Source organism: Felis catus, chromosome D1 (genome assembly GCF_018350175.1).
Source record: "Felis catus isolate Fca126 chromosome D1, F.catus_Fca126_mat1.0, whole genome shotgun sequence".
Taxonomy (NCBI): Eukaryota; Metazoa; Chordata; class Mammalia; order Carnivora; family Felidae; genus Felis; species Felis catus.
In genome coordinates, this window is record NC_058377.1 from 104,091,928 (window position 1) to 104,230,045 (window position 138,118).

A 138,118-nucleotide genomic window follows, 5' to 3' on the forward strand; every position below is an offset into this window, starting at 1 on the left:
CTAGGCCTCACCTTTGACCAACCTGCGTCTACTTCCTTCTTCAGGGTCTAATTGTCTAAAGTGAAGGTTGTCTAACCATAGGCGCCATACGGGTCTTGCTCACGGCAGCGTCCCCAGTGCTTAGCACACAGTGCCTGCCACTTACAGATGTTCAAGTATCAGTTGACTTAATTACCTGTAATTAAGCTCTGATTTCAGCTCATGGATGAGTCCTTGGGTCTTACTCTGAAACCTTTTAAGGCATCAGTGGTAAACGGGTTATGTATCAGATGCTGTGTGCACATGCCTGGAAATGGGCTGATCCACACTTCTCCACAACAGGCCTCCTATTTCGGTGACATATAAAGTCCTTTTATATGGGTGGTCATGGAGTTCCACGGACAGTCTCTTATTCTGTGAAGATCGGCTGGCGCCAGGATTGGGGTTCAGTAACTCAAGGTGGACCCCAAACAAATAAAAAAAAGGTTTATACTATGAACTCCCGACAATCAGCACCGTGTTCTGTGAATGGTAACAGAGATGACGTGTCAGGTCAGAAAGGTGACAGCAGCCTACCACTTGCATTATTTATGTGCTCTGTGTTGCTAGCTAAAACGGATTTAGTCGGCCAGCAATGTGTGTACAAAATTGTCCCAAACACCGGTCCCAATTCAAGGTTTAGATGTGTTCTCTAATGCAATTTAGTACCAGTAAAACCTTGGACTGCAAGAAACTTGTTCTGTGTTCCACAAGATGAGCAAACATTTCTAATAAATTTTAACTTGATAAATGAGTGACGTCTTGTGATAGGAGTAGTACATGATGCCAAACATCACATGATCACAACTGAGCCAGTGGCTCTGGAAATTCGCTTTGATATAGCTTTGGCTTATAAGCATGTTTCTGGGATGAATTATGCTCGCAAACCAAGGTTTTACTGTAATTACAAGAGGGTCACTAAAAATACATTAAAAACCACAGTGAAAACCACTCTTGAGAACCATGTAACTATTTAGATATATTTGTACCTTTGACAGTAAATTATTTTCTTTGCTGGAGATCTTAACGTTTTATGAAGGTGGGATTAAAAACTGACAATTCAAGTCAGTGTGCTGTTTTCTACCCACTTTCCAAAGCACATGGTTTACCATTTATATCCATTTGTAGTTCTTTTAGTTGGAACAGGGGTTAGAAAACTGCCGGCTAGCTCTGAAAACTAGATGAATCTTGTTAAGGACAGACAGGGAGGTGGCAACATGGGGATTTAACACACGGGGCCCTTATTCATCCAGCATATTTGAGTGCTATGTGGCACGTGCACTGTACTAGAACCTACAGGGACACAACACTGGCCCTCCTCAGAGAACTTCAGACCTAGAAAGGCCAACTTCAACTTCTATTAGTCCTTGTGTTAAAAGGCAAGGGTTATGTTCCTTATCTTATTGTCCAACATCCCCCTTTGCCTTCCAGGATTGAGAGATGGGTAGCTGGGCATAAATAAATATCTGTTCAATCAAACAATGTGTGTCCCACTGTTTCTTTCTTTGATTTTCCAAAAATGTTTCTAACTAGTAAATATCATAGCAACTTGCTCCTGAAGCGTGTACATGTAACAGGTAGTACAGAATTCCCCACTGTCTGAAAGTAGAGTGTTCCTAAGCTGAAAAAAATGTACAGCCAAGTAATTACCATTTTGTGAGAGTGAAAATCCTCTTCGGATTTCTTCCAGTTCGAGAAAAAACAGTTACTAATGAAGGTCTTTGGTAAAAGCGAAGCGATATGAAGCAAACTTTCAGACGGCAGAGAAACCCATACAGATACCAAGTCCAACTTATAACGGAGGTGGGAGATGGAAGGATGTTTCAGCCCTGAAGACATTCATCTTACAGCTGGGGCGAACCAGACCCCCTAACAGGCCAGCCTCTTGACCATTTAAGGATTAGGAGTGACCAATGAGAAGTTATTTCCTGAGATGATCCTCAAACTTTATTTGATGTAAATACAACGCACTTAAAAAAATCAGCAGATAGTGTACAATCTTTCAGAACTCATTTACTCATACACTGCTCCTCAGTTAGATATCAGAGCTACCCGAAGACTTGGAGGGTAGGCTGATGGGAATAAAAGCGTAGATTCTTTCTCTCAGCAGCCTTTGTACACTTAGTTCTCCCACTCTCACTACACACGTTCAGGCATATAGAACTTGCCCCAGTACCGTCCCTTCTGGGCCAAGTCATACGGGCTCAGGACTTTGCGTATCCCCAGCATGTTGGCAGTGGCTATGCGCTCAAAGGTCCAGGGGTTTTGGTTGTTCTGTTCCCTTTCCTCTTGATCTTTCCGCATCTTCTCTAGAGTCTCACGGCTCACGGCCTTTGCTGGGAAGGGCAACTTGTGGGCCACCTGGTCGAGGAAACCTTGTACCTCTTTGAATTCACAACGCCCACCCATCTCTACTATGAGACGGCCAGCCTTCACGGGAGTCACGTAGTGATCAATGGCACCTTTGCCTCCCCCCATGCGCTGTCCCATACCCTTGCGGGTGATGGGCTTGAAAGGGGCTGGTACTCTCCATAAAGCAAACATGTTCTTGGGGTCCAGAGAGCGGTTGATTGTCAGGCGCATCATTTCAAAATGGCCCCAGTGGAGGTAACCACCACCCAGTGCCTAAAAGTAGATGAAACAATTAGAAACACGTGGGGACTTAGGTATCTTTTATGGGCTCTTTCATAATAACTGCGGCTTCAATGATATACATAAAGATAGAAATAGAAGTTCTAGTAAGAACCATGGAGGAAAAGCCTAAATGAGAACAAGAGTGGACCCATTTTAGTGGATAACCAGGGAAGGCCTCTTTGAGGATGACACTTAAAGCTGAGGCCAGAATGGTAGGAAGTGGCCAAGGGAAAACAGACAACAGTTACAGGCAGAGGAATGGGGTATGTGAAGGCCCTGACACAGTAAGGGGCTTGGGGAGTTGGAGCAGAAACCAGAGTGACTGGAGCAGACTAAGGGACAGGGCTTGGGCATGAGGTTCTGAGAGGTTGGCGGGGCTGTTCACGCAGGCTGTGGGAAGGACCGTAAAATACTGCTCTGGCTGCCTGATGGGAAATCAATCCTAGTTCACACCCATTTGTGCAGCTTCTGACATCAAGTCTTCATGGGAGCTACCTGAGTAAGGAAACAGTTGTCCCACATCCTAAGTCATGGGTAGTTTTATTTCTAGCAGAGGTCTGAGAAGATTTCACAGTATGATTATAGGGGCCAAATAGGTAGCCTCTTCCTTTTCCTGCTTTTACACTATCTGCACTCTACACGAAAAAAAAAAAAGAGAACTCAAATGTTTACTGGGTAGCGCACATCATTTTAAAGAGCAAACGGTGGGGGCGCCTGGGTGGCACAGTCGGTTAAGCATCCAACTTTGGCTTAGGTCATGATCTGATCTCATGGTTTGTGAGTTCAAGCGTCGGGCTCTGTACTGACAGAGCCTGGAGCCCGCTTCAGATTCTGTCTTTCTCTCTCTGCACCTCCCCCACTTGTGCTCTGTCTCTGTCTCTCTCTCAAAAATAAACATAAAACAAAGAGCAAATGGTGGCAGTTCCAATAACACCTGTGGAGGAAGAGAACAACTCCAAGAGCACGAGATTTTGCTAATCCCTGACTTCCATCCTATAGCCACTTGACACTGAACTCACTTACCAAGATTGCGAAACTGCCTTCTGTGAACTCGGTGGCTTCGGCAGAAGGTCCCCGTATGTCACTCAAGTTCTTGGGTTCCCTTCTGACTTTTGGCACAAGTGGAACCCTCTCAACAAATCTAAGCTTGGGCTTTTCAGGAATGGAAACATCTAAAAAGAGCACAACCAAGAATAAATACAACAACACATTTCGAAGGATCCATTTTCTTCCTAGAAAGATTTGTAACAATCAAGTGAAAGTCTTGAAGTTACCACTGAAAAGTAATTCCAGAAGCATATTGGGTTTTTCCTGCCAATGCTTTTTTTTCCAGTGTCAACTGGAATCTTTTGGTTATGACAAGACTTAACGGAGACGCTTCTGAACCTTTGAAGATGCGCAGTTTTAACCTTCAAACGAAATGCACTCTCTGCCTGAAACTAGAAGAGAGACCACTGGGAAGGTACAGAGATTAAGAATGTCACAGAGTTAAGACTAACTTTTTTTTTTTTTTTTTAATGTTTCCAAGTGCTAGACACGGAGTAGAATGCTTTATGTGCACTATCTCATTTAATCTTTAAAGCGATTTTATAGCTTAGGAATTTCTTAGGGCTTCCCTTTTTAAAAATTTTGAACATTTTCAAGTTTAACACACATAATCAAAGGGCCAAATAAAAAGTGTACAGCTCAGTGAATTATCACAAAATGACTGCATAAACACACCCACATTAACACACCCAGATCATGGAACAGGACATTAGGCGGGTACTATTTTAAAGCTCCGTTTGAGGGGCGCCTGGGTGGCGCAGTCGGTTAAGCGTCCGACTTCAGCCAGGTCACGATCTCGCGGTCCGTGAGTTCGAGCCCCGCGTCGGGCTCTGGGCTGATGGCTCAGAGCCTGGAGCCTGTTTCCGATTCTGTGTCTCCCTCTCTCTCTGCCCCTCCCCCGTTCATGCTCTGTCTCTCTCTGTCCCAAAAATAAATAAATTAAAAAAAATAAAATAAAATAAAATAAAATAAAGCTCCGTTTGATAAAAGGGGAATGTGAGGCCTAGAGACATTTTGTAATTTGTTCTAGGCCATTCAGTGAAAACAGCAAAGTCAGACTGTATGACTTTTTTTTTTTTTCCTTCAAAATACTACATGGCCTCTCTGGATGTTAATGGGGGTAGTGGAAAGAATATTTACTACAATGAATATGAAAATATATAAATTCTCCTCTGCCACATTCTTTTTTTTTTTTGTAATTTTTTAAAAAGTTTATTTATTTTAAGAGAGACAGAGACAGTGTGAGCGGGGGAGGGGCAGAGGAGACTCCCAAGCAGGCTCCACGCTGTCAGCATAGAGCCCAATGTGCGGCTTGAACTCATGAAATCACGCTATCAAGACCTGAGTGGAAACCAAGAGTCGGACACTTAACCAACTAAGCCACCCAGGCGCCCCTCTGCCATGTTCTTGTTAAGAAACCTGCAACCCAGGAATCCTTTGATCTGTGCTCTATTTCTACAGGGCTTTTCACGCTGACACCTGTATGCTGCGTACAATGGGCAACAGCTTGCGGCACTGAAGGCAGGTGGACTGAAATGCAGGCCAGACGTGCTGCATCCTTCTTTCCTATCAAACGTTCTGACAAGTTGGGAGGAAAAAAATTACAACTTTTAAGTCATTTAAAACAGGTCTATAGTAAAACAAGCATGGCTTTGCCACGGAGTCAAACACAAAACAGGGGCCTTCAAGGAAATACCAAGTTATTAATGGGCTATTTAGGGTTACAGAAACTGCCCGTTCTCCTCCAGTTTCTACAAGCAGCTACAGAGGAATTTAGTGATGCTTTCTCTCACCTACAAGTCCATATGTACTTCCAGAGCACAGAGTCGTTTAACAATTACGTGCAGAAGCCAAAGCCCTCAGAGGTCAAGGATGCTTTTTTTTTTTTTGAGAATTCCAAAATATTATCGATATGGTAAATTAGGGACACCTGGGTGGCTCAGTTGGTTAAGTATTGACTCTTGATTTCAGCTCAGGTCATGATCTCACTGTTTGTGAGTTCGAGCCTGCATCCGGCTCTGTGGTGACAGCGCGGAGCCTGCTTGGGATCCTCTCTCTGCCCCTCCCTGGTGCACGCTCTCTCTCAAAATACATAAATAAACTTTAAAAGAAAAATAAAAGATATGGTCAATTAGATTTACAATCGAGGTTTTTCTTAACGTTTGTATTTAATAAACCAATGCTTTTCACATATGTTGTTATATGACTGCATATATGTGACATCCTTTAGAGAGAACATCAAAAGTTCAAATTTGATGCCAATCAGCCATGGCTGAGGGTGGACCATGCGCCCCAGTTGGTAGGCCATACGGGACCCATCCCATGACACATTGTGGGTCTCTCTCGTTTTCTGATGTATCCCCAGTGTTCAGAACACTTGGCATACAGTAAGCCCTCGATACAAGTTTACTGCGCGAGTGAATGGAGATAGGAAGTACAAGAACCCTCCTACGTCTTCACCTACCCTCTTCTAGGGTCCATCAGAGAAAAACACGAAACTGACACAAGCTCTCACCCTCAAAAGCCGGCACCGGGAGCAGCGTCTTCAGGCCAGCACTGGCGGGCGGGGCGACCCAGGAATCTACAAAGACAAATCAAATTAAAAGATGAAAGCGACAAGACCTGGGCCCGGCACAACCTGGACCGGTCACTCCTAACGGAGTGCCCTGATAGTGGGCCGCGGGTTCCACTATGTGGGCTCACAGGCTCAGGGCTCCCCAAAGAAGCCCGCTAGCAGGGGTCTCCGGGAGCCGACCCCCCCACCCCCGCCCCAGGTGGCCGCCGCTCTTCGCCACGAGTCCCCGCGGCGGGGGAGCGCGGCCCCTACCCAGCGCTTCGGTAACCGTCGGCAGAGGCTTCCCGGAGCTGGCGAGGTGCCGCACTGGCGCTGGGGAGGAAGGGGACGTCTTCTGAGTGACCGAGGGGCCTCCTCACCTGACAGCTGCGTTCGCAGGAGCGGCGCCCCCGCGCGAGCCAGCACCCGCCACATGGCCACGCGCACCCGGCCGCGCCGGGCTCCCCGCGGCGATCTCGGCGACTCCCGGGACACGGCCGCCCCGGAAGTCGCCTTCGCATCGGTCCACTCTGCAGAGAGTCCCGGCGGAAGCGGAAGAAACCGGGCCGCGGAGTTTAGGTTCCGCGCGGGCATCCGCTAGCCACGCCCCAAACCCCCGGCGCCTTCTGGGAGTCTCCTTACAATCCGAGGTCTTTCGTGGGATGCGGGCGGCGGCGTCCGGCTTCCCGGGCCGAGTGTCGCGCTGAGAAAGCTTGGCTTCACCCACCCGGTTGCGCCTCCCAGCTCACTGCATTAAGCCCCTTGTGTGTGTGTGTGTGGGGGGGGGGGGGCGCTCAGAGGCGTTAGGAAAACACCACTGATCATTCACCGTGGCCTGAGCTTTTAGCGGGCGCTTGCAGTGTGTCGCGTTCAGTACCTCATCACTGCGCGGAGTCCTCCCAACGAGTCCATGAGATAAGGAAGGCGTGATACCCATTTGCAGATTCCATCCCGAGGGTCGTGGGGTTTAATTTATCCCGGTCACACAACAGGAAAACTACAATCAGAATTGGAGTCTGTGTGACTCCAGGGACCCCAGTGACGGGACAATATCAAAACTTGATTATCAAGTTAAAATAACGCGTAAGTATTCTGGGAGGATGTTGGGCAAAATCATTTTTATGGGTTTGAAGCTTTTTGATATTTAGAATGAGAAAGGATCTTTCCCCAAGCTTAGGGCACAAATAGGATTAACAAATTGAGACTGATGTCTGTTGTATTTAAATCATGCTAAATCTGCGTATGGTCTTTCCCCAAGGATTATTTTCATAAATGGCAACAAATAAAACCTGGAACGCTTCCAAAGCTACTGGGAGAACTTTCTGTGTCCACCGTTTTAAGCACTTCTTGGTTATCTGCACACTGAAGCTGTCTCAAGAGTTAGTGGACTTTATTACAGCCAACCATTTCTGTCCTTTAAGAGCAGCTCTAAAAGCTTTTTACTGACCCCCACTCCCAAGCCAGTGTCAGATTCTAGGCATCTCTTGCCTGCTTCCCTCCACCAAAAGTGGGAGATCCGAATGTGCTCACGCGTTTAAAAATCTCAAGCTGGATATTGTGTAATTTTGCTTTGGATGGAGAATAAAGTGTCAGTACAATCCCTCTTTGGTCTCGAAGTCTTTTGGTGGCCCCCCAACTTCCACCTCGTTACTGATTTTAAAAGAACTAAACAGTAGGGGCACCCGGGTGGCTCAGTTGGTTAAGCGTCCCACTTCCGCTCAGATCATGATCTCACCGTTTGTGGGTTCCAGCCCCGTGTTGGGCTCTGTGCTGACAGCTCAGAGCCTGGAGTCTGCTTCGGATTCTGTCTCCCTCTCTCTCTGCTCCTCCCCCACTCATGCTCTGTCTCTCTCTCAAAAATAAACATTAAAAAAAATTAAAAAACAACTAAAAAGTAAGTTCAAAGTTTTACCTTTAAATAGTAACTATTATAAGTGATGTCTATTTTTCTCTGCAAGAGTTGTGCCAGGTACAATAGAGGATACAAAGAAAAACCAGTGATCCATTTCTTTAGGAATTTATATTTATGTAGGGACAATATGATGAGCATATAATAATGTTGAGGTATCACAAAAGAAGTATGAATAAAGCATTGTGAAAATGGGAGGAGGGATGTGAGGTCTTCTCTGGTCCTTAAAATATTTTCTGTCCTGCCATTTCTCACAGCTCTTTATTTACACTGTTCTGATAATTCTATGGTATTTATTTGTAGGAAACTGATGTTCCAGGATGCAATGATTTGCCACACAGCTAGGATGATGCAAAGTAGGGGTAAAAACCTTGATGTTCTGGGGCGCCTGGGTGGCGCAGTCGGTTAAGTGTCTGACTTGGGCCAGGTCACGATCTCGCAGTCCGTGAGTTTGAGCCCCGCGTCAGGCTCTGGGCTGATGGCTCAGAGCCTGGAGCCTGTTTCCGATTCTGTGTCTCCCTCTCTCTCTGCCCCTCCCCCGTTCATGCTCTGTCTCTCTCTGTCCCAAAAATAAATAAACGTTGAAAAAAAAAAATTAAAAAAAAAAACCGAAAAAAAAAAAAACCTTGATGTTCTTTTACTGGGATGGGTTTGTTAAAATCTCCCAAAAGTTAGTCTTCAGACCAGTTGCATCAGATGTCCCTGAGACCTTTGTATAAATGTAAATATCTGGTCCCTACTTAAGTAGGTCAGAAACTCTGAAGGTGGGGTTCAGGAATTCCTATTGTGAACTAAGTCCCCACGGGTGATTCTAATGCCTAAGCAAGTTGAGAATAGGTGCCCTGTGAGCACTTGGAAAATTTAAAAAGCAGAATATAGCTACAAGCCACTGTTTTGGGATCATCCAGGTCTATATCCATTGGGATTTGTATTTTTTCCATCTGTATGAAAATTACCTAGCATCTCAGTTTTTAATCTTTCTAACTTTTTTATTTATTTTACTTTTTTAAGATTCTATTTTTAAGTAATCTCTATACCCAATGTGGGACTTGAATTTACAACCCCAAGATCAAGAGTCACATGCTCTACAGACTGAGCCACCCAGGCTCCCCTAATCTTTATTTTAAAATCAAGAGATAACAGAAACCTGTAACCTAGTCCCAGGTTTTTTTTTTTTTTCAATATATGAAATTTATTGTCAGATTGGTTTCCATACAACACCCAGTGCTCATCCCAAAAGGTGCCCTCCTCAATACCCATCACCTCCCCTCCCCTCCCTCCCACCCCCCATCAACCCTCAGTTTGTTCTCAGTTTTTAACAGTCTCTTATGCTTTGGCTCTCTCCCACTCTAACCTCTTTTTTTTTTTTTTTTTTCCCTTCCCCTCCCCCATGGTCTTCTGTTAAGTTTCTCAGGATCCACGTAAGAGTGAAAACATATGGTATCTTTCTCAGTATGGCTTATTTCACTTAGCATCACACTCTCCAGTTCCATCCACGTTGCTACAAAGGGCCAAATTTCGTTCTTTCTCATTGCCACGTAGTACTCCATTGTGTATATAAACCACAATTTCTTTATCCATTCATCAGTTGATGGACATTTAGGCTCTTTCCATAATTTGGCTATTGTTGAGAGTGCTGCTATAAACATTGGGGTACAAGTGCCCCTATGCATCAGTGCTCCTGTATCCCTTGGGTAAATTCCTAGCAGTGCTACTGCTGGGTCATAGGATAGGTCTATTTTTAATTTTTTGAGGAACCCCCACACTGTTTTCCAGAGTGGCTGCACCAGTTTGCATTCCCACCAACAGTGCAAGAGGGTTCCCGTTTCTCCACATCCTCTCCAGCATCTATAGTCTCCTGATTTGTTCATTTTGGCCACTCTGACTGGCGTGAGGTGATATCTGAGTGTGGTTTTGATTTGTATTTCCCTGATGAGGAGCGATGTTGAGCATCTTTTCATGTGCCCGTTGGCCATCCGGATGTCTTCTTTAGAGAAGTGTCTATTCATGTTTTCTGCCCATTTCTTCACTGGATTTGTTTTTCGGGTGTGGAGTTTGGTGAGCTCTTTATAGATTTTGGATACTAGCCCTTTGTCCGATATGTCATTTGCGAATATCTTTTCCCATTCCGTTGGTTGCCTTTTAGTTTTGTTGGTTGTTTCCTTTGCTGTGCAGAAGCTTTTTATCTTCATGAGGTCCCAGTAGTTCATTTTTGCTTTTAATTCCTTTGCCTTTGGGGATGTGTCAAGTAAGAAATTGCTACGACTGAGGTCAGAGAGTTCTTTTCCTGCTTTCTCCTCTAGGGTTTTGATGGTTTCCTGTCTCACATTCAGGTCCTTTATCCATTTTGAGTTTATTTTTGTGAATGGTGTGAGAAAGTGGTCTAGTTTCAACCTTCTGCATGTTGCTGTCCAGTTCTCCCAGCACCATTTGTTAAAGAGACTTTTTTCCATTGGATATTCTTTCCTGCTTTGTCAAAGATTAGTTGGCCATACTATTGTGGGTCTAGTTGTGGGGTTTCTATTCTATTCCATTGGTCTATGTGTCTGTTTTTGTGCCAATACCATGTTGTCTTGATGATTACAGCTTTGTAGTAGAGGCTAAAGTCTGGGATTGTGATGCCTCCTGCTTTGGTCTTCTTCTTCAAAATTACTTTGGCTTTTCGGGGCCTTTTGTGGTTCCATATGAACTTTAGGATTGCTTGTTCTAGTTTCGAGAAGAATGCTGGTGCAATTTTGATTGGGATTGCATTGAATGTGTAGATAGCTTTGGGTAGTATTGACATTTTAACAATATTTATTCTTCCAATCCATGAGCACGGAATGTTTTTCCATTTCTTTATATCTTCTTCAATTTCCTTCATAAGCTTTCTATAGTTTTCAGCATACAGATCTTTTACATCTTTGGTTAGATTTATTCCTAGGTATTTTATGCTTCTTGGTGCAATTGTGAATGGGATCAGTTTCTTTATTTGTCTTTCTGTTGCTTCATTATTAGTGTATAAGAATGCAACTGATTTCTGTACATTGATTTTGTATCCTGCAACTTTGCTAAATTCATGTATCAGTTCTAGCAGACTTCTGGTGGAGTCTATTGGATTTTCCATGTATAATATCATGTCATCTGCAAAAAGTGAAAGCTTGACTTCATCTTTGCCAATTTTGATGCCTTTGATTTCCTTTTGTTGTCTGATTGCTGATGCTAGCACTTCCAACACTATGTTAAACAGCAGCAGTGAGAGTGGACATCCCTGTCGTGTTCCTGATCTCAGGGAAAAAGCTCTCAGTTTTTCCCCATTGAGGATGATGTTAGCTGTGGGCTTTTCATAAATGGCTTTTATGATGTTTAAGTATGTTCCTTCTATCCCGACTTTCTTGAGGGTTTTTATTAAGAAAGGTTGCTGAATTTTGTCAAATGCCTTTTCTGCATCGGTTGACAGGTAAATATGGTTCCTATCTTTTCTTTTGTTAATGCGATGTATCACGTTGATTGATTTGCAAATGTTGAACCAGCCCTGCATCCCAGGAATGAATCCCATGTGATCATGGTGAATAATACTTTTTATATGCGGTTGAATTTGATTTGCTAGTGTCTTATTGAGAATTTTTGCTTCCATATTCATCAGGGATATTGGCCTGTAGTTCTCTTTTTTACTGGGTCTCTGTCTGGTTTAGGAATCAAAGTAATACTGGCTTCATAGAATGAGTCTGAAAGTTTTCCTTCCCTTTCTATTTTTTGGAATAGCTTGAGAAGGATAGGTATTATCTCTGCTTTAAACATCTGGTAGAATTCCCCTGGGAAGCCATCTGGTCCTGGACTCTTATTTGTTGGGAGATTTTTGATAACTGATTCAATTTCTTCGCTGGTTATGGGTCTGTTCAAGCTTTCTATTTCCTCCAGTTTGAGTTTTGGAAGTGTGCGGGTGTTTAGGAATTTGTCCATTTCTTCCAGGTTGTCCAGTTTGTTGGCATATAGTTTTTCATAGTATTCCCTGATAATTGCTTGTATGTCTGAGGGATTGGTTGTAATAATTCCATTTTCATTCATGATTTTATCTATTTGGGTCATCTCCCTTTTCTTTTTGAGAAGCCTGGCTAGAGGTTTATCAATTTTGTTTATTTTTTCAAAAAACCAACTCTTGGTTTCATTGATCTGCTTTACAGTTTTTTTTTTTAGATTCTATATTGTTTATTTCTGCTCCGATCTTTATTATTTCTCTTCTTCTGCTGGGTTTAGGCTGTCTTTGCTGTTCTGCTTCTATTTCCTTTAGGTGTGCTGTTAGATTTTGTATTTGGGATTTTTCTTGTTTCTTGAGATAGGCCTGGATTGCGATGTATTTTCCTCTCAGGACTGCCTTCGCTGCATCCCAAAGCGTTTGGATTGTTGCATTTTCATTTTCATTTGTTTCCATATATTTCTTAATTTCTTCTCTAATTGCCTGGTTGACCCATTCATTCTTTAGTAGGGTGTTCTTTAACCTCCATGCTTTTGGAGGTTTTCCAGACTTTTTCCTGTGGTTGATTTCAAACTTCATCGCATTGTGGTCTGAAAGTATGCATGGTATGATCTCAATTCTTGTATACTTATGAAGGGCTGTTTTGTGACCCAGTATGTGATCTATTTTAGAGAATGTTCCATGTGCACTCGAGAAGAAAGTATATTCTCTGCTATCTGATGCAGAGTTCTAAATATATCTGTCAAGCCCATCTGATCCAATGTATCATTCAGGGACCTTGTTTCTTTATTGACCATGGGTCTAGATGATCTGTCCATTTCTGTAAGTGGAGTGTTAAAGTCCCCTGCAATTACCACATTCTTATCAATAAGGTTGCTTATGTTTGTGAGTAATTGTTTTATATATTTGGGGGCTCCTGTATTCCGCGCATAGACATTTATAATTGTTAGCTCTTCCTGATGGATAGACCCTGTAATGATTATATAATGCCCTTCTTCATTTCCCAGGTTTGGTTCTTGACGTAAATGGTACCCACATGTGTGTTGTCTGTATGTATGTGTACAGTACCTCATTTTAATAAAAGATTAGGTTTTTGCTTATCAGAGTGACTAATATCATAATGTAATAAATCACCATGGAACTTCCTCACCCCAGGAAGCCCACAGAACCTTCTCAAGGGGCTACTTAGTATTCACTTATTCATCAGTTTAGCTTCCATATGGTGTAGAGCATTTCTAAAAGAGCAATGGTACTGATGTGGTGTTTTGGGGTCTGGGAGTGAATGGTCAAGAAAGAATTCTTGAGACATGTTTGGTGGAAAAGAGTAGCTTTTATTAAAGCACAGGGACAGGACCTGTGGGCAGAAAGAACTGCACTGGGATTATGGAGTGATTGATTATATACTTTTAAGTTGGGAGGGAGTTAGGGGTAGTGTGAGTCTCTAAGGAATTTGGAAGCGAGGTTTTCAGGATCTTGAGGGGCTAGCTGCTGTTAAGAAAAAGTTATTTCCTACTATCCAGGAAAATATTAGTCATGAGACCCTTCAGATGTATATCAGTGGGCCATATATTTGGAGGATGATTGCCAACACATATCTTGGGGAAGGGAGTAGAGAAAAAGGAAGTTTCCAAAGGGATTGTTATGTGTTAAAGAAGACTTACAGGATCCTGGAGGTCAGGCCAATGTCAAGCTCAGGTTGCTTTTTGCTTCTAGCAAAGTAGTAACCTCGAGGCAGTTGATTTCTTGGAGAAAGGTCACCCTGCCTGTCTCAAGGACTTGTCAATGGGCTGTAGGTTGTAAGGAGATTTAAATTTTTTCTACATTTATTTTGCCTTTGTTCTCCCTATCAGCACCCTAGATTTTTCCACAACAAAAACCAATATATTCTAATACAATATTAATAATTAATATTATTTTTTTTTTAACATTTATTCAATTTTGAAAGACAGAGAGAGACAGAGCATGGGCAGGGGAGGGGCAGAGAGAGAGGGAGACACAGAATCGGAAGCAGGCTCCAGGCTCTGAGCTGTCAGCCCAGAGCCTGATGTGGGGCTCAAACCCGTAAACTACAAGATCATGACCTGAGCCAAAGTTGGCTGCTTAACCGACTGAGCCACCCAGGTGCCCCAGTAATTAATAATATTGACTTGCTGTTTACGAGAGGTTTTTATTGACACAAAGACTATCTTATTAGAATCCTGTTTCAAAGATGATAGTGGTGGAAATGATGCACAGGAAAGCATTCATTCAACATGTCTCCATTGAGTGTCTACCTTACTGCCATGAGAAAAATGAGTATGTCTACACATATTCCAGGGCTTTAAAGCTAAATTAGATTGAATCCCAACTTGGCAAGCTACTGAACTTTTACAGAAGAGCTATTTCCAGCATTTTTCATTGATTAAATCAACAGGCTCAAAGAAAGGACCAACTCCTCAATTGTTTGACCTAGAAGAGGGAACCATGGCAACTGTTCTTGTTTTTGGTTACACCTATGTCGTGAATGATTCCCTATTGTCGTTCAGTAGAGTTATTTACAAATCTTTTATTATAGGCCATGCTGCAATGAACTTTGTACACATCTTGTTGGTACTGTTTTGGTATTTCTTTCCGGCGAATTCCATAAAAAGAAATGATGAGATCAAAGGGAATGTTCGTTTAAAATTGTTTTGCTCCATACAATTATGCAAAATTGACCTTCACCAACAATGTATCAAAGTGCCTGTTTATCCACACCCTTGCTGAGCTTTCTTGTACACCTTTCTTTTAGAGCTTTGCCAGTATGAAAGGTGAGAGATGATGTCTAATGGTTTATGTTTATGATAGGCTGTTAAAACGGGATTGTGTCTGACTCAGCTTTGCCTGAGGCCCCAGGCTGTGTGGTAATCCCCACATTCCCAAGTGAGGTGCTGGGCCTCTTGGGCAGGATTTACGAAGGACATGGTAGGATTTGGCTTCACTATTCTTAGCTCCCCACTTTCTTGCAGCCTGTTAAAAGCACTGAAAAAATCAAGAAAAGAAGTGTAGCCTGGAGATTACAGTAAAGATTTCTTTGGACAGTGTTGTTGGTATATTGTGAGTTCCACTCTCGCTCTCCCATGGCTAGGCATTGGGGTGCTCCATCAAGCTTAGTGAGAGACATTCCAAGACACTCAGCTTGATATGGCCCTCTGCTGTTTGAGGGGGAGTGGTGTTGGCCCCAGGTTTGAGAAAAGTCTATGTTTGGAGGTTTGATGCAAAGTAGAGGGCTGCGTTGGGAAGTAATTACATCTTCACTGATGATGGGGCAAAGGCGTGCACATCTTGTTCACCAGATGTGGACCCCAGTGCAGTGCGTCGGTTCAGGGTTTTCTTATATCCTGTCCAACAGGACCCCACTGAGGAGCAGAGAGAAAGAAGCTGGAAGAAGTGATGATGGATGTCCAGGGCCTGAGGGAAGCATCATATGCAACTGGCCAATCGTTCAGCAGAGATGACTTTGCATGCATCCGAATATCCTCAGCAGTTAGGGTAGGGTATTTGTGTGTGTGTGTGTTTCTCTGAAGAATCCGTAAAGCACCCCTGAAAGAGCATACTTTAAACTATGCTCTTTCAGCCATGCCAGAGGGGTCAGACAGAGGTGAGAGACGAGGGGCAGAAAAGATCCTGCGTGATTGGTAAAAGTACAAAGTGAGGAAATTGAGAACCCCCCCCCCCCATGTTGTTTCTACTACAATCACTTGATCTGGAGCAGGACTGAACTAGGGGAGAGGAGCAGCTTTGCCTTGTGATGGAAATCAGGGTTGTGACTGATGAGGGAGCATAAGGCAAGCTGACATCCCACACCCCTCACCCCCCAGGTGGGACATGTGTGACATTCCTCAGGTACTCCTGGGTGCCCAAAAGGTGAGAAGGTTAACTGATACAGATCATAGCCATGCAGGACATGAGTCTCCATTAGTTTACAAATGTCTTAGTAAATTACAAGAAAAAGGCAATCTTATCAATAGCTTAATCTCCAGAAACCTATAGACTCAGTTTCCTGGAGCCCCAACATCGCCCTTCCCTCCATAGTGATGTGGGGGACAAAGGCAAGAAGGAAATGGCAGGTAAAATTAAATTTCTATAAGACCTGCAGCCCCTTGACAAATATTTGAGGCAAATACAAAGTATAACATTCTTCCAGGAACTCCCTCCTGTCTTTAAAAAAAAAAAAACTTTTTTAACCTTTATTTATTTTTGAGACAGAGAGAGACAGCATGAACGGGGGAGGGTCAGAGAGAGGGAGACATAGAATCTGAAACAGGCTCCAGGCTCTGAGTTGTCAGCACAGAGCCCAACGCGGGGCTCGAACCCACAGACCGCGAGATCACGACCTGAGCTGAAGTCGGACTGAGCCACCCAGGCGCCCCAACTCCCTCCTGTCTTAATGTTAATGCCTTACCAAGGGAAAACAACCTTAGCTTGACATTAGCTAGGCCATTGGCGTCTTAAGAGTCCTCTTTAGCATATGAAAGCCCCTTTGGAGGCCTCCCTTTTGCCTTTACCTCTCCCATCTCCACAGTATATAATCAGTCTCTCTTCACTAGCCCAGTGCAGCTCTTTCTGCCCAGGGGTCCTGTTCCTTTTGCATCAAAGACACCTCAAGAATTCTTCTGGCTGTCAGCTCTGGACCTCCCACCACTCCAAAACCCCATCAGTGACTATTACACAGTATTGGACATTTTAGTTACTGAGATCAGAATGTTTTCTGTGACTAGAAGTGATAGTATGAGTTATTTTATTTTTATTCTTTTTTTTTTTTTTTTTTAATCAGAGAGTAATATGAAAATTCAGAAAACCCCTAGCCTTACAGAGTTCGTTTGGAGTTTGGATAAACAGGAGCAAGGTAAACTAAAGTTGACTTTTTTTTTTTTAAGTTTATTTATTTTCAGTAATCTTTCCATCCAGTGTGGGGCTCCAACTCATGACCCCGAGATCAAGAGACATAGGCTCTTCTGACTGAGCCAACCAGGCACCCCATCTGTTTTTTTAAGACTTTATTATTATTTATTATTATTATTTTTTTATTTTAGAGAGAGAAGCTGGGAGATGGACAGAGAGAGAGAGAGAATCTTAAGCAGGTACTATGCTTATGGGCTGGATCGCACGACCCTGGGATCATGACCTAAGCCCAAATCAAGAGTCAGCCACTCAACCGACTGAGTCACCCAGTTGCCCTGAAGGTTTTATTTTTAAGTAATCTCTACACCCACTGTGGGGCTTGAACTCATAACCCTGAGAGCAAGAGTCGCATGCTTCTGACTGAGCCAACCAAGCACTCTTAGGGTTGATTTCTGATCGCATTCTCTGAGTCCTACTTCATAGAGCTTACACCTTGGTTATACACTAGTTTGCATTCTTTCAGTGACTAGTGATGTTGAACTTGTTCTCCTGTCTTTGGTCTCGTATATTTTTGTTTACCACTTTCCTGTACGTGTGATTTGCTTGCTTCTGTACTTTGTCTATATATCAATTATCAATTGTACTATTTATTTTTTTATCAATTCAAAAATGCTTACTATATATCAAGTATATTAACTCCTGTGTGTATATGATTCAATTTTTTAAAAATTTCAATATGTCCTTTAATTTTTTTTTGAGGTAGGACCATTTATAATTCTTACACAGTAAAATCTGCCAGTTATTTTCTTAAGAGTTTTTGACTTTGATAATATGCTTATAAGGGCCAGAAATAGGGATATAATATAATTCTTTGGCCATGTTGAAAATCATCATTTAATATGATGATTATATGATTTTATAATTCACTAAATTCCCACATAATTTTTTTTTAGCATTTTATCCCATTCCCATGTTCTCCCTGATCTGAAGCCAGAGCTACACTGTTTGAATTATTGTCCTTTTATTACATATTTTTATATGTTTGGTCAAATTCACTTTACTTTGCAAAAAAACATCATGGCTGTTTTGCATGTTTGGTGTCCAAGATAAAATTTGGAACCATTTTGTTCTATTCTGTCTCTGTTTCTATTTTTCTTTTCTTTTTTTCTTTTTTTTTTTCTTAACGTTTATTTATTTTTGGGACAGAGAGAGACAGAGCATGAACGGGGGAGGGGCAGAGAGAGAGGGAGACACAGAATCGGAAACAGGCTCCAGGCTCTGAGCCATCAGCCCAGAGCCTGACGCGGGGCTCGAACTCACGGACCACGAGATCATGACCTGGCTGAAGTCGGACGCTTAACCGACTGCGCCACCCAGGCGCCCCTCTATTTTTATTTTCTTGTCCACAGTTCTTTTTTCTTTCTCGCTGTTGTTGTTCCTCTTATAAATCTCAGAGCAGTTTGTACTTCCAAGCAAGATTCTTTGTCATTTCAAAGTATTGTAGGATCTGGGTAGGAAGGGGCTAGAGGATTTTCTATTTAGTTCCACGTCCTTATCAGAGTGTGGACCTCAATCATGTACTTGCTATAGGTCATTCATACATCTAGTTAAAGGAAAATACAATTGCAATTGGAATTGCAGCAAAAAGCAATCCTCCTTTCTCTCCCTAGCTAGCATCTTCACAAAAACCATCATGCTGAAAATTGACCACTTCCCTGAAGAAAGTTAGGCTTTACCAGCCATGGCCAGTAGAGGTCGCAAAAGCCGCTTGTTATAATCCCTGAAGCCATAACCGAACCCATGCTTGGGCACTACGCATTATGCAATAATGACCCACAGACTACATTTTATTACAGCACTTCCTCAAAATGGAATTGCAGCTTGTCATAGGAGATCCACTGTCAACCTGCTCGCCTGTCCCCCACCCTTGCCAGTACAAATGAACACACAGTTAATTGTAAAAGTTGGGGACAGTCCTCTCTCTCTCTCTCTCTCTCTCTCACACACACACACACACACACACACACACGCACACACACCCTTTCCCTTTGTTGCCCAATATATTGTTAAATAAAAACTCATCTTTGTTTAAAATAATTTTCCCCATCTTCCGGTTGCTCAATTATTATGTATCGAATGAAGAAAACATAGACCACAGAGAAGCAAACCAACAAAATCAGTGACCATTAATTCTGTCACAGTTAATTACTATAATATTCTGGCATGGGTGGCATTATAATGCATTGTGAATGTCTCTCCATGTCTGCAAGTATTTATCTTCAATGTGAATTTTATGGACTTTAAAAAAAAATTCATTTTAAGGGACACCTTGGTGGCTCAGTAGATTGATCATCCTACTTTGGCTCAGGTCATGATCTAGTGGTTCATGCGTTCAAGCCCTGCATCGGGCTCACTGTTGTCAGCGCAGAGCACCCTTCGGATCCTCTGTCCCCCACCTTCTCTACCCCAACCCCCATTGTGCTGTCTCTCTCTCTGTCTCTGTCTCAAAAATAAAAATAAACATCAAAAAATTAATTTTAATAGTGCATCACATTTCTTTTTTAAAAAATTAATTCACTTTTGAAATTCAAGTATAATTAACATACAGTGTTATATTAGTCAGGTGTACAATATGGTGATTCAACATTTCCATACGACCCCCAGTGCTCATCATGACAAGTGCACTCCTTAATCCCCATCACCTATTTCACCCATCCCCCCACCCGCCTCCCCTCTGGTAACCACCAGTTCTCTATAGTTGAGAGTCTCAGTTTTTTTGCTTGTCTCTTTTCTCTTTGTTCGTTTGTTTTGTTTCTTAAATTCCACAAATGAGCCAGTAATTCCACTACTGAGTATTTACCCAACAAAATGAAAACACTAATTCAAAACGATATATGCACCCCAATGTTTGTTGCAGCAGTATTTACCATAGTCAAGATATGGAAGCAACTCATGTGTCCATCCACAGATGAACGGATAAAGAAGATATGGTCTCTATTATATAATGGGATATTATTCGACCATTAAAAAAATAAGATCTTGCCATTTGCAACAACATGGATGATCTAGAGGCATAATGCTAAGTGAAACAAGTCAGTCAGAGAAAGATAGACACCGTATGACTTCATTCACATGTGGAACTTAAGAATCTCAGTGACTTTTAAGTATCCCACCATATGGATCTACCAGGGTTTACCTGTCCATTGCTCTATTGTTGGACAGGTAGACTGTTGCCATGTTTTCCATATTACGAGTATCATGGCATGTTATGAGAGAGCACTTGTTCACACCCCCTGAGGGTGCCTTCCACCACGGTAACAGTCCTGGCCTTCTTCTGGAGTACAGTGACGTATGTAATAGGCATGTTAGGAATGAAGGCTTGGGCTGGTGGCTCACACCTTCTTCTCCCAGGAACCACTGTTACCAGAGGGCGGGCTCTTATTCTGAGACACTGGGAGGGGAGACCTGTGACAGGGCAGGCGAGTCTGTCTGCCTCTGGGCTTCAGTATTAGGAAGTGTACTGAGGCTGCACATGTAAGTTGGCTGTCTAATTACTTCAGTGGATGTTTTGATTCTTGTATATGTGTGTCCTATTATGATTCTCTCCTTTGTATAATTTTCAGAATTGGGATGGGGGGGGGTCAAACTTAAGAACATTTTAGGTCTTTTGATATGATTTTCTTTCTTCTTTTTTTAGAGAGGGAGTGAGAGCTCCAGAACACGAGTGGGGGCAGGGGTGGAGGGAGAGATAGATATGTAGATAAGTAGATAGGTAGATAGATAGATAGATAGATAGATAGATAGATAGATAGACAGATAGAATCTTAAGCAGCCTCTATGCTCAGCTCAGAGCCCAAAGTGGGGTTCGATCTCACCCTGAGATAATGACCTGAGCCACAATTGAGAGTTGAATGCTCAACTGGCTGAGTCACCCAGATGTCCCTTTTGATACAATTTTCATATCCTTCACTAGAAAGCTGGTCCCTGTGTTGACTCCTACCAGCAGAGATGAAAGTTATGATTGTCTTTGAAAGCTTAATTTTTCATTCAAATATGTATATAGGATGGGGTTATATGTCTATATGTCTATTTAATATGTAAAATATATAATATTTATGGGGTGGGATTTTAGATGTGTATTTATATTTAATATATAAAAGTTATGTTAAATTCTAATTACATACTAAATACAAATTATATTTATATATTAAATATGTATTTATATATATGTATTATATAAAAATATACATTTTAAATTTAATTTTGCCAAGAATCAATATTAGAAATGGAAGGGGAGAAGTACAACATCATTTACCTAGTTGTATGGGAGTCTCATATGAAATAATTTTGGCCATTTCACTAAGTGATTTGAAAAGTAGTACTTGGTATAAGAAAAAAAAATAGGAGATTTAAAAAATATACCATTTCATTTGTAGAAATAAAGGAATGTGTTGGTTAATTAATCAAGATCAGAATGAACTCTAAAAAATATCAACTGGGCTCTCTCTTCTCCTCTTACCCTAGGTTTAAATTATGACTGGCAGTCAGTGCCTTGAGAAGCTGGACGTTTTTTCACGGGTCACAGATGTTGAGACTCTAGGGAAGTTTGAATCATTTATTCTACACAGTGTTTTCCATGTGTTTTTTTTTTTTTTTTTTTTTTAACCAGGAATATGGGAGCATTGTAGATTTCCACCTTTTGGCGTAGATTTGAAATGAAATGAACAAAAATTCCATCATCCTTTGAAGGTGTTTGAGAGAACCTGAAGCCACTTCGTCCTTAGTACTGTGTGAAATTGGCTGTGATGTGCTCATGGTTGAAGGGTATGTAGTCAGCAACGCCTAGAAACAATCAGAGAAGAACATGAGGTGACCGTGGGGCGTATAACCACACCCACCTCCCAGGGGATCAGCTCATTGTTGGAGGAGTAAAGTCATCACAGAGTGAAATGGGCAGCTCCGTTGGTATGGAAGAGTATGGAACTGAGGTTTAGGGAGTCCTTGTTTCCAGGCTCAGAGTTGCCATGTGGAGTATGTCTTCGGAGAAGCCCCTTAAATTGTGAGTCTCCTTTTCCTCATGTATTAAATTGCATTCATAATATTTACCCTGAAGAAACATTTTCAGCACTAGGAATAATGACTGCCAGATGCCTAATAAGGTACCTGACACGTAGTAAGTGTGCAGTAAATGGTGGTTACTATTAAACTTGCTCAGTTAAGCCAAATTTAGAGCATTCAAGGTAGAAAGATCTCATATTCATTTTTGAAGATTTTGCAGACAATAAGGAAGGGGAGTGTGTTGAGAATTCTTGTGTTTCAGGGCAGGAAAGTTAGATGATGGTGGTATTGATGGCTTCCAAGTTGCCAGGCATTGGAAAGAATGACAATTCCAGGCCCAAATCTTTTTGGATCTCAGAGGCTTTCTGTTTATCATTCTTTCCTCAGAGAAGAAAAGCAATTGGCAGACATAAGAATAAGCCCGATTTACTTTTTTTTATGTTTATTTATTTTTGAGAGAGACAGAGAGACAGAGAGAGACAGACTGCAAGCAGGGGAGGGGCAGAGAGAGAGGGAGACACAGAATCCGAAGCAGGCTCTGGGCTCTGAGCTGTCAGCACAGAGCCTGATGTGGGGCTTGAACCCATGAACCGTGAGATCATGACCTGAGCCAAAGTCAGACATCCAACCAACTGAGACACCCAAGCGCCCTAAAAAAGCTATTTTAGAAAGCCAGCCACCTGTTCTATCATCTATCTATCCCATCATCTATCAATCATTCAATCAAATCACTATATATATATTCATAATATACATGTATGTGTGATTATTGTATATATACATATGATCTCAATTATTTGCCGATTGAATGAATGAATTAAAGAAGAGAATGAAAGAAAGTAGCCTTCAGACTATGGAAGAGATTCCCAGATTCCTTTCCTTTCTCACCTTCATCCAAAGGTGTTTTGCCACTAAGGAATTGCCAGTAGGTCCTATGATGAACATTTTCAGCAATATTATTGATGGAGGAGACAACAAGGCCCCAAGATGTCATTGTGGTTTCAAATCTGTAAGAATAAAATCATGTATGTGATTAATATCTCATTTAGGAAAGGCAATAAGAGGTTAAGATGAAGGGACAGAGACATTCTCTTTATTTTATTTTAGAGAGAGAGGGAGGGAGAGAGGAAGAGGGAATGGGAAACAGATAATCTTAAGCAGACTTCATGCCCAGCATGGAGCCCAACACGGGGCTCGATCCCATGACACTGGGATTATGACCTGAGCCGAAATCAAGAGTTAGCCACTCAACAGACTGAGCTACCCAGGTGCCCTGGGACAGAGACATTCTAAATGCTTTATAGATCAGATAAAATCATGCTCAAAAGAGAAATTACAAATGACTAATGAATATGAAATTACTTCACTTAAAATGAAATGAAATTAGCCTGAAGGGAGTTTTTTTTTTAACCTGTCAATAAGCAAATTAAAGAAAATGTAAATGCCCAAATATGGGTGAATAATTACGTGAATCGTGGGATGAATATTCAAGACTGAAGTTTTTTGCAGTTACAAAATTATATTTTTCAATAATTTTAAGTGACATTACAAATACTCCTCCAATAATGTTAAGTGAAACTGTGGGACATAAATTGTACACGAAATAGCTATCCCGTCTATGTGATGGATCACAACTGTTTATAATATGCATGGGAAGAAGCCACCTACAAAATGATAAAAACATGTCCACAGTGATTATGTTGTACATGTAGTGTAGATGTTCCGTTTTCTTCTTTATGCATCACCCCCCCACCTGTCTACTGTAAGTATTTATGACATTCACAGTCAGAAAAAGAAAAATCAGGCAAAATTAAAGCTAAGCTCAGAGAAGTAGTAAGGTAGATTCAGAGGGTTGTTTGAAAGCTGAGTATTCTTGGAGTGCCACTTTGATCCCGACCTGGGTATAGAAGTCAGGGAAATTATGGAGCTGGGCTGTGGACAGCAGGCACGACTCCCCGAGCCCAATCCTGTGGGGTAGATTCCACATCCCACTCAGCTTCACTCCCTCAGACTTGGTCAGTCGTTCTCCTTGGCATGTCTCTGCAGGACTGGGGTCATGTCACCTTCCCTTTCAAAGACTCACCTCTTTTCCTTTCCAGCACCTGGCATGTTCCCTCTGCTCCCTCTGCTATCTTAGTCTTCTCCATTTTTCTCTCCTGCTTCCTCTTTTTGCAAACTATAACCACCTCGCAAGCCTTAATTTTCTCCTCTGGATTTATTTCTGTATTCTTCCCTTTATGACAGGGCAGTGGAAGAAATATGAGCTTCACGGTCAAGTCTAGGTTCCGGTCTCAACTCTATTAGCTACATGTCATGTGATTTTAGGACTGTTACTTAGCCTCTTTGGGCTTAAGTGGTGCTATGCGTATAATGGGCATGTAGACCTGTCTCATGTTCTTTTTATTTAAAAAAAAACCTTTTTTTTTAACGTTTATTTATTTTTGAGACAGAGAGAGACAGAGCATGAATGGGGGAGGGTCAGAGAGAGAGGGAGCCCACGGAATCTGAAACAGGCTCCAGGCTCTGAACTGTCAGCACAGAGCCCGACGCAGGGCTCGAACTCACAGACCGTGAGATCATGACCTGAGCCGAAGTCAGATGCTTAACCGACTGAACCACCCAGGCACCCCTTTTTATTTTTTTTAATAGGCTTTATGTCCAACATGGGGCTCCAACTCATGCCCCCAAGGAGCGTTGCATGCTTCTCCCTTCAAAAGCTCCCCAGTGCTTCTGTTTTGAACACGTACAATTAGACACGTCTAAAGGAATTCAGTCTTTTTCTCTGAAAGACATTCTTTCTTTCTGGTACTCCTATCAAAAGTTTGGAAGCTTCTCTCTCTCTTGCCCCTCGCATCCAGTTCTCCCAGAGGCCTGTGGAGTTTTCCTCGGTGTGAGTCTGTTTGTCCTACATGGAATCTTCATTACTTCATAGATTCATGACCATAGGCACACCCCAGATTTCCTCCTTGTCTCCCATTCTCAAACCAAGTAACATTTTACAACATGACTTTTCTTACTTAAAAACTTGCAATGCTTCTCCATAATGTGGAGTCCAATCTCCTGAGCCTGGTTTTTCAGATTTTTTACATTACCCAGACTATCCTTCTGGATGTTACTTACTTAATTCAGTCCTGTATTCTCTTCTTTAGTCACGCTGGACTACTCGCTCCCGGAATTCCTTGCTTCTTCCTGCTTCCGATGCTTCTTCTTCTTCTTTTTTATCTATCTATCTATCTATCTATCTATTTTGAGAGAGAAAGTGCAAGTGGGGAAAGAGCAGAGAGAGAGAGGTAGAGAGAGAGAATCCCAAGCAGGTTCTGCACACTCACCATGGAGGCGATGTGGGGCTCGAACCCACGAACTGTGGGATCATGACCTGAGCCCAGGTTGGACGTTTAACTGAGGACATTTAGCCACCCAAACACCCCTTGAATGCTTCTTTCTAGCCATTCCCTCTTCCTAGAATACCATCTACCCATATCTGCCCTACAGTACTTATCCTTCGAATGTGGTCCAAAGCCCCAAGCCTTTCTGGACTATTCTAATCCACAACAGACTCTCCCCTTTGAATTCCTGTTTGTAAACCTCTATCATATGTTGACTTGGGTGATTTAATGTTTCCTGAGAGCCTTGCCTAGTTGGTAGTTTGCAGGCCTCTTGAGGGGTGATGGGATGAAGATCTGTTAAATTATCAGAAGGGAAAAAAAGGTAAGAAAAGGCAGGAGAGAGAGAGAATGGGAATTCAGGCAAGGCCTGGGGGGAATGTGCGTGTCGCTTACAACACTCACTTGAACATGGAGCTTCTGCGCTGGGCTTCCTCTAGGACAACAAGTAGCACCGATCCAGCTTTCACACTGACATTGATGGTCTCATTGAAGTGCAGCTCCACCCCCCTCAGCTGGTTATTGATGGTGTATATGACGGTGATGTTGGATGCTGAGGTGGGAGCAGGGTTGGTTTGGCTGGGGAGGGTTGGTTGCCCTTCATGACCTGTGAAGAGCAAACAGGCCAAATTTGTTAAAGACTATGGGGTTTGTACTATTAGGTGCAAAATCTCTGTTGTTAGCGACGCATCCTAAAAGAAAAACAAACCAAAAAACAAACATTTCAAGGAATGGCAATGATATTGTGTCCTTGGTGGGTTGTTCTGAGGAACTGGTGTGGTCCATGCAGCTCTCATTTCCATTCTAGACAGTTGTTTTTGGCTGAAGAGCTGACAGCTAGTTTTACAAGGAACATGAGTTTTGTTGAAGGAATTTCCACTGTGAATCTGGAGGCACTGGTAGTAAGTTGCAGGCCATTTAACAAAACGCCTGGGCAACTGTAGTGTAGAGTGGTAGGAAAGACTCCAAAGCCATCTTGTGAAGGTGGGGAGATCACTGGGAAGCAGTCTAAGGAGTTAGGTGAATGTGGCTGTGCTTGGGATCCAGTTGCTTGATTGCGGTCTCTATAGATTCTGTTCTGAGATAGACAAGGAGCTTAGTCATCTCTGCTTGTCTCGGGAAGTCCATGCAACATAAGATGAATAGTGCTTTATACTAGTATTTGATAACAAAGAAGAGTTGGCGCTATGTCTACCAAGGACTAGTTACCTCTGGAGTGATAAAATTTTTATGCAGGACTCCCACTTTCCTTGTGTACATTTCTGCAGTGTTTGAATTTTAAGTATCCTTGTATTATATTTTTAATCGTATAAAATAGAGATATTTCAAATCAGAGGGTAACGTTCCAGGTTTCCACCCCCATTCCTTTGGTGTGCCAGGAGCACCAAGGCTTCGTATTTAGATCTCCACGTCTGGGCTGAAATGCCAACTCTGTTCTTCTCATAAGTCTCTCAGACCAGATCAGTGATTGGCCATACCTCCTTTGCTTTTGCACTGTATGTGGCTTCTATTTCTATTTAATGCTTATTTCATTCTTCCAAATGTTGTGGTTTTTGTCTATGTATCTATCTCATGACCTTGTAAAGAGCAGATATCTGAAGATACTGTGTAATGTTTGAGGCATTCATCCCATGAATGAGTGAAGTTATATATCATCTGATTGTTAAGACCATGGACCTTCCCCCTTCACCATCATTTCACTTCACTATCATCTTCAGCATCATCTTCACCACCTACTATAGTAGGTGCTCATTTAATGTGTACTGAGTGAAGTGGACATGGGGGCTGAACTCCGAGGGCAGGCTGGCGCGGCTGTGTGTTAAGACACGACACTTGGGAATTAGAAATCAGATGCATCTCTGCCTACATAACAAGCCTATATGCCACTTGAAATTGATCCACATATTATTGTGGGCATAAGTTTCCACTTTATACCACAAGGAAAGGCAGATGTTTAGAGTTCTTACCAGGGATACAAGACACATGGGGCACATCTAGGTATGTCTTGCCTTTCAGGGAAGGAAGGATTTGGGCAATGGACATGGGATTGTGGAATTTCCCCAGCTCAATCTCCTTAAGTATTGTGTCCATGGTCTTCTTGCAGTTCCACTTCTTGGGAGGGTGCTTAGGTGTCACGGAGAGAGCCTGGGGCAGGAGAGAGAGGGAGAGAGAGAGAGAGAGAGAGAGAAGGAGAGGGAGAGATTGGTTGATTAGGCATAGCTGAGAGTTGGCCTTTATAAGCTTTATAAGGGAAACACTTGATCACTAATCTTGGGGATCATCCAGAGTCCAAAATTGAGCGGCCCAAGGTTCAGGACGATGTCTCTTTTGTTCACTCTGTGTCCCCACCTCTTAGCTCAGTGTCTATCACATAGCAGTCACACAACAAATATTTGTGCAACAAACAGATTTGGGGAACACTATTAGGGCTGCTGCATTTATAGTATGTTTTATATAAAATAGTTCTTAAACGTAGAACAAGGTGAGAGCCGGGCAAAGCAAGCTCCAGGGGCAGCTAGTCTGGAACAGCCTGGCCAGCGAAACATAGGAGAGCTCTTTTGTTTTGTGTTGTCCTGCACACCCTTTGGTGGACTCCTCCCACACTTTGTATTCACGTCAGGACTGTCAGCCAGAGGCTCCACAACCCTGGCCACAGGGGTGGATTCATGGCCTGGGCTGGGCTTATCATACCGTGCCATCCTTTTGGCGACAGTGATTGGTGGGCATACACACTAGACAGAGTCCTTCCCTGATATACAGACACTCAGAGAGAGAAGCACTTCTTTCTTTCCTGCTGGGGGTATTCAGCTGGGACCATGTAAGTAAGCAGTGGGCTGCTGGTGACCATCTTCCTCAGCCACTTTGAAGAAACCATGGAGTAGGAGACAATGAAGAAAACCAGGGCTGAGCGATGAAAAAAGAGTGGTCCCTGGAACCATGATTTGAGTCCTTTCTTCTGGCTGCTCCTGAAATTAATCCAGCTCTGGACCCTCTAGTCTATATGAAATAGGAAATGCCCATTTTTTTTCTTAAGTTACTTGGTTTTCTGTTACTTACAAAAATGATTCTTGCGGGGCGCCTGGGTGGCACAGTCGGTTAAGCATCCGACTTCAGCCAGGTCATGATCTCGCGGTCCGTGAGTTCGAGCCCCGTGTCAGGCTCTGGGCTGATGGCTCAGAGCCTGGAGCCTGTTTCCGATTCTGTGTCTCCCTGTCTCTCTGCCCCTCCCCCGTTCATGCTCTGTCTCTCTCTGTCCCAAAAATAAATAAACGTTGAAAAAAAAATAAAAAAAAAAAGACTCTTGCTAAATACACCAAGCAGTTCATTCTACTTTGCTGCGTTTTAGATCTCATTGGGTCAAATAGAAATCATAATTTCTTCCTACCTTTGGAGGTTCATTTGAGGTTCAGATGGGATGATAAGCAAGAGCATTTTGTGATGTATGTTATATAAGCTGTCATTACCATCTCCCTCACTTTAGGGTTGTGCTGACCATGACCATCAGAGTATGTCAATGGTCTGAGATTGTTGGTTGACTGATTCACCTGAATCTTAAAATGGGAAATGAGCGAAGGGGGAGGACAGTCAGAACTGGCTTTGTAAGCCAAAGGCAGTTGATGAACAACCAGACAGTTTGGATAGGCATGACTATCACTGTTAGCTTTGGCAACCATGAGTTGTGGCTCTTGCGAGAGGGCACTTTACAGGGAAATTTGGTTTAAAGGGCATCAGGTAGGTACGTACTCCTCAGCAGCCATATCTTGTTCACTTGCTGTGTTCAATTCTCAAATCCCAAAAGTAAGATGTAGCTCTTTGGGATAAAACATTACCAATGCCAACACTCTAGAGAGAAAGGACACATTATGCTGTGAGAAGCCATTGATAACTTTGCATGAAGATGTTTATCGGGTCCCTTTCCAAGTTAAATCCCTATCAGAGGAATTTTGAAACCTTTGGAATAGTGATGGAAACAAGAGAAGAAACTCTGGAACAGAGGAAGTGCCACATGAATGCCTAGGGAAGCCATGTGGGTGGCCCAGACCACTTGAAGGGCACTGGCGTCCTGGAAGGTGAAGAATGAAGGCTGAAAAGGGAGAGACCGTGAACAGTTATTGAGCATCGCCTTGTGCTTGTGATTTGTAAAAACTATCCTTGCATCCTTGTTCTGATTGGGAAAGTGAAATTCAGAGAAATTCAGTATTTGCCCACAAGGGTGGCAGATCTGGGCTTCAAACTCAAGTTGTTACATGTCCAGAGCCCTCTGGTTTTTGACACCAGAACATTTTTAATTAGAAAAAAGTTACGCATTAGATATCTGGCGATTCTAGACTACAGGCTGCTTGAGTAAACTCTAGATGTGTGCCTTAACTCAAGTAGGGAGAGGATATGTCTCCTAACTGATTAGAAATCCACGTGGCCTGTGATATCTGGATAAGAATGAGGTTTTGTCTTTTCATAGGAAAAGCTTTAGTTCTCAGGCACAGCTTATCAGAGTGTACCCTGCAGGTGATAAAAATCCCAAACAGAATTCACAAGCCAAACTAACAAGAGCAAACCTTTTCTGTCTGGCACTAAGGTGAAGCAAGTTTATTTTAAGTGAGTCATAGATAAAACCCATCTTATATCCCTTCCAGGCTGCCTGTGATACTCCACACAGCTTTCTAGACCTGAGCCCCAGAGCTGGTCTCATATGATTCAGCCATGGTAACAAACAGTCTTTTGTTCCATGGCAAAATTTCATTCACCATGACATGATACGGAAGCTGACTTTGTTCTCATTAATTGCTCCTAAACATGGCACATGGAGTGGGGACTTGGTGTTTACTCTTACGTTTAACATAAACTGATTTCTAGTCTGTTCATGCCCTTTGGTAATTTCTAATGTGTGGAATCAGAGCCAGTCTCCACTCCTCCCCATGTACGGATTTCTTCCTACCACTGTAGTGTATTAGGTTCAGGGCTGGCATTGTGATTCCATGGTTCTCTGTTTCCTGGGCTTTCTGAGTGGAGAAGGTCATGATGTCGTTTTCCAATTAATTACACTAGGCATTTTGAGACTTTGGAGCACAGACTTCTCAGTTGGGGCTAGAGGATTTGGCCACAGGTGACCCTTTAATTTATGATTCTAGTTGGTTATGTCTCCCCATTATCTTTAGTATGTCTTCCATGGGAGGACCCTGCTCTGGTCAACCCTAATCAGTGGAAGGGGGTTGCATTTGGAGATGCATCAAGCAACGTCTCATAGAATCCAAGCCTGGGGATCTGGGTTCCCAGGGAAGCACAGGATTGGGTATGTACTTGGGTACCAGACAAACTTGGCTCTGCCATTTAGAGCACTGTGTGAGTTTGAAATGAGATCGAGACTATAAAAGAGCTTGACAAAGATTAGACATCCAATCAGCTTTAGGTTATTTTCATTAATCACTTTGAATACAAGCCCACATTTTTTGGATCACGGTAAAGGGCTAAAAAAAAAAAAAAGAACACTTGACTGGCAAGATGGAATCAGAAAATTCAGTTTTTTTTAGGACTTGTTTTAGTATCCTTATATTTTTTATACATCAAATTTTCATCAGTCTGTAAATATTATAAACAAACTGATCATTATCAGTAATAAACTGATATGTTTCTTGGATTGATTTGTATTTTTTTCCCCAAGAATGAGAAAAGAATTCACATAATTTTATTTTCACACTTTGCCCATGAACTAGGGAAGAAATAAGACTCAACCTACATTTTACCAGTATAGAGACTAGGACATAAGCACCACAAGGTATCTACCTCAGGTTAAACTAGCTGGTCTTTCCCAGAGATGTTAGAAGCCTGGTCTCTTGATCCTACAACCCAGCCTTACCGTATTGGCATGGACCCAGCAGAGAGCGTTGGTGATGTGTTACCTGCATGGCAAGGCCAGTACTGTAGATGTCTCCAATGATGCCATTGTCTTTGATCCTCATGCTAATATTCTCCACGACGTCCTCTAGTACCTGACCAAACAGACTTCTGTAACCTTCCTCTGAACCTACTGGGATCTTGTTGTACATACAAGTCAGAGCCAAGATCACCATTGCTCCTGTGTCTGTGAATCACAGTGGGGATAAGGCAACCATCACCACAACAATATGAACAAGCAACATTTACTGTGTGCTTATTGTGTTCCAGCTACATTATCTCCTTTATTCTTCAGGACAACCTGTGAAGTAGGACCTATAATCGTCTCCATTTAAGGGATGAGGAAATGGAGGCTCAGAGAGGCCAAATAATGGCCCAAGGCCACACAGCTAGTAAGTAGCAGGGCCAGGATCTGAACCCAGATCTATGTGACTCCACAGCTCATGCTTTTAATTAATGTAGACTGGCGCTTGATTCAATCCCATTTCTCTTGTGCTAGTGTTTATCTTTAAAAATGTCACCAATGCTTGAAGGCCGAGCCATCGCCACCTCTCATTGAAGCCTTCCCTTGGGCAGCCCAATGCCACAGGTGCGGTCTCTTTCCTCACCTTTTTTATTTTTTAGCATGTGTTGTTTGGACCTGTTTTGCCATGTCAGCACTCGCTGCTCTGTTTTGTTGTTACCGTGCTCTGTGAGCTTCTGGGTGGCAGGAACTTTGCACCCCCCCCATGGCACCCAGCACAGGGGCATTTTCATGATCTGCATGGGAAAATGTACATGGACTGAATGAGCAAGCGCTGGCAGGACAAGACCGGAACACATGCAAGACTTGCCAGATGACATCTTTTCTTTGACTGATCTTCCCCTCCCTACTGGGATCTCCGCCTGAAATTTGCATAAACTCATTAAGGAAGACAGTGTTGTTGAAACCAGTGTTGGCAAAGAAGTCCAAATTTCCCAAACTGACAGAGACACCCCAGCAATGCATGAGGTCCCAGATGGAACACGGAGACCCGTCTGCTCTTGACTCCCAGGGACGTACCAGAGCCTTTGTTTCTTAGTCTGAAAGCCTGAAATGAGAGCGTTTGCTTGAGACAAGAGAGGTGGTTGAGGAAGCATGGGTAATGGGGTGTTAACCTGAGATACACTCTTGCTTGGAGAGTGGCAGAGGAGAAAATGTGACCATGAACGAGGGGCATACAGCAGTGTCCTCACAGACGGCATTATTCAGAGTCGGCACCATCATCTGCAGGAGGGGAGGGTGGACAGAGAAGGACCTGGTGCCATAGAGGGGAGAAGCTTCCATTCACAAGCAGCCATAAGGTTGCAGAAAGAAGGAATACGATGGTTCCAGAATATCCTTGAAGCGGAGGAGCATCAGTATCTGTTTATGTATTTTAAATGTTTTTTGTTTATTTATTTATTTTGAGAGAGACAGAGAGACAGACGGAGAGGCAGAGAGAGATTGAACTCACAAACTGTGAGATTGTGACCTGAGCTGAAAACAAGAGTTGCGTGCCTAACCGACTGAGCCACCCAGGTGCCCCCAGACAGTATCTGTTCAATTGAAAGAGAATATTTGCATGTTATAAGGAGAAACATTGAGAAGAACAGAGTGTGAAATCACCACTAATGATACAAGAGAAGGTTCAGTGTATGGCTGAGTCTAGACATTGGTTTAATAATTCAAGAATTTGCCTGGAAATAACTCCTGACTTGGGTGAGTGACATGCTTATTGTTTCCAGTGAAGATTCTGTCATTGTCAAGACATTTCAAGTACCGTCCTGGTTTCTTTGTCTTACTATTTCCCTTTCATTTATTCCTTAACTCACATGTCCAACAAATATTTGTGAAGTACCTCCCATCTGTAGACATTTTCATGATCCTGAGCTCTTCCTCCGTGGAGAACTCCCCCTGCCACTGTCCCCTCCGGCCCCCCATTCAGTGCCCGTGATGTTCCCTGCTCAGGGCAGCACCTGGCAGTGGTGACCGACTCACCCGTGTTGAAGGGGGAGGAATTGGCCAGCAGGATCTTGGCAAAGCGGACTGCTACGGGTAAGGTTGTCTCAGGGTTTCTCTGGCACAGTGCCAGGACTGCCAGACTGGGCCCGTAGAAGGTTGAAGACTGAGCACTGGGGCCTGGGAAGGGGACAGAGGGCCTCCGTAAGATTCACATCCTCCAGAATGAGGACGTTCATGAAAAAGGGAAAAGCCAAACCTTTTACATAGAAACGTTTAGAAAACCTGTCCAAAAAGAAAGGCTCCGTTTTAGCAAAAGGTAACTTCAACACTTCTCAAAATAAGAATGTCACCCGGCATGAGAAGAGAATAAAAGGGACGAGGCTGTCTTCAGGTGATGGCATAAGTCTGTGTCCCTGGGGACAGTGGTCTTCTCTAGTTCACTTGGAATCGAAGTGAATATCTCGCAGTGGGATGATCTCAGGGATCCTAAGCAAAGGCAGCTGTGTTTCTTCCCTCACTTTCCATTCCCCCATCTCTTTCGTTCCAGGCTTAAAATTCTCAGGAAAAATCATTTGCCTCACTCTCCCCTCCCTTCTGATGAGCTCTTACTTGAAGGAGCCCAGTTTTCCATTTGTCTGTGTAGAATCGAAACTTTATTCCCAGGGTCTCGGCAGGAGGAGGTGAGGGCCATCACAGTAAGGGCGAGCTGGCCAATGGTCAGGTCTGTGGAGGAGAGAACAAAAGGGTTACAAAGGTATTGTCAGGGAAGAGTGTGCCTGGCGCCAGGGCTGAACTCTCTGCCTTTTGTCCAGATCATTGAATTTTTAATAGTGTGATTAGATAGGTTTTTTTTTTTTTAAAGATTTTATTTTTAAGTAATCTCTTTACCCAACATGGGTTACACACTCACAACCCTGAGATCTAAGAGTGCTTTTCTGACTGAGCCAGCCAGGCACCACCTACATAATTTTTTGATCTCTCCTTTTTAAGGAAAGAAGTGTGGACAAATTCTCAAGGAATGTTTACTCTGGTGACCACTCCGTGACTTGACAACTTCATCGAGAATCTCTGGTGTCTGTTTAGAAAAGCAGCAAGAACACCCATACAAATTCATACCTGAAAATAACTTTAACTTTATTGTCTCACTTGATTGTCAGGGCTACTCCTGGGAGGTAGGCAGTACAGAGATCTGATTATTACTATCATTCTTATTATGACTGTTAGTGTCCTTGTTATTAGAATCGCCTACATTTTGCAGATGCGTAAGTGAGGTTGGTCAGGATTCGTGACCTGTTCAAGGTCACCGAGTTACTTTTATTTTTTAAAGTAGGCTCCACGCCCAGTGTGGAGCCTAAGGCAGGGTTGACCTCAGGACCCTGAGATCAAGACCCGAGATGAGATCAAGAGTTGGATGCCCAACTGACTGAGCCACCCAGGTGCCCCAAGGTCATGGAGTTAATACGTGGTATAGAGCCAGAACTGGAAGCCTGCTCTTTTTACATCTGATCTAGAGCCTTTTCATGGTTGCTGCCCTCTTCTGCGAATGCTCTGACTTCACATGCATTTCTTTCCAGGTTTGTAGGGAAAGGTATTTGGGTGATTCAGGTACAGTCGCAGGTGGCATGGGAGTAAGGGGTGTGCGGAGTTAGGACCTGGGGCTGGAGAATCAGGGAGAGGATTCAGGTATAATCTCAGGTGGCATGGGAATAGGGGGTGTGCGGAGTTAGGACCTGGGGCTGGAGAGTCAGGGAGAGTTCAGAGGGGCTCTGACTTCTCACCGGCTATGTCACTGGCCATGAGCTTGTAAGTCAGGAGTTTCTGGGCCTCCACATTGTAGGCTCCGGCTAGATTCATGGCGATCAGGATGCTGGGATTTGGGAAGGCTGAGCTGGTCACAGAGTTCTCCATGAGCACTTGTATGCCATTAACCAAGGGCTGCTGTGCTGGGGGGACAGCTGAAAAGAGAAGGGCATTAACTAACCCCCTACCCTCTCTCTCATCTCAGACACGTGTTTCCTGTGAGTCAATCAGAAGACAGGATTAGCATTGGTACCTCCCAGGATGCTCCCGTGTAGGGATGATTATTAAAGAAAAAGGAGAAAACCTTGAGATTTTCCTCTGAGGCCAATTAAACCAAACATCTTCTCAACCCTTATCTTTAAGAAAGTGATTTCTCACTTAGTGACTTCAAGCAATATGATTCATGGGCAGTTCATATTATTTCCAGCACATCCCTCAAAATCATGTTTTCCTTGCATTTTTTTCCTCAGTCTGACATGAAAAATATGGAAGACTTGGGATATGACCAGTCCTCAGCGAGTACCCATATCCCCACTAGCAGTGGCACGAGATCAGAACAGCTCTGAGCCTCTCAGTCTGTGCCACCAGCCATCATTCCTGCACCAGGATTTCAATCTCTCTTAATGTGAAATGCATAGCCTTCGGGGCACCTGGTTGGCTCAGTCGGTTAAGCATCTGATTCTTGATTTCAGCTCAGGTCATGATCTCACGGTTCATGAGATTGAGCCCTGAGACCTGCTCCATGCTGAGGGTGCAGCCAGCTAGGGATTCTTTCTCTCCTGCTCTTTCTGCCCCTTCCCCACTTGTTCTCTCTCTCTCTCTCTCTCTCTCAAAAATAAATAAATAAACTTAAAAAAAGAATGCATAGACTTCCTTCTGGAAGAACTTACACTATGCAGCTAGGAAAGACGAACCAAGCACTCTCCCTGACTCACCCACTTGGAACTCCTACAGTGGTTGCTGTTTGCAATCACTTTCTCCTCAGCCGACCTCAGCGTGTGAGGTTTGCCCCTGTCCCTGGGGTCACGGCTTCCCTGACTTCTCTGGAGGAAACTCTGTACTCACAACATGAGCCCTGGGTTTGGGTGCTGGTCCCAGCCACAGCCCAGAGAAGGTTCAGGAGGTAGAGGATGTACCAGGCCATCCCACTCTCTTCTTGTCCTGTCTATGGGTCCCGGGCCCAAATCCTAGTGTCTGAAAGTGGAGTGTTTCTCTCGTTTCCCTTATATATGCTTCTCTTTGTAAACCAGTCGGCCCTCCCCTCCCTCCCAGCCACTCCTAACCACTTTTGCTGACCTGTCTCTCCCTGAGGGAACTAATTTCCATACGCTTATCTAACTAGTCTAGACCCTGCAAGGTGTGTGAAGGTGACTTCTAGCTGGCACCGTCAGTATGAGACGCTTGGGGCTGGGGGTGCAGTGAAGGCAGTGATGTCGAAGTGCCCTTTCCCACGATCCTGGGCCATTAGATCAGGAGCTTGGCTGGTGAGTGAGCGAGTATAAACTGGCCTTCCTCCTGGGCCTTCAGACACCTGCTCAGACCACCTCCTGGCTGGCTTTTTTTTTTTTTTTTAATGTTTATTTTAGAGAGAGAGAGAGAAAAAGAGCGAGCAGGGGAGGGGCAGAGGGAGAGGGGGACAGAGGATCTGAAGCAGGCTCCACACCGACACAGCGAGTCCAATGCAGGGTTTGAACTCATGAACTATGAAATCATGACCTGAGCCGAAGTGGGCTCAACCCACTGAGCCACCCAGGCACCCCTGTGGCTGTTCATCAGCAACCACTTCCCCGAGCGCCAGGCAGTTCCTAAGGCACTGCCTTACTTATGGTTCAAGGCGCATGCCTTACAACATACCCTTTCATGCAGTCGGGGAGGGTCTGCTAGGTGGAGGCGGGTTTTGTGCGGTTAATAAGTCACTGTAACCTGGGTCCCAGCCTTGGCTCTTGGAGGCTGTTTGACTTCAGGCAAGCAATGGACCTGAGTTTCCCAGAAATTGTTTTATTTGATTTCTTTTTCCTTATCTGGGGACAAAGCAGTTTCAAACACCCAAGGCTTTCAGGTATTATCTTTTAAAGTAAGAATTAGAAAGTTGGCGGGGGGTTGGGGGCGGGGGGTGGCGCCTGGGTGGCTTAGTTAAGCGTCTAACTTTTGATTTCAGCTCAGGTCATGATATCATGGTTCATGAGTTCGAGCCCCACATCGGGCTCAGTGCTGACGTTGCGGGGCCTGCTTGGGATTCTCTCTCTCTCCCTCTCTCTCTGCTCCTCCCCCGCTCATGCTTGTGCTCTCTCTCTTTCAAAAATAAATAAATAAACTTAAAAAAATACTTAGACAATGTGGGATCAATGAGGTATAAATATGAAGTATTAGTGTACTATAAGTATTAGTATATATATATATTAGTATATATATAATTAGTATATATATTATTCTGATATATAAGTATCAGAAATACAGCTATATTAAAGCAATACCTCCCTATAACATACAACAGAAATAATATCTTGAGAGTACAAAGGAGGGGGATAATTTTTTTTGTAACTACTAGATATTAGGTGGCTTTTTTTTAGGGGGACGTTCCTCAGTGGCTCCCATCTTGGAATAAAATTCAAAATCCTCTTAATGACCTACAAGGCCCTGTAAGATCTGGCTCCTGGTTGCCTGTTGGGCCTCACCTCCAACTGCTTTCTTCCCTTGCTCCCTCTGCTCCAGCCACACTGAACCCCTTGTTCCCTGAATCCATCACCCACCTTGGCACTTGCTGTCTCCGTTGTCAAGGACGCTCCTCCTCCAAATATTCTCATGGTGGCTCCCACACGTCCTTCACGTCTTTGCTGAAAGGCCAGCTTTCACCCAGACCTTCTGTCTCATGTATGAGACAGCCTCACCCCCAAAGACACCCACTGTGCCCCTGACTCCTCACCCTCTGTCACACTATGCATGTGGTTCGTTTCCTGTCTCCTTTTCCACTAGATGTTTGCTCTCAGGCAAAAGGGTCTTTGTCTCCTTTTCACTGTTCTATCTCCAGCCCTTGAGTTCCTACCTGGTTCACAGTAGGAACAGAAGAAAGACTTCCTGGATGAGCAAATTCATGAACAGATATAAGACCTGGGTTGGAAAGCACTGGTTTTCACTCTTGGCTAGTGTTGGTGGTTTTGTGATGAGAGCACAGGACACTTATTGGGGTGCATTAGACAGCTTCTAACATGGCCCCACGTTCCCACCTCCTGGTTCACGCCCTCGTGATATCCCCTTCTCCAGAGTGTGGGCTGGCCTCACCTCAAATGAATATAATACAGCAAAAGTTATAAGATGAGGTGGCAAAAGACTGTCTTCCCTCTTGCTTTTGCCGTCTCTCTCTGGCTCTTCTTGCTCCCTGCTCCGAGAAAGCCGGCTGCCATGTTACGAGCTGTCTGATTGGGAAGCCCTTATGGCAAAGAACTGGGAGGAGCCTCCAGTCAACAGCCAGGGCGGGCAGAATCCTGTCAACAACCGTGTGAATAAACTTGAAAGCAGATCCTTCCCCAGTTGAGTTTGAAGACAATGCCTCAGCCAACATTTGGATTGTGGCCTTGTTGAGAGACCTTGACCTGTGGGAACCGTGAAAGAATAAATCTTGTTTTAAGCCATTAAGTTTTAGGGTGATTTGTGTTATTAACTAATACATGGTGTGTGGTGGGAGATGAGGCCAGAAAGACAGTTTGAGTCTGCACAGTGGAAGCCTTTGCATGCCATGTGAAGGAATGGTAGGCACAATAATGCCCCCCGCCCCCTAAGATGTCTGCATGCTAATCCCTGGGACCTGTAAGTATGTTAGGTCACGTGGCAAGGGGGAGTTTAGGTTGCTCATGAGCTGACTTTAACATAGAAGATTATTTTGGATTACTGGGGGGCCCCCACTGTAATCAGAGGTCCTTACAAGTGGAAGAGGACGGTGGGAGGGGGTGAAAGTCAGAGAAGGGCATGTGGTGATGGAAACAGAGGTCAGAGTGATACAGTTGCTGGCTTTGAAGGTGGAGGAACGCTGCCTCCTCCAGAAGCTGGAAAAGGTGAGGAAATGGATTCTCCCCTAGAACCTCTAGAAGGAACTCAGCCCTGTCAACACCTTGATTTTATCCCAGTGAGATCCATTTCTGACTTCTGACCTCCAGGGCTATACGGTGATGTATTTGTTGTCAGCTAAATTAGTGGTTATTTGTTAACAACAGCAAGAAGAATCTAATACAGGATTAGGGACCCAGAATGGCACTGATCTTGGGTTCCAGAGGCTGCTCATGACCATCCTGAGATGAGCCACACCCTGTGGTATGTGTCTTGAAATATATACTTCCTTATAAATTGCCAGCCATGGCTGCTGCAAGACTGATTATGATACAATTGTCTCACTTAGCAAATAACTTCCAGCACAGGAACCACACAGGCCATACATTTCTTAACTCATATATTTTGACAGTCCTTGGGTAACCATTGACTGAACTTCTTTATTCATTTATTTGCCTGTTTTATCCTGTGTCTGGTTTTCTGGTATCCAAGCACCCAGACTCTCTCTGGACATACGAAAGGTTTATTTGTATTGATTATTCTGTGGCAGCAGATGGAAGTCTTTACCCTCAGACTCAGTCTCGGTTCTGTCATAGTCCCAAGCCTTGGGAGCTTCTCATAAAGCATGTGTGGCCAGAGCTAGGATTCTCCGGGCAATGTCAGTAGAACGACAAGGGAATGTTACTCCGTTAACTTCCATGTCTGTTCCTGAGACTAAAGCCATTCCTATCAGATAGCAATGTTACTGTATTCTGCTATGGGACCACTGAGTAGCAGAAACTCAGCTCTGTCTGTTAATAATGGAGGCCGCAGCACTACAGGGAAGTGTTAGAAACACAGTGACATAAAATGCAATTTCGTATTTGATCTAATGAGAGGAATGAACTGAGAATTGCAAAAGAAATGCTTTTTCGTGCTGTGATTGGATGTTATTTCATTTCATGTCAGTGTGCCTATTAGAATAGCCTTATTATCTATTTGGGTGAATGAGTCTAATACAAATTGTGTGCTTTACTGGGGTTGACTGGTTATTGTTGAAAGTGAGCCATATTTCACATGGCTTGGAGAGTCTACAAACAGGTCTGACAGCTGCCTCCCTGTGCAAACAGCACCACGGAGGCCCTCTGTCTCTGACTTAGCTCCAGGATGAGATGCAGACCCAAGGGGGATAGAATCCATTGCTGTCTAGTTATGAGGGCATCTGTCACATCCAGTTAATGAAGAACAGGGTGGCGTTGACCCTGAGGATCAAGGATCAGTACCAGAAAGCAATGGCCAAACCCTAACTATAAAGCAGGGTTGCTGGTGGAGAAGAGGAAGCTAAGGGTATCATGAAGAAAACATTCAATTCATCTGAGGGAGACATGGATAGAAATAACTTAACTAACTCTACCTGAAGGCATCTTCCTTTTGGGGGTTGCTTTCAATTTTTTATTTTATTTTATATTTATTTATTTATTTAGAGAGAAATAGAATGCAAGCAGGGGAGGGGCAGAGGGGGAGAGAGAGAGAGAGATTGAAAGAGAGAGAAAATGAATCCCAATCAGGCTCCATGACCAGCACAGAGCCTGACAGGGGGGCTCAGTCTAACAACCATGAGAACATGACCTGAGCCAAAATCAAGAGTCAGACGTTCAACCAACTGAGCCACCCAGGCACCCTTTGGGGTTGCTTTATTGTTGTTGTTATTATTATTATTATTAAAATTTTTTATTTTTATTTAATTTATTTTTTAAATTTACATCCAAGTTAGTTAGCATATAGTGCAACAATGATTTCAGGAGTAGATTCCTTAATGCCCCTTACCCCTTTAGCCCATCCCCCCTCCCACAACCCCTCCAACAACCCTCTGTTTGTTCTCCATATTTAAGAGTCTCTTATGTTTTTGTCCCCCTCCCTGTTTTTATATTATTTTTACTTCCCTCCCTTATGTTCATCTGTTTTGTCTCTTATAGTCCTCATATGAGTGAAGTTATAGGATATTTGTCTTTCTCTGCCTGACTGATTTCTCTTAGCATAGTACCCTCTAGTTCCATCCACTAGTAGCAAATGGCAAGACTTCATTCTTTTTGATTGCTGAGTAATACTCCACTATATGTATGTATGTGTGTGTGTGTGTGTGTGTGTATATATATATATATATATATATATATATATATATATATATATATAGGGGTTGCTTTAAATGGGTTATTTTATGCTTTATCTGAAGAACTATTTGCCCTTTGGCATCTTAAAGGCTTGTCTTGCTCCTGACTGTATGTGCATGTAGCTCAAGCACTCAGTTATAAAGTACAACTCAGTTCATGCTTCTGAGATGTGATTTAATATATATTTTTCAAATGTGCATTCTGCTGAAATGGACACTAAAGGTGATTTTTTCTGCACATGTATTTTGATGATATGAATATCAGGATGATTTTTATGGGGAAGTAAAAGATAAATAAATGTGGGAGAAGAACAAATGGGATCCAAGGGAGACAGCTGGGTGAGGGGATGATATTGTTCCTCGGGCTTTATGGACTGACCTTTTATCTCTAAGACTCATGTTTCTATTTTTCTCCAGAGCAATATTTTTCTCTCTACCCACTGCCTCTGTGAGGTTAATGTCCACTTGGTTCATCCCTTACTTCTGGGCCTACTTGATCTCATCTGCTGCTGCTTCAACATTGGATCTAGAACCTTATCTCCATTCCTACCTGTTGCCCAAGGTCACCCACACAGTTAGCAGTAGAACCTTGAGTAGAGCTCAGCTTAGACACTGGTCTAGTCTCTTTTCCCTTCCTTCTTCTTGCAGTGGTCTTCCCTCCATCAATAATCCCTTTTTAAAATGAAATGGTTAGAACACGCTCTTTTTGTGTAACTGTTGACCTTTTATTGAACACGCAGAGAAGCGGGGGGGTTATTGGGTCTCCTACTGAAATTGAGAGAAAGGAAAAGGAAGGTATGAAGCCACTTTCCACCTGCCATTCTATTGCAAAGGGATGAGATCCAGCTGAGGAAGGTTTGAATTTATTAATATGTGCTCCAACGAACCTCCAAATTATCTCCCTCATGCACAATGTAACTACCAACTCCTGAAAAGGAAGAATGAGAAGTGGGTTAAGTGATTTAACCACAAAATCACCAAATAATGGATCTCACTTTCCCAGTGCCTCAGCACACTCACCACAAAAGGTTGCACCCTCACATCTGGATGCTTTGGGCATGGTCACTCACATCTGTCCCTCTCTTACCTTGATCCAGCGGTTGGCCGTTATTCAGGAGCTCCCAGAAGGTTCTGTTGTTATTGTTGGCTGTTAAGCCCTGAACAGAGGTGATGTAGGGGCCCCATGATCTCTCCTCCACTGTGAAACTGTGGGGACAGTAAATGGGTTATGGGAACTTAGAATTTTTAAAGGCAACCTTCCATGGGCATTTCTCAAACTTCAGTGTACGCAAGAATTACTTGAAGCTATTATCCAAAAAGGCAGATTTCCTGTCCTTGTCCTCAGATACTTTGATTCTGTAGGTCTGGGTCGGGACTAGAAATCTGCATGTTTCATAAGCACTATAGATGATTCTGCTGCAGGGACTCCATAATCCATGCTAAATCATACAGGAATGATGCCCTGTTTCTGCCCCTGCATCCTTTCATAGGAGACACTGCAGTCAACAACTGCTAGTCTTGTGACCCAAGATAGTAACAGTTGAAGATACTAAAGTGCAGAAGAAAATGTTCACCTTATGTCCTAGAGGCACCATAAGCTAGTGGGCTTTCTTTTAGGGAAGAGGAACAGGAAAGAATAATTTAATATTTCATGTTGTATTTATTATAAAGTGACATGACCAGTGTCTGTTTCACATTCCCTGGTCACATTTCTCTGCCTTTCTGCGAGCCCTTGAAAGCAACCTTTATAGAATTTATTTACATTACATATTACATATATATGTGTGTATATGTACACATATATGTGTACATGTGGTGTATATGTGTGTATATATATGTATACATATATGCATATATAATTTTCTCTTACATTTTGGCATCTTACATCTTGTTACGAGACCCAGTAAATACTTGTCAATTAGATTTAGGGAGTCAGAGGAACCATATCTTTCAGAGGCAAAATCAATATTGTAATTTTAATATTTAACCTCTGTGGGCCATAGAACCCTAATCTAGGGGTCAATGAATCTGAAAGTGGGGGAGCATGGAGAGGCTTCCCCTCTCCATGCCCCAGGGCATTTGTGAAACCTCTGATTTAAAGGACACGTTTTGTGTGTGTGTTCACGTGTCTGGTATGAGCATCCATTGCAATCATCTGCTTTTCTTTTGCTTTTTAAGCTTATTTATTTATTTTGAGAGAGAGAGAGAGAGCAAGCATGTGCACCTGCGTGGGGGAGGGGCAGAGAGAGAGGTTGAGAGAATCCCAAGAAGGCTCTGTGCTCTCAGCGCAGAGCCAGTTACAGGGCTCAACCTCCCGAACCATGAGCCAAAATCAAGAGTTGAACCCTTAACTGACTGAGCCACCCAGGTGCCCCTCATCGGATTTTCAAAGAGGTCAGTGATTCAAAAATAGTGAACCATGTTCTAAAACAAAGTGACTAACAAAGTTCTACTTATTGAAAGAATTTTTCTGACAGAAGAGAGATCCCTGGGACTTACCCATTAGGTGAACATTAATTTAATACCTACTGGGTGATAGAAGATGAAAAGTCTTACCTTTTTTAAATTCTTGCCATGAGATGTAGATGGACAGCAAAGTTACCAGTGAAGAAGAGTTTCAAACATACTTTGTATTCAGGTGCTTATGTATTCTTACTGTGCCTTAAAATCACCAAATACCATCACCTTAGGTTACATACAGACATACCCAAATAGAGTTGCATTTTCTTTCTGAGCTGCTTCCATCACATCTAGGAAGACAGAGCCATTTGCTACGGAGACCGTGGTGGAATGTGTTTCCTCGATTATTACCACAGAATAATTCACTTGGATTTGTGAGGGTGAGAGAGGAGGTGTCACTGTTATAGGCTCCACAGTGGAGATGTTGAAGTCACCTGGCAGAGACAGAAAAGCAAAGAAGAGTTACTATTCAGAATAATAAAAATGATGTTAGCGTTTACATGCCCATCCGACCTGAGTCCCAGTCTCCTTTTATGCAGAGTAGGATTTGCTACAAGGAGCCCGAATCAGCAGTCAAGGGGCAGATCCCTCGGTGACTAAACAAGATAGTCACCAGCTTGTAAATACGTGTGTTCAGCTCCATTCCCAGCAATTTGAGCAATTCACTTGCTTCTGTTTCTCACAGAGGCTCCTGATTTTGTTTTTGCTTTGGTACAGAATACAATAATGCTTCCTTTTTAGGGGGTGCCTTTTTATTTTCTTAACATTTATTGAAAACATATTAAGTGCCAGGCACTGTACTAACCATCATACATGGATTATCTTATTCAGTCCTTAGACAAAAAACCACATTAGATACTATTATCATTTGTATTTTTTTATATTAGTACACTGAAGTTAGAGATTAAACATTTTGTCTGAGGTCCCTAAACCTATAAGTGGCTGAACCAGGAATGGACAGAGATAAAAGAAAAGATACAGAGGTAACAGAGACAAAAGCAAAGTCTTCTTTCATACCTTGTTGAAAAATCAGTCGTTTGAATAAATGACTGTAATTTCCTTATAAGATTGCCATCTTCCTCTCACAGAATGTAGGAGTTCCCTGAAGTATCACTCCTTGTACATAATGGAGAGTCAGACTCACCATAATTGGTTTAGAATGGGAATAACGCTCAGAACATCTCTCTATCCACCCATCAGAAAACATCCCTTTGGAGGCAGACATCACTTAATCAAGTCTGCCTTGTTTATCAATGTTTGAACCAAGAACAACACCTGGTACCGCATTAAGAACAAGTCCTCAGGTGGTTATAATCACTGGTGACATATAGAGGACTGAGTTCTGTGTGGGAACTGTTAGGCTTTAAAGATTTATCTGGTCACACTTGGTCCCTAAGAACACCTTAGACTCACATCTTAGGGTATCATGCTCTTTAGTGCTCTACCTGGGCCATAGACACAAGGAGAGTCTTTGTTAACATTCAAGTAGGTCTTTCCCATCAGGGCGGGTAAGATTTGAGCTGCAGCAGTTGGAATACGGAACGCTCCTTTATGAATTTCCATGATCACTGTGTCCAGAGTTTGTTGGCAATCCCATTTACTTTCATTGTAATAGTCTGATGAGACAAAGAGAGCCTAATGCATGAGAGAAGATGAGGGGGAATAAGAATGAGTGAGAGAAACATCAAATAAGGGGAAAGCTTACATCTAACCAATGCGGTAAATATTTATTGGACATTGACCATATAGGAAGCACCTTGGATAACTAGGATGCCTTTACTGCCACGAAAACATTTATTTATTTATTTTTTGAGAGAGAGAGAGAGAGAGAGAGAGAGAGAGAGAGAGAGAGAGAGGAAAATCTTAAGCAGGATCCATACACAGTGTGGACCCTGACGTAGGGCTCCATACCATGACCGTGATCATGACCTGAGCCGAAATCAAGAGTTGGATGCTTAACTGTCTGAGCAACCTAGGTGCCCCATTCACCAAGAAGTTTATAAAGAGTTTGGGGATGGGTGGGAGGTGGGGAATTGATTCATAATACAACTGATAAGAGCATCCACGAGAACAGACTTTCTCTACCCTATTCACTCTTGTAGCCCCAGCACTGGAACAATACCAGCCACATAGGAGGCAATTGATAAACGTTGTTAACAGACAGATAATCATAAAGGAGCCCCTAAGATGAATGCCTTAGGAGAAGCATCCAACGCCATGGCCTTTCAGAAGAGGAAGAGCACATAAACATTTAGTGACACTTTGTAAAGGCTTGGTGCAGAAGGTGGTCCTTGAGGTAGGTCTTGACAGTATGACAACATTTCATTAGGTGCCATAAACAGGGGAGCACTATTCCCAGAGGGTCAGCATTATCAAGGATGCTAAAGTAGGTGCAGCCAGCGTTTGGCCTGCCTGTGATGAGACTCTCTACATTTTGGCAAAATCCCCAGAGGATTCCTCTTGGCCTGGGAGGGCACTGGGGAGACTCAGGGTGATAGTGGAAGAACAGGCTGGAGAAGGAGGTTGGGCCATATTGGTAGACCCTTGAGTTTCTGGGTGAGGTGTCTGATATTCTTTGCTTGGCAGTGGGGAATCTGATAGGTCCTTGAATAGAAACTATCCAAGTGGCAGATGTGAACTGGGTTGAAGGGACAGAATGATGGGGTAGGAAAAGTTAGGAGGGTATCCGAGGAGTAAGACAAGGGCTTACTTGGGCTGGACCTACAGATGTGGCTCTGTAGTTTCTCAGGGAAACTTTAAATTAACCAAGAAGTCAAGAAGCCTTTGTGGAATATTTTTAAAAAGGGATCATATTTCATTTCCTCTTAAAAAGTTATAGGCAAGTAGCTCTCAATTCTGCTGTGAGTGAACATCACCTGGAGGGTTTGAAAACCAGACCAAGGCTTATGCTCCACCTCTAAGTTTCTATATTAACTGGCCGGTGTGGAGCCTACACATTAATGTTTTCTCAAACCTCCTTCGGGGGATTCAAATTTGCAGCCAGGATGGGAAACCACTGTTTTATTAGGTCCAAACTCAGTAAGGCAAGCAACAGCATCAACAGCAACAATAGTAAAAACAACCTGTGTGATTGGATCCCTGTTATGTCCCTAGCTTCATCTTGTAATTTTTTCCTGAGGACCTTGCACTGGTCATGTTGAAAACCTTGATCTTCCTAAAATATGTTATGTTCTTTCATGCCTGAGGTCTGTGCCCTTGCTGTCCTCTGTCCCTTGGAAAGCCCTCTCCTCCTGGAGTGGCCTGGAAGACTCCGATTCAGACTAAAGACTCAGTGAATTTTTTTTTCTGTAAATCTTTTTTTTCTCTCTTCTTGTATCTACCCCTTAGAATTGAGGAAATCAGTAAGTGATGCAGGAATAAAGCCCCAGACTTCAAGGAACATATACGGGACAGTGTAGGTGCTGAGTGTGAATTTTGAAACCAACAGTTTCCATCCCCATCTGAATCACTTTTTGGCTTTGTAATGTTAGGCAAGTTAGTGATACTCCATGACTCATGGTCATATTCTAGGAAATGGAGGTGATAATTCTTTCCTCCGTGGATTGTTGTGTTCATTAATGACTGTGTCAACAAATACTAGCTGCCATTACTACCACTGCCTTTTATTACTTGGAAAACAATGGTCTAATTTGGGAGGTAAGATGCAAATGCAAAACAATGGTTTATGGTAAAGTGTGAAATTACATTTGCCAGAACAACATGACAGGTTGTAGTAGACTCTAGAATTTCTTAAAAAAAAAAAAATTGTTGTCAGGAAAAGCTTCATAGAAACATTGGAGTGTGAAAGGTAAGGATTGAAGGTGAGGAGAATACATTTCCATCAGGGGAGAGGAATCACTTAAAATCAGTTAGTATAGGAAAGAGAATGGGTAATATCTTAGGCTGATAAGAAAGTATACAGCTATTCTTTCTTTCATGACTCCCTTCTCTGTCTCCTGTTTTATCCTCTGACTTACCTGCATAGCTTCTCCTGTACTATATATGTTTCCAAGGAGACCATTTTCTTTTTTCTGAGAAAGAATCTTCTCTATCAGTGACTTTATATGATTATTGATATTATTTAAGTTCTCCACATCTGTTTTTTTCTTCCCATTTGTTATATTCTTCACACAGGTCAGAGCCAGGACAGCCATTGCACCAGTATCTGCCAGGAAACAACATATTGGTGATAGGGTGACCAACCATCCCAGTTTGCCTTGGACTGAGGGATCTCCTGATATGTAGGATTTTCATTGCTAAAAGAGGGACAGATCTGGGGAAACTGGGAAGATGGGTCACACTAGTTGATGATAGGAGAGAAGGATTTCGGAATATGGCAATCATCTCTCCAGTACTAACCACTCAAATATTTCAAGATCCCTTGTACCTTGTACTCAATAGCTCACCTGTTGGTCAGAGAAACACATATGGATTTGCAGATGCATCCACATGAACAGTCTTCCGCTTCTACATCTTGGCTGTTCTCATTTTTTTTTATCTCTCAGCCATATTGGCAAAGGAATAGAGAGAATTCAGGATGATACACCAAGTAAAATATGTCTTTGCAATTTTCCAGTGTTTCCATTGGGTTGATTAAGAAATAGCACTTAAGAGAATTGTTTTCCAATAAACCTTCTTAAGGGGGAGGATGAGACAAGAGATTGGAAGAAGGGAGGATAAGGTCTTTTTCTGTCTTATTACTTAGTTCTCCTTGCATTCTTTAGATGTGGTACCTTCTCTCTCCCATAGAAATGGTATGAGAAATCTCATATTCTCCTTATTATCCAGAGATACTGAGTTGTGATTTTCTTCGGGCCCACTGGAGAAAGATAAATGTGTGTATCTGGATCCATAGGGGCTGGGCAACAATACTAGCTGTCTATAGGGGGCTTTGTTTTGGATGTGTAAGCTGACCCAGGAGATTTCTGGTCCTTATCCTTTGGGGATACAGACTTTATTGATCAAAGTTTTGGGCCTTGTCACTGGAGAGGTCGTGTTGTCCAAGTAAGCCCACACATCCAAATGGTCCCAATAAATTAGAGAAAGAGGCAAAGTTAAGATAACTGACTTCCACTGTTTCTTTTCTCTAACACTTATACTTCCTAAAATGTCTTATATGAGGATTCTTTCAATCTATCCTTATTATACAGATGGGAAAATTCAAGTCAAGAGTTAACATCCATTGGTCATATAACTCAAAGAAGAGGTAGGGTAAGAACCAGATCTTTCTACTGGATTGCTACACATCTAGAAAGATGCTTAAATGCTCCCCAATATCCATTCTTCTCAAAAAGAAAAATTCTTTTCCCTGGACACTAGCATAAAGAGGATTTTTTAAAAAGTCCAAGTACTTACTGGTACAAAAAACTCAAAGGGAAAGACTTACCGGTGTCCGATATGCCAAAGGAATTGGGGTTAATGACTCACCTACTGAGAACTGTCCCTGAAAATAGAAATTTTTATTTCCAGGTTCGAAGATTTTAGCAACTTGGGTGATTGAAAATTTCCCCCTGAACAGACATAAGGCCAAAACATCCAGGCTGAGCTGATAGTAGTTAGTCAGTGGATTACCATTGTGTTTCCCTGTCAGAGAGGAAAGAAATACCTTACTCATGGAAATAATACTGGAGTAATAAGTTTTACAGCCATTCCTACTTGCTTTATTAGAATTTCTTTACATTTAAGGAGAGGTGAGTAATAGAAGGGGGAAATCACTGGTAAAATCAGCAAACCTGAGAAATGTAAAGGCTGCTAAGAGCTACCAAATTCAACTCAACTCTTTTCATTTCAAAACTGAGGAGACTCAGTGCTAACATGATAAAAGTACTATCCTGACATTGAGGTGTTTACAGAGCTAGGACTGGAACACAAATTTCCCACCACTAAGCCTCTTGCACTTTCAATGGTATGTGTTCAAACTACAAGTAGAAATAGAGACCATCTCAAAAGAAGATGGGATCAGAGAGGCCTAATGAAAAATAGGATAAATATCGGGTGGGTGTTGAAATAAAAACAACGCACCTCACTAACAGCTGTCATGGTCAGCCTACTTTTCCAGGTGATAAAGTACTTGTGGCCATCCTTTAGCTCTTATACTAGTATTGTATGCTTTGGTGCTTATGACAGTCATTAGTGTCTTGTGTTGCTCAGCTATTTCTGGTGTGTTTCATTATTTGTCTAAAGACAAGCTTCTCGAGAACAAGAGAATAGTGTCCTATAATTTGTGTGTGTGCTTGTGTAGGCGTGTGTTCATCATCATATGTAAGGTTGATGTAGAGTCAATGCTCAGTTGAATCTATTTGAGAAGAAAATTCAAGATGCCTGTCAGAAGAGAGAAGAAGGGAAAGTGATCTGCAAAAATATGTGAATGAATAGAATGAAGAGAAGGAAAGACTGAAGGGAAACTTCCTTCAGTTCTGAACCAGTGGAAGAGAAGACAAGGTTGTCCACGGCCTCTGAACATTTGATTCTCACCCATATTTTTAATTTCTGCTTTGAATTTATTTCTAAGGTTTTTGACCAGGTTAGGATAACGTATAGATGTTTCATCAGGCGTTTTGCATGCTCCCAAAGCCAGTATAGCCAAGGCAAGCTGTCCCGAGGTTAAAGTTGAAGCTGAAAAGAGAAATATTCAAGTTGAACAAGGTACATGCTTGTGATTTTTTCTGGCCTCCTGTCTTTCTTGTAATTTATATTGCCTGTCAGTTCTTTCATTTTCCCTACACTATACCAATATTTGACAGTTCTCTTCTTTATTCCCAAAGCAGAGCCTTTTCCAGCAGTGCTGTATAAATGCAAGCTAGATTCTCGTCTTTCCCATGAAATCATGGGAGGTTTTGGGAATCATACAATCCTTGTAAAATTTAAAAGAAAAAAATAGATAATGAAACCTTGGGGTTTTCTCTCTTTGTGGGTGCCATCTTTCCAGGATAGTAATAATTGACTTGGATGTTCTGCTTCATAGAGTATGAAAATTCTCAGGCTTCTCATAATTCTTATAATAATATTGTGAGATGTGTAGGGGGAGATAGGAGTATATAATTTAGCAGATAGGAGTATATAATATTAGCAGATAGGAATATATAATTTCTTTTGCTTTTCCTTGTGGCCTTTCGAAAGAAAATATTTTTCAGGACCCAAAGAAGTAAGGTCTAGCTATAGAGAAAGTGGCAGAGGATTGATGTTTTGAGGTACTTTTATGTCCCCTCAAATTTTCTACAGCTGGAATAGATGTAGCAAGTATGCTTTGGACACACAATATTTTCCAAATATCTCTTGCTAGAGATAACCTATATGGATAAGTTAGTGTTCTAAATCTTCTGGAGACTATAGGCACTCACCTTTATAATACACAGTGAGGTTGACTTGTTGGACCAGCTGTTGTTCTTGGCATTGGTTCAGGATCCCACCAAGTCTGAGGGACAACAGGACATTGGCAGCTTGGATTCCTTTGGTATATTTTGAATTGATCATTGTGTTTATCAGAGGGTTTAGATCAGTATAGTTGTTTTTGCTTACCTCTGTGGCAGGGGAGGGAAGAAATAGGAAATACACATTAAGAAAACATTAAGGAACAAGAGCCCTAGGATCAGGGTTGGCATTAAAATATTTAGTAACAGATATGGCACAGAGGGAACTGTCCAGTGGTCACTAGCTATGTGACTGGAACAGGTACAAAGGTGAGTCTGGAGCCTCTGCTACATCAGGTGATACTCCTTTACCAACCATCATGGAAGTGTTTCAATGTTTTAATACTGTTTCAGCCTTACTGTTGTGTGCTGGCAGAATATCAGTCCTTCCTGGGAGATCTAGTATCATTCCCTGATTTTGAAGATGAGGTCTAGCCGACGTGTCCTTAAAGAAACCTTGGTAATTGAAGGCTTAATGGAGACTAGAATATGCATCTTCTGACTCCCAGTCTGTAGTCCTTTCTATTTGCTTGATTCAGTTCTTTCCCTTTTCCATCTTTCCAAGTGACTTATGTAACTTTCCTGACCTTCAGTTTCCTTGTTTTAAAATTGTGGATATTAACATCTGTTTTATAGATATTGGACAACAAATCATGTAAAAACTGCAAAATACCATACATACTATAACTTTTAGCTCAACTGGAGTTGCAATCATTATGTTTAGAGAATCAAGGAAACGTGAGTTCTCTATGCCTAATGTGAGGCTCAGAATCATGACCTGGAGATCAAGAGTCCCATGCTTTTCTGACTGAGCCAGCCAGGCACCCCTTCACAATTTTTCTCTTTAAAAGAGAGTTGTGGAGATCTGAATCACTGGTTACAGAAAGGTCATGGTTTTTTACAAGAACAATTGGACAATTGTTGAATCATGTTTGAGATATTGTGGAAGCATCTAGGTCAGCAGATTTTCTGGCACTGAAACGGACTTTTCAGTTCCTGGTCAACAACTCATCAGTTTCCTTGACCACTAAAGACAGAGCCAATCATTTTGTACAATGAATTGAACTTCACAGCCTCCACAGAGACCCCCAATTCTTAGGATACAACAGAGGAAATGACAGGCTAGGAAGAAAACTTAGAAGTGGCAGATTTTGTGCTTTAGCTTGTGTGAACACAAGGCTCTGCTGTGGTGATGTTCTCTTCTTGTAGGCTACAGAACACTGGGAAGATGTACCCACAGACAGCACCACCTACTCATCTTTGGACTAGGTTTAAGCTCCATTCCAGGGAAAAGACTTACAAAAAAGAAATCATGCCCCTGAGAGCTATACCAGACTTCGTGACATCACTTCCTTCAACACCTTCCCCCAGTTATCCTCAATTTATGGATAAAGCTAAAAAAAAAATGTCAGTGGGGCGCCTGGGTGGCTCAGTTGGTTGAGCGTCCGACTTTGGCTCAGGTCATGATCTCACAGTTCGTGAGTTCGAGCCCCGCATCGGGCTCTGTACTGACAGCTCAGAGCCTGTAGCCTGCTTCACATTCTGTGTCTCCCTCTCTCTCTGCCCCTTCCCTGCTCATGCTGTGTCTCTCTCTGTCTCAAAAATAAATAAAAATTTAAAAAAAAAAAAATGTCAGAAACATTGGATCATTCAGCTAGTAAGTGGTCAGACCACACCTGGCCAGTTTTTCTTTCTCTTACTTAGTATTTTTTAATAGGATCACACAATCTCCAGATCCTATACCCAGAGGAGAGATGATGAGCTTGTACTCATCTCCTGGGAGGAAGAGTTGGAGGGGAGAAGATGTGTAGCTTGGAAAATCTGAACTCAATAGTGACAAGAGGGAAGTCTTCATTATTTGAAAGGGATTATTAACATTATTTTTTTTTCTGTGTAGTTGCAAAGGGGTAACCCTAAACCCATAAGTTGAACTTCCAAAAAAAATAAAAAAAGATTGTGCCTCAAATTCAAAAGATACTTTATATGATCTTGAAAAGTTTCTGGGATTGGGAATATTATATCATTGAAAATGAAGAAGAATACATAGTTACTTAGTAGGGTTGCTGTGGTGGAGAAAATCTGAATCTAGGAAGAATGGTTAGGCAAGTTAGCACTGAATCTACAACCTCTCTTAAAACAACATACATTGTGGAACTTTCCTCACCATGTCTTGCCACATTTTATATTACTCATAAAATCCAACCCCCTATAGAACTGGAATAGGTCACTCTACACAAGTGCCCTGCCACTAGTCTTTAGAAGACTATCACACTAGGAGTAATTTTAGCTCAAAGCATACTCACCAAAGATCTCACATAGTTGTCTTGGAATAAGAGAAAACAATAGGAGCCCCAGTAGGGGCAGCTGGTGGGATTGTCTCATCTCTCCAACAGTGTTCTGGAATGGCGAGGGCTTGTCTGACTATTTATTGGGTGATGGGCAGAGGGTAATGAGAGCTCCACCTTTAGCTTGCCTCAGCCTCTTTCATTAAGTAAACATTGAGCAATGTTGAACAATGTCAGGGGGTGTGGTCAAGTGTGTTTGTCCAAGAATTGTGATAAACCAGGAAGAAGTCTTGGAAGGTATGTTCAGGGAGGACGAGGAAATAATTTTTCTTCGTATCCTATCCTAAACTTTGGGATTCACATTCCTTGCTTGTCTTCAGCCCAATGAAAATAAATTAAGTGAGGGGAGCCTGGGTGGCTCAGTCAGTTAAACGTCTGACTTTGGATCAGGTCATGGTCTCACGGTTCGTGAGTTTGAGCCCCTCGTTGGACTCTGTGCTGACAGCTCAAAGCCTGGAGTCTGCTTCGGATTCTGTGTCTCCTTCTCTCTCTGCCCCCCTCTCTCTCTTTCTCTCAAAAATAAATACACACACACACACACACACAGAATAAATTGAGTATTTTCCTCTTTTCCATTCCAAGTTGGTGGTGTTTTGTTTATATCTCTTGAGACAGTAGATTTGATGGGGCAAGAGCTTGAAATGTGTAAAAATGAGAGAAGTTGTAACTCTGAAATTGGATCAGACAAGATGATGGAGCCTTGTACCTGAGGATCTTTGGGATAGTAGTTTTTGAAGTACAGTTTTCTTCTAAGTAGGTGCTCTGAGAGTTTCATAGCCCAGGAGGAAAACCACAGAGATACACATCACATGTGGATTTTTGCTATACTAGGAAAGATGCTACAAGTTACATGTAAGAAGTGTTGTCTATGAGTTCTTCCAAGAACTATCAGAGAATACGATCAGTTTGTCCTTAAAATGTTTGCTCTGGGTCAGCAAGATGGCAGAATAAGAGGCCCCCTACTGATATCCCCCCACAGCAGCAATTTTAATAGCCATCTGTGGACAAAAGTTTTTTTATGTGGGAGCTTTGGGTTCCAAGCAAGAGGTTGTGAAACCTAGTGGAGCCACCGAGGAGAGCTTATTGAAAAGGCACAACAAAGAAGAAAGACTGTATCCACACAAGCTAAAGCACAGACTTTGCCAACTCTCATTTTTCTTTCTGGCCTTTTTCCCTGTTGCACCCTGAGAAGCCATGCTCACTGTCCATGGTCCTGGATACAGGCCAGAAAACAGCCTTGTCCCCTTGCGGACTTGTCTACAGCCCTGTTTGGCATTGGTCCTGCGAATAGTACCATCAGCCAAGGGACCCAGGAAGAGTCATGCCCATCTGAGCCTTCGGTGATAGGCCTGCTGACTTTGTTTAGGGCTATGGACCCTGAAGTAGCTGTGACCTGGCTCCAACATCAGTTATGATCTGGGAGCAGTCTTGCCCACCCAGGGACCTAGCAGGAGACCCATCTATCAGTGCCTAGGAGATAGGCTGTCTGACCTTGATCCAACTGTGGATCCTGAAGTGACCCTGTGACCTGGCTCCATCTACTCTCAGCTGTGGTTCAGGGACAGTCCTGCCTGTGCAGGGACCTGTACTATGACCCAGCAGGAGCCAGGACCGTCATGCACCTGATAACAGGCTTGCTGTTTGCAGACCCGCTGGGGACCCAGCAGCAGCCAGATGATCCAGTTCCAACCCTGCATGACTATGATCCCAGAGGTAATCCCATCAGTTCAGGCGCCTGACAGGAGAAGGTCTTTACCTGTCAAAAACAGTTTATAAAGATGGAGAGGTGTTTGCTCCTTCAAACACACAGACACAAACGTAAGGCCATACAGAGCACAAGAAGCAGATAAACATGACATCACTGAAGAAAACTAATAAATAGACCTAACAGACCTATGGAAGGAAAACTTAGCAAAGAAGCTCCTTGACATTGGTCTTGGCAAGGATTTTTTTGGATAGGACACCAAAAGCACAAACAACAAAATCAAAAATAAACAAGTGAGGCTACTTAAAACTGGAAAGCTTTTGCATAGCAAAGAAACAGTAAACCGAATGAAGAAGCAACCTGTAAAATGGAAGAAAAATATTTATCAGATGCCACATATCAAACAAGGTATTCATATCTAAAATATATAAGGAAATCCTACAACTCAATTGGAAAATAGGCAAAGGACGTGCATAGACATTTTTCCGTGGAAGACACACCAATCACCAACAGGCCCATAGAAAGGTGGTTAGCACCACCAGGGAAATGCATATCAAAACCACAGTGAGATATCACCTCACACCTGTTAGAATGGTTGTTATGAAAAAGTGATAATGAGTGTTGGCACTGGTGTGGAGAAAAGGGAACCATTACGTGATGTTGGTGGGAATGTAAATTGGTGCAGTCATTATGGAACACGGTATGGAAGTGCCTCAAAAATTAAAAATGGAACTACCATATGACCCAGTCATCCCACACTTGGGTATCTATCCGAAGGAGTGAAATCAGTATCTCAGATAGCTACATTCTCATGTTCTTTGCAACGTTATTCATGACAGCCAAGATATGGAATCAATCTAAGTGTTTTGTCAGCAGATGAATGGATGGAGAAAATGTGGTATGTATGTACAGTGCGAGATTGATAGTCTATCTAGCTAAATCTGACACATTTGCTGACCCATAGATTTGTGCGAAAATGTGTTAAGCTGCTAAGTTTTGTAGTGGTTCATTTTGCAGCAGTAGATAACATAAGTGATATTGAGAATTTTTTTCCAGTTATATATTATGAGCAATACTTTAGTAAGCTGATCACCCATTTTGTGGCTAGGTACCTCATGATTCATTTAGCTGATGTCAGAGATCTCTGTGGGCTAAAATTATTCAGCCATGAGAAAGAAGGAAATCCTGTTATTTGCAACAACATGGATGGACCTTGAGGATTTTACGCTAAATGAAATAAATCAGAGACAGACAAATACCATATGATATCACCTATACGTGGCATCTTAAAAAAGTCAAACTCATAGATGCAGATGTTGGAATAGTGGTTGCCAGGGGCTACAGGCTGGAGAAGCTGGGGAAATGTTGGTCAAAGGGTACAAATTTTAGCTCTAAGATGAATAAATTCTGGGGATCTAATGAACAGCATCATAGTTATGTTTTATTTATGTCTCCTGAGAGATTAGATTTGATGGGGCAAAGGCTTAAAACATAAAAATGGAAGTAGAAGTTGTAAGCCTGAAATTGAACCCCTCCACTAAAACTGATCTTATCAGGATCACTAGTCACTTGCACACTGCTGCTTTCAATGTTGCTTTAAAATTCTCATTTATCTTGCCTGACATTCATAACTCTTTTCTCCTTACTTACTTACTTACTTACTTACTTACTTACTTTACTTGGCTGGAACACCATCCTCCCATGAAAATTTTTTTGTTATTTTTTATTTCTTTTTCCTTTTTTCTACTGTCCTACCGATCCTTTTCGGTGTTCTCTCTTGCTGGTTCCTCCTAATGCATCTAAGTTTTCTAAAAGTTGTAATATTTGAAGATTCAATCTCTAAAACTCTTCTTTCTCCTTTAGTAATCACATTAAGTTTCAAGACTTAATTAAAAAAATTTTTTTTAATGTTTATTTATTTTTGAGAGCCGAGAGAGAAAGAGAGAGACAGAGTGTGCGTGGGGGAGGAGCAAAGAGAGGGAGACACCGAATCCAAAGCAGGCTCTAGGCTCTGAACTGTCAGCACAGAGCCCGATGCAGGGCTTGAACCCATGAGCCATGAGATCATGACCTGAGCCAAAGTCAGATGCTCAACTGACTGAGCCACCTAGGTGCCCCAAATCTCAAGACTTTAAATGATACCTACATGCTAGTGTTTTTTTAAATTTATATCTCCATACAGGACATATCTTTAATTTTAGTCTGGAATTTGGCCTTGGTCATGTGATTTACTTGGGTCAATAGGAAGTTAGCAAATATGATGTAAGAGGAAGTTTGAAAATTGCTTTTGCATTGAATTCTGTGGTTTGAATCCTGAGACCCATCGCATGTATGAACCTGAGCTAGCCTTCTGGAAATGCCACACAGAGAACACAAGCATTCTAGTTGTCATCCTGATGTGGTGTGAGGAGATTTTAGATCGTTTAGCATTGGTTGAACCCCAGGTGAATAAAATAATGTGAATGACCCTGGTCAAGATTGATAGACTATCTAGCTAAATCTAGCCCAAATTGCCCACCCATAGATTTGTGAGAAAATGTGTTAAGCTGCTAGGTTTGGAGTGGTTAGTTTTGCAGCAGTAGATAACTGATATGTGATACTTAGAATTTTTTCCAGTTATATAGTATAAGCAATACTTTAGTAAGCTGATCACCTATTTCGTGCTTAGGTACCTCATGATTCATTTAGCTGATGTCAGAGACCTCTGTGGGCTAAAATATTCCTATTGTTATGCTGATTCTGTTGTCAATTACAGTCATTGCTCCAAGCTTGTCTTGGATGATTAAGTACTGTTACCTAATCTGGCTAATTTAGGGTGACATTTATACTGACAGATCATTGTAATGACCAAATCTCTCACTATTATTCCCAACCATTTCCTCTCACTCATTGTTTTCCTAATTTCATCGTGGAGAAAGTATTCTCTGGACCTTCATGTAGATCACTTTTGAGTCCAGGTTTCATATGATCAACCAAGAAAAATGTTGGAGCCACTTGCTGTTGTTCAAGTTAGCACATTTCATAGTCTCTGGTAACGGCATCTATATTGACAAGTTTGGCATCATCCAACATTATATTCTGTTTTCTCTGGTCTAATATACCAAGAATCCAATCCCACACATGTTTTTTAAGTTTATGCAAATGTACATTAGGAAGGTCTTGTAATTATTTTTGTGTTTAAGCTATCCTCTGTTGGGTCTAACTTTGCCCTTGTCTTCTTGGGTCACACTGGGATCTGATAATAGTGATGGTTCTTGAGGCAATGAATGATCACAGGCCCAGGCTTTAAAGAGAACAGGGATGTCCTTGCAAGAAAACTGCATCAAATTAGATTAATACAGGATCTTCAAGCAAAGGAAGATCAGTCAGGATAGGAAATGCTAATTCTACTAAAAAAAAAAAAACCAGCTTCAAAGTGATTGGTCCAAGATTCTCAGATTCTTTGAAGTATATTCAAAACGCTCATCTTGATTCTCAGAATCCCACTCCTTGCTAGTCAATGACCACATCTTTACAACAGGGATTTTGGTGGGTGATATGCTAAACTTTCATTGTGGTTCTGCAAGCTGTACAATTACATTTTAGCTTTAGTTCTCCAATTCCCCTGGCCTGCGGGCATAAGGAATATTTACATCTAGTCAGGCTTGTATAGAAGCTGTCTGGTTTTCTGACCATTAGTTGAACAGAGAGGTGAAGATATTGGATTTATAATTTTATCCCTGTAAGCTGACCCATGATGATAGAAACAGCCATCTTACCACATACTCCCTTTAATCATAATTACTGCAACCACAGCCAACTGCAGAAGCTGACTGATCTCCAGAAATCTTGCCTTCAATGGGCCCATCACCCTAAGAAACAATAGATGACAGGGAAACCAATGTAATGCCACCATATGCCACCGATTATTAATGTGTCATTTTCTTTTTTTTTTTTAATTTTTTTAACGTTTATTTATTTTTGAGACAGAGAGAGACAGAGCATGAATGGGGGAGGGGCAGAGAGAGAGGGAGACACAGAACCGGAAGCAGGCTCCAGGCTCTGAGCCATCAGCCCAGAGCCTGAGACGGGGCTCGAACTCATGGTCGGTGAGATCGTGACCTGAGCTGAAGTCGGCTGCTCAACCGACTGAGCCACCCAGGCACCCCTTAATGTGTCATTTTCTACTAACAACGAGGCAGTACTGCAGTCCTACCAAAATAAATGAGCATTCAATTCCAAAATTCTAACTTAAGGCTTTATTTTGTAAGACCACTCCTGCTTTGAATTGTGTCAGTCAGGGTCCAGTTAGGAAAGCAGAAAACACACCAGGTAGTTCAATAGACTGATTTAATATGGGGGTTAGTTTCTAAGGTTTGTGGGAGCCGAAAGAGGAGATAGGAGAAGATGGGGCAGCTCAGAGTTTAGCAACTGCAGAGAGACACCATTCCAGCTGTGGAGGGGCCAATAGAGGTGATGGACCCATGGAAAGGAGGGCTGCCTGTCAGGAGGTAGACCCACTGGAGATATCTCAGGAGAAGAGATTCAGGGGGAGAGACACCCTACATCCTCCTCCTCTCCCAGCCTCCAGTCTCCTGTCAGTGCCTCAGCAATGTCTCCTCTGTTCTTCCAGCAACAGAGAGGTTGAATGTAAATTTACAATCAAACTCGTGAGGCACAACAGACTCCAACCAGGATCAAGTTTCCTTAGCCATAAGAAAGGATTCAGGGCGTGCACAGTATCAACACAGAGATGTTATGACTCCCAGGCACAGCTTCTGATGTTCCCGTCATTCTGCACTTGAGAGTGCTGGGTCTCGTCACCTTTTACACCTACCTAGTTAGTTATACAGCCCCTCAGGTATATGTGAAAAGTCCTCCTCCTCTGGGACAGCAGCAACAAAACAGCGCCTAGTCTTTCTCTAGATTGTCATTTATTTTGCATCTGCTGTAGGTAAATTCATAACAATTCCGAGTTAATGTTAGGAGAATTGACCGGGGGTCAAATCCCCAGGCATCCCTGAAAGCTAGATTACAGACCATGGAACCAGCTGTAAATCCCCACCATCCAGCCTTATTTCCATTACTCTTCCATAGGAGCCAGTTAACGGAGGGGTCTGGGGATGAAGTTTACAGGGATCAGTCCTCTGATTCAGAGCGGAAGAGAGAAAGGGTGGGGAATAGCTCTTACACTAGTCAAATGGCTGGCAGACTTTTCTAAACTTCTGTAGTTGTCTTCCACCTTCCACCGTTGTATCAAACTCCTCATGTGATGTTGCCAACCAGCTGTTTCCAAATGTAATGGACAGCTCCTGGTTTTCACCCTCACTTTTGAAGAACCAGCTTTGGTGAGATATAATTCACATTCTATACGATTTAGCTGGATAACGTGGTTTCAATGGGTTTTGGTTCAATGGATTTTTGTGTGTCCACAGATAAGAGCATTCAGAGATACGTGCAACCATTGCTGCAATTAGTTAGGGCACATTTTCATCACTCCAAAAAGATCTTTTGCCCATCTTTAAATTGGGTCATTTCTCTTTTATTTCTCCTCTATTATTTATTATTTATTTCTCTTCTATTGCTGAGTTATAAGAGTTCTTTATATATTCTAGAGCCAAGTCTCTCATTGGATACGTGATTGGCAAATATCTTCTCTCACTCTGTGGGTTGTCTTTTCTAGCAGAACTCTTAAGAGCACTCAGTGTAGTTAATTCTCCAATTTGAGACACACTTTCCCCTTTTGTGACAGTACCATCAACCTTCACCCCCTGATAGTTTTCCCAGCTTTTTTGACTCCTCCTTTGTCCTCACTACCAATATATATATATATATATATATATATATATATATATATATATATATATATTTTAACTTTATAATATATATATATATATTTTATATATATATATTTTATATATATTTTAAATATATATTTAAATATACATATATTTTATATATATATATAAAATATATATATATATTTTAACTTTAGATGTTGTATGTCTTCAGGACTTTGTATTAAACTATTATTGTTTCTCGTGCTACACAGTCTAGGTGTTCTCCAATCCAGTTTGAAGCCTACAAATATACCAACATTTCCCACATTTTTACTACTAGCATAGATTTCCTTCTGAGTCCCAATGTATAGCCAATGGCTTCCTCTATATTCCTACTTGGATGTCCCATAGGAATCTCAAAATTAGCATATGCCAAATTCAAAGCTCTTCCTTCTATTGCTAACTTGCTTCTTCATTGGTGATTCTTTGCTGTTTAATAGCTGTGTGACCTTAGGGAAGTCACTCAACCTGAGTCCCAGTTTATTAGTAAAATGTACATACAAATAATTCTTAACTCCTAAGTTTCTGTGAGAGTTTGATGAGTTACCACAAGATTGTTTAGAGTAGGAACTGGTCCATAACAGGCAGTTCATAATTTTTAACTTGTAGTATCTCACTAATAACCATCGTTTCAGTTGTATCTACCTGAAGTCTGGTTGTCAGTCCTGATACCTCTGTCTCCCTCCATCACTGATCTAAGTAATCACCAGTGTCAAGCATTCTACCTTCTGGAACCAATCTGCTTTTTTTTCTGCATTTACTGCTACTACTCTGGTCTACATTACCAGGAGTTCTGCACCCCCATCATAACTTCTAAATCTTTGTCTTGGCCCCTTGGACCCCTTCCAAAGCATTCTCCATGCAACTCCTAGAGCAGCATTTCTCAAACTTGATTAATACATAGACCCTATTTAAAGAAAAGGAATTCTCAAGGAGCCGAGTTTGACATAGACTGCTCTAAGACTTTTAATCTCTAAAAATGTCACTTTGCATTTTCCTTGCAGAAGAGGTATTTCACTGTTGTAGTTGGTAGTGTTTTTAACGATTTATTGAAATCCTCATAGAATTGAAAATATGTCTGTGACTCTTGGGTGATCTTCAAAACCATGCTTATGATTATTTGCTTCTTGGTCAAAACCTTGAAGGCTTCCATTGCACTTTGAAGAAGACTCTTTATTTTATTTTATTTTATTTTATTTTATTTTATTTTATTATTTTATTTTTTCTTATTATTACTTATTTATTGTATTAATTTTTTTTTTTGAGAGAGAGAGAGAGAGAGTGAGCCAGGGAGGGGCAGAGAGTGAAGGGGGACAGAGCATTCAAACTGGCTCTGTGCTGACAGCAGAGAGCCCGATGTGGGGCTTGAACTCACAAACAGCGGGATCATGACCTGAACCAAAATTGGACATTCAACCTACTGAGCCACCCAGGCTCCCCAAGAAGACTCCATATTTTAAATGTGATTGCTCAGGACCTGAACCTTTTGATCCTTGCCTGTGTGTCCAGCGTTACCTCATTATCTTGTACATTATGCTCCAGCCTCACTCATTCTTATTCTTCTTTTGTGCAAGTTTCTTTCCCCCCTCAAGGCTCATTGGCACATATGGTTTTCCTCTTGAAGGCTTGCTTTGGAGTGGTGCCATTTCACGTCCTCTGGGACGTTCTATCTGCACCCCCCCAGACCAAGTTATTTTCCCCTGTTATCTACTTTCTTGACACCCTGTACTTTCCTTTGTAACACCTGTGAGAATTGCAATTCTCTACTTGCAGAATTATTTCTTAACTGTGTTTGTTTAGCATACTTGTCCCTGCCAGATTGTAAGTTCCTCAAAGGTAAGGATAAGTCTTTCTTGTCAGCTGTTGTATTTCCTGCCATATCATGAGGTCATCAAATATTTGCTGAAAGGAACCACCTCAGATCCTTAAGGCAAATGATAAATTGGTAACACATTTTGGTAGATAATCTCAGAATAAATATTAGAAGTTTAGACAGGAGAAAACCGGAAACTAAAGGAAATAATTAGCATGACTTCCATTAGGATTGAGAGTGAATTCAAGATTTAAGCATCTGGGTTTGGAGTCAAGGTCGCCCAAGTACTAAGTATGCTAGAATCATCTATTTCTTTATCTAATCAAGCAGATGCATTTTGAGATAATCTCTGTTTCTTCTGTTTCACCTCTTTCTGAGCCGATAAGCAAAAGTTATGTAATTCTGGTTATTTGCTGGATTTATTGAAGGTGAACATTGAGAAGTGAACCAAGAACCATGATGTCTGGTAAAGCCCAGTTCCTTCAAGGCTTATCAGCAGAACAAGACAAGGTTCTAAGAGCTTCCATGGAGATCAGAAGATATCTACCACAAGCCACTCTGAGCTGGGCACCAAGGGCTGCAGGTCTGTTTCTACCTAGCATGTTTGGGGATGGGGGCAAGGGTACAAGGGGAGGCATATCTACCATATCTATAAAAGTTATAAATCAATTGAAGAAACTTAATCAAGATAAGTTCTGCCCTCCTGTTTTGACAAACCAGCTTTCATAATGAGATAGAACGATGTTTAATTTAGCATCCTTAACCCTTAGAGTTCCATGCTGGACCACTGCAGTGTGGTACAAGATACCATCTCTCACCACTCTACTTCACTCCCCATGGCCCATGGCCTCATTTCTCCTCTCTTTCCAGCCCCACTTTAACCTGCATTGTAAGGAGCATCCAATTCATGGAGTACATGTGTGCGGATACTACAGATGACTTTTCTAAGCTCTGTCCATATTACCAGTAGACAACTGCCCCTTGGCCACCCTCTGGGCCTGGTTGTATATACACCTGGGAAGGTAGACTCTGGAAGGGGCTCATGCAGATCTTGGATGTGACCTCAGGGCCATTTGGGCAGGTAATTCTGGAGGAGTGGGTTCTTGGGGGCCTGTCCCCTTGGTCTCACAATCTTTTGCTCCAGTCAAGAGGCACAGTGGAGAGGACCAGAATGAGGTTGTTCCCTGAGCAGAAATCCCTCCTGGCAGATCTTGGGGTGACACAAAATGCCATGTGGCAAACGAATTTATCCCATCTCTTTTCCCTTGTTATAATGTGATGTCTAGAAGGAGCTAAAGCTGAAAGGGAGGTGTGAGATCCTACATTGGGTGAAGGTTTCCCCCTCCTCTTTTGGAAAGGCTTTGTTCAGACTGCTGGTTCTAGAACTTGGCCCAATGCCATGCTTGTTGGACTTGGTTTCTCTGTTTTCCTTTAGGTCATTCCTGAGTCTCAAAAGACCTCAACCACCAGCAGAAATAGCATCAATGTTTTACAATGTTTATATTATATAGTTGCTGAAAAGACCAGGAGAATATATGAAGAGAGGCAGGATTTGGATTCATTTTTGTATTCCTCATTGATTTGGCAAAGATGATGTTTATTGAGTAGTTCTTAGATACATCTGATTCCTTATTTATTTATTTTTAATGTTTGTTGATTTTTGAGAGAGAGAGAGAGGGAGAGAGAGACAGAGTGCAAGCGGGGGAGAGGCAGAGAGAGAGAGGGAGACACAGAATGGGAAGCCGGCTCTAGGCTCCACAATGTTAGCAGAGAGCCTGATGTGGTGCTCGAACTCACCAACCGTGAGATCCTGACCTGAGCCAAAGTTGGATGCTCAACCGACTGAGTCACCCTGGTGCCCCAATTTCAGATGATTTTGATAAAGTTTGGGAGCCATTGAACAGAGTGCTCTCCACAGTGACTGAGAGTCAGTGTTCTGAGTAACTGAGTAACTGAGTCAGTGTTCCTCAAAGTGTAGTCCTGGGATCAGCTGAATCAGCAAGACCTGAGAACTTTCAGAAATGCAAATTCTTGGGCCCCATAAGAATCTAAAGAAGAATCTCCTGGAGCACAAGCCCAGTAGTCTGTAGTTGTGCAAGCCCTGGGGGTGATTCTGATGCCACTCAAGTTTGCAAAACACCCTACATGCCATTCCCCAACAATTCGACAAGCACCCATCGACACTCCCTGAACATTTTGTTTTCCCAGGAACTTCAGAGGGCCAGGAGAAGTCATGGTTCTCAAAGAGACTTGCTGGGGGCACTTGATTTTCACCCCCGATGTCAGTACTGGAGTGATCAGGAGCATGTCAGGGTTCATGAGGCAGAATGAAGTTTTTCTTTGAATACAAAAATAGTGGTTTGTATAGAGGTTTCCTTTTGTTCTTTGTACTTTTTATATTTTCCCAAATATGAGGCAGTTTGGATCAGCAATAACACAATACATATATTCCTGAAAAGGAAAAGCAATCAGCAGAGCGATTTGTAAGCGCACCCTGTGGGTGCTGACAGTGGCTGTATAATTACCTGCAACAGGTCAGGTGCTTCTGGGATCCCGTGTTCGGAGCGGACATCACAAAGGATTTTGTGGGGTCACAATCATTTTTAGTTTTGTGCATGATTTTCGCTTTTATTGAACAGGATACAGGTTCAAGAACAACCCTCATGCTTTGTTGTTTGGAGGCTAAAGGTGTAGTTTCTTATAGGTTGCTGGCCCTTTTCTTGTTTGCTATTTCGAGCAGAAATGACTTGTCATTCTATTTTTCTGACTTCTGTGGTGATACTGCTGTCTCTCTTTTGCCCTCTCCTTCCCTCCAAAGCAAGTGCTTTATCTAGTTTATCCTGATGCTTGGGAAAGAGCTGCTTTCTATTCTTTCTTCCAGATGTAGGTATTTCCCATTGTGTCCCTCCCCCTACCATCCCCACTCACCCTACCTGGGGGAGAAGATTTCCCTACTTACAGTTTCAGCTTGCTCATCCGTGTCCCACGCTGACCTACTGGTCTACTCCTAACCCAGCCATCTGCCTCTGGTCGTCTCCTGTGCCCTCCTGAAGTGACTGTGTCATTTTTTCTCTTCTCACTTATTTTCCTGGTCATAAAGCTAACTTTTAACACCTGTTGTTTTATTTGCCTTGCTCGTGTGTCCGTCTGTGGCTTGTTTTGCGGCAATCTTTTCTCACCGAAACTACGTATGTTTTTACTTTTTAAAAAAGTCACCGGATACTATGTAGAAAGTAAACACTTTGTTACTTCTAGTATTTCCTTATCATGAAAACCTAGTGATGGATAGCTTTATCTGCAGGACCTATCTTTGCATATCTATTAAAAACCTTCCTTGGGATCTAACCCTGGTAGTCGCATGAATGAGGCACCACAACTGTGGATAACAGACTCACGAGACATAAACAGGCTTTAATCTAAGATCTCTTCCTGTCACTGTCTAGGAGGACACAGGGCAGGGGACACAGTAGGTACAGATCTTTATGCCACCGGCAGATCCAGAAGCTGCTCAAATACGTGGTTTCCTTTGTCCCTTCATCCACAAAAGGAGTGTCTGCTGCTATGGAGGAGGGACAGAAGCTATAGAGAAGCTGCAGCTTTGGTATTCCACTGATGATTTACACTGGCCTGGTCATGCCGACCCAAGGCCGCACCCCTGTTTGAGGCTCCCCCAGTCCAGGAGAACGTCCACACGGCAAGCAAAGCAGAGACAACATCTCACATTTAACTTAACTCTGTAGTTTTTTTAAAGTTTATTTATTTTTGAGAGAGAGAGAGAGAGAGAGAGAGAGAGAGAATTCTGAGCAGAGCCCCACACAGGGGCCTCAATCTCATGTACCATGAGATCATGACCTGAGCCAAAATCAAGAGTCAGATGCTTAACAGACTGAGGCATCCAGGAGCCCCTTAACTGTGTAGTTTTTTCAACGTTTATTTATTTTTGGGACAGAGAGAGACAGAGCATGAACGGGGGAGGGGCAGAGAGAGAGGGAGACACAGAATCGGAAACAGGCTCCAGGCTCTGAGCCATCAGCCCAGAGCCTGACGCGGGGCTCGAACTCATGGACCGCGAGATCGTGACCTGGCTGAAGTCGGACGCTTAACCGACTGCGCCACCCAGGCGCCCCCCCTTAACTGTGTAGTTTTTAAGGAAGTGCTGCTGGGAGGAGGAGATGATGGAGATTGTCCCCAGAGAGGCCTGCACAAGCCTAACCTGATGTTAATTTTTCACTCACAACTGTTACGACTTCGTATGAATGATTGCATTGCATCTCTCAAGGATGTTCTGGGGTGTGTGTGTGTGTGTGTGTGTGTGTGTGTGTGTTTATTAACTAGCTAACTAATTAGCTTATGAGATGCTAAGCTCAAATCTTCTCTGAGTGCCCTCTGGGACAAAACTTTCTATCCGAATCTCTGTGTGTTGGGTTCTTTCAACAGTATCAATAGGATGTACTTCTACTTTCCAGGCTGTGGTGGAACCACCTCTACTTGGAGAAGGTCACTTTTTGCATTCTGATGAAGTATCCCTGGGGATTGACTGTCCTGTAACCAACATAACTGAGAAGGGGTATGGGTTTAATCACCTTGTCACCGAGTGTGGGATTCAGAAAGAGGTAAGAGCTATGGACATTTCAAATCATAAACTAACCCTGGATTTTAACTTGCAGTGGCACAGTGCAAGATAGGTGCAGTCATGGCTGAAGATGAAGCCATGAAGAACCTGTTCATTTTTATGACACTTGATTTTGGTGCTTTTAGGATAGAAAGACCAATGGGAGGGGCGCCTGGGTGGCTCAGTCAGTTGGGTGTCTGACTTCAGCTCAGGTCATGATCTCATGGTTCCTGGGTTTGAGCCCCATGTCAGGCTCTGAGCTGTCTGCACAGAGCCTGGAGCCTGCTTCAGATTCTGAGTCTCCCCTCTCTCTGCCCCTCCCATGCTCATGCTCATGCTCATGCTCATGCTCTGTCTCTCAATAATAAATAAACGTTAAAAAAGAAGAAGAAAGAAAAGAAAGACCAGTGGGACCCATAAATTGGATTTAGAGGAAGGGAGGATCCGAGAATGTGTGATCCAGGTGGATTTTCCAGTACCTCGTTTATGATTTTCACATCGATGTCTGTGAATGAGTTTGGTCTACAATTGCCCTTTCTAATATACTCCTTGTCATGTGTCGGAGAAGTTTGGGAAAAATTGGAATTTTTCAATCCCTGAATGTTCAATAGAACTTAGTGGCAACACCTCTTGTATCTTTCATTTTTCTTTGAAAATGTACCTAGAGTGAAGTCAAGGCCAGGGGACTTGTGTAGGGGAGCAGGAAATCCAGAGAACAAACCTGGGTTTTCTGACTATTCAACACTGACCTTTGGTGGAGGATGAGAAAGTGGACTCTGCATTTAACATGCAGTGGTTTTACAAAATGAACTCAAAAGAAGCAGAGGTGTAGGAAAGTTAAGCGCGGAATAACTGGACTATCCATTTAGAGGTGTGTACGTGTTGTGTACAAATGTTTCTCATTTCCTTCCATATACTAGTTCACACCCACAAACCGTGAATTATCAACTATGGTATGGAGGCTTGCATATTTCTAATTTCTTTTGCCTTTCTATTCCTTTCCCATATTTCAAAGCATGACTTTATTACAGATACATGGGGGGAAATTACAAAGGCAAAAGGATTAATAGACTGTTACAAAGTTTATGCCACTACATAAGAGGTGCAGACAGATCAACCACAATGTTATGATAGGGACAATAAACTATAAAGTAAAACAACCAATCAGAGCTATAGATTTCTTTTGACAGTATTTTCCCAGAGAACGAAGGCCAATTTTTATAGTTTTCGGAGCCTTACAACACCCCTTTGAAATAATACTTCCACAAGCACATGGGTATTTGTGGGACACCTTGGTTAACAAATAGAAAAGTCTCAAGTTTCCATAGTACACAGAAACCAGTGTTGATATTCTTATGAGTGTTTTGGTATGATAGCTTATCAAATCACATTTTGGAATGAGTTTTATGATAAAAAAAGATCTCTCTCTCTCTCTTGCTCTCTCTTGGTGGCTTCCTTTCTTTTCCAGATTTATTTTTATTTATTATAAAGATTATCCATTGAAAAAGAAGGACCTGTAATTTAATTAGTTAGCATTAAAAAACAAAAAAGCAGGCCTGTCACATTCACTTTAACTAGCAGTCATGGAATAGGGAAGAATACTTTATTTGATAGAATTTTAAGGTGCACCTGGATGGTTCAGTTGGTTAAGCATCCTGACCCCTTTTTTTTTTAAATTTTTTTAACGTTTTATTTTATTTTTGAGACAGAGAGAGACAGAGTATGAACAGGGGAGGGGCAGAGAGAGAGGGAGACACAGAATCTGAAACGGGCTCCAGGCTCTGAGCTGTCAGCACAGAGCCCGACGCGGGGCTCGAACTCACGGACCGTGAGATCATGACCTCAGCCGAAGTCGGACGCTTAACCGACTGAGTCACCCAGGTGCCCCATGGCATCCTGACTCTTGATTTTGGCTCAGGTCATGATCTCAGGCTTCATGAGATGGAGCCCCACATTGTGCTCTGTGCTGATAGTGTGGAGCCTGCTTGGGATTCTCTCTCCCTCTCTGTTTGCCCCTCCCCTGCTCATACGTGCATGCTCTCTTTCTCTCTGCCTCTCTCTTAAATAAATAAACACTGAAAAAAATTTAAGTGTACAGTATAGTGGTTTAGTATTTTAAGACGTTGTGGGGTATCTGGCTGGCTCAGGTAGTAGAACATGTGGCTCTTGATCTCAGGGTCACAAGTTCAAGCCCCATGTTGAGGGTAGAATTTACTTTGGTGTCTGTGCTGCTGAAGCAAGCACTAGAATTTACTTTTTTTTTTAATGTTTATTTTTGAAGGAGAGAGAGAGAGACAGAGCGTGAGTGGGGGAGGGGCAGAGAGAGAGGGAGACACAGAATCCCAAGCAGGCTCCAGGCTCCGAGTCATCAGCACAGAGCCCGATGCGGGGCTTGAATCCACGAACCTTGAGATCATGACCTGGGCTGAAGTAAGATGCTCAACTGACTGAACCACCCAGGCGCCCCTAGAATTTACTTTTTAAAAAGTTGTGGAACCATCTAATTATGTGATTGTAGGACATTTTAGTCACCCCCAAAAGGCACCCCATACACATTAGCAGTCACTACCTAGTCTCCCTTTCTCCTCGCCAGTGGCATCCACTGATCTAATTTCTCTTTCTATAGATTTTCATATTCTGGACGTTTCATACAAATGGTATCAGGTAATACATGGCCTTTTGTTACTGGCTTCTTTCACTTAGCATGTTTTAAAAGTTTATCCATGTTGTAGCATGTATCAACACTTAATCCTTTTTAGGGCTGACTAATGTTTTATTGTACGGGTATACCGCGTTTGGGTTGTTTCCGCTTTATGACTATTATGAAGAGTGCTGCTCTGAACAACTGTGAGCAAGATTCTCGGTTTCCAATTGTCTTGGGTAAATACATAGGGGTAAAAGTACAGACCCATACAGTAACTCTATATTTAACATTTTTGAACAGCTGCCAGACTGTTTCCCAAAGTGACTGTCTCATTTTGCATGCAGTGTAGGAGGGTTCAATTTTCTCCACAACCTTGACAATGCCTCTAATTTTCTTTCTCTTTTATGCTAGTAATCATGGTGGGTGTGGAATGGTATTTGATGGAGTTTCAATTTGCCTTTCCCTATTGACTATGGTATTGAGCATCTTTCCATGTACCTGCTGGCCATTTGTATATCTCTTTGGAAAAAGGCCGTTCAGATCTTTTACCTATTTTTTTTTAATGTTTATTTATTTTTGAGAGAGAGAGAGGCAGAGTGCAATTGGGGTAGGGGCAGAGAGAGAGACACAGAATCTGAAGCAGGCTCCTGGATCTGAGCTGTCAGCGCAGAGCCCAACGTGGGGCTTGCACTCACAGCCGTGAGATCATGACCTGAGCCGAAGTCAGACACTCAACCGACTGAGCCACCCAGGCGCCCCTCTTTTACCTATTTAATTGCGTTATTGGGTCTTTTTTTTATTGGCCTGTAAGAGTTCTTCTTCTGTCTGGATACAAGTCCCTTTTCAGATAAATATTTTATACCATTATATGGGTTGTCTTTTCACTTTATTGACAGTGTTTTCAAAAGCACAGAACTTTAAAATTTTGAAATGCAATTCATCTTTTTGTTTTCTTTTCTTTTCTTCCTTTTTCGCTGTATCTGCTTTTGGTGTCCTGTCTAAGAAACAATCACTTAATCCAAGATAAGAAGATTTGTGACTTTCCTGTTTTCTTTTTTCTTTTTAATTTAATTTAATTTAATTTAATTTAATTTAATTTAATTTTTTTTTGAGAGAGAGAGTGAGAGTGAGTGCACAAGCAGGGGAGAGGGGTAGGGGGAGATCTCACCACCCTGAGATCATGACCCGAGCCAAAATCAAGAGTCATATACTCAACCAACTTAGCCACCCAGGCGCCCCATGACTATGCTAAGAGTTCTATGGTTGTAGGTCTTTGCATTAGCAATTTGAGAAATTTTTTTTGTTACTTTCTTTATTGAGATATAATTGACATATAACATTCTATTACATTTAAGCAAAAAAAAATCTAACAATTTTAAATTTGTCTCTGTTGTGAAATGCTCACCACAAGCCTAGTTAATATCCATCACCATATAAGGTTATAATGTGTTTTTTTACTTGTGATTAAAACTTTTAAGATTTATGCTTAGCATCTTCCAAATATACAGTACACTATCATTAACTATAGTCACCATGCTGTGCATTGCATCCCTATGGCCCATTTATTTTATAACTGGAATTTCGTAGCTTTTGACCACTTCTACCCATTTCACTCTCCTCACCCCTGCTTCTGGCAACCACCAATCTGTTCTCTGCATTTGAGTTGACTGTTGTTATTTTAGGTTCTATGCTCAAGTGAGATCATACAGGACTTGTCCTTTGTCTGACTTATCTCATATAGTGTTATACTAAGTGCTCAAAGTCCATCCATCTTGTGAATGGCAAGATTTCCTTCTTTTTTATGGCTGAATAATATTCCAGTGTGTGTGTGTGTGTGTGTGTGTGTGTGTGTGTGTGTGTGTGTGTGTTTATGCATATATCACATCTTCTCTGTCCATTCATCCCTTGATGGATACCTGGGTTGGTTCTAAATCTTGGCAATTGTAAATAATGCTGCAGTAAACATAAGTGCAGCTATCTCTTTAAGATATTGATTTCATTTCCTTCGGATAAGTACCCAGAAGTGGGATTGGGTCATACTGTAGTTGTATTTTTAATATTTTGAGGAATCTCCATACTGTTTCCCATAGCAGGTGTACCAATTTGCATTCCTACCAAGAGGGCACAGGGTTCCCTTTCTTTTTACAAACACTTGTTATCTTTTGTTGGTTTTTTTTTTTTTTTTGATAATGGCCATCCTAACAGGTGCTAGATGATATCTTATTGTGGTTTTGATATGCATTTCTCTGATGATTAGTGATGTTGAGCACCTTTTCATATGCCTGTTGGCCATCTGTATGTCTTCTGAGAAATGTCTTATCAGGTCCTCCACCCATTTTTAATCAGTTATTTGTTTTCTTGCTACTGAATTGAGTTCCTTACATAGTTGGATATTAACCTTAATCAGATACATGGTTTGCAAATATTTTCTCCCATTCTGTAGGTTTTCTCTGCACTCTATTGTTGATGGTTTCCTTTAATGTGCAGAAGCTTTTTAGTTCAATGTAGTTTGTTGCTTTGTACTTCAGGGGTCCTATCCAAAAGATCATTGATCAGACTAATGTCAAGGAGTTTTTCCTTGTTTTCTTCTATGGTTTTATTGTTTCAGGTCTTACATTTAAATCTTGATTCCTAATACATTTTGAGTTGACTTTTACATATGGAGTGAAATAAGGGTCTAGCTTCATGTTTTATGTTGAAAACCAGTTTTCCCAACACTACTGGAGACTGTCCTTTCTCAACTGTATGTTCTTGACAACTTCATGGAAAATCAACTGACTATAAGTGGGTGGATTTATTTCTGGGTTCTCTATTCTGTTCCTTTGGTCTATATGGGCCTGTTTTTATGCTGGTACCATGCTGTTTTGATTACTGTAGCTTTGTAGTATATTTTGAAATCAGATAGTTTGACTTTCAGCTTTGTTATCTCTGTTGCTTTGGCAACAAAGCAATATCATATGGTATTTTGTGATCCCATATGAATTTTTAGTTAGCTTTTTCTATTTTTGTGAGATACCATTGGAATTTTTATGGAGATTGCACTGATTCTGTAGATTGCTTTGGTTAGTATGGACACTTAAATAATATCAATTCTTCCAACCCATGAACATATGTTTCCATTTATTTATGTCATCTTTGATTTATCAATATTTTATAGATTTCAGTGTAAAGATCTTTCTGTCTTACTGATTAGATTTATCTGAGTATTTTGAATCTGAAATACTGGAGTATTTTATTATTTTTTATATGTATATATTCAGACAGAGGATCTGAAGCAGGCTCGGTGCTGACAGCAGAGAGCCCAATGTGGGGCTCAAACTCATGAACCATGAGATCATGACCTGAGCTGAAGTCAGACACTTAACCAACTGAGCCACATGGGGGCCCTGCATATTTTATCAATTTTGATGCCATTATAAATGGAATTCTCTTTTCTTTTCTCTTCTTTTCTTTCTTTCAGAGAGAGAGAGAGAGAGAGAGAGCAGGGGAGAGGGACAGAGTGAGAATCCCAACAGGCTTCACACTCAGCACAGAGCCCACAACCCTGGGATCATGACCTGAGCCGAAATGAAAAGATGCTTAACTGACTGAGGCACTTAGGCACCCCGGAATTATTTTCTTAATTTCTCTTTCAGATAGTTTGTTGTTAGTGTATAGAAACACAATTGAATTTTGCATGTTGAATTTGTACTCTGCAACTTTACTGAATTCATTTATTCTAACAGTTTTTTGGTGGAGTCTTTAGGGTTTTCCATATACAAAATCATGTCATGTGCAAACAGAGACAGTGTTACGTCGTCCTTTCTTCCTTCTATGTGCCTTTGTTTCTATTCGTATGCTACTTCCTGCAGGGGTGAGCTTGAGCCTGAGTCTCAGGGGGTTGGTATGGAGACTGGGGTGGGCTGGGAGCCCGGGTCCTTGGGAGCCATCTTGGAGGCTGGGTCTTCGGGGGCTGTCCTGGTGGTGGTGCAGATATGGTGCTGGGGTCCATGGTGAAGGCTGGTTCTCACTTCACTCTCTCTTTCCCAAAGGGAGGGTGCCTCTGTGCTGGCTGCATGGGCTTTATGGGGTGGGTAATGGGGTAATGTGATATTGTCTTATCTACTCCCTTAAATGCATCTTCTTATTTCTGTGTTGCACGCAGGTGCTATACTCCCTATCTGGAATCTTTAGTTCTTGTGATAGCATTTTTGCTATTATACATGGAGCTGTTTTCTCACTTTCATTCCCAGATTGTTCAGTTACACAAAAATCAATTGCATTTCTATAAACTATCTTCCACCATGCAACATCTGTGAAGGTGTTTATTCATTCTAATAGATTTTTTGGTACACATCTTACAGTTTTTCATATACAAGATGTGCAAGGATTTTGCATTTACTAGTGCTAAAGGTGGTTATAGTTTGTATCTTCTCTCCCTCATATCTAGCATTCATTTGAGATGAATCCATTGCCTTCGTACAAAAAATATTTCTACTTACTATTTCCATCATTCTTTAAAAGTCCAAAGCCCACTACCTCCTGAATGGGAACCAGAGGCAGACAGTAGTGACCCTGAAATGAAAATGAAAAAAAAAAAAAAAGAAAGCTTTTCCATGGATGTTTTTTTCCTCCCCAAATGGTCTGCTTTGTCAGGAAGTTGTCTAAATCTTATACATTTCCTTACATATTTTTTAGTTTTTGGAAGATAGTATTATAAAAGAATACAACTTTTATAAATAAATAGGATCTAGGTAGGTAACATAAATCAGTAAGTAAGGAATGATGAAAATGGAGTCATCCTGGAGAGACTAACCTAGTTTTTGAGGGTATATTCCATACTTGACCCAAACCCAAATGTTGTAGATCTTTTGGTTTTCAAGAGAATGAGAAAGTTTTCAAGTTTAACATGAAGTTTCCTGATTTTTAATGTTGGCTACTAATTAATACATTAAAAAAAAGGAATAGTATCCAGATCAAGCCAAGTTAATCTCAGTGGGTCACCAGCATTTGATCTTTGATCTGCACTGCTTTCCCCCACACTCAGCTCCACTCTGGGAATGTTGGCTTCATTGGGCATCTTGAAGATTCCATTTCCCTAAGGAGCTCTAGGAGTCTATGACCTTTCTTAAAAGAACATGTAACACACAACATCACATCCCTTGCCAATCATTCACATTATACCTTGCAATTTCTGATGCATAATTCTTTTAAGAGATTGGTCACATATGGAAATGGAATTCAGTTTGCTTACTTTTCCTGACCTATTACCCCAAATATATAAGGAGCTCTACATACTCCAGATAGGGCTCACCTTTGGAATCTTCCAGGAGATTGGAAGCCCCCATGCCGTTCTGGCTTGTAGCTTGCTCATAAAGGACAATGCATTACTTAGGGAAAAATGTAGTCAGGCATACTTCAGAAACATCTGATTTAGGTATCTAATCCCTCCAAACACTGGCTGACAGAGTTTAGTGACAGGAAGCCATCAGCTAATATTTGAGATAACGTCTCTCTTAAATTTAAAAAGATGGGACAAAATAATTTTTTTCTGGTGGTAGGCTTAATATCTGAACCCTTCAAAGGAATTGGCTTTGAATAAGTAAGAGAAATTTAAATTAAAAATAGTAAGAGAAATCAATAAGTTGTCCTATTAAAAGTAATAAAACTCACTAAAATTAATATATTTAACATATATCCATATGGTCAGTCCAATCAGGCTGCCATAACAAAATGCCATAGAGTGGGTGGCTTATAAATAACAGAAATTGATTTCTTACAGTTCCAAGGCTGGCAAGACCAAGGTCAAGGTGCAGACAGAATCGGTCTTTGGTGAAGGTCCAATTCCTGGCTCACAGATGACCCAAATGTGTTTTGACAGTGTCCTCACATGCGAAAGGGGGAAGGGAGTTCTCTGAATCTCTTCTATAAGGGCAGTAGCCCCATTTACGTGGGCTCCACCCTCATTTACCTAATCACCTCCTGAAGATCCCACCTCCAAATATTATCATATTGGGGATTAGGTTTCAACATATGACTTTTGGGGGAACATAAACATTTATTTATGATACATATTAGACAAAATACACAATATGCAGGATATTTACTATATATAGTATGCCAATACACAAAATAATCATAGACATAATAAATACATATCCTGTTATCAGGAGTTACAGATAGCAGAAGTTCTGGTCACAATAGCAAACAAATACACAGTGAAAAATAAATATGCTGCACCTTTAATCAGGAAATCTTGAAAATCTGTAGAATATAACATAAGGCTTGACTAAAGAGAGAATGCATTGCTACTGGATAAGAAACTGTAAATATGCCAATTTTCCTTTAACAAATCTGAAAATTTTGTGCAATTCCAATCAAAATACTAATAGGATTTGGGGGGGGGGGGATCTAATAACATGATTATAAAGTTGATCCAAAAAAACAAACATGGTAGAAGTTCCAGGAAGCAGCCATTAAGGAAAGGAATGGGCATACCTGTGTTTTGATAACATTTTACTTATGGGATATAGATTGCCAACCCCTGATGTCTTTTATTTTTTAATTTTTTTGACATTTATTTATTTTTGAGAGAGAGAGAGAGAGAGAGAGAGAGACAGAACACGAGTGGGAGAGGGGCAGAGTGAGAGGGAGACACAGAATCCAAAGCAGGCTCCAGACTGTGAGCCATCGGCACAGAGCCCGACGTGGGGCTTGAACTCACGAACCGTGAGATCATGACCTGAGCCAAAGTTGACCACCTAACTGACTGAGTCACTCAGGCGCCCCTGCCAACCCCTGATTTCTATCTTTCCTTATTTCATGCATATTTCTGTTAAGGATGAAGCTTGGCATCACAAATTGAGAAATTAGGCCAGGAAAGAATGCTCTGAATTCAGAAGTCAAAGAAGTATTGGTTCCCGATGCTGATTATTTTTACTTAATGTTTAAATTGCAAAACATTAAAAAAATGTTTTAGAGAATTCTCAAGACACATTTTGAAAATAAAATCCAAGGATGAAAATTGGATGAGATTTTATTTTTGATTGGTGTGCTAATAGTTAAAACCTATTTTATCAAACCATGTCATGAATAATTCAAAATGTAGTCAACCCTTATTCTGTCTTATAAAGTGTTTAACAATTGTCTCTTCTACTTTGCCAGAGATTGCTCAAATGCTTATTAATCTCGTTTGTTCTTGTTGGCCATACAAGAAAACCTTATTTTCCAGTTTTGGGATTACATGACAAATCTAGGTATGTGCTACGGGCTGAATTGAGCCATTTCCAGATTCATATATTCAAGGCCTAATCTCCAGTATCTCAGAATGTGGTTGTATTTGGAGATAGGGTCTTTAAAGAGGTAATTAATGGAAAATGAGGTTATGTGGATGGGCCCTAATCCAATATGACTGGCATCTGAAATGAAAAGGAGAATAGGACGCAAACATACACACACACACGCAGGGCCATGTGTGAACACACAGAGAAGATTGCAAGCCAAGGAGAGAGGCCTCCAAAAAAAAAAACCCAATCTTGCTGACACTTTGTTGTCAGAATTCTGGGATTCATTTTTTTTTTAATTAAAAAAATTTTTTTTGAATGTTTATTTATTTTTGACAGAGAGAGAGAGACAGAGCGCGAGCTGGGGAGGGGCAGAGAGAGAGGGAAACACAGAATCCGAAGCAGGCTCCAGGCTCCGAGCTGTCAGCACAGAGCCCGATGCGGGGCTCGAACTCACAGACCACGAGATCATGACATGAGCCGAAGTCGGACGCTCAACCAACTGAGCCACCCAGGCACCCCTGGGATTAATTAAAAAAATTTTTTTTGTAATGTTTATTTTTCAGAGAGAGAGAGAGAGAGAGAGAGAGAGAAAGAGAGCATGTGCAAGTGGGAGAGGGTCAGAGAGAGGGAGACAAGGGATATGAAACAGGCTCTGCACCGATGGCAGTGAGCCCAATGTGGGGCTCGAACCCATGAACTGCGACATCATGAACCCGTGCCCCCCGAATTCTGGGATTCTACAGGATAGGCCAATAGAGCTGTCTGTGGTGAACATGTGTTATCCCTTCAAGAAAAGGGAAAAATGACCCTGAAGGTGGTTTGGAGTTTGGCAGGGCTGACACTGCCACCACAGGGCCCAGGGCCAATGAGCCAGGGGTACTGTCCTGGTAGGCCCTGAGTACAGAGCATAGAGCCAAAGAGGATTATTCCTAGGCTTTAAAATCCAAAAGGATTTTTTTCCTGCTAGGTTTTGGACTTGCTTGGGACCTGTGATCCCTTTCTTCTTTTCAATTTCTCCTTTTTGGAATAAGAATGTAAATTAGGTACCTTGGGCCAATTCCTGTCTGTGTATAAGTGTGTGTATATAGGCTTCTCCATGCCAACAAGCAATTCTTGGACACCACCAGGATGTCCGAGAATTCAACGCAACTCTGACATTCTCTACTGGAGATAAAATCAGATTCCATGGGTAAAGAAAGGACTCAGTCCCACAGGCCTGTCCTCCATTTCAGGTACCAATTGCAAGCCCGGGGTACCAGTGTTTCTGACCAACTGGCTACAAATTGGAGGCTCTAACGACCCCTTCCTTGTGTTTGATTAATTTTCTGGAATGGCTTTCAAAACTCAGGGAACCTGTTTACTCACTAGGTTACTGATTTATTACAGAAATATTAAAGGATTCAAATCAGCAGCCAGGTGGAGAGCTACACGGGCTAAGTCCTGAACAAAGGACCTCTGTTCTTGTAGAGCCCGGCTCAGTGAGGTGGAACAGGGAAGCGTTTTAGTTCTTCAACCCAGTAGCTCTCTAAACCCTCTCCCTTTAGTTTTTTATGGACGCTTCATTACACAGGGATGATTGATTAACTCCCTGGCCATTGGTGATTGATTCAACCTCCAGACCCTCTCCCTTCCCCAGAATTCAGGAGGTTAGACTGCAAGTCCCAGTCCTATAATCATGACTGTTTCCCCTGGCAACACGCCTACATTCCTAGGTGCTTTGCAAGTCACTTCTTTAACAGGAACCCAGGTATGGTGGTTAGGGGTTTTTCTTTGAATAACAAGACACCTGTGCCACCTTTCCTTCTCTGAAGGGATTTCAGAGCCCAAGGACCAGAGACCAAATATTATAACAAAAGATGCTTCCATTGCCCTTATCGTTCAGGAAATTCCAAAGGTTTGGGGAGCCGTGAGTGGGTAACTGTGGATGAAGTTCAAATATATATGAGGAGTATATTTTGGTCATCTGAATGGCCACATATATAATTCTTATAATCCCATTATTGCAGAAGGTCTATCCTATGCCTGCCCTACTGTTGTGTTTTGGAAGCAGATAACTCGTCTGGTTTCACAGGTTTGAAGCTGGAGAGGAATTTTGCTTCAGGATCAATGTACCTCAAGTCTCACCCACACCAGATTTAGATGATGGTCAGATACAATTTTGTACTTAGAGCTGATGGTTGAATGGTTTAAGATTTGGGGGGGGGGCTGTTGGGCTGGGGTGAATGTATTTTGCATGTGAAAAGGACATATACTTTGGGGGTCAAATGCTGAAGTGTTACAGCCTGAACTGGTTCCCCCCAAATCATATATTTGACTGTATTTGGAGATAGAGTTTTAAAGAGGTGATTAAGGTTAAGTGAGGTTGTTAGGATGGCCCCAATGCTCTATGGCTGGTGTCCTCATAAGAAGAGGAGATTAGGACACACACACACACACACACACACACACACACACACACAAGGGCATGTGTGAAGATAGCCATCTACAGGACAAGGAAAGGGGCCTCAGGTGAAACCAACCCCTCCCACACCTTGATCTCAGACATTTAGCCTCTAGAATTATGAGAACATAAATTTCTGTTGGTTAAGCCACCCAGTCTACGGTACTTTGTCATGGAAGTCCTAGCAAACTACTACAGTATGAGACTAATATTTGCTCTGCTCTGGGATATTTGGCTCTATTATTATGTCCACGGCTCAAAACATCTTTTTTTTCCCCTTTCTATTCTGATCCATAGTATGTATGTATGTATGTATGTATGTATGTATGTATGTATGTAAAGCTTATATATTTTGAGAGAGAACAGCAGAGAGGGGGGGGGGGGAATCTCAAGCAGGCTCCACGCTGTCAGCACAGAGCCTGATGTGGGGCTTGAACTCACGAAACTGAGATCATGACCTGAGCCGAAACCAAGAGTCAGATGCTTGACCGACTGAGCCACTCAGGTGCCCCCTGATCCATAGTATTTAGACAGGGGGGTAGTGAAAGATTTGAGGAATCCTGGAGAATGGGTGAAATGGAGCTATGTATATTATAGTGAACAAATGATTTCTGGAAAGAGTTCCAAATACTACGTACGATGGGGCATATCCTAAATTCAGAACCAGTTCTGTTCAGAGAACATTAGAAAGATTTTAGTTTAATTGTGGACTTGTTGGTCGTGTTGGACCAGTAGTCAACAACCCAGCTGATAGCACCTGCTTTGATAGTCTAGGACTAAACCTTCCTCCTTCTTGGCCACCAGGAGCCCCATTAGTAAAATGAAAGCACTTGCAATGGTTTTTCCTCTTCTTTCTTTGGAATGGAGCCATGTGAGCTGACGTAGGAAACTTTCCACCCACAACACTAACTTCATTCGTTTCCAGCAGTTCTTTAATTTACTCTACGAGTCCCAAATAGATTAGCTGGATTTCTAGGCTCTATTATTCAGCCTAACTAGCATTAACCACCGACTACAGACCCTGAACAACCAATGCAAACTCAGCTTGCATGTAACAAGTTTTACGGATGATGAGGCACCATAGCACCGTGGATTAAGAAATAATACTTAACCCACGAAAAGAAAACACATTTTATTATGATTCCTTCTGAAGTTAAAAGCAGAGGCAGACCCTTCTAAATAAGGGATCGTAAAACAACAAAGGGCCGTTCCATTAAAAATCAAGCCCTCTAAAACATTTAAAAATGTATGAGAACACACAGGATCCTCAGACAGGATTCCAGCTGCTCCCATGCAGTGTCCCCGGCACAGCTATAGGGATTTATGTCTGCTTCCAAGTTCTCGGGTGGAGAGAGACAAGCTGTGTGATTTTTTAAGCAGCAAAACGGCACATGAAGGTAGTTCTGCAAAGAGAAAAGGAGCCAGAATCTGCTCCAGTGTCATTCTCTACCATTTGCCCCCAAAGGCCTAACATTCCCAAGTCACAGGGAGGGATGGTGAGGGTAGGAAGAAACTGGTAATGTTTGGGGTCATGTCCTAAAAAAATTAACATAGGAGTTGTATATGTCTAAAGATGTAAGTACTTTTGCTTTTTTTTATCGGTGGAATATATCAGAGAAATGTGGTATATATCTTTTTTAAAATAGCATCTGTAACCTATCCCATTAAAATTTTTTTAATGTTTATTTGTGAGAGAGAGAGAGCACACACGCGAGAGTGTGGGGGAGGGGCAGAGAGCGAGGGGGACAGAGGATCCACGATGGGCTCAGCTCAGTGCTGACAACAGAGAGTGCAACGTGGTGCTTGAGCTCACGAACCGTGAGACCGTGACCTGAGCCGAAGTGTGACACTTAACTGACTGAGCCACCCAGGTGCCTATCCCAAATTTTAAAAAGTGCTCACCACCTCTAGCTTATGGCTTTTTCTCTTCATGGAGAGCTACATCCCAGGTTAGTAACACATACTAATGTATATATTCAGGATTTTCCTCCTCTGCTGTCTGGGAAGGAAAATCCGTATAATTAAGGAAATGTCCTCCCTGACAGCCATTTAATCCTTTCAGGACAGAGTTCGAGCTTAAGATATTTCTGAGTGCACATTCTCATGGATTATTACCTCATTAAATTCACATTCTATGATTTTCGTATTAATTTTAAAACATGTATATTTAAAATTCTGTTAATATTGATTTTGGTAAGGATGTTTCCTCCATTGCCTCATCCTGCATGGATGAGTCACATGGCTAATGCCAGTTAATATGCCAGTTAATGCCAGACAGACAGCAGCTGCCAGAAAGATCAACACCTCTAGTAAGCAAGGAAGCATGAACCAGCCTTTCCTGAACTGGAAGCACAGGAATTTACACAATTTCCCTGTAAAAATCTTATTGTTTGTGGTTACAAAATATCCGTGGACAGCATTAACCTATGTGCTTTAAGTAAGCTCACCTTCCCTTTCCTGTTGACTGTCTCTCCAATGTATAAATTTGCTATTCCTGATCTTTTCTTGAGGCCACCTTGTTTATTTGCATCGTTTCCTGTGGTTATTCCTCTAGGAGCTGGGCGGCTATAGAAGGGAAAAGCAGTAAAGAGAGAGGGATGGAATTAGGGTCCTTGCAAGTCCTGGTGACTGAGGTTGAGAACCTGAAGCCAGGCCCTTGACCCTTACTTTTCCTGCTTTGGCATCAGTATCCTTATCCCCTGATGGGCCAAACAGTATGAAATGTTTTCATCCTGTTCCGTTTTAGAAAGTGAATTATTGGGGCGACTGGGTGGCTCAGTTGGTTAAATGTCCAACTCTTGATTTTGGCTCAGGTCACCTCATGGTTTGTGAGTTCAAGCCCCTCATCAGTTCTGCACTGGCAGTGTGGAGTCTGCTTGGGATTTTTCCGTCTCCCTCTCTCTCTGCCTCTCCCTGCTCACATTCTCTCTCTCTCTCAAAAGTAAGTAAACTTTTTTTTTTTTTTAAAGAAAATAAATTATTAGTTTAAGGACTGGACCTAGTAAGCTTTATATAAAAGCGGGCCCTCCCAAATATGCCACCACATTTGCTATTACCTGATGAATAATCACTAATTCAAAACTTAACAATCTTAGATGATTGTAGAGTCTCAATGAGCCAATTGGAGTCCTATCCCACAGGTCACAGAGACATTCGAAATATTTAACATTTAAAGTCAAAACGAGTATTCTAGTAAGCTTCCCTTCTCTCCCCAGCCCATCAGTGTTCAGTACTCCCATCCCCTGTGGGTGAATCAGGACCTCTAATATTCCCTGTTGGTCTTGGCTAAGAGATAACATAGTTTGTAATTCGGACTGTAAATATAATGAGAACAAATTGATTTCTCAGTCTAAGAGCTTCTGGGTAGATGGTGAAGTCAGACCTAGTCCTACACGCAGCTCTACGCACACTGTAGAGAATGAACAGAGACAGTGATGGCACCAGCCACTGTGTCCTGCGTGCATCTTATGAGCAAGAGCTTTTCCAGTCTCTCTATGTGCATCGTCTCATTTAATCTTCCCTATAAGACGAGGAGGCTGAGGCACCGAGTTATAAAGTAACTTCCCCAAAGTCACACTGGTAACAAGTAGCACAGCTGGGAGGTCAAGAGCACAGAATAAGAGGGCATCAAGGGGGTAAGAGTCTCACGAGGGTCTCGTCCACCATGTCATAGTAACTTGGTCTCTCAGCTTCAGTACTCCCACCCTGCCTCCCCTAAGCAGATAAAGGCAGTTGAGAGAGCCTGAAACCACTTGGGCATTCTAGACTTACTGGAAGACAATGCAGGCCACAGGTATGGAAGCTTCAAGATCTGAGAACTTTGACCTAAAGATGATTTCAGATACAAAAAGGATATGCTTTCCTGGGAGGACCTGAAGAGACAAAGAGAGAGTGTAAGTCGCTTAAAGATCTTGTTAGGAATTCATGGCTCAGTCAAAAGGGAGGGAGGGAGGGAGACAGACGAGGGAGGGAGGGAGGGAGGGAGACAGACGAGGGAGGGAGGGAGACAGACGAGGGAGGGAGGGAGACAGACGAGGGAGGGAGGGAGACAGACGAGGGAGGGAGGGAGACAGACGAGGGAGGGAGGGAGACAGACGAGGGAGGGAGGGAGACAGACGAGGGAGGGAGGGAGACAGACGAGGGAGGGAGGGAGACAGACGAGGGAGGGAGGGAGACAGACGAGGGAGGGAGGGAGACAGACGAGGGAGGGAGGGAGACAGACGAGGGAGGGAGGGAGACAGACGAGGGAGGGAGGGAGACAGACGAGGGAGGGAGGGAGACAGACGAGGGAGGGAGGGAGACAGACGAGGGAGGGAGGGAGACAGACGAGGGAGAAGAAAAGCCTGTCTCTAAGCTTGGGACAAATTCTATGTCTTGTTTAGTCACTGCTGACTGACAAGTAGAAACCGTTCCTTCTTCCCTTCTTTTACTTCCCAGGGCCTAGGTGACATTTGGCAAAATCAGCTCAGCTTATTAGTAGGGAAAAACTAAGAAAAATCCACAACATGCAGTTTGTGAGGCTGAAAGTCTTTAAGAGATTTAGTTAAGTAGCCAGATACCTAATTACCTCAATCCTGATGTTGCAGTCCTTGGGATGGTATCGAAACTCATAAAATCCTGGATGAACTGAGGTGACAGGACATCGATCTCCCAGAAACACTTCATCAGGGGCCACAGGTAGATCGTTATGAAATGCAGTTGACTTTACCCTGGCCAAGAACAAAGAGGGGCTGCATCGTACATACACTGTTGAGAGGTAGAAAAGAAAAAGCGTCAGATGATATAGTGGTACCATGGAAGGTCAGGGAAGCTCAGAGTCAGTTAACAGTATACAAGGCATCCCTGTTGGTCGGGGAGAATATATTTTAGAGGGGATGATCATAGTCTTACCTTCTCCCTTGAAACACTACCACCAAGAAGAGTCCAGGTGATCCTATCCATGGATGAGAATTGAGCCAAACAAGATTGTAGATGCCCCTTGTGCATTTCTAAGCGAAAGGCCATTTCCACTGTGGCGTTTATATTAGTAATTACTGGCAATGGTCTGCCTACCCTCATTTCCAATTTAAAGTTCAAGAAAGCAAAGCCTATGTTCTAAATCTTAATATCTACATTTAATCTTGGTATTTTCTGAACCAAATACAGTTATTTGATCAAACTAAAACTAACAAAATTGGTATAGAATCGTAGCGATTGTAGCTTAACCAGGTGTAACTTTTTGATACTACTTTTCTCTTACTACTAGTTGGATCTAGTAATTATAATTGTTTCAAATATTGTCCTCTTTGCATAAGAATATAAGTTCCATAAGAATGAAGCTTTGGTCTGTTATGTTTACTGTTGTATTACTTAGATCCAAGAACAAGCCCACAATCAATTCTCAATATGTATTTGTTGAATGAATACATGAACAATACTACCTGTTACTGAGAAAGAGGGAGGATTGTGCAGACCCTCCCTGATCACAACGGGCTGTGTTTGGGGAGAACTGAAACGGAAGTAGAACTTAGGACGTGTGGTGAAGAGAGGTCCCCAAAGATGAAGTTGCCTGGATGTTGCTGATAAAGGATTGGAAAGAGCTGGTGACTTCAAGAGGTATTATGCCCAATCAGCCAAAGACAATTGATGCTATAATATTATTAGTTGAAGCATTAAAGGTCGCTAGCAGTCAAGAAGTTGGGTGGTGAAATATAAGATCTGGTAGTTAAATCCCAGAGTAATTTGAGACTGCTGATAATTTAGAGGATTAATTGGAAAATCTGAGAAAGCAATTATGTGCTTTCTTCAGGAGGCAAGCATAGAACCACTGGAAAGTTAACCTATAGTTAGGTTATAGTTATAGTATAGTGGAGTAAATTGTTCATAGTCTTAAAGCCATCTTTAGCTGCTGGCCATTTCCAACCACTGGAGAATCTCAGTACTAAAATCATAAATGTGAGTTCACACAAAACCACTGGCCTGTCCATTCTCCCTTTTTGGTTCATATATGGTGGGTAGACTAGATATTCTCTTTTTAACAGAGGGTGACTCAGGCATTAAGTCATTTGTCATTCTGGCCAGTGAGATTATTTCAATTTTTTGGTTTTAAGTTGTCTATGTTCTTTATATATTTTGAATATTAACCCCTTATTGGATAAGTCATTTGCAAATATCATCTCCCATTCGGTTGGTTGCCTTTTTGTTTTGTTGATGATTTCCTAGGGAATATGGTCAGTGATATCGTAATAGTGTTGTATGGTGACAGGTGGTATCTACACTTGTGGTGAGCATGGCATAACATATAGAGAAGTTGAATCACAATGTTGTACACCTGAAACTAATGTAACATTGTATGTTAATGATATGTCAATAAAAAAAAAACAAAGAAATGTAAAGACACTGGTTGGTGACTTCCAAGAACAGAAAGATCAGTGTGGTTAGAACATAATGAACCATGGTGAGCACACTGTGGGGTAAGCAGGATCTGATTTATGATTTTAAAAGTTCATTCTAGTGGGTAGAAGGAGAGGAGGTTGTTGGAATGGAGTGTCATCAGGGAGAACAGTTACAAGGATATTCAAATAGACCAGGACTAGTTGCTGGCAGCTTGGACTTGAGTTTTTGTAGAAGAGATTGGCAGAACCAGTGGGATTCTAGAAACATTTTGGATGCATGTGCATGTGGGGCTAGGGAAGGGAAAGTGAGAGTTCTAAGGGAATCTGGATAGATGGTACTACTATTAACTAAGATGCGGAAAACTGGAGAGAGGCAAGTTTGAGATTTTAAAAAAATGTGTGCATTTCATTTTAGATGTAAAAATTTAAAGATAAATATTGTATATTCAAGTTAATATGTTGTATAGATAGTTGGAAGAGTTCAAGGGAGATAATAGTAATAGTGGGAAGATCTCAGAGAGCTTAGCATATAGACGATATTAAAATGAACTCATGTGGTAGGAAAGAACTGAAAGATCTTGGCAAATTTTATGAGAGTTAATTTTGTCCACTATGAACATGTACGTAAAGTGACTTCACATTGAGTCCCAATTGTGGTTAGAACCAGGTAGTTATAAAGTCACTGGCTCTTTACTAAAATGTTATTGTGGAGTCAACTACAGCGATTGTTAAAAAAAACAAGTTCCTTGGCCAAATTCTCAGAATGCCAATTCTTTAAATGTGGAATGGGCCTCAGATGTCTACATTCTTATGTCCCCCTGATTTTCCCTATATAAAAAGTCTTAAAAAACAACCGTGGGAGGGGTACCTGGGTGGCTCAGTTGGTTAAGCATCTGACTCTTGACATCGGTTGAGGTCACGATCTCATGATTTGTAAGATCAAGTCCTGTGTCAGGCTTTGCACTGACAGCATGGAGCCTGCTTGGGATTCTCTCTCTCTCTCACTCTCTCTGCCCCTCCCCTCCCGTCTCAAAAAAAAAAAAACTTAAAAAAAAAACTGTGGGATACAGGATCTGTGTCTATCAGAATTTTGAATTAGTCTCTGCAGCTGTGAGAGATCATTTCTTTTTTCTCTAGAAATAGCACTAAGAATCTCCATCCCAAAGTCCTTATGTGTATTTCAAATAATTGGATTCTAGGGGTAGACTAGACTCTGTATCTTGAAAATGTATTGGGATATAACTCTCTTGGCCTCATTGTCAAAATTTCTGCTACAAATAATTCCAATTACTGGCATCTTGGTTCACCAAGCTGAAAAAGTAAAGGTCCCTCTGAAATAGCTAATGAGTCCAGAGATAAGCATTTGATACATATACATATACTGTGAATGTGTTTCTCTTTTCCAGGGTTCTGTCCAGGCATCTTTCTCCATGGCTAAAGCCAAGATAACCTTTCCATCTCAGATACATTGGAAACCTCTTCTATCTAATCAACCAAACCCATTTCCCTTATAGTATGATAAGGATCCTTAAAGGGGGAAAGGGTGTTGCAGGGCAAAGGACGCTACCTGTGGTAAAGCCAGCTGGGAGACAAGACATCCCAAGCTCAGTCATCTAAAGCAGATCACTTAGCATAGACCCTTAGTTATTAGCAACGTAACAGCAGATTGAAACATTCAGATTTGGAAAGTCCAAGAATTAGCCTCCTCGTTGATCATCAGTTACCCACTATGTTTTCTATTACCCTATAAATACCTGGTTGTTCTCCAGAGCAAGTCCAAAACACAGCATAAAGGAGGTGCAGCCCTCCTAATGCCAGGAAAACCTTCATCTGGCCAGCACCCAAGGCAACATCGGTTTGGGGAACAGGAAGTTGTGAGAGGACCAGCTGCTTTGTGTTATTATAACTGAAGCCTGTCAGGTGTCCACAATAATCCATCATTTGGGGCAGCTTGAAGAGAGACTTTACTCATTATTATAAATAAAACCTAAAATGTAGCATTTATTATTACTAAAGATTCATAAGGCGATTAGAGTAAAATGTATTGTTCGTTAGCACTGAGGAAAATTTATGTAGCTGTGTATTAGGGTTCTCCAATGAGGTAGAACCAAGTGGTACGTATGTTTGTATGTATGATAAGGAATTGTCTCATGTGATTATGGAGGCTAATAAGTCCCAAGATCTGTACTTGGCAAGCTGGAGACTCAGGAGACCTAACAGTGAGGTTCTAGTCCAAAAGCTTGAGATCCAGAGAGCCAGTTTTGGCTTGAGTCTGAAGGCAGGAAAAACCAATATCCCAACCTGAAGGCAATGAGGCAGGAGGAGTTTCCTCTTACTGAGACTCTTTGTTCTATTGAGGCTTACCCACACTAGGCAGGGCATTGTGCTTTGCTCAGTCTACAGAGTCAAGTGTTAATCTCATCCAGAAACACCCTCACAGACACCCAGAAGAACGATAAGCCAAAGGTCTTTACACCCTGTGGCCCAGTCAAGATAGAATTCACCACCACGAGCTGCATGGTCATATCATAACATTGCTCTAAAGATCAGGTGCCTTTTCTGTAGAATCTGTATGGTCTGCATATGGTATTGGAGACAGGTTATTTAAACAGCAGAATAAAAAAGTCATGTATGTTTTTCCCTGAAGTCCTTAGATGAGCAGGCATCAGACAGGGGGCTCTGAGTGAGGTTTATGTGCAAGGTGAAATACAATTTGAGTCTGTTTCACCAGGGTGGTTGTAGGCAAGCTCTGGAATTTTAAAGAAAGAATTGAACTAAGGAGTAGTTAAGGTTACACAGTAGTGTTCTGGGGGTAGAGGGGAGGAGATACAATCAGATAAGGGACAGTAGTTGATGATATGTTGCAATGTGACTTGGTGTGAAGAGGTAAAAGAGCAACGGAGGTACCATCTGCAGGAAGGGAGAGCAGATGGGCCATGGATGACTAAATGGGAGGAAATGAGGGATAAGAGGCAAAAACAGTTAATTCTGTGAACCCTCAGACTATGTTTTCGAGAGAGAAGATAATGATGTGAGTTCATCGATTTTTCAACAGTATTAATCAGACCCAAGGAAAAGATAATATCTAGGGCCAATTGGAACCATTCATTCTCAGCTTTTAGCAACTAACCTAGGAATTCCGTTGTGGCTGGGGTGTAGGGGTACAAGAGTGTGTGGCTCCAGGGGTCCCAAACAGGCTGGGTTTGCCACCCACTGCTGACAAAATCCAAAGGCAGAGTAATGAGTGGCCGTGAAGCAAGAAAGGAATTTATTTCAGTGAGGCCAACACCGCGAAGACAGCGGACTAAGGTCTCAAAGACTATCTCCAAAGTGCTAAAAATATTTCCAGGTTTATATAAGGAAAATGTGGAGCAAAGGTCAGTGGGTACGTGCAGGTGGGCAGTGAAGGTCAAATAGGTCACTGTCTTGGAGTCAATCACAGGCGTTGTCTTCCTGGCTCAGCTCAGTCCTTATTGCTTGAGGGGGTTGTTTTGGTTCCCATCAGGGGATACTTTGCCCTTAGGGTCTTCTGCCTGAGCCAAGAGACAAGCTGGAATGAAGAACCCAACTAGAAAGGCCTGGTCAAAATGGAGGCAGGTGAAGCCATCTTTTACCATGACTCATGGTCATCGAGAAACCACCCTTTCAAACTATCAGCCAAACTGTACTCCTACACCTGAATCTTGCCCAGAACATGTCCAAATCAAGGAAACATGTAGAAGGTAACTCCACAAAGGCCTTCCTTATGCTAGATCACAGGTTAAGAACCTCTCAAGCAACTGGAATTTGATAGAGCTGAGAAGCCTAAAGTCGGTTCATGCATAATGCTACACTGACATGTACATGATTGCTTCATTAATCTGGAGAACAAAGAGAAAGCTCTCCATACACTTGAAACTCCATATTCCTGAGACCTGGAGTATAGACCAAGGAAGTGGACGCATTTTGAGTCATCTTTAGAGCATCATTAGGACTTTTGAAGATGTTGTCCATAGAGTAGCCTTCATCCTTGTGTAGTGGTTCCCAAAATGTGGGCCCTGGAGTGGCAGAATCAGCATCACCTGGGAACTTGTTACATATGCAAATTCTTGCTGTGTTTTAACAAGCTCCCCGGGTGATTGTGATTCATGATAAAGTTTAAGAGCCTCTTTACTTTGTGGAGGGCTACCCTGTGCGATGATTTTTAGGAATACTAAACACTCTGATTGAGCTGCTGAGGGACTAATCACTGTTACATCTATCCACCTGGGAAAGCTGAGAGGCCTAGCTTCCTCTGTTTCCAATTTTTGACAAAATCTAACTTGGTGATTATACTTTTTAATTTAAAGAGATTTCAAGGGTCAAGTTAATCACACATTGTGATCATTGGCCGATGCAAGACCCCCCCCCTCCCCCGCCTTGATTTAACCGATGTAATCAACCAATCTTCCATCAAAGCTAACTGTTTTAATGTATTGGATGAATAGCTTTTGAGTCCAATGTGAAATGTGGGCTGTTTTGTTTGCGTAAATCCCTAATTACTTTAAATGGCATTATTGTAGATACCTCATTCTGTCTCAGGGCTTTACCCTCCCTGTTATGTCTAGATATCCATATGGCTGGCTACTTGCTTACTTTGTCTCTCTTTTTTAATGTTTATTTTTTGAGAGAGAGAGAGAGAGAGAGAGAGAGAGAGAGAGAGAGAGAGAGAGAGAGAGCGCGAGCAGGGGAGGGGTCGAGATGGACACACAGAATCTGAAGAAGGCTCCAGGCTGTCAGTACAGAGCCCAATGCATGGCTTAAGCCCACAAACCATGAGATCATGACCTGAGCCAAAGTCGAATGCTCAACTGACTGAGCCACCCAGGTACCCTTTCTTGTCTCTTTATTCACAGCTATCTTTCTGTGAGTCCTTTTCTCTCCATCCTACCTAAAATTTCACACACATTAACATTTATATCCTCCTTCTTTATTTTTTCCTTCTTAGCACTAAACACATACTATATATTTTACCTATTTTGTTTTTCTTATATATTAGGATGTCAGGTCAAGAAGGGAAGAACTTTGTCTTTTTTTAAAAAAGTTAGGGGCGCCTGGGTGGCGCAGTCGGTTAAGCGTCCGACTTCAGCCAGGTCACGATCTCGCGGTCCGGGAGTTCGAGCCCCGCGTCGGGCTCTGGGCTGATGGCTCAGAGCCTGGAGCCTGTTTCCGATTCTGTGTCTCCCTCTCTCTCTGCCCCTTCCCCGTTCATGCTCTGTCTCTCTCTGTCCCAAAAATAAATAAACGTTGAAAAAAAAAATTAAAAAAGTTAATGTGTTCTTAAGGCAGAAAACAATACTTTGCTCATAGTAATCTCTTAATATATACTTGTTAACTGAATGAATGGTATTGTGGCACTGTAACTCAAGTGCCAAATCACTGATGTTTCTATTTCAAATACAATTGTGTATAGAAAAATACCCATTTTGGGGGCTGAAGTCAATTGTTAGTATGGAATACTCTTGGAGTATACCTGGCCCGGGCCTCTTCAAATGTACAGGTTCTAGAAATTATGCATTTTTGTATTTGTCTGTCTACCTATTCATCCACACACGTTTTTGTGGGTGGAGGTCTATTTTAGAATCTTGGCTTCTGTGCATGATTTCCAGCAGATTTGGGGGGCGGGGATACAGAAGTTTGGACTGCTCCTTGAATGGCTCTTGTTTACATTGGGAAGAGCTGTAAAAATAAGATAAAGGATTGTTGCAGGAGAAGATGGTAAGGGTGGGGAGATGGTGGGGAGTAATATTAGGAAGTGGAGTTTCACAGTTAGCTGGTAAAGTATCAGGAACTTTAGCCCTGGGAACATAGGGAGGGCTATGCAGGGGCATCTCTTCATAGGGGTTGCCGATGTTGCAGAGCCCAAGAAAGCACTTAACCCTGACATTGTAGCCTGCAATCCTACACACACATAGCCCAGGAGAGACAATCAGAGGGAGGAGTCAGAGGTAGTGAGAAGAAAGCAAAGGAAAAGAAGACTTTTGAAATGGAAACGGCTCTACTTGCAAGGCAAAAAGGTGGTCACAAGAAATAATGCGAGGAAGCAGGCTCCCACACCCAATTTCTTAATGCCTCAGCTCTACCTAGGGAGGTTTGCGGAATCTAGATCTTGCCCTGGTGGACTGAGATCAAGATGTCCTGTACCTTCGCTGAGAAATGCAGCTGTTCCTTGTGAAAACGACAGTGGAAAGAGCCTGGACCATGATAGCTTCAGAGAGGGGCTTTCTCTTGCATGAATTCAGACTAACTGGACGTGCAAATTGAAAATATAATATCACTTTTCTTTTTAGTGTTTTTATTCATTTTTGAGAGACAGAGAGATTCAGAGCACTAACGGGGGAATAGCAGAGAAAGGGGGAGACACAGAATCCAAAGCAGGATCCAGGTTCTGAGCTGTCGGCACAGAGCCTGACATGGGGCTCGAACCCACAAACCGTGAGATCATGACCTGAGTCAAAGTCAGACGCTCAACCAACCGAGCCACCCAGGGTCTCACTTTCTATTCATTCTCTTCCATGTGATCTTACTAGCCATGTTACTGCACACAACCAGCACCCATGTTCAACAGCTGGGTGTTAAATAGCTACTGAGAACAATACTGGTCATAACCTTCCCCCAGGCTCCCACCTTCTTGGTAACTCAGCCCCATAGCATGGAGTGCTAAATTAGAAATGCAGTAAACACAGATATACCATAAAATGTGTCAGTTTTTATTCATGGGTTTGTGGCCACATTGAAAGTTAAAAATACAAATGGCCTCTTCTCAAAGGCATCGTGAAAGGGATTACAAAATGAATTAAAAACATGTAAATATATAAAAACAAAATGCCACATGACTGGGCTGGGTTACTTCCGTGTTGCTGCTGAATGTCCAAGGGCAAAAGCTTCTAAAAGTCATCGGTGAAAGGATGGAAGAAATGCTCTTGAAGTGAATAATTGTGTGGTCCATAAAAAGGTGTGGACTGTGGAAAAACAAGGTCCATAATTAGCTGATATTTGGTGTTTATGAGCTGGGATATTGTTCAAAGGAGGGGGAAGATTTTCTCTGAGCTCAAATCCATGGGCTAAAATGGGCATGGAAACAGCTAAAATACATAAGATTAGCTTTAGGATATGATTTTCCTCTAACTCTCAGATAGGAGTTATATCCCAGATGGTCTTGAGATAGTATAGATTTTAAGACTGGGAGCAATGTAGAGCCTAATTCTTAGAGATTATAGGCAAAAAGGAAGACAAAATTCTAGGGAGTCTTCTACATGTTTACAATTTTGTTTGAACTGGACCCAGTGGGAAAACCCAAATGACTTAGCTCATTTGGTTCTTTTAAAGGGCCCTCTCCCACCTTAAGATATTTAATTGCCCCATAAAAGATAAGAAAGATGCTCTAATCTGGTAACCTCTAAACTTATCAACTCCTTCTCTTACAGTCATTGGTTTTGGACTCAGATATTTAGGCATGAAATTTGTAGAGTGAAACCCTTCCTGTTCAAGAAAAAAAAAATCCTAGGGTGAGGAGAGAATTATAAGACGGGAAGGTAGAGGGTCTTCCTCATATGAATACCAAGTATGGTGTGCTCCAAGCACAAGAGAAAGAACCCAACAGGACTCTACCTCTATGTCTCTACTACGGAATTGTATGCCACTTATACTTCAACGGGGATTTAGACTTTACCTGTTGTTACTTGCCCAAATGCAGTTTTCTTTTCGTCATAGAGTACCTGATTGGGCACATTAAATATTGGCTTTTGCAAGTATCCTTTACCCAGTGTTCTCTCCAGTGGGTATAGCCACATCTCATGCAGTATCTGTACTGTATCAAGAACCAGTGTTGAACAGGTGAGGATAGGAGGAAGCCATTGCTCACTTCAGTGTTGTTATAGGACTCATCAGGTGAGACACAGGAGCTTTCAAAAGGTTGGGGAAAGGGAATTAAAAAGGAATACAAAGACTTAAGATATCATTCTGAACTTTGGGATTGAACTTTGGACCCAGCTTTTGCCTGGCCTTGCTGTAACAGCTATAACTTTTTATTTTGTCTTAAGCACAATGCATGATCATGTCCTTGTTCAACTCCCTAGACCCTCACCAAATCCCTCCTTGTTAGATAATAACTTAAGGACACAGAAACTATCCTCTGTTAAATTAAGAAAAACTATTTCAAGAATATATTCACTGTAATTTTTGCTGGAAGACAGTACTGGGTTTAAGGCAAGATTTTCCTAGAATGTCTTGAAGTTTATTAATACATTAATCAAGATGGAATAAAGGTCTCTTCTTTTTGTTTGAAAGACAACATTGGTCAGGTTGGAAGCTGACACAAGAGCTTGCTAACCAATACAGACTTGCGGAGCCTAGGGATACAAGGCAGTGGTTTTCCAGCCATTGTACCTAGAGTTAAATTTAGGAGTCTCTAGCTGTGTGATGCTGCAAATCTTTAATGTGTCTGTGCCCAAGTTTCTCAAACATTAAATAGGGACGAGTGCCTTACCCATGGGGTTGATAATGATGATTAAAATGCCTGAAGTTCTTCTAAACTTGTGGCTGGCATAGTAAGTGTTCAATAAACAAGTTCATTAGCAATTAAGGTAATGAAAGTTCTCTCTGGCAAAGCAGAGTTACTTAATCTTATCAGAAAACAGAACAAAAACACATGGCAGAAGACTTTGAAAATCCAATAGCATGTTCACTCAAAAGCTGTGACCTGATAGACTCAATGCTTAACAAACTTTCTGATCCTGTCCTCACAATTCAATTCCAACTGGCTTAGAAGAAATTGTATACTTATGGCTTAAACCATAGAATTTACTTTAAATTTTTTTAATATTTATTAATGAGAGAGAGAGAGAGAGAGAGAGAGAGAGAGAGAGAGAGAGATCATGAGCAGGGGAGGGGCAGAGAGAGAGAGAGAGAGAGAGAGAGAGAGAGAGAGAGAGAGAGAGAAACAGAATCCAAAGCAGGCTTCAGGCTCTGAGCTGTCAGCACAGAGCCTGATGTTGGGCTTGGATCCACAAACTGCGAGATCGTGACCTCAGCCGAAGTCGGATGCTTAACTGACTGAGCCACCCAGAGGCCCCTCTTTTTCTTTTTTTAATAAGCTGTTTGGTACTATTTTTCTTCTAATTTTTTGAAATTTCCAGAGAAGACAGGTGTATATTATACTACTTTCCAGGACAGGAATCTATGGGAAAAACAACTTAACTTCTCTAGGTCCTGTCCCTTAATTTTCTAAGGAAGCAGGAAAGTATTATCTGATGGCAAATTTGGGAGAAGGAACCGGCCATGCTTAGTTTAGGCAGAACACTGTTCTCTTTGTGGAGTCCAACTTCAGAGGGCCGTGTTCTGGTCTGCTCCACGACCAGGAGGCCAACCTCTGCCAAAAGCACTTGCAGAGCTTTATAGGCAAGGGGGACACCTGTATTTTTCCAGCTCTTCCTTCCCCTGGGTCTGCAAGCTCATTTCAGGGGGACTTGCATGAGGCTTTCCAGTTGTAGGGCTAAAGCTTCATTTGCCCGTGGCTTTACTATACATAAAACTACATTCTGATTGACATCTTTCATAGCCTATGATTTATTAATGGATTTCGAATGCAGGAGGGGAAATGGATTATTATGTCTCTGCCTTCCCAAACCTCAACTTCCTGCCTTAGAAATCTCCGTAGATGCTGTGCGTCAAGTGTTGGTGCTGTGAGTTATGTCTGGCAGCAAGTTTCATGATCTGTGGGAGAAGGGATAGAAGGAACCCAAGGGTCTAAAACTAAGAAGCGAAGTCCACTCCTGGTTTTGTAATTCTGTGTAACTCACTTGTCCTGAGCTTTGACCTCTGAGTAGTGGGCTTCTGTAGAGGTTCAATACCATTGACAGACACCCTGAGAAGCTATATAAAAACAGTCACGATTTTCAAGGTTTCCAAGTAGATAGCAGTGCATTTCAGCAAAGAGCTATCGGTATTGAAGGAAGGAGCCAATGGAGTTTTTGGACTGACCTGGGAACTGTACACTCCAGGGGAAGTTTAGCAGAAATGGATTGATTCTTTGGTACATAGGTGAGCCAGGAATGGAAGACGGCTCCATCACAGAAGACCTGGTGGGAAAAGAGGCCCTTGAAACAGGTGTTCAGTTGTCTCAACATATTTTAATATATTCGAATAAAAAATTGGCCACACAGTGTCTCCAGAGATCATGATATTTAGGGTAGTTAAATTCTCTTTGGCAAAGCAGAGGCATTTAGCTGCATCACACAACAAAACGAGAAGGTGTGGCAGAGGCTTTTGAATAGAACTGGAGGTTGAAGGTCATTCGACCCTGAAAGTTTTGCGTTAGACTCTTCAAATCAAGACTCTAGGGAGGAAAAATTTTCCACAGCTGCTGGGGAGAAAAGTTGTTCCACGAGAAGAGGACTTTTAAGATGACCCTTATCGAGGGGGATCTGAAATGCTTTCTCTGATCTCCGTATTAAAACGTGGTATTTTGGGGCGCCTGGGTGGCGCAGTCGGTTAAGTGTCCGACTTCAGCCAGGTCACGATCTCGCGGTCTGTGAGTTCGAGCCCCGCGTCAGGCTATGGGCTGATGGCTCAGAGCCTGGAGCCTGTTTCCAATTCTGTGTCTCCCTCTCTCTCTGCCCCTCCCCCGTTCATGCTCTGTCTCTCTCTGTCCCAAAAATAAATAAACGTTGAAAAAACAAATTTAAAAAAATAAAAATAAAAAATAAAACGTGGTATTTTTTCTTTACTTCTGGTCTCCAGATCCTTGAAAAACACTTAGACCAACAGGAAGACAGCTAACTGAAAATTATGTATTTGTGCTAAACAACTGAGTTTTCTGAATGGAAAACATGTACTCCCCTTAGGGAATTTTGAAGTGTATTTGGTATTCAACAAATGAGGTTTAATTCCTATAAGCAGATCAGCCTGTTTTCATTCTGTAACAATTTGCATGTATTTCCACCTAACTTTTTTTTCCCCGCCTTTTTTTATAGTCAACATATACTATATATATAGTTAAAAAAAAAAAAGATCTACAGATCTCTTGTTTCCCTACTTTAATAGAGAGGTTCTCAAGCTGTTGGATTATTGTATACATTTATTAGTTGCATAGTATCCTATTAGATGGATGAAGCATATATTTCCTGGGGTCTCTTGATTTGTCTGGTTCAGTGATTCCAGTGAAGGGGTGAAACAGGAAAAAAAGCAGTTTTAGAAATGTGAAGTGTTGTCATCTGGTTTATGTAGCAATGAGGCTGAGTTGAGGCTGTGTTTGCTCTCACGGTTCTAAGCTCCTTTAGCGAAAGGCTGCTCAGAGCACAAAGGTGGGGGAGAGGGCAAGTGTCATGGGTTAGGCCAGGTTGTTCAACTACGATGCTGTTGGCATTTCAGGCCACATAATCCTTTGTTGTGGGGACTGTCCTGTAGGGTGTCTAACATCGTGTGTGGCCCCTACTCACTCAATGCCAGTAGCACCCTACCACCTGCCCAGTTTTGACAACTAAAATTGGTGCTAGACATTTCCAAATGACCAAGGGGTGGGGGGGGGGGGGGAGGCAAAAAATCATCCCTGCTTACTGATACCTGATCCCTGATCAATACTGAGTTAGGCTGTTGCCAAGGACTCTAGGAGTGGCAGGCGCCTTGAACCTCTAGAAGCATCTCAGATGCCTTTGGATCTCTCCAAGGCAGGTGTAGCAGAGTAGAGCTAAGTGACTAGCATGGCATTGTGGGGGGAATAAGGGCTGGTGCAAGGTGCTGGACCAGCATGAACTGTGCTTTCAGACCACGATCCTTATGGGTCCGGGAAGGGGGTCCAGTGAAGGAACTTCATGCTCCCATGTCCAAGTTTTCCCTTACCTGTGACTTGAAGGCCAGGTTCCTGGCAGAAAACATTTAGCCCCATGTTTAAAGCAACACCCACGAAGATGAGATAAATTGGATGTATTATACTTACCTTTGGTGTGGTAGAAACCTCCTACATCGAAACCCTCCCAGAGCTTTCCTTATTAGGATATTGGTACTCAGATTTTTGGTACTCTCTTGTGAAGAAAAGAACAAGTAAAGCAAATTGCTAGTTCAAGACCCTCCCAGATCTCCCTTTCCTCCAAATCCCCATGGTCTTAAAAAAAAAAAGTCATTGTCGTACATTCTATAATTAGAGTTGCTTATCCCAGAGTCATAACTGAAAACAAAATAAAACTAAGAGCTTATTAGCATAGGTGTCAGCAGACCTGGTTTCTGGCCCTGACTTCCCGAGTTTGGTTACATCACTGGCCCCTGTGCCTCAATTCTTTAATCTATGTATGTGTAGATGACATCAACCTCATGAAATTCTGAGGATTAGAAACTGTGTGAAAATGCTGGCTAATCTATCATGCTATCCATGTAATAATGGGTATGCTACACTTCCTAAGAGAAAGCTCTTTGAGTTTCTTATTCACTGTCCATGTCCTACACACGGTAGGTCTCTGGTGAATGAATGAAAACAAAATGTTCTTCAGGTTCTTTCTATGCATCTGCTCAGTCTGTGGTACCAATGATCAAGACCAGTAGCCTGTTATAATAATAATATATAATAAGAACAAACATAAAGCAGTGCTTCCAAAGACTGTACAGACGGTATCCGGGAAAACGATTCCTTCTCTTACCTGCATCGTAATTCCGCACAGACTAACAGGATAGTCAAATTCAAGTTTGTCCGGCCACACTCGAATTGCCTGACAGCCAGTCCCCAGAAATAACTCATCAGGGCCTACCAATTCATCTCTGTAAAACAGTGCTCTTTTAACTACAACGAGAAAATTCAAACGGCTGCATTCCACCAACACTGTTAAAGGAGGCAAAGAAAAAAGAAGACAGTCAGCAAATCTGTTTCAGTGAACAGCTCCAAGAAATTTGAGCAGGACTATTAGGTACCAAGAAGGAAGACCATTTTCAACTACAAGAAATGGAACTTCGAGATCTGTGGAAAACACGATTCCCTTCACGGCATTACATGGGGCTCTCTACCTCTCTCAGAATGCCACTCCCAGGTGACCAGAGTGAATTCACACAGCACTCAGAATTTTTACCTGAGAAAGAAGCGTGGTGATGTGTCTTCAAGCCTCCACCTTGGGTGGAGGAGCAGAGGACTGCATCTTTATTAGGGCATTCGTGCTAGGAACTGAGTTCCCCAGCACCTAGTATTAGAAAACTTGGACTTGGTGAAAATAGATCCCATGTTTTAACTTTTGCCCATCGCTGTGTGCCACACAGTAGCAGGTGTGCAGTAAATATGGTGAGAATGAAGGGACTTTTTCAGGGTCACAGAATACAGAGCTGGGACTGAAAAATCACACTGGGTCATTGCTCTTTGGACTACATCACATTACCTTGGGGGATCCCATTGTCATGCCTGACCTAGACCTCTCTCCCAAGTTTGAGAGTCACCTCTATAATTAGCTGCTAGACATCTGAGTGGATATTTGAAGTAGTTCTCTCAAAGGTACGTGTACAACCCAGAAGCTCTGATTGACCCTACTCCTGGTTTGCTCTCCACCTCGGTCAACAGCACCACAATCCATCCAACTTCTAAGCCGTGAAACGCTAGGATTTCTTTGAACTCTTTGCCCTTCATACCTGCATCTCATCTATTCCTGAGTCTTCTCACTTTTACCTTCAAAATTTATCTCACTTGGGGTGCCTCGTGGCTCAGTCAGTTAAATGTCTGACTTCGGCTCAGGTCATGATCTCATGGTTCATGAGTTTGAGCCAACGACGCTCTGTGCTGACCACTCAGAGCCTAGAGCCTGCTTCAGATTCTGTGTCTCCCTCTCTCTCTGCCCCTCCCTTTCTAGTTCTCTCGCTCTCTCAAAGATAAATAAACATTTAAAAAATTTGGATTCATGTGAATCCAATACCCTGGATTGGGTATTAGATTGGCCAATTGGTATTGGACTGGGTGTTGGGATTGGCCAAGACCCTGGCCCAAACTACCACTGTCACTATCCAGAAAGATAGAAGCTCTTTACTGCTATGCCTTTGCTGCTGGAAATAGTCAGGCCCACAGCAGGTAAATAGGCAAGGAAGGAAAATGTTAGACGGAAATTGAGCATTCTGGTGCCGCCTGTCCTAAATACCAGGAGGGGAGAAACAGAAGGATAACATGGACCTTACTTTCAGGAAAGGAGGCAAGGGCTTGATCGGATTCTAGACCTTTGTGGGGGACCTGAAGTATTGTGATGTTACTATAGTAACAGAAGTAGCCCAAATAAAGCTGCTGGAGCCTGAGTGCATGAGGGCAAGATTTAGTATCAAAGGTGACTTAGTTAGGGCACAGGAGTCCTTGCTTATCCGTGGTTTCCCTTTCTGCAATTTCAGTTTCCTGCAGTCAACTGTGGTCAGGAAGCAGATGATCCTCCTCTTTGTTTTTTTTTTAAAGTTTATTTTGAGAGAGAGAGAGCATGCATGCGTGAGCGAGCATGGGAGGGGCAGAGAGAGAGAGAGAGAGAGAGAGAGAGAGAGAGAGAGGAGAGAGAGAGAGAGAGAGGAGAGAGAGAGAGAGGAGAGAGAGAGAGAGAGAGAGGAGAGAGAGAGAGAGAGAGAGAGAGAGAGAGGAGAGAGAGAGGAGAGAGAGAGGAGAGAGAGAGAGAGAGGAGAGAGAGAGGAGAGAGGAGAGAGGAGAGAGAGGAGAGAGGAGAGAGGAGAGAGAGAGAGAGAGAGAGGAGAGAGAGAGAGAGGAGAGAGAGAGAGAGAGAGAGAGAGAGAGAGAGAGAGAGAGAGGAGAGAGAGAGAGAGAGAGAGAGAGAGAGGAGAGAGAGAGAGAGAGAGAATCCCAAGCAGGCTCTGCACTGACAGCACCGAGCCCAACATGGGGCTCAAACCCACAAACCATGAGATCATGACCTGAGCTGAAATCACGAGTCAGACACCTAACTGACTGAGCCACCCAGGCGCCCAGATGATCCTCCTTCTGACTTCAGAAGGTCAGTAGCAGCGAATAGGGTGGTGTGGAACAGCACAACACCTGCGTCATTCACCTCCCTTCATCTCAACACGTGGGCATTGTATCATCTCACATCATCACAAGAAGGGTGCTTATGGTATAATAAGGTATTTTGAAAGAGAGTGATAACTTTTATCACACTATATTATTATAATTGTTCTATTATCGGGCATTGTTGTTAATTGCTTACTGTGCCTAATTTATAAATTAACCTTCATCGTGGGTATGTGCGTATGGGAAGAAATATGGCATACATAAGGTTCAGTAGTACCCACGGTTTCAGGCAGCCACTGGGGGCCTTGGAATGTATCACCCACAGAGAAGAGGGGACCACTCCAGAAATTGCACAAAGTTACTCATTGTCGGCTCTGAAGTACAAGAGACACTTGACCATGACAATAAGTCCTAATAGCCTCATATGCCTCTTTGCTACCAGGCATTTCCAACCACTGGGACACAGACAGACAGACAGACACACACACACGGTTTCAATTTCATGGCCCAAAACTTTGAGAGTGATTTATCTTTACAAAGCACCTGCATATTCATTCTTTGCTTGGACCATCACATTTCTAATATTATTTTAAGTTTGAACTTCTTAATATCCTTGAGGAATTGAATGAGCGTCTCTGTGTTTGGCAGACTTGGAAATAGGGACTCAAGGGCCTGGCTGGCCAAGTGTACGAGCTGGTCAGGGATCTTGACAGGCAAGCCCGGTCAGGCCAGGGCTCCACCACGTCACACAACTGGTTTACAAGGGATTACTTGTTGAGAAGTCATTCTGCCTTCCACAATCCTTCATCCACCTGACTTGGTTTTGTGACTGCTGAGAGCAGTTGTGGGGTGGCTGAGACCCTAAGTCAAACAAATGCAACGGTTCTCAGCACACTATTCTCATCTTTATTACCCGACCCTGGTCTCCTGGTTGGGGTTCCTACAGTGAGTAGGAAAAAGACCAAAGTCCTTAACATGAGCTGCCCTAACCTGGCATCTGCCCCAGAAGTAAGCCAGGCCCTGTTTTTCAGGTTCTAGGGCCAGATGGGGTGGGGACAGATCCTGTGCTCTCTTCGTGGGGAACCTGCACAAAGGGGGGGCGGTCATGTTTGATTTTTTTTCCTCCCTGCCTCACTCCTGAGTCCTGATGTTTCCATCACAGAATCTTCTATCCCTAGCTTCCCTACAACTGGGACATTGTCCTTCAGCTCTCTATGAATGGTTGGGCCAGCACATCACACCAGGCCTGGGGAAGCCTTGTTCTTAGAGCATGCCCTGTGCAGAGAGGATGGCCTTCTTGCTTACGATCCACACCTCCTCATCTCAGACCCCCCACTGCCCTTTCTACCCTCCCTTGTCTACTCAAGTCACCGTTTTCCACTTCCCTGTGTTCCGTTCACATTGGTCATAGTCCAACAGCCTACACACAGATCACCGCTTCAGAAACAGAGACATTTTGCCCAACTCTTTTTTAACTTAAGCCAGAAAAGCAGAGAGTCATTCCCTGTTCTCAGTCCTACCCCAAGTAAAGACAGGACATCCCCAAGGTCCTACCTTACATAGGACTTCTTCAGGAAGGCTCTCCTGTCCCCTGGGAACCACATCAATTCTGCTTGTTCCATGCACTTGTAATCCGACTAACTTTCCCTTCTGAGCATTTAGAACAGTTTATAAATCTCTTAGTTTTTAAATTAACATCTGCTTCTTTTGATGTGACCCAATGTCTGTGATCTACATGGCTTGAATATATTATGAGGAGTTCTGCACCAGATTTTCTCCAGGTGCCAGAGTGGGACCTTGCAGTGCCTGTGGGGGAAACCAGCAGTCTGACAGCCCCTGTTTGGGGACGAACCAGACACATGGAATCAGAAGGTGGCTTGAGGTCAGGCTTTATGGCATGCTGAAGGCCAGTTTACGCTTCATCCAGCTGGCTGCTGGGAAGCATCGGAATTTAAAAAAAATTTTTTTTAATGTCTATTTACTTTTGAGAGAGAGAGAGAGACAGAGCACGAGTGGGGGAGGGGCAGAGAGAGACTGAGACACAGAATCCAAAGCAGGTTCCAGGCTCTGAGCTGTCAGCACAGAGCCTGATGCGGGGCTCAAACTCATGAATCATGAGATCATGACCTGAACTGAAGCCGGACACTCAACCGACTGAGCCACCCAGGCGCCCTGAAGCACAAGAATTTTTAAGGAGGGGTTTGGTCAGAGTCACATCTTAAGAAACAGGCACTTGCATTGCATCTTGTGCAGTGATGCTCTGGATAGGAAGAGAGGCAGTTCGACAAGGCAGGCCAGTTAATGTGTGATCAAGGGGCTAAGGTTTAAAGTGAAAGAACAGAGGAGGTGCTGGGAAAGGGGAGAGAAAGCCACATGACAGGGCAGAAGGTCCAAGGACGGTTTGGTGGGAATTTCCAGCAGCTGACGTGTGGAAGAAGTGGGAGAAGAGAGACTAATTCCTAGAACCTGCAGAAAACACAACTCCTTGAGTTCAATATTCCTTCACTCATTCAACAGTATCCAGCTGGACACAAGGGGAAAATAAAGTGCGGAGCCAGGAGAGTCAGAGTTCTTAAATTTTGGAGGGGGGAAGGGCAATCGAGTCTAAGCCACCAGAAGCCCCACGGCTCGTGGTGGTTGAGAAACTCCCCCTTCAAGGCACCAGCATTCGGGGTCACCTTTGATACCTGGCTCTTGCCCAGAACACGTCCAAATCAAAGAAGCGAGTAGGAGCAGCCATCCTCCCAAACCCACACAGGCCTTCATGATGCTGGATGCCGGGTCGAGAGCTCCTCGGGCAACAGGAAGCTGGGAGGGGCTGGGGGAGCCTGCAGTGTTTTTATACCTGAGGCCACACTCAGATGTGTTCAATTAAGCCACTTCAGAGAAGAGGGAGAAGGCCGGTAACCTGTTGTCAGCTCCAGATCCTGACGTCCCACTCTCTCTCGATCACTTGGGTATGGAAATCCACAGTGATATACAGAGTGAGCCCAGCCAAGCATTACACAGTGTCCAGAGGACTGTCTTTGCTAGGACCTTTGTAGGCCAATTTTTGGTACTTTGTGGGATGAGTTAGGGATGCCACAAAGCTCTGATCTCAGGATGCATTTCATCCCCCACCACTGGAGCATTTCCCCACCCCCATAGTTTATGGTGTGCTTTCTTTTTTCTTTTTTCTTTCTCTCTGTTTCTTTCACTCTTTCTTTCTTTCTTTCTTTCTTTCTTTCTTTCTTTCTTTCTTTCTTTCTTTCTTTCTTTCTTTCTTTCTTTCTTTCACTCTTTCTTTCTTCCTTTCTTTCCTTCCTTCCTTCCTTCTTTCTTTTTCTTTCCTTCTTTCTTTCCTTCCTTCCTTCCTTCCTTCTTTCTCCTTCCTTCCTTCCTTCTTTCTCCTTCCTTCCTTCCTTCCTTCCTTCCTTCCTTCCTTCCTTCCTTCCTTCCTTCCTTCCTTCCTTCCTTCCTTTCTTTCTTTCTTTCTTTCTTTCTTTCTTTCTTTCTTTCTTTCTTTCTTTCTTTCTTTCTTCTTACCTGTGTGCTAATAGGGGCTGCCCCAATAGCTGTGGGACTGGGCTGGATTTTATCAACATGAGAAGGAGAAGTCAACAAGGCCAGGAGGTCTAACCTTGACTACTTCTCTGTTTGTAAGAAATCAACCTTGACAGAGTCCCAGTATCTTGATTTACTGTTCTCCTTAGAGGCCAGACAGTCTAACCTTTGGTAAAACCAGGCTTGACATATTTCCAGAGGGACACAGCGGTAGACTAGCACTGATGGACGCTCATGGGTGAGCCATATGTATCTCCTGCAGAGTCTGTTTAATCAGAAGATTTTCAAAATTCCTATGGCCTGTGAAAAGCTCTGTGTGTGTGTGTGTGTGTGTGTGTGTGTGTACTGTAGGTAAATATATATCTACTATATATATATATGCACCATGTACAGATATAATATATAAGTATAGTGAATATATATATGCTGTATGTGTAAAACTTTATTCTTTTTTTTTTTTTTTGAGAGAGAGAGAGAGAGAGAGAGAGAGCACAAGCAGGGGGAGGGGCAGAGAGAAGGGGAGACAGAATCCCAAGCAGGCTCTGCACCATCAGTGCAGAGCCTGATGTGGGGCTGGAACTCACAAATCATGAGACCCTGACCTGAGCCGAGATCGAGAGTCAGATGCTTAACCAACTGTGTCACCCAGGTGCTCCTGTGATAAAGTACAAACACTTTAAAGGTAATTAATATTTACTGCTAAATTTTCCCTGAAGAATGTGTCCATTTATCTTCATGAAGGGAGTAATGATATTGTCTGTTTTCTAAGGATCCATCACCACTGAAGGTGGATAGATCTCTTAAATTTTTTAAAAAATTTATTTATTTTTGAGAGAGACAGAGAGAAGGGGACTGACAAAAAGAGAGGGAGAGAGAATTTCAAGCAGGCTCTGTGCCGACGGCAGAGAGCCTGATGCGGGCTCGAACTCACGAACCACGAGATCATGACCTGAGCCAAAATCAAGAGTCAGATGCTTAACTGACTGAGCCACCCAGGCACCCCAATAATGTTTCTTTCTATTGCCCAATGATATTCCATGGTCTAGGTTACCACTGTTTGTTTGACTGCTCACTCAATGAACGACATATGGGCTGTTGTGGCATTCTGCCATCTGTGTATTTTTCTGTATGTTGTCATTGTGAATAAAGCTGCTAGGAACAATTCTATCTAGGTTTTTGTGTGAAAATCAGCTTTCATTTCTCTGAGACACGCACCTGTCCTATTAGGTGCTCAATAGATATCTACTGAAGAATTGAATGAATAGATCAACGAGAAAAACATAAAACAAAGTATACCACATGTGGTTATCTTCATTCATTTTTTTGAGTTTATTTATTTATTTTGAGAGAGAGAGCAGGGGAGAGGCAGAGAGAAAATCCTAAGCAGACTTGTCAGCACAGAACCTGATGTGGGGCTCAATCTCCCAAAGGGTGAAATCGTGACCTGAGCCAAAATCAAGTGTTGGATGCTTAACTGACTGAGCCACCCAGGTGTCCCTCTTCTGTAATTTAACAAGAAGCCTATTTGTGAGAATTTACTGTGCCATTAAAAGGGCCATTAACATGTCAGACTTTTCTACAGATGTGCAAAACTTGTCCTTAACTCCATGGTTCCTATACAGTGTCCTGGGAGTCCAGAGGCACTGCAGAGAAGTTCCAGGGCTACCAGAGAATACTTTAAAATTTCCAGGGACACAATGATGCTTGAAAGCTGGCAGGTGCTGTACAAATAGCTCGTTCAAGGTAACCCATAGTTCTGACATCTGATGGCACTATGTTCCTTTCAGTGAGGCCGTATCCTTGTGGGGCTGGTGGTGTTGTGGTTGCTGTAAAAAGCAGAAGCAGTCACTGTGGGAAAAGAAATGTGGAACAAAAAATAGAATGTTGATGTCCAACCTGATTCCAAAATTTGAGAAGCTATGTATTATCAAACAGGCATACACATTCTGTTAGTAAGTAATTGTTGTTAATCAATAAAGTAAGCACATTAATTTTTCTTTCAATGCATGTGTTCTAATGTTTTCAAATGGCTATGAAGTTGTTAGGGCATAAATATACACTAAATTATTTTTGATGTAACCACTTCATACATGAAGCCATTAGTATTTCTTTTGACCTACAGATACTGTAAAAAAAATTACTGAGCAATTAAGAGAACTGTGTGAATATTGGGGACCCTCTGCTGTGAGTCATCCCTTATCCTGTAAATTTTACAAGAGAAACAATTCTTCATGTGAAAGAAAAAGCCTGGCAAATAGAAATGGAACTCTAAGCCCAAAGCAGCAAGAAGGAAAAGCTGTAGACATGTACAGGGGTTTCTTGACATGAATAGAAGTGTTCCTTTCAGAGGCTCTGAAAGACGAGGTTGGCTGAGCTAGTCCAGAGCTGACTGAGGGTAAGACCGAGGTGTCTTGTTTCCCTTAGACAGAAGCCAGGCCTGTATGTGGGACCAGTGGACACCACAGCTAGAGAGATTTCTTCTTTTTTCTTTTCTTTCTTTTTCCTTTCTCCCTTCCTTCCTCTTCTTTCTCTTCTTTCCTTTTCTTTCTTCCCTCCCCTCCACTCCCCTTCCTTCCTCTCCTTTCCCCTCCCCCTTCTCTCCATCTGCACGCAGGTGTTAGTGGGACAAACCTGAAATGTTGTAGTGTTACTAGCTACTTACCTCAGAGTTCATGTGAGTCAGTTAGGTGTCTTGGGGATCGCACTGGATACAAAAACACAAATGGCAGTGAACTACAAATGACAAAGGCAAATGATTCCTCGGCCCTGGACTGACTTTCCCCTGGTCCTTGTAAAAAGCCCACTGTGGACTTAGCCGGCTGTGTTAATTATTTTGTGAACAGTGTAGAGGGAATCTGTTCTAATTACGACTCCTGTTCCAGAAGCAGTAAGTTAAATGCAGCCAAATACAATTTGAAAAAAAAAAATTAAACAAATTTCAATGGCAACAATACCACAAATGAAGTCAAAAGACAAATGACTGCCTGGGAGGCAAATATTGTCATCTTACGTCACAGATAAAAGCATAATCTCCCTGATACATAAAGAAATCTACAACATAATGCAGAAAAAGAAATTAGAAAAATGAGCAATGAGAAAGATCTGTAAATGTTCCTAACTTTATGAGATCTTCACTACAAGGAGACAACATCACCTATGATTCACTCTTGCAAAAAGGTTTAACTTGAGTCTAATTATGAGGAAATAATCAGACATATTCTGAATGAATATTGTGAAACATATTAAGACAGCTAGCTGCGACTCTTCTAAAAAGAAATCTTCATAAAAAAGAAGATTCAGGAGGGGTAACTCAATAAAAAGAAAACTCAGTAAGAATGAGCAAAATGTTTGGACAGAGAGATGGCAAAGAAGCACACAAAAAGTTGTGCAATGCCACTAATTACTAGCAAAATGCACATTTAAAGGACAATGAGAGCCACACCTACTAGGAGGGCAAAAATTAAAATGACCCATAACACCAAGTATGGGTGAGCAATTAAAAATCTAAATTTCTGGTGAGATTTCAGAATGACACAATCGTTTTGGAAAAGAGGTTTGCAACCTCTTAAAAAATGAAACATAGACTTTCCATACAACCCAGAAATTCCAATTCTGAGTATTTACCCAAGAAAAATTATTATATATGTCTATACAAGGACATATACACAAATATTTATAGTAGCTTTGTTCACAATAGCCCCAAACTGGAAACAGCCTCAATCTCTATCAATTCATAAATAATTAAACAACTAGTGGGACAGCCACACAATGAAATACTACTCAGCTGTAATGAGGAACAAAGTACCCTTACCGCTAACAACTTGAATGAATCTCAAAAGCGTTAGGCTAAAAGAAATATAGCAGGCACAAAGGCTGTGTACTGTGTGAGTCCATTTAAATGACTAAAAATTTTTTAAAAATATTTTATTTAATTTATTTAAATAAATTAAATAATTTATTTAAAAAAATAAATTTATAAAAATATTATAGGGACTGAAAACAGATATGTGGTCGCCTGAGGCTGGGTCTCGGAGATCAGCTGACTGCAAAGAGGTATATGAGAACATTTTGGGGTAATGGAAATGTTCAATGTCTTGATTGTTGTGGTGGTGACCTGACTGTATACATTTATCAAGACTTACAGAACTGTAATATAAAAAGAGTGGATTTTATTGTCTGTAAAGTTTGCCTTATTTTTTTAAAATGTTGATCTATTTTTGAGAGTGAGAGTGCGTGAGCAGGGGAGGGACAGAGAGAGGGGGGCAGAGGAACTGAAGTGGGCTCTCTGCTGAGAGCAGAGACCCCGACGCGGGGCTCGAATCCACGAACCGTGAAACCGTGACCTGAGCCGAAGTTGGACGCTCAACCGACTGAGCAACCAGGCACCCCAAGTTTGCCTTAATTTTTAAAAAGGAAAAAATAATAGAATTTAAACTGAAAAAGAAAGTTGAGGGTAAGATTTTAGTGTATGATAGAAGATTAAAGAGAGATAATAAAACCAATGCATCAGTCTTTATTGTACTCAGAATAAAGCAAATAGCAATATATAGCCATAAGAAGACAATACAGAGGACAACTGGGAAACCTCAAATTGGCCTGTACATTAGATGATCACCCTCAATAAGTCTGGAGGTTTCTAGAACCTCAAATACAGTAAGTAAAGAGGAAAAAATCCTATCTTGCATTCCTACTGCCCATACTGACAAAAATTGAAATGTATTTTCATTAAGACACACATTATTGGGACGCCTGGGTGGCTCAGTCAGTTAAGCATCTGACTCTTGATTTTGACTCAGATCATGATCCATGAGATTTAGCCGCTTGTGGGGCTCTGAGTTGAGTGTGGAGCCTGCTTGGGATTCTCTCATTTCCTCCCTCTCTCTCTCTTTACCCGCCCCCCCCCCCCGCCTTCCCCCCCACACATGCACTGTCTCAAAATAAAGAAATAATTTCTTTCCTTTTTTTTTTAAAAGACATATGTGGAACACCTGTGTGGCTCAGTTGGTTAAGCGTCCAATTTTGGCTCAGGTCACGATCTCACGGTTCATGAGTTCTAGCCTCTCGTGGAACTCTGTGCTGACAGATCATAGCCTGGAGCCTGCTTTGGATTCTGTGTCTCCCTCTCTCTCTACTCCTCCCTCGCTTGCACTCTATCTGTCTCTCTCTCTCTCAAAACAAATAAATAAGTAAACCTTAAAAATAAAAAAAGACACATTATTAAAGTACTTATTTCAGTACTTAAAATGTAGTTTGCAATGTTTTTTTTTAAGTACTTAAAGATTTTTCAGGAATTGAGAGTTTATTGAAAAAGAAAAAAAAAAAGGATCACGAAAGCCTGAAGATAGATGCTCATGAGTCAAAAGAAGACAAATAATCCAGAGATAGAGATGATCCTGTTTTCAATGCCTTCATCCTTACCCTGAAAGCACTGCTCTCCTAGAGATATAATCAGGTAATTTAAAGATTTAAACCAGCTGTTCCTTAATCAGCTTGCTAACAAGTTGCTAACAGTTGTAGTTTTGCAGATTGGCAGGGATGGGGGCTAAGATGCTGTTACTGAGGGGCGCCTGGCCGTCTTAGGTGGAAGGGCATGCAACTATTGACCTCAGGGTCATGAGTTCAAGCCTCATGCGGGGCATAGAGATTACTTAACTGGAGACACTGTGATGCCCATTTGTGTCCAAGGCTTGATCTTCACTTGGACCTCCCTTTAGTACTGCCCACCTAGCTGGCAATATCTATGAAATGATGTTTAATGTTTTTTTCTAATACACACAAAATGTTAAAAGCACAATATTAACAATATATATTTGTGTCTATATTCAATTGGAACATAACTATTTGGTAAACTCTTAAGTAGAAAAAAATGTTAATTACTTCTATTTCTTTTTTACTGCTTGCTTCACCCCTACCCCCACCCCAACCCCCAATCAATTATTAGGTACCAGGTTTGCCAAGTTATAGAAATGCAAAAATACGTGGAAATAGTCCTTGCCCTTGAAGATCTCGTCCTTTAGTGGCCTTTACTTTTAGAACAGTCTGTGAACGGGGCGCCTGGGTGGCTCAGTCGGTTAAACGTCCAACTTCAGCTCAGGTCACGATCTCGTGGTCCGTGAGTTCGAGCCCCGCATCGGGCTCTGGGCTGATGGCTCAGAGCCTGGAGCCTGCTTCCGATTCTGTGTCTCCCTCTCTCTCTGCCCCTCCCCCGTTCATGCTCTGTCTCAAAAATAAATAAACATTAAAAATTTTTGAAAAAAAAAGAACAGTCTGTGAACGTAGCAGGTAAAAATCCAGGTAATATCGGGGGCACCTGGGTGGCTTGGTCGTTAAGCATCTGACTTCAGGTCATGATCTCACAGTTTGTGAGTCTGAGCCCCACACTGGGTGAACTTGAGCCCTGCTTCAGGTGAGCTCGTGTCCCTTTGGGTAAACACAAGGCTTGCTTTGGGTGAGCCCCACTTCTCTCTCTTTCTCTCTCTCTGCCCCTCCTGGGATTCTCTCTCTGCTTCTTGCTCGCTTGTGCCCTCTCGAAAGAAAGAAAGAAAGAAAGAAAGAAAGAAAGAAAGAAAGATCCAGGTAATATCAAGGAATGGTATTAGATGCCAGTTAAGTGCATCTATCTAATCATTTCTAATTTCTGTAAGCTTCTGCTCCTTCTGTACTATTAAAAAGAGCACAAGCCCTCTGAAGTCTAGAACTGGTGATCTGAAGACAGAAAAAGGATGCTTTGGAACCAAACATTCCTTCAGGCTGCTTTTCCCAGTGAGATTTTGAATTTCCATTTTTTAGTTACATCTTTTGTCTTGAAGAAAGGAATCTAAATTCTGTATAAAGTATTTTTAGGTCTTGCTAAAAATGATTTACAGACCAGCATCCCTGGGATTATCTGAGAGTTAGTTAGAAATGTGGAATTTCAGCCCCCACCCCAGCCCTTCTGAATCAGAATAGGTGTTATAACAAGTGGCCTGGTGATGTGTCTGTTCCTTCAAGCTTGGGGAATACTGCTAATGGGTCCCGACTCAGCACGTGCTCTGAAGGCAAACACTTTAGGGCAGTGATTCGCAAAGTGTGGTCCCTGGACAGTCAGTATTAAGCATAATTTGGGAGTTCATTAGAAATGCGGAGTCTTGAGGTCTCCCTACTGAATCAGGAGATTGGCTGGGGCTCAGCTCTTGGTGCTGAGTGGCAGGGAGCTCTCAGGTGATTGTGATGTCGGTCAAGTTTGAGAGCCACTGCTTAGAGGTTGGATGGTAGAATAAGGTGAAAACAGGAGAAATTGGTTTTGTAACCCCTCAGTTCTCAGGGCTTTGTTTTTTCTGGTGCACAGGACAATTGAATTCTCTTACACTTTTATTATTATTATTATTGTTGTTGTTGTTATTATTGTTATTTTACTGCTCAGACACGGAGATGGGTGTTACAGGATAGTAGAGAGTTTTATGAAAATAAACCTTAGTGCATAAAAATAACTCCATATATGATGACCGAGACTCTAAAGCGAATGAACTAGAACCTCCTATTGATTTTTGAATCACATCTAAAAGGCCTGCCTCCTTCACTGTACAATCCTACCCCAATAGCGAGTTACATTCCAATTTGTGTGTGAGTTTCCTGGGCACTTTTGTAGACCCACAAAATGCACTGTTCCAGGGGAAGAGTCAAATGCACATGGTGCTTTACCATTGCTCATGTTTTTTGGATATTTGAATAGAAAGTGTTAAGTTTTAGACAATGAAATAAAAATGGCATGTGTGTGCTGTTAAAGTTGGTGGTTAATTATTCGCACTTGAGTGTGCTCCGGTTATGTTGACATCTAAAGCTGCCTCTCTTCCCAGTTTCCTGTTTCCTGAGTGGGATTTGGTTTCCGGTGTGGGCTGATGAAAACTTTCCTGGGGTTGAGAAGCCTCCTTCTCCTTTTTTGTATGATATGGAGTTGTGTTGGGGATTGGTCAGGTATAACATAGGACATGGAGAATCAGAGATTCTTAATAGATGCTGACAGAAGAGGCTTTAGCTGTGGCTTTTGGATTATTCAAAGTTTTCATCTCGTCGAATCCTAGCAAAACTAAGGATACATACGGTGGGAGTTTCTTTTGGATGCCTGGTCTCGGTCCAGTACCACCTCTAGTACTGGGGCTGGAGAATGTGCCCAAACTTGGTTTCTTTTCTTGCCCAACTTCCCTTCTCTTCTGAACCCTTTAAGACCATGTCATGTTCTTGGGGCTCGAGTATGTGGAGTGGGTTTTTTTTTTTAAGTTTATTTATTTATTTTGAAAGATACAGAGACAGTGTGAGTAGGGTAGGGGCAGAGAGAGAGAGAGAGAGAGAGAGAGAGAGAGGGAGAGAGAATCCCAAGCAGGCTCTGCAATGTCAGTGCAGAGCCCGATGCAGGGCTCGAACTCACAGTGAGATCATGACCTGAGCCGAAACCGAGAGTCAGATGCTTAACCGACTGAGCCACTCCTAGGCATGGAGTGGGTTTAATATAAAATAAAAAAATGTGACTTGGCATATAAGAAGACTTCCATGAGTGGAGGCTGGACCTCAGGACTCTGTGGAGTGTGACCTATTGAAAGGAAGCTTTATCAGGGGCTCAGCTGGTCCTCTATCCTGGTCTTCACACACCCATTGTGTTTGAGAGGCAGGATTTAGCTCTTCGGGTCTGGGGTGACCCACCATCTGGGTTTTCTTGATGTTTTTCTTATTGTAGTGCTGAAATTGTCTCCTGACTTGGGCAAACTGGGAGGCTGGTTGCCCTAAATATAAACTTTGGCCGTTCAGTTTCTGATGCTGAAATTTCAGAGACGCAGTAAGGATTTGTGCTCTCATTAAGCTACTTGTTTGATAAGACCACCCAGATCTGATGTGTGAACACTTGTAATCTTAAGTGCATTCATTATGCTTTAGGTTTCTTTCGTTTATTTAGTAAATACTTAAAACAATTGTAGGGAATTATATACATATTTATTGACTCACTTTCCAGCTTTATTAAGCCCATAATTACTTGCTAGATTTGCTTAAATTTTCTTTTCTTTTTTCCATTAAAATTTTTCTTTTAATGTTTATTTTTTTTGGGGGGGGGGAGAGAGAGAGAGAGAGAGAGAGAGAGAGAGAGAGAGAATGAGTGGGGGAGGGGCAGAGAGAGAGAGAGACACAGAATCTGAAGCAGGCTCCAGGCTCTGAGCTGTCAGCACAGAGCCCAACGTGAGATGATCTTTTCATTTCTGTCATGCCAAAATTTTCTGAGCTGATCTATGCAATAGTAATACCAACAAAAAGTTTCTCTTTTCTGCTTCATAGCTGTGCAAGTATACTGCGCCAACTTTTGGTTCTATGCCAAGATTAAACCCATGATATTTCACAATATGTATATGAACCCCGATAAAACATTGTTGGGAGACGACTGCCTTGTAACTCACACTTGGCTGCAGGATATTGTAGCAGGATTCTCACACAGACAGTCGTGACCCCCAGGCTTTTCTTTCCAGGAAGCAACTTTATTCCTGCCGGCACCGCTCAGTTGGGTTCGTACCTGAAGAACTGAGCCCCGAATGCCACACGGCATAATTTTTTACATATTTTCTGCTTCTTTCTCTCCCATATATGGTAACACACAAACGTGCGGTCTGATTAAGGGGTCTCGTGTTACAAGGTCTTGAGGGATGTTGTCACATATGCGTATAGCCAGGTTGCCTTGAGATTTTTGTTTTGTTTTGTTTTTCTTTCCTTAGGGAGGGGACCCCACCACAATATTTACTATGAATTTTTCTACCATCCTCATGACTGTGGCATCATAACCAAAGAGGAATGGCTTTTACTTAAAACCCGAGTATCTTATGGGTCCTCAACAGCCCCACAAACCAGAGGTCATTAAGTTTCTATTCGTGGTATGTCTAGACTGATTTCTCTGATAGTCACATTTGGGATAGAGGAAATTAAGGAAGGAGACGCTCAATACTTTTTGTTGTTGATGTTGAGCTGTAGGTGTGAACTCTAATATGTTCCTCTTGGATAAAAACTCAGAGACAGAGCGTGTCAGGAAGTTGACAGGGTTGAGAGGAGAAAAGCATTTTCCATGCATTACAAGTTTGTCAGGCAGCCTCCAGAAATAGTGATACATTACAATTCATGAAGTTTAGCCAAGTGCAATCATAAGAAGGGAGTAACACTAGGCAAGCATCAGAAGACTTTTCAGAGTAAGTGTTTAATGCTTTACCTGCCTCGAGCCCCAATCACCAGAGATCTTGGTGTGCCTTATCTGGCACACTGACAGATCAATGACGCAAATCACTGCTAAAAACATAATTGGGATATTGACTTAATTAAAAATTTTAACATCCAGTGAAACTATACCATAACATTACTTATTTTGTTTGCTATTCCAAATGAAATGTGAAGAAAAGTAATAGAACTTTGTCCAGTCTAGTTGAATGTCATAGATTGGGTTCCACAGAAAGCAAAATTTGGGATGGGGCTTGGAGGATATTCATTAAGAAGTGTATATTTTTATGCGAGTGCCATACTGTTCTGATTACTATAGTTTTGTAGTGGGGTTTGGGTTTCCTCTGAGGAATTTGTTCCATAAATAGCTATAAATTCATTGTGTCTATGGGAGGAGGTGAGTTCAGTATCTTCCTGCGTTGCCATCTGGAACTGGATGCAGTATGGTTTGAAATCGGACACATGATGCCTCCAAGTTTATTTTTCTCAGGATTGCTTTGGTTATTTTGGGTCTTTAGTGGTTCAATACAAATTTTAGGATAGTTTTTCAGTTTTTGTGAAAAGTGCCTTTGAGTTTTTGATAGGGATTGCATTGAATTTGCGGATGGCTTTGGGTTGTACAGACATTTTAACAATATTAATTTTTCTGATCCACGTGTATGGGATATCTTTCCATTGTTTGTATCCCCACACAAAATATCAAAGTATTGTGGTATTCAAGGTACAGATCTTTTACTTCCTTGTGAAGGTGTTTTATTGTTTTTGATGTTATTGTGAATGGGATTGTTTTTTTAATTCCTTTTTCAGATATTTTGTTGTTAGTTGTATAAAAACACAACTGATTTCTTTTTTAAAATCTTTTTAAAGAGAGAACACATGAACAGGGAGGAGGAGCAGAGAGAGAGAGAGAAAGAGAGAGAGGCAGAGAGAGAATCTTAAGCAGGCTCCATGCTCAGTGCAGAGCCTGACATGGGGCTCGATCCCACAACCCTGGGATCATGACTTGAGCTGAATCAAAGAGTTGGACACTTAATCAACTGAGCCACTTAGGCGCCCCCACAACTGATTTCTTTATATTGATTTTGTATGCTGCAACTTTACTGAATTCATTGATTAGTTTCAAAATTTAATGGTTGAGTCTTAAGGATTTTCTATCCAGATGGAGAGTAATTCCACGTCTGGGTATATATCCAAAGAAAATGAAAACAGGATCTTGAAAAAGATAGATGCACTTCCATAGTCACTGCAGTATTGTTCTCAATACCCAAGATATGGAAACAACCAAAATATCTGTTAACAGATGAATGGATAAAGAAGTTTCAGTGTGTGTGTGTGTGTGTGTGTGTGTGTGTGTGTGTGTGTACACATTGCTTAGAAAGGGAATCCTGCCATTTTTGACAACATGGATGGACCTTGGAGGCATTATGTTAAGTGAGATAAGTCAGACAAAGGCAAATACTATATGATATCACTTGTATGTGGAATCTAAAAACAAGAAAGTCAAACTCATAGAAACAGAGAATAGAAAGGTGGTTACCGGAGGCTGAGAGGTGAGGAAGTGGGAGAGCTGTTGGTCAAGGGGCACAAGCCTGTAGTCAGAAAATGAACCTGCTTCGGAATCTAATGCATAGCATCATGATTATAGTTTTGTACTATATTATATACTTGAAAGTTACTGAGAGACTAATCTTGAATGTTCTCACTACAAAAAAAATAAAAGATAATTATGGGATGTGGTGGAGGTGTTAGCTTAGGCTATGGTGACAATCATATTGTAATATAAATGTATCAAATTAACACATTTTATACCTTAAATTATACAGTGGTACACTTCCATTATATCTCAATTAAAAACAAAAGTGTGCTTGGGAGTCAACACCTATAAAAGGAAAGAGAAGAAGAATGGGCAAAGGGAGAAACTGAGCTATGATGTGGGCCCAAAGACAGCTTTGGCTGACTCTGCAGGGAGCTTCATATTCCTCCTGGATAAGTCACCAGAAGTGGGCCATCCCAGGAGAGGGCTGTGGCCTTGGTGAGACAGCTCTCTGTAGCTGTGACAATTCCTAAAGGGGCTGAGAACTGAAGGCTATCTGGTGACAGCATTCCAACAGCTGGGGTGACAGGCCCTTTACTGAAGGGGATTTGGGAAGAACGTTATAGGTTCATCGCCACGACAATTAGGGGAGCATCATCAACTTTGATATAAAATTATATCAAATTATATGGAAAGCAGCTGGAAATATCTATATATTAACTGAAGCATCCATGGGCAGTGATAGTAGGTGAATTCCATTTTATCTATGCTTATATTTTCAAGTTATCTATTAGGACCATGATATATCTGAAGGAAATAGCAACATTATATTTAAAAACATATAAGTACCTCTGATTCATCTTATCCTTTCTTGGAGTCAAGAACAGAGCTCTATTTGAGAATCACATATGAAATGCTTTTAGGAAGCATTTTGCTAATAAATGTCTCAACTCCTTCCTTCCATCTTTTCTCCCTGTTAGGCATTTACCATACGCTGAGAACTTCATCACAGGTGTTCCTTACCACCATGATCACTGCTTTTTCAGAGATAAGGGAACAGACTTAATTGTTTAAATAAATTCCCAGGGATTCATGGTGAGTAGAAGTGGCTCTGGGATTCCATCTTGGATTCATAGGTTCTCAAAGCTCCTGGCTATTTACCACTGACCAGAATGGTGTTTCTCGAGGGGGTATAAACAAACACTTTCTCGAATATGAATCACTAAGATCCTTTCTCTTTCAACCAAGAATTGGTTGACTTTTATCTTCAAGCATTGTGCCAGACTTTAACCTACCTGTCCATTTCGAAAATGGCCTGGTTTCCTCTGAACAGATGCTGTCTCTAGTCACTTTGGTGAGAGTGTCTCCATTTTTAAAGGGTTTGAAGGATACATAAGTTTCTGAGACACTTGAGATAAACATTGGTTTAAAATATTTTCTTGTCCCTTAGCCTCTCCAGGAGACTCTTCTGCGTAAAACTAAAATCAAGTGTATCTCAGTGACAGAGCTGAAGTGCTATTATTGTGTGCTGTCCAAAAGTGAGTATGACACGCCAGACTCCTATCGTGGCCCCTGGCTTCATCTTTACCTTCTAGATAAGAAACCGAACCTGAAAGGTTGAATGGCATAACCAGAGGAAGGGGCCACAAAACCCTAACGGGAACATCAATCTGTTGATCCCTGGCCATGCATTTTTCAGAAGTTATTATAATTGTCACCTAGGAAACAGGAATGCTAGGAATACTGAAAATGGGATAATTTGTTGTTGTTGTTGTTGGGGTTATTTTTTTGATACATGTGTCAGGGTTACTGAAAACCTGATAGATCTTTTTTAAATAAATTTCTTTTGAGAGAGAGAGCCATGCGCATAAGGGAGGAGCAGAGAGAGAGGGGGACTGAGGATCCAAAGTGGCCCATGCTAACAGCAGAGAGCCGGATGCAGGGCTTGAACCCACGAAACACAAGATCATAACCTGAGCCGAAGTCAGATGCTTAATCAACTGAGCCATCCAGGTGCCCCGGTGCCCCAAAAGCCAAATCAGGTTATTTTCATTTTAAATTTGAGCCCATATTCAAGATTTCCAAAGGAGATACACAAAGTCTAAATGAAGCAAAGTCTAAAAAGAAACAGTCTAAATGACACATGAACTCATCAAGGAGTCAAGACCAGTAGGTCCTGTCCTGAGCTGAAGATGTAGGAGAGGGATGAACAGAGTAGAATAGCATCCATGGGTGGAGATTAGATTTCTTTTTGTATCTTAGTGATTGAACCTTTTGAGAAAGTCTAAGGTCATCACACCTTAGAGCATAACAACTTTGAGGTCTTAGCAAACTTATGAGATGTGGCAGGACTTTCTTTTTATTCAATTTTTCTGGTTAAATCTTGAACTGAGATTTTTTTTTCTCTCTGTGATTAAAGAGCCACACTGCACAGTGTTCTCACAGATAATAACAATAATAAATAGCAGCTAACATTTATTAATCACATACCCTATTTCTGCATTGTTCTAAGCACTTCTGTGTGAATGTGTTTGTTCTGCATGACAACTGAATGAGGTAGATACTATGATGCCAGTTTATGGTGGAGGAAACTGATGCACAAGGAAATTAAGTGATTTGCTGAAGATAATTTGCTGGTAGATGGTAGACCCAGGAAGTAAACCCAGAGTTTGGCTTCTAAACCCATGCTACCTAGAATCACAAACATTGCCTAGAATATTCTGGAGAAATAAGCAGAAATCAATACATCTACTAGTAATAGGAATTCGGCTGTTAAGTTCAGCCTTGTAGATCCCAGTGTCTGAATAGATCTTTAGCCTGATGTGATAGTTCTCTATTTTCTTCTCTCATTTTTGTCAACACTCTCTTTTACATGAAGGTGAAAGGAGAGAGGATAATACCAGTAGTGCTCCCACTGATTTGATTCAGGTGTGTCCTAGATAAGAGCCCATACAATTAGCAGGGAGGTGTCATGTATTTGTATCAAGGGGCATTGTGCCTAAACAACTTCCAGTTTGAGAATTGCAAATTCATACATTCCTGTATGTGTTGAAGGTGTTGCTCATCGTGGTGGGTTTTTATATCTGTCACTAACTTGTAGGGATCCCATATGAGTAAGAGTATTGTCCTTCTTGGGCATTCTGTGAAATTCCATGATCAATGCAAAGGTGAAATACCCATCAGTTCCATTATGAACAAAGTTCTGAATCTTAAAGACTGAGTGCCAAACAGCCTACAAAGTGTTGGCTTAGATATGTTGATGATTTCTGGGGAAGTGAACACAGAAGTGCCATGAAACTTTGTGGCAACTTCTTCCTGGGAGGGCCAGATGCCCATAAAGCAGTACAGTTCTTCAGTCTTAAGTCATATATGAAGGGATATTATAAAACATCCGCGTGTCTGTTGATCTGTAGCTATTAATGAAGGGCGGAGCTATGTTTTCTGGAGAGTAGCAGGACAGTACTAGAACACCCGGGGATGCTGTTCATAGCTTAAAGAGGCAGAAATATCCTTATTCACCTATGCGTACATTGCACTTGAATCATTAAATGCTTAAAAATATGGTCTCTGGGTGCCTGGATAGCTCAGTTGGTTGAGCATCCGACCTCAGCTCAGGTCATGATCTCATGGCTCATGAGTTCGAGCCCCACCTTGGGCTCTGTGCTGTCAGCACGGAGCCTGCTTCAGATCCTCTGTCCCCCTCTTTCTGCCCCTCCCCTGCTCACACTCTCTCAAAAATAAATAAACATTTAAAAAAGAATACTGTCTCAAGAATAGAACATTTCCTTTCTTTCAGACTCTCCTCCTATCTCTTTCTCAGTGGATACCCCTTTCCTGTCCCCTCCCCCATACGTATCAGCTGCTTTACTTGTGACTTCCAGGCTCTTAGAAAAAGCTAAGTAATGTCTGTATTGGACCTTTTTTTTTTTTTTTTTCTGTATTTCTTCCATTTCAGGGAGACTCTGTTCCATCCCTTGTGAATCACACAATGTACCTTTACTGCAAGAAGAAATTGGTTTTTTACTTCTATATTCAGAGACAATCTCTGAAGTGAATGCTTAGGACTGAGGATTTAATGTGCTATTTTATAGGAATCTGAGAAGCTGGTATGGAACTGGAACTGAATGATACCTCAATTCTCTTCTACTTAAAAAAACTAATCTATAATTTTAAATCTCTAAAAAAGAGGGGCGACTGGGTGGCTCAGTCGGTTAAGTGTCCGACATCAGCTCACGTCATGATCTCGTGGTTCGTGAGTTCGAGCCCCACGTCAGGCTCTGTGCTGACAGCTCGGAGCCTAGAAGCCTGCTTTGGATTCTGTGTCTGTCTCTCTCTCTGCCCCTCCCCCACTCACACTCTGTCTCTCTCTCAAAAGTAAATAAACGTTAAAAAAAAAAAACCCTTTAAATATCTAAAAAGACACTGTTCTGCTTGTAACTTTATGGAGACTCACTTATCAGTAAAATACAGTCCTATTTCACATGGCTGTCTCTAAATATCGAAGGGCTGGCATGTGTCATTTTAGCTTCTATGCTCACCATAAAGAGGTTTTTAGAGGTAAAATTACAAACTTCTCTGCTTGGTGTCTGGTTCCTGCCCTTAGCTAAGGTTTAGTTAGAGGGGAACCTGGTAATAGTGCATATTTGTTTATTTATTCCACACACACGCACCCATGGGGTTTATATTTTCTTTCTTTTTTAAAAAATGTTTTATTGTTAAGTAATTTCTACACCAAACCTGAGGCTCAAATTCACAACCCCAAGTTGCATGCCCCACTGACTCACCCAGCCAGACACCTGGTTTTTGCATTTTTTAAAGGTTTTATTTTTAAGTAATCTCTATATCATGGTTATATATGGAGATATATATATATATATATATATATATATATATATATATATATATTTCAGTAGGAGATGGAATATAAAGCACAAAGTATATTAAGTCATATTCCAGGAAGGGGTGAATACTACTGAGGACAAAATGAGGCAGGGAAAGGAGTTTGGGAAAATTTGGGTGAGGATTGCGATTCTAAAAATGGCACACCAGGGAATGCCTTCCTAGGTGAAGATTGACAAAAGACCTGAAGGAGTGAGGGAGTGAGCCAGGCAGATCCTGGATGCAAGGTTATTCCAGACCATGGCAGCAGCCAGCATAAAGTCCCTGAGGGGAGAGCATGCCCAGAGTGCTCACAGAGCAAGTGTAGTTGGCAGGGAGAATAGTAGCATATGAGGTCAAAACAAAACAACTGGAGTAGAATGGGGTAGGTCGTAAGTTTCCCAAAGTTGATGTGACCACCTGGTTTCTATTCGAAACAAGATTGGTGAACCACTGGGAAGCTTCAAATGGGGGAGTGACATGCCTTGACTTGAGTTAGTTTGTTTGCTCATGTGTATATTTTTTCATCTGAGAGAGAGAGAGAGAGAGAGAGAGAGAGAGAGAGAGAGAGAGAGAGAAAATCTTAAGCAGGCTCCACATCCAACGTGAAGCCAGATGTGGGGCTCCATCTCATGATCCTGGGATCATGACCTGAGCCAAAATCAAGAGTTGGATGCCAACTGAGTGAGCCACCCAGGCACCCCTCTTTGTTTGCTTTTAAAAATGGGATCACCCTGGCTGTTGTGTGGAGGATAGACACAAGAGGGGGCAAGGGCCGACGTGGGGAGACTCCCTAGGACAGAACCTCAAGTGAGAGGCAATGATGGCATGTTACACCAGTGGTTCTCATCCAGGGGTCATCTTTGCCTTCGGGGAACATATCTGGAGACGTGCTTTTTTTTGTTCTATGACAAGGGGTGGTGTTGGTGCTGTGCTACTGAAAGCTAGTGGGTCTAGGTCAGGATGCTGCCAAACATCCTAAAGCACATAAGACAGCCCCCCACATGAAGAATTCTCTGGCCCCAAATGTCAATAGTGTTGAGGTTGAGAACCCTGGGTGAGGTGTAATAGTGGAATCAATAGGCAGCGCTCAGGGGCGCCTGGGTGGCTCAGTTGGTTGGGTGTCTGACTTCAGCTCAGGTCACGATCTCGTGGTTAGCGAGTTCAAGCTGCACATCTGGCTCCCTGCTGCCAGTGCAGAGCCCGCTTTGGATCCTCTGTGCCCCCTCTCTCTGTCCCTCCCTGCTTGTGCGCTTTCAAAAATAAAGATACTTTTTTAAAAATATTTTTAAAATTTTTTTTTGAGAGAGAGAAAGAGACAGAGCATAAGTGGGGGAGGGTCAGAGAGAGAGAGGGAGACATAGAATCCGAAGCAGGCTTCAGGCTCTGAGCTGTCAGCACAAAGCTCGGTGCAGGGCTCAAACCCACAAACCTTGAGATCATGACCTGAGCTGAAGTCAGACACTTAACCAACTGAGCCACCCAGGTGCCCCTCTCAAAAATAAATAAATAAAAATATACAAGGACTCCAAAGAGAAAATTATAAAACTTTATGCTTAGACCTAAAAAGACCTAAAAAAGGTGAGATATTATGTTCCTGGACGGGGATTATAGATTCATTCCAATACTAATCAAATCAGATTTTCTCTTTTAAACTTAAACTTGGAAAGCATGGTTTTTTTTTAAGTTTATTTTTTGGAGAGAGAGAAAGAGAAAGCCTGTGTGCATGAGCAGGGGAGAGGCAGAGAGAGATGGGGGTGGGGTGGAGAGAATCCTAGGCAGGCTCCACGCTTAGTGCAGAGCCTGATGCAGAGCCTGATCTCACCACCATGAGATCATGACCTAAACTGAAATCCAAAGTCAGTCGCTTAACTGACTGAATCACCCAGGTGCTCCTGGAAAGCATGTTTTTAAAATTAGGGAATGGCAGATGAAAAAAGTTCTAGATATTTACTGTAAAACATTGTGCTTATAGTTAACCATCCTGAACTGTACACTTAAAAATTTGTTTGAAAGGTAAAAATAAAATAAAGATGGAAAAATGTAAGGAAGTGCAAACTTAAAGAAATCATGGGCTGGCAATTGATCAAATATAGTTAAAGAATTCTCAGAGAATATGTAGAAAGATTATTGTACCAAATATCAAGACAAAACATAAATTGATTATCATCAAGACAGTGTGATATTGGTGCAGGAATAGATAAGGAAACCAATGGAAAACTACAAAACACGGCTGAAAGAAATTAAAGACCAAATAAATGTAAAGACATCCTGTGTTCATGGATTGGAAAACTTCTGTAATTGACATGACAGTACTCCAAAGCAATCTACAGGTTAAATAAATCCCTATCAGAATTTCAGTGGCATTTTTAAAAACAGAAATGGAAAAACTGATCTTAAAACTCATGGAAATCCAAAATAGCCAAAGCGATCTTGAAGAAGGATAAAGTTGGACGATTCACACGTCTCAACTTCAAAACACACTACAAAGGTAGAGCAATCAAAACTATGTTATGGGCATAAAGAGAAACATATAGACTAGAGAATCCACCACTAAAACCACACATCTATGATCAATTGATTTGCAACAAGGATGTCAAGACCATTCCATGGAGAAAGAATAATCTCTCAACAAAAAACAAGGGCAAAATTTTGGAGCTCTCCACTCAGGTGTTCCCTGCGTCTACCGTATCATTCTCTCTGGGCTGCATTCTGAGTAGGAGGCTGTGGGTTTCATGCAAAGAAATTTGGCTTACAAATGCAGTGAGAGGCTTATAAATGCAATGAGATGTCTTGAAGTTTTTTGAGGAGAACAGGACCACAATCTGATCTTTTCTAGTGGAAATAACTCGCATTGGAGTATATGATGGGAGGAATGAGAATAGGCTAAGACTAGAAAAGCAGGCAGTGAATTATCACAATGGTCCAGATGGGGGAAAAAATGCTTCCAACTAGGACAATGACAATAGTTGTATACATTTAGCTAAAATTTGTTGAGGGCATACAATGTGCAGATATTGAGCATAATCTTATACAGTCCTCACACGAACCCTCAGAGCTACATCCGATTATTGTCACCATTTTACAGATGAGGGACTCAGAGCTTGGAGTTAAGTACCCAGCCTAAGATTATAGAGCTGGCCAGGGGCAGACTCAGAATTCAGACCCCAGTCTGATGCTCTTATCCATTCACTGTGCCATTTTGCTTCTCAAAATTTACAATGTATGCATATCACTTGGCGATAGTGTTAAAATATCCCTGGGTGGTATTTTAACACATATCATTTGCGGATAGTGTTAAGATTCAGATTCTTTTTTTCCCCAAGTTTTTATTTGTTTGTTTATTTATTTTTGAGAGAGGGAGAGAGAGAGAGAGAGAGAGAGAGAGAGAGAGAATTCTAAGCAGGCTCCGCGCCATCTGCACAAAGTCTGATGTGGGGCTCAAACTCACCAACTGTGAGATCATGACCTGAACTGAAACCAAGAGTCGGATACTTAATCGACTGAGCCACCCAGGCACTCCTTTTCCCCCTGCAAGTTTTAAAAGAGAAGGATTTTTTTCAGCTGTATTGAAGTATAATTCACAAATAGAAATTGTATATTTAATCTACTGTAAGGCTCTCAAGCCCAAATATTAATTTAAGCAATAGACACCCTAAAATAAATTCCTGTTAATTTTAAAGAACATAAAATCAAATAAAAATATTTTATAGAAAGGACGTAACCTTGAGGTTTTTCGTATATGTATGTATGTATGCTATTAGCTTTGGCTAGACTGCTTACATTTGTTATCCCTTTTAATAGTCACAATAAACTTACAAGGGAAATAGTATTATTACCTCCTTTTTACAGAGTATGAATATGAGCCTTAGCTTGTTTAACTAATTTTCCCAAACTTGTGTAAATTGAGAGCAGAGAAACTCTCTTAAGCAGTAGAAGCTCTTAAGCAGTAGACTCTGATGCCTTCTAGAACAATACTAGATGCTTCTACTGGAATGATTTAAAAGATAAACATATGGGGTGCCTGGGTGGATTAGTCGGTTAAGCATCTGACTTCGGCTCAGGTCATGATCTCACAGCTCATGGGTTCGAACCCCGTGTCAGGCTCTGTGCTGATGGCTCAGAGCCTGGAGCCTGCTTCCGATTCTGTCTCCCTCTCTCTCTGACCCTCCCCCGTTCATGCTCTGTCTCTCTCTGTCTCAAAAATAGATAAACATTAAAAAAAATGCTTAGCTGGAACTTTGGGGTGCATGGGTGGCTCAGTCGGTTAAACATCTGACCTCAGCTCAGGTCGGGATCTCATCGTTTGGGAGTTCAAGCCCCACATCAGGCTTGTGCTGACTGTGTGGAGCCTGCTTGGGATTCTCTCTCTCCCTCTCTCTCTGCCCCTCCCTCGTTCTCTCTCTCTCTCTCTCTCTCTCTCTCTCTCTCTCTCAAAATAAATAAACTCTAAAAAACAAAACAAAAACAGGATGGAAAAAATTATTTTAAAAATGCTTAGCTGGAACTTCTGAGTACTAGAATGAATATATATACTTATTATACATAAAATTATATATATGGCACAAGGGGACAAAATACACGAATATAAATGTTTCTTTTCTAAGAAATCTCAGCATGAAAAAAACATTATTCTCCCGTGTTATAAGTAAATACTTTTAAGGCTTGACCTGGCTAAACTAACTAAAACATTAATTTATGGGCAAATCAATAAAGACAGATTTTTAGATTTCCTTGATGCCAAGAAAGATGGCTTTCTATAGGTCCCTGTCTCCTCCTGGGGATGTTTGTTTCTGGGCAAGTCGCTTTATTATCCCTGCTGCTGATTCTTCCAGCCAAAGTCAGAGAAAAGAAGAAATAATCATCTTTTGATTTCAAACGTATATGACTTAGGCTGTTCCACATATTAGCTGGACACCCAAAAATCAGCTGGTGCCAATAATTTCCTACAATTTGGCATGTACTGGAAATGTCATGTGCCATGCTAGCCTCCCAGATGGTCTCCACAGGCCTCATGCAGACACCGTCTGTTATCAAATAGCACTTTTTGTGTGATATGCCTTTCGGAGAGTCAGTGTTTGGGAAATCTGGAGAGTTGCAGCTTTTAGGTGGTTGACATTGAGAGGGTGCCGCATGCCCTATCTAAATCAGTAGGAAAATGAAGACAGCTGAGTGTGGGATGCCGTATAAAATCACGTAAGGCCGCACGACTTCCTGTTTCCTGAGAAGTCCTGGCTGGGGGTCTGTCCAGATGAAGGTCTCTATGGCTTTAGAGTCTGGTCGCTCCTTGCTGCCTTGATTTGGCCTTGCACTGAGAGCATCTATGGTAGAGGCCAGTTCTAAAGAACACTTTCTTGGAGGAGTTATGGTCACTTTCCATGCAGGAACTCTCCTCCCGAAGAGTTCAGATCTTAACAAGCAGCTGGAAGGGAAGTGCTTTCGGGCCGAGGAGACTTGAGTCAATATACTGAGGCCATCTGGAGTGGGGGACTCAGGACGTCAGGGCCCTCTGGGGTAAGGGGATGCAGGGCATTGGGGCCATCTAGGATAGAGGGGCACATGGCATTGGGGGCACCTGGGGTGGGGAGCACAGGGCGTTGGGGTCATCTGGGGTGAGGAAGCAGGGCATTGAGGCCTGGCTGGGATCTATGATGCTCAGGTGCAAGGAAGATTCTAGTTACTTCAGCCAATTTGTGTAGCAGCTACATGTGTTCCTCGGGCTTTCCCTCAGATTTCTCAGATACTAGAGGCATGACCTCATAATGTCAGACTGACTAAGATTAGTATGAGAAAAATAAGTGACAGCAGAAGCCTGGACTCCCTGTATGTCCATATCCACTTATCCTGTTGAATCCAACTTTAAACTGTCGCAATCTTTTTTCCTTTATGAAGGATCCTTCTGATACTCTTATCTAGGTGACAGTAGGATAATATTTCCAACCCATGGAGCGATTTGGAGGTGACAGTCACTAATATAGAACACCTGCTTTCTCCAATGCCACTTTCCCCGCAAACCATCTCCCTGAATTTTCTTACTTTCTTGATGGTTTATCTGTAAAGAGCCAGAACTTACTGGCTTACGAAGTGTTGGAATCTCTTGCTCATTACATATGAATATTTTTTCACCCTGGGAAGACTTAGGTCCTCCAAAGTGTTTAAGAATATCCTGAATGTATTCCAAGGTCTACTGCTCCCTATTACTGTTTGGGGGAGCTTTCCTCGTCAAGGTTTGAAACTCTAGCCATTCTCTTCATTGTGTGATCCGACTTTCTATTATTACTTTGTAATGGGAATGTAATGGGAAGGGGAATGGGAAAGCCCCAGTGCTTTAGGAAAGAAGATAATAAGTAGACAGTTAGCCCCTTGACACAGGACTGGCTTGCTCAGAGTCATGGTAGACTTATTTGTGAGAAGTATGAAGTGAGAAGTAATAAATATTGATGGCAGATGGTCATTTTTAAAGTCGTTTGTTTGACTATTTCTTCCAACGACTACCTATTGTCAATTCCTAAATTGATGCAAGAGTCATCTACTGGGAGGTAATTTAATGAGTTTTTGCTGTGGGAAGATCATCTTCCAGCTCTTAATATTTCTAGAGCTACCATAGAGGGGCAGTTTACTCAGCACATCTGTGAAGAGTACGGGGTCAAAGTCAATCAGGTACATGCTTTGTGCTTCACGGCACAGGTAATTTAATTTTTAGATGATGTGCAGACTGCCATTATCATATGTGGCGTGTGGTATATTATTGAGATCGGCGTAAATAATGGAAAACACCCATGACAGGTGATCCTAATTGCTTTAGGAAGGAAAATCTTCCTAACAATTTTCCTGACCACAGATCTGCTCACATATGCCTTCCAAAGGCAGCCTTTAAGCAAGGCTTTCTACTTGGAGCCCTTATCAATTTACTCATCACTTTATGTCCTTTCTGCAGGAGACAATAGCCACTTACCACACCTGAGTATTAGTGAGCATACTCCTATTGTTGCTTTACTTTATTTAAAATTTTTTTCTTTAATGTTTATTTATTTTTTGAGAGAGAGAGACAGAGCATGAACAGGGGAGGGACAGAGAGAGAGAGAGGGAGTCACAGAATCCGAAGCTCCAGGTTCTGAGGCTCTGAGCTGTCAGCACAGAGCCCGATGCAGGGCTTGAACCCCATGATCTGTGAGATCAGACCTGAGCTGAAGTTGGACACTTAACCGACTGAGCCACCCAGGTGCCCCAATTTTTTTTTTTATTTTTCTTCTGCCTTTAGAGAGATGCTGGTGGGGGACAGGAGACATTGATCGGACTTCAGCAGTGACTGAACTACTTATTTCTGGAATAAGAGGTCACTACTTTATTTACTTCCAGGTTCTGTTAGGCTCCAAAGCATGTAAGTGCTTTGGTTGTGGCTCTGTTTAGAACACCTACAGCTCCCAGGAGACCTTGGGAGTATGGGAAATTTGTCTTAAATGTCATTCCAAACCACTGTAGCTTAACTTTCCAGTTACTGGCTAGAATTGCCACCTTGTGTGCACATTCACTTGAACCAGTCCAGCCCAGTCCACTAACTGGACTGAGGCTCTGAGTACACTCCGTCAAACTGCCAGAACTTCTGTTCGTCCTGACTGTGAATCTTCCCATTCGGTGGCCTTCACTGACTCGTGAATAAACTGCATTGCAGTGTTAACCAGTTTTTTCAAAATCTAATAATTGGGTACCTATAGAATTCAAGCCCTATCCAGCCAGCTGTAAGAAGGTTACCTTCCTATAGGTCGGATAGCCAGTCAGACTTTCACTCTCTCCCGCCCCTTCCCTTTGTTAAACAGTAAGGGGGAGGTTCTGTAATTTCTGCTCATCCGGAAGTTCTGTGTGCAGGTGGTACTATCAACAAGGGCTACAATTCAAACTATGTATATTCAACATTCCCTGGGTTCTGTGCAGCTGTGAATATAAAGATAATTACGAAATGAAATCCAAGTTCAAAGTACTTATCCTAGCTTGGATGACAGGTTGTGTTAGAGCAATTTATATTAGCGTCGAAATAGGAAGATAAAATTTAAACCCGGTTACTTCCACTTTTGCAAAACATGAGGAGGCTGTATCAGATGAGATGTGGGGTCATGTTCTGGGTTATGAGTCTCATGCCTTAAGTGTGGGGCAGGTACTGGCTACCGAAGAATAGTTAGTCTCTGTTTGGAAAAAAATCTTTTATAAAAAATGGTTATCTGTCATTTCAACTTTGTATCGTTAGATATATAAGGTTTGTGTTGTGACTTGCTTCTTTCTCATAACTTTTTTCAGATTGATACTTTATAATTATATTTGCCATGTTACCTAGAAGTTGATTATATAAATACATTATAATTTCTTCATTTGGCTGTTGGTCATTTGGCCTGAAGTATTTTGTTCATTTACATTTATTATTGTTGACATATACTTGCAGTTCATTTATTGCAATCATCTTATTGCTTACTTTTTTTATTTTATTTTATTTTATTTTATTTTATTTTATTTTATTTTATTTTATTTTATTTTATTTATTTAGAGAGAGTGAGTGAGAGAGCACATGGGAGGGGCAGAGGGAAAGGGAGACAGAGAATCCCAAGCAGGCTGCGCACTGTCAGTGCAGAGCCCAATGTAGGGCTCGAACTCACAACTGTGAGATCATGACCTGAGTCAAAAGCAAGAGTTAGACACTTAACCGACTGAGCCACCCAGGATCCCCCTATGGCTTAATTTTTGTCCTTTTTGTTTGTTTGTTTGCTTTGATGTTTTGTCTCTTCCCCTAAGGCTTTTTTGCCTTCTTCTAAATTGTTTCAATTTGTTTTTCTCCATTCCCTTTTGTTCTCCACTTTGGAAGTTTTGTAACCTGTTTCATTAGTTTTTCCCCCCTACTACTAATCATGACTCTTTAAAGCCAATAAATCTGTGTTTTCTTTCTGAACACTAGTAGGATCCATGCAGTTCAACTCTGATCACTGCTCTGAGAAGCTCTGGTTACTGTCCGTCTTTACTTCTTCCACGGGATAAATGAGTCCATTAGAAATAGTGATTATTCCTGACTGACTGAAGATTTCAATGTAAAGGATAAGAATAGGTTTTACATGGAAACCTTCACAGAACTGTCATCCCAGGCAGCGGATTTTCTCTCTTCAGAGTCTTTCCTCTGTGGCTCTGACTGTCTTTGGTAGGAACTGTTCCAGATCAGGATTCTACTCTCCCACCCTTTCCCCTTCTCCCTCTCCAAAGAGCATTACTGGGAATACATCTCTCCTATTCGAATGCATTGCAATTTACTTCTGTGCCTTTTGTGTGGTCCCAGATACATCACCCTCTTTAGAATATAATCTCTTTTAGAGGAGGCAGGGGACTAGAAGATTATGATTTTCTTATGTGTTGATCTTCTTCCCTGTGAAATTATCCTCAAATAACATGCAGATATTTTGGAAAAACCGGTAATGTGAAAACCCTTTATATGTTATTCTATAAGCCTTGATTACCTTGGCCGGAGAAAGAAATACCTTTTATTTACCACAAAGGGCAGAGCTGAATATTCTTTGGGCTCTTCCCGGATGTAAATACACATCTGATACTTTCTTATATGATTCTTTCTGTAGTGACAGTAAGTTGTTCAATGGACTGGGTGATGATCTTGGTTAGCCCATGTGGGCACAACAGCGATCTGTATATATTTGCTGATGAATTGCACCTGGGATCAGGTTGCCCTATGACTTGGATTCAGACCTCTGCATATGATTTTATATACCCTGTACATGACCGTGGGATCAAGACAAAGGTGAGTACAGTATTATTTATAAAAATAACTTCTTATAAAAATTTTTTTTTAACATTTATTTATTTTTGAGAGATAAAGTGCAGGCAGGGGAGGGGCCATGAGAGAGGGAGACACAGAATCTGTACCAGGCTCCAGCCTCTGAGCTGTCATCACAGAGCCCAATGTGGAGCTCGAACCTATGAACCGTGAGGTCGTGACCTAAGCCGAAGTGGGATGCTTAACCAACCGAACTACCCAGATGCCCCTAAAAATAACTTTGAAGTAGTTTTTTAGATTGGTATACCTGGCTCTAAAATTATTGTCTTTTTTTGTTTGTTTGTTTTAAGGATTACATTTTGCTTCTAGTTATCGTTATTTATGGGCAGATGACAACATGGTCCCTTCCTTATCATTCACTGAACATTGGGCCATCCATGTGCATGGGACCCAAGAGCACAGGTTTCCTGACAGGTTAGGAAACCGATTTTAAATTGTCCTTCAGCTCCTCTTGTATTTCACCAAAGCTTAGCAGACAGTTTTAAGTTTCATTCGATGCTCCGAAGGGGAAAAGTCACAAATCCTGGGAAGGTTTATCCTATTCATTGGATCATTTGAACTGCCCTGAGGCAGTATTTTCACTGAAGAAGTATTTTCACTACAGAGAGAGACAGAGCACATGTTGGGGAAGGGGCAGAGAGAGAAGGAGAGACAGAATCCGAAGCAGGCTCCAGGCTCTGAGCCATCAGCACAGAGCCCGATGCAGGGCTTGAACCCACGAGCTGTGAGATCATGACCTGAGCCGCCTAAGCCGAAGTCTGATGCTCAACTGACTGAGCCACCCAGGCGCCCCTAGGCATAAATCTTAAACTAGAATACAAACGTATGTATGCCTCCCCTGTTACGAGAAGTACCTTCTGCTTAAATATTGTGCTCCTCTAAGTTGTTTCAGAGGATACCCTCCTTTTTCAAACAGAGATGTTCTTTAACCCTAGGATTGTGCATTGTGAGAGCCAGAAAATCCCTTTGGAATGTTCTGCCTCTAGGTCAGTCCAATAGACCAGACTCCTTTGGAAAGCATCCATCTTACCTTTACCAAATCAGATGCTTCTGCAAAGCATAGACTTTAGATTTGACTCACCCGTAAGCATATTTCCAAACAAGCATGAAATTGACATTTATCATAATATGGAGTATTTTTAGTTTTTAATGTAATGTTTATTTTAGAATCAAAACATATGCAATCTAGTATAACTAGGTTATTTTACGGTAACTGAACTGCAAAGCAGAATCATTAGATACCCAGTCGCCTTAATAAGTGGAAGAGTCAAACCTGATGCTGTTTTTTAACGTCTTCTCCTTTATAATACCCTAATACATCTCATGGCTTAATTCCATGTGAATACAGTGAATGACTAAAAAGAGAAAACTAGTCCTTCATTTTAATACTAACTCATGGAAATGCATGAAAGGAAAGGTTTATCAGCCTAATCATTAGATGCACTTTGCTTGCAGTTTTGTGGAACTGAGATGCTGAATCCCAAAGGGACCCTACATAAACTTTGAGACCAAGTGGAATGGTGAATACTGAAACACTTTACCATGTCATTGTAATATTCACGTTGAGTTTTACGAGTTACAAATCTTGGAAAAGATTTCATCCTTGTTTGGTATATGGAAATAGTTGACATAAAAAAAGAAGGTAAAGCTCAGAGCAAGTGTATAGTATCTTATAACATTATCAGAATCCTTTTTGTGGGGGGGAATTTTTTTTTTAATTTTTTAATGTTTCATTTTTTGTTTGTTTTTGAGAGACAGAGTGCAAGTCGGGGAGGGGCAGAGATAGAGGGAGACACAGAATCCGAAGCAAGATCCAGGCTCCGAGTTGTCAGCACAGAGTCCGATGCAGGGCTCGAACCCACGAACAATGAGATCATGACCTGAGCTGAAGTCTGGTGCTTAACCGACTGCCACCCAGGTGCCCAAGAATTGGTATTTTTTATTGTGGTAAAATATACATAAGATAAAATTTGTAACCATTTTTTTTTAATTTTATTTTTTAAAATTTACATCCAAATTAGCATAGAAAATTTATAACCATTTTTAAGTGTACATTACATACATTCTTATTGTTAAATACTTTGATCTTCTTTTAACTTATTTTCATAAGGCAAATCGAAGGCTGAGGAATTTAGCAATACTCTGGGGAGTAGCTGACACTAACACTGGATTCTGTAGACACACACACACACACACACACACACACACACACACACATTTTCATTCCTATATATTAGCCGATGCTTCCAGTAATATAAAACACTCTGAAATAATGCCCTGGAGCTATTGCCTCTCCATAGGCCACCAGATTAATTATGATGACTACAGCATTTCTACTTCGATAGTAATTTTGATGTTGTTTGCAGCTTATCTTCCTTAGAAAAAAAATGAAAACAAGGCCAACAGATATATGATTAGGTTACTGGTGCATAAATGTTACTGCTGCACACGCACGCGCGCGCGCACACACACACACACACACACACACACACATCCTTTACTACCACTGCATGGGGTCAGATTAAGCTTTTGACAGCTTTTACTTACTGTTCTTAGGAATCCACTTGTCTAAATCCATTCCACTGGGCACTTTGGTAGTTTACTGAAGCAAGCATTACAAATCATCAGTTATGCAGAAGGTCTAGGCCTGTGCCACACCCCTAAATCATTATACTGAAAATGGCCACTGTGTTAAACAGTGGTAAAAAAATAACTTTGTCCCCACCTGTAGACTCAGAATGACCTGGTACCAAGTATGCCAATAATATCTGCTTCTGTTTTTTTTGTTTTGTTTTGTTTTTTTAGGAAATCAGTATGGCTCACACCAGTTTCTGCAGATAATGAAATAAAATTGGACCCCAGTCCCTTTATTGCTGACTTTGAGACAACACCTAAAGAGCTAGGATTACTAAGTTCAAGTCAGACGGGTTCCCTCCTTAAGGAGAAATGGAGACTTGGAGTTGGCATCATGAATTTTGTTCGAAAAACTGTTTTTTTTTGTATTAAAAAAAAGTTAGTATAGATCTTTTCTTAGATATCTTACCCCTAAACATCCCTAATTCAGTAAAGGTCCTGATTCAGTGAAAGTATATTTTTCATTTTTTTATTCATTAGGGGTATAGCTGATTACTTTAATGTTAATAGGTAATTTATACTAGCCATTTGAATTTTATTTTTTAGGGCCACCTGGGTGGCTCAATCGTCTAAGCATATGACTCTTGTTTTCGGCTCAGGTCATTATCTCACAGTCATGAGGCTGAGCCCTGTATTGGGCTCCTCATTGGGTGTGTAGCCTGCTTAAGATTCTCTCTGCCCCTCCCTCTGTCCCACCCCATGCATGCTCCCTCGCTTGCTCTCTCTCTGTGTCTCTGTCTCACAAAAATTTTATTTTCTATTCTATATGGTAGAACAATATGTCTTCAATGACAATAATTTGATCCAATTGATATGAACCTTCGAGAAATATGTTCTAAATATTTTTTTTTTTTTTTTTTTTTTTTTAGTAGGGGCGCCTGGGTAGCTCCATTGGTTAAGAATCTGACTTCAGCTCAGGTCATGATCTCCCAGTCTGCGAGTTCCAGTCCTACAAGATGCTCTCTGCTATTGATGGAGTGGAGCCTGCTTCGGATCCTCTGTCCCCCTCTCTCTGACCCTCCCCCACTGGTGTGTGCATGCTCTCTCTCAAAAGTAAATAAACATTAAAAATTTTTAAATATTTTTTTAGTAAAAATAAAGAATAGAGATAGGTATCTAAATGTGCCAGAGAGTAAATTTGTGCAGAATCTAAAATTTAACATATTCTCAGGAAAGACAAAGTCCTTTTGTGTGAAGATACTTTAACTTGTGTGGGCTTTACTAATTAGTAGAGTCAGTTCCTAAAAATAATTCCTAACTAGTAAAGTCAATTCCTAAAAATAATTCTGTGTATATCATATTTGAGTAATTATTGCAGAAGGAAATTAGATTCACATTCTAGGATTTCAACAACCACTTTCTTAACTGAAATTTGATGTCACATTTTCTGTTCTCTCCCTGATGTGACTTTTCCACACTTGAAATAATCGACTGATTGAGGTGGTGAAAGGTTGGATCATCCTATCACAGTATCATCCTCTTATAACCATTTGTCAACAGCTACCTGTGACCCCTTCTTTCCCCCAAGGAGGCAATTTTACCATGCAACGCACAAAAAAAGTCTCTTCTGACTTTTGGGATATTTCTTATATTGTTTATGAGGATGGAGCTGTGCCATTCAATTGCTTATTAAATGTGTATTTGAATGTTATGTGAGTCTGGAATCTGATTTTGCCAAGGTATTTTTCACTAAGATATTTCAATTAAAAAAAATTGAAGTGCTTCTATTATATCATTTACAATAAAATGCTGCTTATGGTTACTTGTCCAAGAATTTAAAGATTGTCACAGTGGGCATCTACCTTTGACAGTTCATATGAAGCTTAAAGGTAACACTTCGGTGAGGCTTAACATGTGTCAGACAATGTTACTAGCACGTACTAACAGCACATTTAATCCTAATGACCCCAAAGTTATGTATGACGATTGTACCAATTTTACAGATGAGAAAAGAAACATAGGTTAAATCATTTGCCAGCTTCTCTTAAAATTGGTGATCTTTTCCTAGTCTTAGAGACAAAGCTTTCAGCTTCTCACAATTGGGTATTGTGTTCATTATGGGCTTGTCTGATACAGGCTTTATGTGAAGGGGAAATCCTTCTGTACCTAGTCAGTTGACAGTTTTAATCATGAAAAGATGTTGAATTTTGTCAAACATCACCACTTCTATTCATAATATTGGAAATCCTAGCCAGAAAAGTTAGGCAAGAAAAAAAAAAGGCATCCGAATTGGAAAGGAAGAAGTCAAATTATTTGTTTGCAGATGACCTAATCTAATATATATAAAACCAAAAAAGACTCCACCGGAAAACTGCTAGAGTAATAAGCAAATTCAGTAGAATTGCAGGATAAAAAAAAATCAACATGCAGAAACCAGTTGCATTTCTACACACAAACAAGGAACTGTATGAAAAAAAATCTAAAAAATCCCATTAATAATATCAAAATTAACAAAACACGTATGAATACATTTAACCAAGGAGGTAAAAGATCTGCACACTGGAAAGTATAAAACCTTGATGAAAAGAATTGGAGAAAACACCAAATAATATCCTGAGTCAATGAGCTAGAAGAATTCTGTCAAGATATCCGAACTCCCAAAAATGATCTACAGATTCAATGTAATCCCTATCAAAATTCCAATGACATTTTTTCACAGAAGTTAAAAAAAATCCTAAAATTCATATGGAACTAAAAAGACTGAATAGTTTAAGAAATCTTAAGAGCAAAGCTGGAGGCATCACGCTTCCTGAATTTGAATTACATTACAAAGCTATAATAATCAAAACAGTACGGTACTGGCATAAAAACAGATATATAGAACAATGGAATGGTATAGAGAGCCCAGATATAAACCCTCACCTATATAATCAACTAATCTTCAATGAAGATGCTTATTAGAAGGTGGAGGAGGGTCAGTAAAGTATCCTCCAGCCTGTGAGAGCACTTCAAGACCAAAAAATGAAGGAAGCCAGTCTATGCTATTTACATAGAGTTTTAGTCAGGGTTACTTACCAACAGGGAGGATGGGGGCAGGCAGGTGGTTATCCAGATAGTACACAGCTATTCTCCACCCCCGTTCTCTGCTGCTATTCTCTGCCCAGGCCAGACCCAGCTTTTATGGAAAGAGGGACAAAGTGGTGAGGTGACAAGATAGTTACCTAAAGTGAGACTTTCTGTATACGAGTCCTCTCTACTAGTTACCTAAAGTGGAGCCTTCTGGATGTCACTTTAGGGACCATCAAAACAAGCCTTCTTGCATTCCAGTCTGGGCACACATTAACCTTCTCTCCATGTGGAACACATAGCCCCAGTGAAGGTCATTGCTCAGGCATGAACAAGATGGAAGAACAAAGATGGAGTCAGTGATGGCGGCACTCCTACATTGCCAAAAATACACAATGGGGAGAGTATAGTCCCTTCAATAAATGGCTTTGGGAAAACTAGATTTGCGCACACACACACACACACACACACACACACACACAATGAAATTGGATTCTTATCTTACGGCCAAAAACTAACACAAAATGGATTAAAGACATTAAAAACTTGAGGCTGTAAAACTCCTAGAAGAAAACATAGGAGGAAAACTTCATGACATTGGTCTTGGCAATGAATTGGATACAACACCAAATGCACAGGCAACAAAAGCAAGAACAAGTAGATTACCTCAAACTAAAAAGTTTCTGCACAGCAAAAGTAACAAAATAAAAGGCAACCTATGGAATGGGAGAAAATATTTGCAAAGCATACATGTAACAAGGGATTACTATCCAAAATATATAAGGAACTCCTACAACTCAATAGCAAGAAAACAACCAGATTAAAAATTGGGCAAAGGACCTGAACAGACATTTCTCAAAATAAGACATACAAAGGGCTAACAGGTATGTGGGAAGGTGCTCAACATCACTGATCATAAGGGAAATGCAACTCCAGACCCTGAGATATCACCTCACATCTGTTAGGCTATTATCAAAAAATAAAAAAATAACAAGTGTTAGCTAGAGTGTGGAGAAAAAGAAACCCTTATGCACTGCTGCTGGAAGTGTTACATTGGTACAGCTGCTATGGAAAACAATATGGAGCTTCCTCAAAAAAATTAGAAATGGGTCTCCCACGTGATCCTGCACTCCCATGTCTGGGCATATATCCAAAGGAAGTGAAATCAGCATCTCAAAGACATATCTGCACCCCCATGTCCACTGCAGCACTATTCACAACAGCCAAGATATGTAAACAAGCTAAACATCCATCGAGGGATAACTGGATAAAAATGTGTGTGTTATACATGACATATTATGCATATATTATGAATATAGATATTAGCCATGAGAAGAAGGAAATCTTGCC

General features: G+C 41.8%; 7 protein-coding genes and 2 long non-coding RNA genes across 16 annotated transcripts; 4 read left to right on the forward strand and 5 right to left on the reverse strand.

The window, feature by feature from the left end:
* Positions 1 to 1,939: 1,939 nt before the first annotated feature.
* On the reverse strand, positions 1,940 to 6,793 carry MRPL16 (mitochondrial ribosomal protein L16). Its single transcript, XM_023239870.2, has 4 exons — positions 6,634 to 6,793; positions 6,215 to 6,280; positions 3,676 to 3,824; positions 1,940 to 2,643 (listed from the first exon to the last, which is right to left on the reverse strand). The coding sequence occupies exons 1-4, from the start codon at positions 6,686 to 6,688 to the stop codon at positions 2,158 to 2,160; spliced, it is 756 nt and encodes a 251-aa protein (XP_023095638.2). The 5' UTR covers positions 6,689 to 6,793; the 3' UTR covers positions 1,940 to 2,157.
* A 91-nt stretch (positions 6,794 to 6,884) lies between these two features.
* On the forward strand, positions 6,885 to 17,569 carry LOC123380623. The gene is made up of 3 exons (XR_006586639.1): positions 6,885 to 7,336; positions 15,488 to 15,627; positions 17,172 to 17,569. It is a non-coding gene; the product is annotated as an uncharacterized LOC123380623 (long non-coding RNA).
* A 4,050-nt stretch (positions 17,570 to 21,619) lies between these two features.
* CBLIF (cobalamin binding intrinsic factor) lies at positions 21,620 to 36,282 on the reverse strand. Of its 4 annotated transcripts, none has more exons than XM_003993417.4 (9): positions 36,142 to 36,281; positions 35,055 to 35,231; positions 33,886 to 33,999; positions 33,313 to 33,453; positions 31,319 to 31,500; positions 27,389 to 27,566; positions 25,827 to 26,028; positions 22,927 to 23,045; positions 21,620 to 21,822 (listed from the first exon to the last, which is right to left on the reverse strand). In XM_003993417.4, the coding sequence occupies exons 1-9, from the start codon at positions 36,218 to 36,220 to the stop codon at positions 21,761 to 21,763; spliced, it is 1,254 nt and encodes a 417-aa protein (XP_003993466.1). In that variant the 5' UTR covers positions 36,221 to 36,281; the 3' UTR covers positions 21,620 to 21,760. The 4 variants fall into 4 exon arrangements, with proteins under 4 accessions (XP_003993466.1, XP_019668010.1, XP_019668012.1 ...); XM_019812451.3 differs by lacking the exon at positions 36,142 to 36,281 and adding an exon at positions 36,012 to 36,106; XM_019812453.3 differs by lacking the exon at positions 35,055 to 35,231 and having other exon boundaries at positions 36,142 to 36,267.
* Positions 21,805 to 67,581, forward strand: LOC123380624. Its single transcript, XR_006586641.1, has 3 exons — positions 21,805 to 22,039; positions 63,246 to 63,400; positions 67,284 to 67,581. It is a non-coding gene; the product is annotated as an uncharacterized LOC123380624 (long non-coding RNA).
* Positions 41,970 to 53,591, reverse strand: TCN1 (transcobalamin 1). Its single transcript, XM_003993476.3, has 9 exons — positions 53,439 to 53,591; positions 51,067 to 51,246; positions 50,201 to 50,341; positions 49,154 to 49,309; positions 47,704 to 47,891; positions 45,172 to 45,361; positions 43,974 to 44,160; positions 42,354 to 42,472; positions 41,970 to 42,194 (listed from the first exon to the last, which is right to left on the reverse strand). The coding sequence occupies exons 1-9, from the start codon at positions 53,515 to 53,517 to the stop codon at positions 42,133 to 42,135; spliced, it is 1,302 nt and encodes a 433-aa protein (XP_003993525.2). The 5' UTR covers positions 53,518 to 53,591; the 3' UTR covers positions 41,970 to 42,132.
* A 13,309-nt stretch (positions 67,582 to 80,890) lies between the features above and the next one.
* Positions 80,891 to 88,018, reverse strand: LOC123380625 (putative oocyte-secreted protein 1 homolog). 2 transcript variants are annotated; one of them, XM_045039347.1, is made up of 5 exons: positions 87,907 to 88,018; positions 84,346 to 84,524; positions 83,550 to 83,650; positions 82,226 to 82,343; positions 80,891 to 81,181 (listed from the first exon to the last, which is right to left on the reverse strand). In XM_045039347.1, exons 1-5 carry the CDS (start codon positions 87,980 to 87,982, stop codon positions 81,017 to 81,019), a joined length of 639 nt encoding a protein of 212 aa, XP_044895282.1. In that variant the 5' UTR covers positions 87,983 to 88,018; the 3' UTR covers positions 80,891 to 81,016. The 2 variants fall into 2 exon arrangements, with proteins under 2 accessions (XP_044895282.1, XP_044895283.1); XM_045039348.1 differs by lacking the exon at positions 82,226 to 82,343.
* A 4,841-nt stretch (positions 88,019 to 92,859) lies between these two features.
* OOSP3 (oocyte secreted protein family member 3) lies at positions 92,860 to 103,947 on the reverse strand. Its single transcript, XM_045039349.1, has 5 exons — positions 103,817 to 103,947; positions 98,800 to 98,978; positions 96,152 to 96,249; positions 93,933 to 94,074; positions 92,860 to 93,132 (listed from the first exon to the last, which is right to left on the reverse strand). The coding sequence occupies exons 1-5, from the start codon at positions 103,893 to 103,895 to the stop codon at positions 93,058 to 93,060; spliced, it is 573 nt and encodes a 190-aa protein (XP_044895284.1). The 5' UTR covers positions 103,896 to 103,947; the 3' UTR covers positions 92,860 to 93,057.
* Positions 103,948 to 111,016: 7,069 nt separating this feature from the next.
* Positions 111,017 to 135,413, forward strand: OOSP2 (oocyte secreted protein 2). 4 transcript variants are annotated; one of them, XM_045039350.1, is made up of 5 exons: positions 111,017 to 111,078; positions 117,878 to 117,965; positions 130,914 to 131,096; positions 132,012 to 132,114; positions 133,934 to 134,332. In XM_045039350.1, coding segments are annotated over exons 2-5 (504 nt in total). In that variant the 5' UTR covers positions 111,017 to 111,078; positions 117,878 to 117,964; the 3' UTR covers positions 134,151 to 134,332. The 4 variants fall into 4 exon arrangements, 1 of the variants encoding a protein (XP_044895285.1); XR_006586644.1 differs by lacking the exons at positions 132,012 to 132,114; positions 133,934 to 134,332 and adding an exon at positions 134,632 to 135,413 and having other exon boundaries at positions 111,024 to 111,078; positions 130,914 to 131,092; XR_006586643.1 differs by lacking the exons at positions 111,017 to 111,078; positions 117,878 to 117,965; positions 132,012 to 132,114; positions 133,934 to 134,332 and adding exons at positions 126,224 to 126,819; positions 132,584 to 132,927 and having other exon boundaries at positions 130,914 to 131,092.
* Positions 112,149 to 115,187, forward strand: LOC123380627 (putative oocyte-secreted protein 1 homolog). The gene is made up of 3 exons (XM_045039351.1): positions 112,149 to 112,625; positions 113,973 to 114,096; positions 114,408 to 115,187. Exons 1-3 carry the CDS (start codon positions 112,550 to 112,552, stop codon positions 114,544 to 114,546), a joined length of 339 nt encoding a protein of 112 aa, XP_044895286.1. The 5' UTR covers positions 112,149 to 112,549; the 3' UTR covers positions 114,547 to 115,187.
* Positions 135,414 to 138,118: the final 2,705 nt, after the last annotated feature.

Excerpts from the sequence above, each read along its gene's own strand:
- MRPL16 (XM_023239870.2), bottom strand. The coding sequence starts at position 6,688 with ATGTGGCGGGTGCTGGCTCGCGCGGGGGCGCCGCTCCTGCGAACGCAG. Across the intron at positions 3,825-6,214 it reads CCCGGTGCCGGCTTTTGAGG|ATGTTTCCATTCCTGAAAAG; the intron begins GTGAGAGCTTGT and ends TGCTCTTTTTAG. Across the intron at positions 2,644-3,675 it reads AAGGCAGTTTCGCAATCTTG|GCACTGGGTGGTGGTTACCT; the intron begins GTAAGTGAGTTC and ends ATCTACTTTTAG.
- CBLIF (XM_003993417.4), bottom strand. The coding sequence starts at position 36,220 with ATGGCCTGGTACATCCTCTACCTCCTGAACCTTCTCTGGGCTGTGGCT. Across the intron at positions 23,046-25,826 it reads CGCAGAAGCTCCATGTTCAA|ATTTGAAACCACAATGACAT; the intron begins GTGAGTGTTGTA and ends TTATTCTTACAG. Across the intron at positions 21,823-22,926 it reads CAAAACACCTTTGGATGAAG|GCGTTGCTGACTACATACCC; the intron begins GTGAGAAAGGAA and ends GATTGTTTCTAG.
- TCN1 (XM_003993476.3), bottom strand. The coding sequence starts at position 53,517 with ATGAGACAATCCCACCAGCTGCCCCTACTGGGGCTCCTATTGTTTTCT. Across the intron at positions 45,362-47,703 it reads GTACAGGAGAAGCTATGCAG|GCTCTCTTTGTCTCATCAGA; the intron begins GTAAGTCAGAGG and ends CTCATGCATTAG. Across the intron at positions 42,195-42,353 it reads CGGCCAACCGCTGGATCAAG|GAGTTGGTAGTTACATTGTG; the intron begins GTAAGAGAGGGA and ends CTTCCTTTTCAG.
- LOC123380625 (XM_045039347.1), bottom strand. The coding sequence starts at position 87,982 with ATGAAGGTTTTCCTGGCATTAGGAGGGCTGCACCTCCTTTATGCTGTG. Across the intron at positions 84,525-87,906 it reads TTGCTCTGGAGAACAACCAG|TGTATGTACGATGCAGCCCC; the intron begins GTATTTATAGGG and ends ACCTCTCAACAG. Across the intron at positions 83,651-84,345 it reads ACTGCAACATCAGGATTGAG|GTCCTCCCAGGAAAGCATAT; the intron begins GTAATTAGGTAT and ends TTGTCTCTTCAG.
- OOSP3 (XM_045039349.1), bottom strand. The coding sequence starts at position 103,895 with ATGAAGGCCTGTGTGGGTTTGGGAGGATGGCTGCTCCTACTCGCTTCT. Across the intron at positions 98,979-103,816 it reads GTGTTCTGGGCAAGAGCCAG|TGTTGGTGGAATGCAGCCGT; the intron begins GTATCAAAGGTG and ends CTCCTTTAACAG. Across the intron at positions 96,250-98,799 it reads TGTGCGGAATTACGATGCAG|GTCTTCTGTGATGGAGCCGT; the intron begins GTAAGAGAAGGA and ends TTTTCCCACCAG.
- LOC123380627 (XM_045039351.1), top strand. The coding sequence starts at position 112,550 with ATGAAAACTTTCCTGGGGTTGAGAAGCCTCCTTCTCCTTTTTTGTATG. Across the intron at positions 112,626-113,972 it reads TTGTGTTGGGGATTGGTCAG|CTGTGCAAGTATACTGCGCC; the intron begins GTATAACATAGG and ends TCTGCTTCATAG. Across the intron at positions 114,097-114,407 it reads TGCCTTGTAACTCACACTTG|GGGACCCCACCACAATATTT; the intron begins GCTGCAGGATAT and ends TTCCTTAGGGAG.
- OOSP2 (XM_045039350.1), top strand. Across the intron at positions 131,097-132,011 it reads TGGGATCAAGACAAAGGTGA|TTGTTTCAGAGGATACCCTC; the intron begins GTACAGTATTAT and ends TGCTCCTCTAAG. Across the intron at positions 132,115-133,933 it reads TTGGAATGTTCTGCCTCTAG|GAAATCAGTATGGCTCACAC; the intron begins GTCAGTCCAATA and ends TTGTTTTTTTAG.